The 121,896-nt window shown below is 38.8% G+C and overlaps 3 protein-coding genes and 1 long non-coding RNA gene across 8 annotated transcripts; 1 reads left to right on the plus strand and 3 right to left on the minus strand.

Annotated features, from left to right (window-relative positions):
• Positions 1–4,226: 4,226 nt before the first annotated feature.
• On the minus strand, positions 4,227–39,160 carry LOC125302697 (immunoglobulin-like and fibronectin type III domain-containing protein 1). The gene is given in 29 exon segments (XM_048256035.1): positions 4,227–4,390; positions 4,650–4,970; positions 5,388–5,681; positions 5,774–5,966; positions 8,518–8,597; positions 8,763–8,891; positions 14,575–14,754; positions 15,067–15,366; positions 15,479–15,772; positions 15,993–16,134; positions 16,302–16,426; positions 18,699–18,788; positions 22,936–23,010; positions 24,758–24,832; positions 26,419–26,493; positions 26,788–27,072; positions 27,188–27,446; positions 27,448–27,461; positions 28,005–28,173; positions 29,480–29,593; positions 29,706–29,895; positions 30,547–30,580; positions 30,702–30,746; positions 30,894–30,993; positions 31,078–31,217; positions 31,477–31,599; positions 33,276–33,308; positions 36,045–36,127; positions 39,086–39,160. Coding segments are annotated over 28 exon segments (3,933 nt in total). The 5' UTR covers positions 36,094–36,127; positions 39,086–39,160; the 3' UTR covers positions 4,227–4,385.
• A 6,201-nt stretch (positions 39,161–45,361) lies between these two features.
• LOC125302696 (immunoglobulin-like and fibronectin type III domain-containing protein 1) lies at positions 45,362–59,116 on the minus strand. The gene is given in 25 exon segments (XM_048256034.1): positions 45,362–45,648; positions 45,792–46,059; positions 46,061–46,119; positions 46,307–46,603; positions 47,015–47,207; positions 47,379–47,464; positions 47,574–47,882; positions 47,988–48,116; positions 48,296–48,475; positions 49,058–49,354; positions 49,454–49,747; positions 49,908–50,049; positions 50,227–50,351; positions 50,701–51,213; positions 51,600–51,872; positions 52,035–52,197; positions 52,318–52,431; positions 52,617–52,800; positions 52,887–52,926; positions 53,551–53,592; positions 54,260–54,359; positions 54,657–54,796; positions 54,903–55,025; positions 55,492–55,566; positions 58,937–59,116. Coding segments are annotated over 24 exon segments (4,125 nt in total). The 5' UTR covers positions 55,541–55,566; positions 58,937–59,116; the 3' UTR covers positions 45,362–45,643.
• Positions 59,117–61,341: 2,225 nt separating this feature from the next.
• Positions 61,342–100,015, minus strand: LOC125302695 (immunoglobulin-like and fibronectin type III domain-containing protein 1). Of its 5 annotated transcripts, XM_048256029.1 has the most exons (27): positions 99,817–100,015; positions 93,659–93,748; positions 91,819–91,860; positions 90,520–90,639; positions 89,183–89,322; positions 88,882–88,981; positions 88,709–88,750; positions 88,429–88,474; positions 86,211–86,391; positions 85,940–86,053; positions 85,635–85,803; positions 85,221–85,493; positions 84,456–85,109; positions 82,489–82,593; positions 78,415–78,627; positions 74,414–74,538; positions 73,404–73,548; positions 72,844–73,140; positions 72,434–72,730; positions 68,845–69,024; positions 68,584–68,712; positions 67,880–68,188; positions 67,681–67,766; positions 67,393–67,585; positions 63,882–64,178; positions 62,161–62,487; positions 61,342–61,932 (listed from the first exon to the last, which is right to left on the minus strand). In XM_048256029.1, the coding sequence occupies exons 2-27, from the start codon at positions 93,708–93,710 to the stop codon at positions 61,928–61,930; spliced, it is 4,641 nt and encodes a 1,546-aa protein (XP_048111986.1). In that variant the 5' UTR covers positions 93,711–93,748; positions 99,817–100,015; the 3' UTR covers positions 61,342–61,927. The 5 variants fall into 5 exon arrangements, with proteins under 5 accessions (XP_048111986.1, XP_048111987.1, XP_048111988.1 ...); XM_048256030.1 differs by lacking the exon at positions 91,819–91,860; XM_048256031.1 differs by lacking the exon at positions 82,489–82,593.
• An 11,034-nt stretch (positions 100,016–111,049) lies between these two features.
• On the plus strand, positions 111,050–116,005 carry LOC125302698. The gene is made up of 3 exons (XR_007194949.1): positions 111,050–111,340; positions 111,743–111,879; positions 115,877–116,005. It is a non-coding gene; the product is annotated as an uncharacterized LOC125302698 (long non-coding RNA).
• Positions 116,006–121,896: the final 5,891 nt, after the last annotated feature.

The raw sequence follows: 121,896 nt of genomic DNA on the forward strand, positions 1-121,896 counted from the left end.
TTCTAGAATAGTGTATTAATAATGGGCTGGCGTGTTCTTCTATCTGGGTTGCCAGATTAGCAAAGGCCAACTGTCAACAGCTGTCAGTTGTTATGAACGAGTAGCTTATGAGAGGAAGGCAAATTTCCAAAATATTGTTTGATAAAACAAGAAACCAATTATGTGGACATCGGAGGAGCCTTCCTGAGATGGCGACATATTTGTCAAACAAAGTCTGACTCAGAGCTGGCCATATTTTTCTTCGACAGCTAGGCTAAACTTCATCTGCTTCGCTACTTCAGCTAAATATGTTACGTTGGTTAGAGAGGTATTTTTCTAGTAGAAAACTATTATTTATTTGAATTAAAGGTCTCATCTCATCGTTTTTTCATTAATTTTGCAGTGGTCTGTAGTATTGATGAATGCCCTGTGAGCCGGTTTTGGTGAAAAAAATGCTGTCCTGCATCTGTTTCATGCTGTTCTAGTTTGGTAGGGAAGGTGGGCGGGGAGGAACGACTGGATTTCGCCTCTAGTCATGAATATTAATGACATGCTCATGAATTCACCTCTGATTGGCTAACAGTACTGTGACGCTTCCTCCAGTGCGTCCTCATCCGATTCTGCCTGTGCTATGCTCCATATTCAACTTTACAGTGCTAAAACCTGGCTAAAACTCGAGTCAAAACTGTTTGCACAAAATGTCTTGAGGAGATACAACTTCATGTGTTTGATCCTTTTATCCGAGTAGGAAGAAGAACCGCTTCCTGATCGTTTGTCGGTGAACGTTGGTTTAATAGAATGATAACAATTGCCTGTCAGCTTGAAATTTTTCCTAAAAGAGGTAAATGTTTGTGACAATCGTCATCTTGCTTTCAAGTAATAAACAGTTGGAAACGTTTTAAAATAAAGATCTATTTCTTTACACAGTCAAAAGTCTTTGCAATCTTCCTAGTAGATATTTTACTTCACAACACAGGTAAGCACCCTAAATGCAGTTCAGCCTCTGACCTAGCCTGCTAATGCTATCGGAATAGATAGTTATGGTTTGAATTCCATGATACTATCATTGAAAGACCACTTGATCATTGCCCAATATATATATAGATCTAAATGCAAACACACCTACCTAGCTATATTTTGCTGGAATTGTACCAGAATGCCTACAGAAGCAGAGAATGTGTGCTGCAAGACTTTCTCGGTAATGAGAACTATGGCTTTGATAGCCTGACATTGGCAGAGGTTAGCCTACTCAAGTTGTTTTCTGTCACGTATGACAGAAAAAGTAGCCTGCTATAGGAATCTTATAGTATTTTGGGACTAAATATTACAGTAATCTTATAGGAATACTATTAGTAGTACTTCTACAGTATGTCCCAATTATTCCTATAATAATTATTCCTATAAGATTACTATAATATTTTGTCCCAAATACTATAAGATTCCTATACTATTTTTTTGTAAGGGGATTGCTCATGTAGTTAGAAAAATGGGCAACACCAGTACCCCTGTTGTCTGTATGACCCTGTACCCAGGATTAGAACCAGTCTGCCTTAGCATAATGTACTCCCTTCAAAATGCACTAAACATTCGACTATGATGACTATGGCCCTCTGTGAGACAGAAGATATGAAAGGTAAGATAAACCTTTAGCTTAAAAGGGACAAAAACTGATGACTCCTAAAACAAATATACAAAACAGGTCCATTTTCAATAAATAACTTTATTATATTTACATACAGCAGTGGTACTCAAAGTGTGGTCCGCAAGCTATCTCAAGTGTTCCACAAGTAGATGTGGTAAAATATAATAGATGAGTTGTTTGCAATATTGAACCAACTTGTATGTAAATCCAAACAGTTCTGCAACACTGATGTAACCTATGCCAGTTTAAATCATAAGAATCCTCTGATACCATAAGCAAGGTGCAAAGACAATAAGCAAGGTGGTTCAGTGAGAAGGCCTATTGTGTAATATACTGTTGAAGTAGGTCTACTGGTTTTTTTTTTTTTGCTAGGTGGTCCGTGAAACACTGACAAATAGTAATATTGCAGTCTATTAAAATAATGCAAACACAAAACAAGAACATCCAAACTATGTACATAATTAACAATGTCCTCTTTTTGCCAGATGATGCAGACATCTGGCCTACAGATCCTTTGTAAGATGGTGCTGGGATTATTTAGGGAAAAAAGGTCTGAGTTGTTTTTCGGGCTTGTATTGTCCTGGGGATCGAAGGGACAACACACAAAACACATTAAGTTGGCTGTGATGATTCTATTACATTGCTCTTTGATTGCGCTGGGCCATAGGTGGAGCCATCAGGTGTTATTGTGGAGATGTCGCTTTCATCCTCCTCCTCCTATTGATCAACCCGAGGTCTTCTAGCTGGCCTTGGATGAACAGGCTTGATGGCAGTATAGAGGTAGCAGGCCCCCATGCCCATGGTGTACTTTTCTTGAAGTATTCTGTTTGGGTACCTAAAGTAAATAAATGTGTATTACTGTCAAGTTACAAGATACTAATAGTACACAGGACATTCACTATCTCACACAAAACTGTACTGGCACAATGGAAACAAAAATATTTTAGTGACTGTAAGGTGTATGATGTACTAAGTAGCACACCCACAAGAAGACATTCGGTAATGTCAATTCTATCTGTTATGCAATTCATGGGTTTCATCAGGTCCATTTACACAGGTATATTAATCAAGCACCATGCAGTCTGCATTCATAATCGAGGTGCTTGATTTTATACACCTGTGGAAAGTGACCTGAAGAAACCCATGAATTGACTTTCCCAAACATTGACGAGCACATAAGAATCTGTATTAGCCTACTAGAAAAAGACTTCTAGAAACTAACTAGCACAACAATAAAAGTTAGATCACAAACCTTTGCTTCTAACGTAATGACCTAATGTAGGCTAGAAAGCTGTGTAGCCTGACATGAGGATGTGCTCTGGAAGACATACAAAACACTACAGTAAGTAAACAGCAAGTAATCAAACAAAACATCATTGTAGGCCTACAAAGGTCAATGTAATAATGGCAAGAAGACATAAATTAGACTGAAGTGTATATACCTGAGCTCTAGTGATAGCAACTTAGCCTAATAGTGCACGGGTATTGTGTTTTTGATTTTCCCTGTTTAGACTAGAACAATACCCGTACTTAGTTGAGCATAAGATATTGTTGCTAATATTATTATGTGTGGTTTAACACTTAGGTTAGAAGATTATAGGTTCAACAAGCTAAATCTCTGGGTAGTATGGTCAGTTTCTTATGAGTGTAGCTACACCAGGCACGTAACTGAAGCATTCCGTTCGCGTTATGTACTGCAACAATTAGCTTCCAATAGGCCTAATCAATGGAAGTAGCTACACCTGGCGTGTTAGTGGCCTGTAGGCTACGTTCGGGAAAATAGACCATTCCTCTAATGGATTTTACCAGAGCCCTTCCTATTAGACATTCTCTGATTTTACACGTCGCGAACAGAACACTTCAGTTACGTGCCTGGTGTAGCTTCCTGTAATATAGGCTAGCCTAAGCCTAGCTTGTACCCTTTTCATGCATGCTATCGTGAAGAATTTGAACATGCTATTTTGTAACAGACGTTAGGTGGAAAAGTTTGTTTGTACTTACAGCCTGTGAGCTGGTGGTCGATCATCATGACGGTACAGAACCAGGTTTTCAGAACATCGATGCAAAACCACTTTCTAACTGTAGGCAGTGAGTGTGGTCGAAATGATTGGAACACAGAACTAAAGTTGCACTACTTCGGTGGTGGTGTTCCAACGATAAATCCGAACCATTTCTTCCTCAACTCATGTTTCTAAGGCAAGGCATGCAACATTGATGTGTTATTCCCACAAATAACACAGGCGCGATTTTTTTCCGCCATGTTAGCAACTTGCTGTTAGCTCCTACTAGCTGCAGAGAGACAATCCCCTAGCCGCAAAATCTTCCAGTCTTCCTGTAGGCGGTCACAAGCCAAGGTGGGCGAGGCCATGAATAATCAGTTTCCCTTAGCCGTCATTGGGAAGGGCTCTTTCTGATTAAGCTTGTTTTCCGTGTATTGTCTTTCATTGGCTAATGCGGGCAATGGGGGTAGAAGATCATTTTCACGTGCAGCATGCATATGCAACTTGGAGTGAGCTATAGTATTTCGGAAGTAACAAGTATTAAACGGTTTCTCAGTGAATGAGACCTTTAATTATTAATTTAAATATATACTTTTCTGTGCAAATTAGAGAACAGAAATATTTTTATTAAATTCAAGACTAACACAGAGCATTCCACAGAACATTGCAAACACACAATTTATTTATTGTCATTTCCCTTTGTGAGGATTTCAGCAATTAAGGCCTGGGCACATTCTTGACTTTGGCAGCACTGGTGGTGTGGTTCAATCTAAAATCAAAGAAAAAGCCATTAGATTTTATTCAGAAATTCTCATCAAATTCTCATATTCTTTGTTTTACATTCTTCCTGTGTCCTGGACTTCATATACTATTGTACTGCTATGATTTTATCATATGTTTATATTATAATTTCAGATTTTTCCATCTCTGTGGTATTATAAAATTTTTAAATATCAGATTACCCTACACTGCCATTTTCATAACCCCTTCAAATAAATTTTATGTTGGATGATGTTGTTAGACCCTACCTTTGACGCTGACTTTAGTGGAACACTCCGCAGTACCGAAATTGTTGATTGCCACCACCTTATACACTCCACCGTCAGTGGCGCTCACTCTGAGGATGTACATGGAACAGATGCCATGGGCATTGGTGATGTAGTAGTTTTTGTTGTCATTGATGCAGATGTCATTCAGGTACCAGAAGACATATGGTGTGGGAAAGCCACGGACAGCACATGTCATGAAGCACTGGTAGCCTTTTGGTGGAGTATGGACTTTAAGAGGAACCATGATGGATGGAGGCCTCTCTAAGGACACTGACACTGGGGCATTTGTTGTTGCTGCAACTGAATGGAAAGCAGAAGTGGAAAAAAAGCTAGTTAGACTATTCTCTAAATGTTTTCTGTAAGTTAAGATCACCATGTCAAAAGCTGTCGAAGTTTACTTGGATAGACCCTTTTAGACTATCTACAGATGCTCAGATTATCAGCAAACAAACTACCTATTGATGCACTGTTATCTAATCCCCTTTATGGTTTTATGGGATGGTTGTGGTTAAGGTAATGTTCCGTAATTGTTCCACAATAATTTACATACTGAATTTGAATCAGATCTACAACGTCTCTGTAGGTGGACTATCCAAGTGTCACTGCTGTCTAAAATGTTGTAAAAGTCATCAGTTCACTATATGGACAGTATTTGAATGTAAGGAAATCTGGTTAAAATAAGTTTTCCCCTCCCCCAGATGTGTGGTATGTAGTCACCTTTATTACTGTTGACACCCCATGTGGGTGAATTAGATGGATCTGACGGACCCATGTCATTCTTGGCATAGATGCGGAAATGGTACTCTCTCCCAGAATGAACGTTTGCAGTGAAAGTGTTGCAGAAGAGGCGATCAGCAATGGTGCGCCAAATACGGGTGTTGGACTCGTGTTCAGCCACCATGTAGTGCAGTCGGTCATCCACCTCCTGGTCAGGAGAGGGTTCCCAGGTGATAATTACTTTCCCATGGACAAGTTGTTCTAATGCCACTGGACCTGGTTGTTTAGGTTCATCTAGGTTGCAGGGGAAGTAGATTTTTTTACAATTAGGGTGATTCTTTGCTAGTTCTGTCCTGTGCCTGTAAATTATTTTTCAACATGCTTACCTGTAACTCTGACCTCAATATCAAAGTTGGCAGAGCCACTGGAGTTCTTTGCAATAATGGTGTAGATTCCAGAATCTGAGCGTTGTGATGAAGGAATCACCAGTGTTGATGACCCCTCAACATTCAAGATGTTAATCCATGGAGATATGGGTTCTTCGTCTTTTAACCAGGTGATATCAGGCTGAGGCTCAGCCTGTAAAAGGAAGGAAAGGGGCACTGTGTGTATACTACTGGCTCAGAAAATAGTGAAAATAAGAATAAATTATTTGCTTGACAAATTCACTGGACCACAATGATTTTGCTTCCTGAACACCTTGGTGGTAGCCTGACGAGCCAGACCCACATTAAAATGTAGGGTCTGGGCACTCACCGTTCGCTGTGCTCAGTCCGAGGGGCGGGATAATCAGTTGTCTTTCAAATTCCCTCTGCACGCAATAGGACAGCGGCAGCGCTATGAGTCCCATGCGTTTCCCACCAGCGGAGCTAGTTGGCTAGTTCAAACGTTTGCCAACTTAATAAAAGCTTAACTCGTGTCACACTGTTCGCCAGCAGCAACATCCATCGTATTTGTTTTCAAGTAGCAGGGAATTCAAGCCAAACCTTGCAACTCTGCCATCAATCATTATGTTAAGCCCACCTAACGACTCTATACATGATTTCATTGGCCTGATTAAGTTTCGATTTGTGGAGCTCACAAGCCAATGGAGAGTTGCTAGACTAGCCCTGGCAGCAAATGTAATTTGCTGCCGCTAGGGGCGCGTCTAGATTTCTAGGCTACCTTGGTGGTGTATGGATTGCTGATCACCAAATTGCTGTATCAAGTACCAACTTGTAAATATAGCCTATTTCTACATTTTACCATTATATTGTAAGTATACTAGTATATTCACAGGCAGCCGTGGCCCACTGGTTAGCACTCCGGGCCTGTAAACAGAGGCACCTAACCACTCACTGCTCCCCGAGCGCCGCTGTTGTGCGCGCCGGGATTGGATGGTTATGTTTCTTTTCAGCTATTTCTTGTGATTATTATGCCCGTTCTAAGGGTGAAAGATATGTTTCAGGGTGGTGGTAGCATAATGGTTTTAAGTAGCTGGGCTAGCACGTAGTAGCCAGGAAAGTTGTGGGTTCAATTCCCGGCTTCCACTGTTGTGCACTTGAGCAAGGCACTTAACCCTGAGTTGCTCCAGGGACAATGTAACAATGCCCTTGTAATATATTTGATATATGTATGTCACTTTGGAAAAAGCGTCTGCTATATGTAAATTTAATTTTGTAAGAGTAAATGGTAACACTTTACTTGACGGTGAGTTCATAACACATTCATAGCAGCTGTCATAAACTGCACATAAAGCATTCATGATTGTTTTATGAGACATGACTCAACATTCATACCAAACCTTTCATGAATGTGGAAGACAGAACGACGACAACTTGTCAAAATAAAAGTCCAACAATCGCAAAGCAGCATTGCCATTTTTGTTCCAAATCTCTTACCTGATCACGTCACATCTGAGTCAATGGGCTACTTCAGTGCCAAAAAGACAGAACATGGTCAAGCAAATAATTTTTGTTTCATGAAAATGTATTTGTTTTACGATGTAACCTTTGCAGATGATTTCTCATCTTTTGTTACTGGGAATGTCCAACCTTTCCAGGTTACACAAATATGGGTCAGCTGAATGTAGGCTAGTTTACCTCCCAGTGTTAAACTCAGTGATTACGAATACTTCACAACTCGTATAGTAAAGTGACAATCGATGTAGACTTCATGAAATATTTACGAAGGCTGGAGACAAAAACGGCAATGCTGCTTTGCGATTGTTGGACTTTTATTTTGACAAGTTGTCGTCGTTATGTCTTCCACATTCATAAAAGGTTTGGTATGAATGTTGAGTCATGTCTCATGAAACAGTTATGAATGCTTTATGTACAGTTTATGACAGTTGCTATGAATGTGTTATGAACTCACCCGTCAAGTCAGGCATGAACTGGCCATCGGGCATACCGGGCAATGCCCGGTGGGCCGACGCACATTTTTGGGCCGGGCTGTTATTATTTAATAATAATTAAACAAATATCCACCGCGACGGTATTTGAGACACGAAACGCGGCCCATTGGTTAATTTTCTTGACGGACATTGGGCTAGTCCAATGACATCTCTCAGCTCTCCCCCTCCCCTCCCAGGGTTATCAAATTTTGCCATTTGAGCTGTCTGACCGCGGAGAGAAGTGAGTTTCCGTCTGTGAAATTGTGAAAATGGATAGTCGGCCTAAACCACAAAAGCGCAAGGGGGGCGCACAGAAGCTGCGAGACAAAAGGCTAAAAAGACTACAAGTGGACGCAGCAAAATGTGTCAAAATCACAGAAATGTCCTTGCTGGTTTGGAGGTGGTTACCCTAGTGTGTGTGTGTGTTAGTATGTTTTAATAGCCTTTGTTTTCAAATAATGCTATGAGTAAACTCTGTGTCCAACTTACAGTGTTATTTTAGCTTGCCATAAAGTTATATTTTGCAGGTGTTACAGCTTACAGTTATTATTATCATGTGATATTAGTGAAACATTGCTTTCCCGAAATGGATGATAAATGTGCGCATATATCCTCTGGTATGTCGTGTGCCTCAGCATATCGTATAAATAATCATGGTGGGCCGCCATGGCCAAAAATGCCCGGGCCATTTTTTAGTCCCAGTCCAGCCCTGCGTCAAGTAAAGTGTTACCGAGTTTTTAAATCCAACATCATTACCTCATAAGTCATCTTGATTCTCAGGGAATTTCCTGCTCTAATAACCATGAAATCTTCTGGGCTATGAAATTGTGGTCTCACTGAAATAAATAATAAAAAATGTTAAATGTATGTACAGCGACATAGCTTTTAGATCCATTTTTTACATATTCAGAAAATAAACAACTGTAAACAAGACATACTTTTGCTCAATCAGTTGCCATGCACAAATGCAAAGCATCAAATTACTGTAGTGTATTACATACTCTTGGGGTTTCTTGCGGCCACCACTTGAGAGGGAGGACTTGGATCTCCAGCCCCTGACACATTGATGGCTGCAACTCTGAATTCATATTCTGATCCCTCCGATACATCTTTGACAGCATATTTCAGGCCTGTAAGAGAATATTACGATAAGTGGAAGGGTGATCTTTTATTGATTTACAGTGCTGTGAAAAGGTTTTCTGCTTTCTTCATTTTTGAGCTTGCCACATTTCAATGTTTTGGACCAGCCAAGTAATTTTATTATAGATAAAGACTATGGGGGGAATTCTCCCATTCCCGCTTCTGTCACATCCACAGTGCGCAAGTTCAAAATCAAGGCGGCCTTATGAAAGAGGCATGGTTTATTTCAAATAGAACCAGACTGATCCACCACCTCGTTAATTTAAGTTGAAATGAAAACTTGGAACGTGGACTTTATCATTGACCTTCTGAATGGCATTTAAATCCAGAAAGAACACAACGTAAGCATGAAACGTAAACGAAATGTAAGCATGGTGACTGAATAGTGAAGGCCTACAGTAAAAGTGGTGTGTCATTACATAGACCAACAAAGAATTGACTTAACAAAATGTAACTTTTGCTTTAAGGTTTGTTTATAAAGAGTCAAGACGTGCTTGCGGTGTATAGATTCATAATTTAACTTTAATTAAACTCACTATTGAGAAAGAAAGTTTCAATGGCATCTGCTTCTCATAATATCAATTTATCTATGCTAAGAAAGCTGTAGACACCTGTAGTTTTGAATACAGTAGAGAGACTGGCATAACAATACCAGCATCCATTACAAATTAATCAAGAGACAAGATAATATAAACTATGCTGCTCGACAATAGTGCAAATGTAGACGTCTGTGTATGGATGACTTCGGTCAAGTTGGAAAGAAATGGACAGATTCGAGTAGTCTATAGGATTATGACTCCATGTCAAGTTAAAACTGAAGATGCACAGTCGGACAGCTCCAATATCCAAAGTGGGTGATTATAACGGGGTTTCCACTATCTGGGGTTGATATATCAGTCAGGACAATAGAAACAGGTGTTTCATTCGTCCCTCCACATGTGCCAGTATAAAATGTATAGTGTTCAAAATTGTCCAAAATTACATACAGTGGGCATCTCTTTCAAATGACCACTTCAGTCGCGCATTACGAGGCGTGAAGCTTTAGTACCACTTTCAGCCACTGTGCGTCGCTCTGCCACTGTACATTGCTTTGCCTGCCGCCCCTTCTGAAAAAGCAGGAGACTTGCCGAATACATCTGCTTTATGCCGCAGAATTACATTCATATTTGGCTGACTTCTGCAGACGCGCAAAAAAACACTGCCAGGCCATTCTTAAAAATATTTTCGTTTGCCGTAAACCGACCGACCCTGTCAATTTAGAACCGACCCAAATATTTATTTTTTTCCCCTTTTAGGCGACTTGCCGGTTGTAAACTTGCATTAAGACCGACCGTTTTTTTTTTACTCTTAACAACCAATACAAATAAAATACTATTTATTTTAGTAGGCCTAAGTATTGTGAATATAAATTGCCTACATACAAACGTAGGCTCTTTTAAATAAAACCCTGTGGCGTCATCTCTACACCATTGGTTTACGCGTGTCTTGGCACGAAGCTCTGGAAGAACTGTGCCCAGATATTTTCCCATTTTTTCTCCCCAACGGTGACCGTGTTGAAGAATTGAAATTGTTTGTGGTCTATTCAGCATTTCTCAAAATATGGGCTTAACCCAGATTCGAACTCTTGGACAGGGGACTGATAACTGCTGCGTAACGGCAGTTGTCATCAGCCGGCCTTAACGCACTGCGCCACAGAATTGACGGCGTGGGTGAATAGGGATAATTAACAATAGAGTACACAACTGTTTCACCAGCTCATTTAAATGACTTGACTAAAACCATGCATAACTGGAGGTACACCTGTTATCTGAGCAGTCTGTATGTCCTCATTTTGCAAATGCGAGGACGATATGAGTCTGTTACATAGATGTCCGAGTCACACATAATGTTTGAAAACCACTGGCTCGTAATCAAAATAATTTAACACACGACAGTTGGATACTTCATCATGTTCCCATGCCTACATTTTGGTGAGTAGCATAGAGATTGTTAAAACAATAAAGTATGGCTCTCTGTTTGGGACATCGAAAACTTATATTTTTAATAGGGTAGACTACTATCGGAGATGCTGACTTGCAAAGGCCTCGGGATAACACGTTATATCCACTATCATCAGTCAATGCCTCCTTGATCAAAGTTGGGAATGAAAGAAAAAGTTTAGGCAACTCCTAAATAGCAATAAAAGATTTTAGCTATAGGAGTTTCTCTTATTAAGATATTCACAAAGCCTTTCAGACCTACTCTTAGTAAGGGAAAATGACGCCTCTGAGCGCTCTAGAATCTTTGACTAACAGTCTAAGAGTGAGTGAGTCTTCGTTGCTATGGATGACGTTATTACTCATGCACGAGCTTGACTGAAGTGACCATCTTGATTGGCTGATGATTGTAACGCGGGAATGATTCCAAACACCTCCCTTACGATGAGTGGCAGCCACAGGTGACAGGTCTGAGAATACATGCGCTACACAAGGACGGAAGATGATGAATAACTAAATAAAAAGGCCTATAGCCTAAATGAATCAAGAGTAAGGCAAAACAAATAGCCTAGTAGCCTAATGAAACATATGGATTGATGTAGTATCTTTGTAACATTATTAAATTAATCTGTTACTATGCCTATGCCTACTTTTACGAAAGAGAACATTTTAATTTGATTCACAATAATGTTACATTTAATTTACATGTTGACAATGAGTAGCCTAGTTTTGGTTGTTGTTGGTGGCGTTATTGCATGTTAGTTATGTCTACAATGCAAAATTGCTTCCTCACGATTGGAAGCTCCTGTAGCCGCGTAGGATATCAAAACAGGCGAAATGCCACAAAACCGGTTTGTGAATAGGTCTGTGAGTTAGGAGTCCTCTGGACTTCTTTTAAGCTGTCACAGCTGGTGGGAAGGTGTGATTTGTAGGGGGCAGGGCCGGATTAACTGGGCACAAATGTCTGATGGCCCCCCCTGCCCCCCAGTCAACGTGAATCGGCTATATCGTGAAGATTTTTCTTGCCAACTAAGGCACGAGCGCATCTGCGAGGCCAACCCTCACCAAGTAGCCCGTTTGTTTACAACTAACATTACATTTAATTAAACTGCTTATAGGCTATGCCGAAATAGTTTTCAACATTTGGAATAGTGTCGGGTGAATTAGGAAATGTTCTCAAAGTAGCCTTATGGCTGAAAGCTGCTTGGGATCCCCCCGTCAAGCAATATAACCATACATAACGAGCGCACTCATTGTTTTAAAAGGAGTAATTTCGGCTTTGTCAGAACTGAGCTGTGGACGACACGGCACGGCATGCCCAATTGAAAATAAATTAACGCAACACAACACAGACCCCGCTTCTCTCGCGTCAGTCACTGACATGAACGAAACACAGAACCCGCTTCTCTCACGGCAGTCCCTGACAGTAGCCTAGAATAAATGCATGCGGAAGAAAAATTCCCCATGACATCATTTAAGACTGAAAGTTAATATTTTGTCACTATAACATACATCTGTCCTTTGTCAAATGTTTTATGTTCCAAGTAGCCTAGTGCGTAAGTCTGCTTCATAAAGTTGAACAAATACATTTGCTTATTTTACAGAAAAATATAAATAGCTAGTTAGGGTCTACAGTGCAGAGTTGGTAAGTTATGGTAGGCCAACTTGGAGTGAACATACAAACAGGGGAAATTCTTTCTCTAGTAGCTGAGTAGCCTCAGGTGTGCACGTAGACATAAGGCCGAACATGAAAGCGCCAATGAATCGTGCTCTCACGACAATCACGCCGTTAAACTTAAATAGGTTAACATCACTCTAAGTTCGCCTTCAAACAAGGAAAACGATGATTTGAAGACATCTGTTTCGTTGGAAGGGCAAGGGGTAGCAACAGGGCAACACAGACAGGCCCGATGGCAGGGCTGTTATGAGAGTATTAAAATATGGGATATTCTACGGGAAAACATTAAAACGGCAAGACAGCGGGGGGAAGTTAAAATACGTGAGAAACACGGAAAAAGTTGGCATGCATTGTTTCGGTCCCCATGCACAGGGATTATTTGTCATATTATTAATCACATATGATTATTTGTGAAATTGTGCAAACAGGCGCAACACATTTGAAAAGGAAGGACTGGTAGCATGCAAGCTCACGGGAAAGATTCATTTAAGAACGTTATTATCACAGTGTGTGGCTGTGAAAGCAAAGCAGCGGCGAAGACAGCGACAATTGGCAGGAGGGTCATGTCTTTTTTTTTAACAATTCTGTCGGAGGGTCATTGAACAATTTCTAGCAGGCAAGGGAGGGTCATGCAACTTTTGACTGAAGCACTCAAAATTCCTCCGTTGGCCCTTTCAATAAATAACGAACAGTCCCTAGATTGCTAGATCCCTAGATCTCGCGGTTGCATCCATTACAAACATGCAATGTGACATGCATGTTTTACATGCAATTTTACATGCAATGCACACATTACAAACATGCAATGTGAACGTCTGGGATTGGGAAGAGCACTAAATGCTCTACTGAATAAGCACAAAGTCAAACCTTTAAATGAAAAACACTCTTTAATAATAAAAAAAATAAACCGCTAATGAAGTAAACTTGTGACCATCAAAAATCGTTTATCGCCTGTAACTCCGTGATAACAGGATGTAACAGGAAGGCATTTGGCTGAGCAACGGAGGTTAATATGCTCTATATTTTGTCCAAATTATGTCTGTCTATCATCGTTGCACTTTCGAGAAAACCAGAATGTTTAATTTGTCCTGCGTTTTTCACGGACTGCAAACGGGATTCACTCATGAGTTAACCAAATATTTCTTTATTAGGGCAGGGCAGGCATATTTCTGGCTATTCAATTATTTCTAAACCAGTCTGCTTAAGTCTGTAGTGAAGTCTGTGTAGGGTTTTCCAGGCTCCATTTCTTTTTACGAGACACCCTGCTCACTTGAGCCATCTACCGGTTGTTTGGGTTGTTGCAGCGTCTCACTGGAAAAATACAAATTAAAGTCGCGTGATACCGCGTGATCCCACGCGCGGACCGCGAGTGAAGCTGGCCAAGTCGAGGCACTGCCCACTGTAGTCCAAAATTGTTTATGGCCACTTTATTAGGTATAGCTGTTCAACTGCTCATTAGTCTGTCACATTGCAACAAAACAATGCATTTGGGCATGTAAACATGGTCCAGAGGATCTGCTGAATTTCAAACCGAACTAAAACTGTCAGCTAATAACCTGAGGCTACATTTTGCATGGGCAAATGTTTGCAGCACCTTGATGAATCTATGCCACAAAGAATTAAGGTAGTTCTGGTAGGCAAAGGTAGGCAAAAGGAGGTCAAACCCGGTACTTGCAAGGTGTAGGGCTACCTAATAAAGTGGCCGGTGAGTGTCTAACTCTGTGTTAAAAGGACATAATAGGAAGATGTTTACAGGCAGTACTCAAGCATTCTTAGAGAAAAGGGAGGGGAGTGTATCTTTCATCTTGACTCTTCTCAACTTATCACATCATTTATTATCTATAAATGAGAGCCTTTGTGTAGGCTACCAGAAAAATTAACATGACCCACGTTAATCAGAACTCATCTGATGGATGCTGTGCTATATTGGATTTTTACAACCTTAAATATTGAAATCAGAAGTCAATGAATGTGTAAATAACTGAATTCTGAACTATCTGGGTTCTTGTTCATGGATACCTTCAATAGGCTCATTCACTGGGTTCAGAGCAATCCACTGTTGTGTGTCTTTCTTGCGTTTTTCCAATTGGTATCCAAGGATTTGTGTGCCGTTGTCCTGGAGTGGAGGTTCCCACTTCAAATTGATGCAGTTTTTGAAAGCACTTTCCACCTTTGGTGCGCATGGTGGACCCGGGAACACTGTAAAAAAATGAAGAGAGTAGTGATTGAGAGTGTAATACCAGACCAGATATTTCACATGCTTTCATCAGTTCTTTGGTACTCATCCAAAGCATAACAATTCTAATAATATAGCATATAATTAACCATCTGACCTTTAGCATTGTTAAGCAAGTGTGCCATCCATAGATTATAGAATCTCCTAGATTATAGTTGTAACATCACTTTACAGTACATGTAAACCAATACATACCTGCAATGTGCCTTGAATTAATAGACTCTAAAACTTCTGAATGAGTTTTCAGTTTATTAATTTGATTAGCTCATGCATACCCAGGGTTCCTGCCATGGTGCTCTCTGTCACCAGCGGTTCCCCGATTCCCTCGGGATTCTCGGCATAAATGCGGTAAATGTAGTTCTTTCCATGTATGACGTTACGGTCTCTGAACGTCAATCGGTCTGCTGTAACATCTCCGAGTTTTTTCCACATGGGCTGACCCACTTGCTGTCGCTCTATGATGTAGTTTGTCACTGCTGAGCCACCGTCGTCTTTTGGGGGTTTCCACTGCAGCTCAATAACAGTGGATGTGCTTTCAACAACCTCCACTGGACCTTCTGGTGGCCCTGGCTTGTCTTTTGGATGTAAATGACAAATACAATTCTGATGTGATACTTATATGATGGAAAACACCATAGAAAAAAGTTGCTTTATTTTTTCCTGAAATCCACTTATTATGCTTCTCACCTAGCACAATGAGTCTTGAAGTGGCCTCAATTTCACCAAATGGGTTTTTGAGTTTAATCTTGATTTCTCCAGCGTCACTGCGAATACAGTCTTTCATTAGAAGACGGCTGTGATTGAGCTCTCTCTGGATCTTGACTCCCCCTCCATCATTCAGTTCAACACCATCTTTGAACCATTTGATTTCAAGGTTCTCTTGAGGTTCGAATGGCATCTTGAATGAGCCATTCTGGCCCACCTTCACAATCACTGGCTTTGAGAACTTATGTAGGTCATCGGGGTCAAATTCAGGCACATCTGTGAATCCAAAATGAAAGGTATGAAATTAATAGAGGGTATCATGGAGTATCATGGAGGGTGAAGGTAGCTGCTATGAAGCTTAAATCAGTATCATCTGTAGATGAAGTCAGGTGGTCAAGTTGGCATTGTTATATCACTGCCACAGATTAGGCTATTGTTTGATTTTTTCCTCTGCAGTGATAAAAGATAGTTATGTTCTGGAAATATGTATCCTTACCTCCAACTGTCAAAGATGCTTCTGTTTTAATGCCTGCAGTTTCAAATGCGTATTGTCCTGAATGATCATCCTTAGCACTTTGGATCATCAGTTTATGAATGGCACCATCCTTTTTAAGTTCCTTTCCAGCTTCACTGGACAGCTAAAAAGAATATGAACACTGCCTTTAATATTACAGGCATGAAAGATGCTTTTTGCAGTAATGTGCACTTTTTTTGGTTATTGCTTAGAGTAAAGTAAGGGTATGTGTATTTGGCAGTTGCATTTAACACAGAAAATAAATTTAGTCTTCACTTAGTTAGAGCTCACCTTCTCCCCATCTTTATACCAGGTTCCTTCAGCTTTGTCACTGCTAAGAGTCAAAGCCATTTCCACTGGTTTGCCACGGATTGCATATGCATCTGACAACCCCTGAGTGAGGCTTACTTTTTCATCTAGGTAGTTCAAAAGTAAATAGGTTACATTTTTTTGTTCTGCAGTGGATATATGTCAGCCTCACATAAATTAATTAACCATTATGTTGTATTAATTGTACCTGGAAAATACTGTAATGTTTAAAAGCATAACAAATGTAATTAGCTGTAAAGTTGGCATGAGTGAAATGATTTTTGGAAACCCTTATGATTACTATGTGCAATGTACAGAGTTTGCTTGGTACATATCTTTTCACTGACAAAATGTGGCTTCTTGTCAGTGATTATATTACAGCCTACAACAATGCAGATAGTTAGAACTTATGAAGTTATATCCTTGGCGATACATACATAGATTGCAAGAATAGCAGCAGTAATATGTAGCAAATAACATATTTAGCAAATATTTTTTGTTAGTCTACCAAAAAAGACATACAATTAGAGTTAATTGGTAGCACACAAGCACATTGAGGAAGCTCATTCAAAAAGCACCATAGATAAATGTCAAATGTGATTTGTATGTTACCTAACATACACCACACACCAGTGACATTAGTGAAGAAAGATTGGACTTAAAGGACAAGTTCGGTATTTTACACTTAAAGCCCTGTTTTCAGATAGTTTATGATTAAATAGAACGTTTAATTTGGACACGTGCTGCTGTCCTGAGAATTTTCGGTTTCTGTGGTAACGCCCCCCGTCCTCCAGAACGCTGCATAGGTGCACTGGAACAATCCTTCCTAAAACGCATTAAACTTTCGTTTACAAAGACGTGAAACTCACCGAGTGGTCAGGGGTGTTCACTGATATGCTCACACAAAAATCGCTGCAAGATTCTTTCCAACAGGTTTTATCGTAGTTTTTGTCCAACTCCATTGACTTGTTTTGGATGTGCTGTGAGGTACGGGTATTACTCCGCTGCCGGAAACGGATATGGGGTTGTTTGTACAGTATTCTTTCTGTAGTCTTATGCAGTCGCGGTATCGTAGGCTACTACCTATGGCTACTACACTATCCAAGTTCTGGAGGAGGGGGGGCGCTACCACAGAAACCGAAAATTCTCAGGACAGCAGCATGTGTCCAAATTTCAATCTTAAACGTTCTATTTAATCATAAACTATCTGAAAACAGGGCTTTAAGTGTAAAATACCGAACTTGTCCTTTAAAGAGTGGATTAAAAGTTGCCCTTCTAGTCACTAGTTTGGACACACCAAAAAACATGACGATTAACATAATGAAAAGGAAACAACAAGTGTTCAACATGTACAACCCCAAATTATAAAAAAGTTGGGACATTGTGTAAAATTAGCAGCAAAAAGGACATACTGTAGACGACATATCAAATGTTGAAAATGAAAATGTTGACTATTTCATGGAGAATATTTGTTCATTTTGAATTTGATGCCAGTAACATGTTTCAAAAAAAGTTTCAGTTTTGTTCTACAATGTAAAACAAATCACAATGAAAGACCTATAAATGAGTAGGTGAGTCCAAACTTTTGACTGGTTGTGTATGTCTGGAGTTATTATTATTATTATTATTATTATTATTATTATTGTTGTTGTTGTTGTTGTTATTATTATTATTATTATTATTATTATTATTATTATTATTATTATTATTTATTTTATTTGGCTGAGTTGATTAATATGTAAAATAATGTATTTGTTACAGGGATGTCCATACAGTGTAGCCCTAGGGTAGCCCTAGGTGAGACACAATATATGTAGTATAATTTACAAATGCTACTGTACAATAGTCAATGGTCACCAAACTAAACACTCTACAGTTAACTGAAAATTAACCAAGGGATATAATTTAGTTAGGGGTGCAACAATGTTTTGATAATATCATTGATATTGTAAAAACAAAAATGTCCATCATACTAATTACACTGATCCTAGAACTCCTACTCCTTCTTTTTTGACATAGAGTAATTCACAAAGCATTTTAGTACTAAAAGTCTACTGAATAAGGTGACCACTAACCATGAGAATAGCCTAAAACAAACAGACTGACTGATGGAGTGGTTGAAGTGTGGCAACACTGTCTGAACACTGTAATTGAATTAATTGTAGGATTTGTCGTTAGTTGCTTTTAAACTTCTATTATTCAGTGACATACAGCAGATATTAGTAAAATGTTACCTAATGAGCAGTTTTTGATCATTACATACTTATTGTATTACTTATATAAGTTAATAATAATTGTTAAGAACACCACCAGATGGTTGTATAATTCACTAGTAGTTGTAGTTGCACCCGTGCACAGGTTGCCTTTGTGGTCTCTTACCAGAAGGAGTACCTTTGATTTGGGACCCAGATCCATCAGTGCCTGAGCCCAGCTGAGCCCCATCAGCGTCTGATCCATCTCCCTTACCCCCTTTAATGTCATCAAATTGACAATGCCATTGTGGCTTGTTATTTTCAAATGTAATGCTTTTTAGAGATTTGCTCTGATATGTCTAATTGTGGCTGTTGAGCTAGATGTTCTTTAGCATTGGGTTCAACAGCAAAGTTTTCATCAAAATATTGCCTAAAATTATGCACTTCTTGTGAACTACTTAATGGGTTGAAAGCTATTACTTAAATTCAGTGCTGGTACCCTATTTCAAGACAAGAGACATGTCAGACAGGCAATAGAATGTGTAAAATTTTTTATGAGGATTAGGGTTGGGTACCGAACACTGTACCTTTACCGGTACCGAATTTGGTCGGTATTACCGAGTATTGGTTCACGTCAAAATCGAACGGTGCTAAATTTCGGTAATTTTATGTGCATCAGGAGCGGAGTGCACCATCTGAGCTTATGTCTGAGTGTAATGTTGTGTCTGTCTCAAAAGCGAAAGTTATTATGGCTAACTTAAGGCCTTCGTAACATGTTTGTTATTAGTAACGTTATTAGGAAACCTGACCCAAGTCATTATCATGCCATACCCATCCTCATTAGGGTTGGGTACCGATCACATTTGAACCAATATCGGTACCGGTGCCTGAGATTTGGTGTCAGTATTCAACAGTACTTTTTTCGGTACCTTACCCTTACTAATACCTTGTTTGTAACAACTTCAACATTAATTGAAGTTGCAAAAAACTCTATTTATACATTGAGAACGTTTTTAACACAATACAAACCCCTCTCCATTCCTAAAGTATGAACATATGAACAGTGGATAGTAAACATTTTTTGAACAGACTCAATCAAACTCAAACATAGAACAAATAATTAGTCCATTAGGGTTATGTGATGATAAGGCTATTTTAGGCGATGTTCATGAAAAAGGCAATCCATCCACTTTTGTAGGCTATGTGTTTTATGCAATTTAACAGTAAGTTATTATTCCCTCCTTCCCAGTTCTATTGTTTAAGTTACTTAGTTTCAGTCAGTCTCTAACAGGCGTGCGTAGTAGGCTAGTGAGTTTGGTCATTCAGTTATTCTTTGACAAATAAAACATTCCATGCCAACATAAATTTGAACGTAGCTTGTTTTAATGCGTAGCATTGTCCCATCTAGAAACGCTACACATAGCTTATCAGGTTGTATGTATGTGTAGGCTAACCAGCAAACTGTAGCCTACAAAATGAATGAATTCCGTCTTCAACTTGTATTTAATAATCAAATTGTAGCATTACATCGGGGAAAGCATGTGTGCGTGTCTCACACAGTAGATGTCGATGACGAGCCACAATACATTTAAATAGCATTAAAACACTGTTTCCTGTCTCATATGCTTTAAACTGTTTAATACGTTAAGGTATGCCTTAAGACAGGGGTTCTCAAACTTGTTGGTAATCAAAATATCAACAATAAATATACAATTCAAAATTCAACAAGTTGCCAAGTGGGATGTTTGTAGGCAATATGTTACTCATACGGTAGATTCACATTTTATAGATATTAAATAAAATAAAGCAAATGTATTTATTCTGCTGTTTTATTACATTATTCCTTTTTATTAAATGAAGAAGAAAATGTTGACTAATGCAACACACATGTACGTCTTCCTTGGCATTAAGTGCACGTCTTAATCCTGGCACCCGGGGAGCAGTTGGGGGTTAGGTGCCTTGTTTAAGGGGAACCTCATCCGTGGATGTGGATGTGGGAGAGCACTGTTCAATCACTCACCCCACCCACATTTTTCCTACCAGTCAAGGATCAAACCGGCCACTCTTCAGTCACAAGTCCGATTCCCTAACAAGTAGGCCACGGATGCCCATACTGATGCTGTTAAGAAATACTTGATGTTGTTTAACTGATGCACTGCCACTTTATGCACTCAAGCACAATTGACTTTGTATGTATCACATGTATCATTCCTATTTTGCATCCAACGCACAGCGGGCTTTTCCCTCCACAGACGCACGTTGGTAAATTCGGGAATGAACTTGCGCTCCCGGGGGCGGTTCAGCGAAAAGAAGAGCCGTGTTCCGGCGCAAACGTTCCCTGGTGCTATTTTGCAGTGTCAGAAAATAATTCCGCCACAGACCAGGAAAAACCTAGTCTATAGTCAGTGGCGTGTTATTCAGACGCTATTTTAAGGGCGTATGCTTGGCCATGATGTAGTGTGTGCACAACACGGTTAAATGTGCTATAAGCGATGCAGGGTAACGTCACTTCTGTTGACATTCAAACAAAATGGAGAACTAGCTCGCTACTCCCTCCCCCTCCCTTCCGTGCAATTGAAACTCTCCCAAACGTGCATCTCGTCAGTGATTTGCTGAAACAGTTTGTTATGTTTTTATGGGCAAGGTTTGCCCAAGTTGTTTTATGCCGTTTTTGGAACCTAGGCTGTCCACGGAGACCGCGGTTATTTACAGTTTATTTGGGGCACAGAAAGCTAGCGGGTGGTGAGGTGATGTTAGCTGTATGTGACAAAAAATGTTTTAGCTTAGAAACCGTGTTATAATCGCTTATAGCACCTTTAAGTTGCGCTTGCTCATAATTTTCCTATTGCAGAGTGAGATGGAGTAGACTGCGTCTTGGGGCAGAGTAGTAGACGTGGGAGGGAGAGTGTCTGCCGGCCCAGACAGACCTACCTGTCAGGCTGTGACAGATGTCTGCCATCTCCTGGCAATGATATTTAATCGAAAACACACACAAACACGCAGTGTAATTGAACAAACGTTCGGCATATTGAAGATACGCTTCAGATGTTTGGATAGGTCAGGAGGCACTTTACAGTACAGTCCGCAAAAAGTCGCAGCATTCTTTGTGGCATGTTGTGTTTTACACAACATTTCCATGAATCATGGATGTGTTGATGACATAAATGAGAAATTTATTAGAGACGTGATGTTGAACTGCATGTGCCGATGCCATTTAACCCAAATTTCCCAGCAGCAGCACGGGAGAGGAGAGCTTATCTGACAGAAGAGCTGCATCGTCTATAGTGAGGTAAGCAAAGTAATCTATGAAATAGTTAGACTACATTGCAAAAATATCACCATGCATTTATAACCTTGTGATTCAATGAGAATGAGCCCAAAACTTTTTGTTTCTTTATTTACATTTTGTCAAAGAGGAAAATTCCTCAATGAAACAATTGTTGCAATTTCCTCCCATGCCCGAAGCTAATTTGGGTGGATTTCTCCCATCCCCATACAATGCCACTTCTCTGTCTTTTACAACCCTGAAGAGAATGTCGGTCTCTTCGGCTGTGAACTGCTCCTAGCGTGTGCCAGGCAAACCAGCCTGATAACCAAATAAAATGCTCGGCGGGCCGGATGAAAATGCTCGGCGGGCCGCAGTTTGCCCACCCCTGACCTAGGAACACCTTGTTGCGCCATGCGCTCGACGTTTGATAACGAAAACCCTCCCAATGTGGACTGGACACATCCTACTAAATTTGAATAAGCTTTTGACGAGTGACTATGTGCTTTTGACTGTCATGATAGGGCCCTAAATCTACTATTATATCTATTATCACCATATCTACTGACCAGATAATTTGTCACAATTCATTATTTCACCGGTGTGCTGACAGCCAAATTGCAGCCTACGGGGAACTGCCCTTAATGCTAGGGGCGCGATTCTCCCTATTACGTTTACCATCAAAATGACTTCAAAGCTGTTATATTTAAGTAAAAACACGCATGGTGCTGCTTTAAGGTAGAGCTTAAGATATAACTAAGGTTTCGGGAAACCGGGCCCTGATGTGTTTTCTGAACAAATGTTTTCAAATGCAAATACATGAAGAGAAACTAAAAGCAAGCACAAAGTGACAAAAGACAAAACAATTCAAGGCAACAACAAGCAACAACAAACTGCAAAAGGCATAGCTCAACAATACAAAAAAAACCAACACATTATTTTAGTGTGCATTCCTCAGGTAATAAGTGTGTGTGTGTGTGAAATAATGTATATATCACTTTTTTTGTGAAATGCTATGGTTACTCTTATTCTTCATAGTCATGAAGAGATGTAGTCATGAAACACTGTCCACAGCAAGAAAAGCCATTATTTTTCAAATGGCTTTCATGATTGAGTAATGGCACTCATGAAGCCATAAACACAGTCTCAATCATCTTACCCATAGCTGGAGCCCCAAGTTGTGATTCAGACCCTAAACCGACTGCTGAGCCGTCTTTGACGGTCTTTGATGGTCCTATTAGTAATTGTCATACATAGACACGTTGACAGCTTCTTACATGATTGCTTCAATAAGTTTGCAATTAAAGATCACACAAATCATAGTGTTTCACTGAATTAGGACTAATACGGCTAACAACAATTATAGCAATTCTAGTCTCCTGATTGGCCCTGAGGTACCCTGGAAATCCAGAGTTCTCGCGAGAGCACAAATTGAATTTGCTCAGCGAGTCACTCTGGCAATCAGTAATGATGCTCATGCCGATGCAGCCATGCTGCACCAATCACATACAATCACATGTATCTGATATAGGCGGGCCTGAGGCGAGTTAAACAGAGGACATTTTTGCTGTTTTGCCGATCGGATATGGCAAGAGTCTAATCTACCAGTTAGCTCCGCTGGTCAGTAAAACTATTCTCCAAAACAAACTTGTTTCTGTTGCTATGGATACGTCACTCCATGTATTGTTCTGATTGATATATTGTTCTGTAGTGTTATCCAATTGCGAGCAGTGATATTTTCAAATGACTGCCCTCGAGTTGAGCCATTTTCATTACTCACAGCCAGACCCTAAATCTTTCTAGATTTGGGTCTGGATTTCCAGGCTAGCCCTGATTTGTATTTCTGCACAAATGTTTTAAAACAAAAACAAATTAAGAGAGGATAAAAGCAAGCACAATGTGACAAAATACTAAACAAATACAACAAGCAACAGCAACATGCAAATGTTATAGCTTAATAATAATACAACAAAAACACTGTAGGGAGGCAACACATTATTATTACTATTTAGTGCCCATTCCTTAGATGTGTACAGCATTTGTACTTCCAGTTCGTGCACTGTAACCCAACCCATAACAATCCCACCATGTCTGGCCTTGTGGATATGTTAACATAGCAGTCATTATAGTTATACGTCACTGTATAACTGTGACTTTTGGTAATATAGTATATATATATATTGTGTGTGTGTGTGTGTGTGTGTTGTGTATGTGTTGTGTATGTGTTAGAGTGAATGTACACTATATTGCCAAAAGTATTGGCTCACCTCAATCGCATATGAACTTAAGTGACATCCCATTTTTAATCCATAGGGTTTAATATGACGTCGGACCACCCTTTGCAGTTATAACAACTTCAACTCTTCTGGTAAGGCTTTCCACAAGGTTTAGGAGTGTGTTTATGGAAATTTTTGACCATTTTTCCAGAAGTGCATTTGGTGCACAGTCATGTTGGAACAGGAAGGGGCCATCCCCGAGCTGGGCTTGGCCCCTTAGTTCCAGTGAAAGGAACTTCTATGCTCCCAACTTTGTGGGAACAGTTTGGGGATGTTTTAGCTGCAAAGGGTGGACCGACGTCATATTAAACCCTATGGATTAAGAATGGGATGTCACTTAAGTTCATATGCGAGTCAAGGCAAGTGAGCCAATACTTTTGGCAATATAGTGTATGTGTATCTTTATATTGTTCTTGTTGAAATGAGCACTAAAATTAATATCTAATCAACATTGCTATCAAATTGCTATCAATTTAGCAGCTATCGAAAAGTTCAAGGAAGAGTGTGTGCAAGCTTATTTAGTAGGTAGCATTGTGCTAACACCGTTGATACGATTGCTATTGTTACTCTTATTCTTCATAGTCATGAAGAGATGTAGAGTCATGAAACACTGTCCAAAGCAAGAAAAGCCATTATTTTTCAAATGGCTTTCATGATTGAGTAATGGCATCCATGCAGCCATAAAAACAGTCTCAATCATCTTACCCATAGCTGGAGCCCCAAGTTGTGATTCAGACCCTAAACCGACTGCTGAGCCGTCTTTGACGGTCTTTGAGTGTCCTATTAGTAATTGTCATACAGACATGTTGACAGCTGCTTACATGATTGCTTCAACAGGTTTGGAATTAATGATGTATCAGGTTATACAAGGATATGCATTGCACACAAATTAATTATATACAGTAAACAGTCAAACTGCAAGTACGTAGTTCCACTGTATGACTAATATGACTAACAACAATTATAGCAATTCTAGTCTCATGATTTGCCCTGATGTATGAAGAGAAGATAAAAGCAAGCACAAAATGCTAAACAAATGCAACAAGCAATAGCAACATGCAAAAGGCATAGCTTAATAATAAACAAAAAACACTGTAGGGAGACAACACATCATGTTAGTGCTCATTCATCAGATAAGAGGTGATGTGTTTTTGTCTGAATTATGGAAATTGTTATTATATTTCAGAGAATGTCTTCACTAGTACTTGACATACTCTTCTGATTCTGCTATCTTCATTCCCTGTGCTCTTTTGTTTTTCTCCCCTTATAAGCTCTCATGTTTACTATGGGTGTGCATGGATAGTTGAATAATTGCTTAACCGTTAAACCGAGATATTTGAATATTAATATCCCCATTCGGTTATTCTAAAATGCACAGAATCGCGGAAGTTGTGGCACCACGGTAGCATAATATATCATAGCATATAAGTAACGCTATCATGGTAGAAATTTTGCTACCGTGTCACTGTTAATTAAGCTGGAATCTTGCAGTCACAATAAACAATGGATGAGACGGTCTCCCATTTTCTTTGTTCTGTAATGTGTTTGAAAGTGCAGCCACAATGCAGACAAATAAACAGGAAATAAAAGGGAGACCACAGAATTCACAGTCTAATGAAGGACTGTTTTTTCATTGTATTAGTAGATATTCGTTGCTAAACAATACTGTACCAGAAAGATCAGAGGCTATCCACCTTATGCTCTCAATAACACACCCACAAAATAGCCTTGTTGGCAACATGAATAATAACCGAATAACACTGTCGGTTATTCACATATTTTAAATTATTCTACACAGCCCTAATGCTTACTCTGATTAAGAGGGTGTGTACAGCATGTATACTAATTACATATATCATTATAGTTATATGTCATTGTACTTGATTTACTATACATTAATATGTGTGAATGCATGTGTCTGTGCATTACCATGTGTGTGTGAGTGTATATCTTGATTTTTATTATTTATTTTTGTCTGAAATGAGCACTAAAATGAATGTGCAATCAACATTGCCCTTTCTTTATGCAGCTATCAAAAAGTTAAAATAAAATTGTGTGCAAGCTTATTTAGTAGGTAGCATGAGCACTAAAATGAATATCTAATCAACATTGCTATAAAATTGCTATCAGTTTAGCAGCTATCGAAAAGTTAAAGGAAGAGTGTGAGCAAGCTTGTTTAGTAGGTAGCATTGTGCTAACCGCACCGCTGATACAATTGCTATTGTTACTCTTATTCTTCATAGTCATGAAGAGATGTAGAGTCATGAAACACTGTCCAAAGCAAGAAAAGCCATTGTTTTTCAAATGGCTTTCATGATTGAGTAATGGCATCCATGCAGCCATAAAAACAGTCTCAATCATCTTACCCATAGCTGGAGCCCCAAGTTGTGATTCAGACCCTAAACCGACTGCTGAGCCGTCTTTGACGGTCTTTGAGTGTCCTATTAGTAATTGTCATACATAGACATGTTGACAGCTGCTTACATGATTGCTTCAACAGGTTTGGAATTAATGATGAATCAGATAAACGTTACAAAAGGATATGCATTGAACACAAATTATAGTATAATTTAATAATAATAGTATATATATATATATATATATATATATATATATATATATATATATAATACAGTGAATAATCAAACTGCAAATAGGTAGTTCCACTGTATTATGACTTAAATGACTAACAACAGTTATGGCAATTCTAGTCTCATGATTGAAAAAGGTCTCACCTGCTGCACCGTCATCAGCCGCTTTTTTTGTCAAGTCACCACCGCCTCCAGAACCGGAGCCTGAGTCAGCATCCGACTTTGGCTCTGGTGCTGCTGATCCTGATCCCGAACCGTCAGCTACTGTGGCCTCCTTTGCAGCTTTCACTGCCTCTATTCTCTCTGCCCTGTCTTTCTGGAGTTTTTCTTGCTGCTCCTTAGCAATCTTTTCCAGGTCAAGACCTGAGCCACCTGCCTTAGTGGTCTTCCGTGTCTTTTTTTTACCATGCAGAGCTGGGTCTTTGTCGGCTGTGAAAGGGAACACACGAGGCACGATGATAAAACTTTCTGAACATTCTGTTCCAAATAATGTGGTTAGAAACAAACCACAGCAAACAACAAACAACCAGAAACTGATACTTACCCTCTACCACCAGAAATGCATTACAGGACTTGATTCCAGCAACAGCTGCGTATATTCCTTTGTCCACCATCATGCAGTCTTTGACCACTAATCTGTGGACAAGCTTGTCCTCAGACACTTCGATGTCAAACTTTTCTCCTGCTTCCAGAGCAGCATTCTTTCCAAACCAGTTGATCTTTGAGAACGGATTTGATAAGACACACTCAAAGACAGCATCCTCTCTCTCCATTGCTTTAACCTCCTGTATTTTGACCAAAAAAGTCCACCGAGGGAACTAATATAGAGAAAAAATGTAGATAGATGACATGAAAGGACAGTGTAGTCAGCCAGTACACTGCAAAAAATGAATTCTAACCTATTATGAATTTTATATTAAGATTAAATCTATTTGGTATTGTTTTAGTATGAAAAGACTTACCTAGCACCCTCTCAAAAGAACATTTTGACTTAATTTAAGAAGACTTTGACTTATTTTAAGGAGTCTTATCAAGACAAATTTACTCAACGCACTGGCAGACAAATTTGCTTAACGCACTGGCAGACAAATTTGCTTGTAGTCAGGATGAGATGTCTTAAAATAAGTCAAACTTGTTTTAAATTTAGTCAAATGATTAATGATTTGTATGATAGGTGAGGGAGCTGTGGCTTTTTGGGGTGATGAGTGAAATAATTGTGTTTGGAAGATGAATAAACCTATTAAAACATGTGAGCATGTTGAATATTTTATTCTGTGTATCTCCATGTGTTAAGAAGGTTAGGAAATCTTGCTGGGGGGAAAGACTGAAATTGGCAATTGGTCCGAGAGTCATAGACTTACTTTTGAAGTCTGTGGAAAAAACTGTGACTCCTTCAACATCCATCTGATAAAGACCAGCATCATCAGGCAGAAGGTCTCGTATGGTGAACGTATATTTTTTCCCAACTTGCTTCAATTCATGCTTGACTTCATCCTCTACTTCCAAACTGAATGGAACCATCTCACCATCCTGTTAAAAATAGAAATGACGCATTTAAACAACAACACTAATACTGACCATTTTTAGACTCAAGTGGACAAGGTTTGTGGATGGGAAAACATTTGGAAAACATTTGCTCCATATAGCAAATACCTGTAGCTGTAGCAAAATCGATGATGCAAATATAGGCTGCATGCAAGGTTCGTCTCACTAAGTATATTATGTATTATACTGTATGTGCGTGAAGTTTTCCTGTATTATTTTTTTCGTGTAGTGTAAAACGGGTGTGCAAACCCATTAGCATTTACTGTCTTAGATATTAAATGAATACCTAGAAATGAGTCTGTAGTATTACAGTATGTGGCCCTCTCGCGATATAACTTGAAATGCGCTATGCAAGTTATAGGGCCCTATCGTGCACCTGGCGCAAGGTTGCGCAAAGCGTGACTCAAGGCTTATTCTGATCTTACACTCAATAAAGTGGGAAATTTTTTGCCAGGCGATCCACTTTTATTAAACCTTGCACCCAGGGGTGTGTCAATTAACGACATAAGGTGTGGTCTTTCGCATGATCCATAAATCGCTATCTTACACCCTCTAAAAATCATTACACCACTGACCAAGAAAAACCTGGTCTATTGCGGAAGGCGCATATAAAGCACAGCTGATAATAATATAATAATAATAATAATAATAATGTTTGAAGTTTCGCTGCTTGCTGCACCCAAAACACACCCATGACTGATTAAGAAACAAGACAAACAACCCTTTTGCGCCTGGCGCCCAGCATTTTATCACAAAATCACGCCATTGAATTAGTGAATATGGACTGGCCACACCTTTAATGTCTATAAACTTCTGACTGCTCTGACCATCAGTTTCTGATCGCCAAGATAGGGCCCATAGTATTAAATAATCCTATTAAATAACTCTTGTGTAGTAGTTTCATATATATATACTTTACTGAATATATATATATATTAATCTGGGCAGTAGTGAAATAAATATTGTTATTTGACTACTTGTCAAATAACACGCTAGAATAATACCTTTTAAAGTAAACAGGCATCCTCATTTTAACCCTTGTGGCAACAGTGCCATTGGATCATTTGAATGGCTGTAACGGATGTAGAGAGATGTTTGAGGGCATCCATGTGAGTTTTACCTATTTGGAGTGTACCCCACATACATTACTAACAAAGCATTAGTCGGCTCTCTATTTTCATGTAAGACTTATGAAATTTCCATCAATAAGCACTTCTCACCCCTGTTCCCAGTTGGATGTGGAGAATTTGTGAATGCATTATTCAAGTAAACACCTGCTGCTTTGTCTTACCTTGTAGATAAATATCCTGCTACTAGCTTCCAGTAGTTCCATTTCAAGCTCAAATGATGCACATCCAGAGGCATTTACTTTAATTGGTTTCAGGTGTTCTATGGTTTTAACAAACTGTGGAAAATGACAGAGATGTGTAATTTTTTAAACACACATTCACACTATAACTTAACTTAATTTTCTGTATCATAAGCTATGATCATTACAGAACATGGCAGAGCCTCACCTGTGCCTGCTCTTCTTCTCTTTCCTTTTTCATTTCATTCAGTTTTTTCAACATCCAGCGGAAATTTGTAACTCCATACTCTTGACAGATGCGCTCATAGTCTTTCTTGTCGGCACTTAGCAAGATTTCCCAGAACTTTGGGTCAAGTTCTCCATCTTTCCTCTCCTGCTGGTCTTTAGGCTTCACTTTACTGAATAGTGGAAAGACAATGGAGTTTAATTTGCAAATGCATTTTAGTTATTGTTGTTCATCACAGAACAACTTTTAAATCAGGGGTCTCCAACCTTTTTGGGAATGAGCTGAAGCAATTGTTTTTTTTAGTCCTTGAACAATCATGCACAAACCCTATGGCATGAACACGAATTGGCCACAGAACTTTCCCAAAGATATGGTTGGCTACACCAGACGAGCAAGCTTTTACTGTCTATGCGTGTATGTGCTCTCCTACCGTTCTTGTTTAAAGAATGAATAGGAAAGGGATTTGGAAGGCTGAAATTTTTAACCAGGCTACAATTTGTAAGGTATCACCAATATCAAGGTAATGTACTATATGGCTACATACATTCTTAAAATGGTTCTGGTATACAATTAAATATCTATTAAAAACTTCACAATGGTGGATGATCTGCAGGCGACTTGTTGGCTATTTTTAGAAGGTGTGCAGGCGCCTCATAGGCTGTAGCCCACGGGCGCCGTATTGGAGATCCCTGTTTTAAAGTATCGTACAGTAGCATCAGAGATAATACAACAGTACAAAACTACCCAATAAAGACAAATTCCAGTAAACTCCTTGGTTATTAATACTATACGGCATACTTTACCATACCATACTATACCTTACCTTTTTCTTAGCACCGGTTTCATACCACTTACAACTAAATGAACAAATGAGATGCCGGTTAGCATGCAGACACAATGCCATGTTGGTAAATAATGTATGCCGAGGGATCATTTTTAATGTATATTATTAATAAATACCAATGTGTTGACACTCACCTTCAGGTTCAACCTGTTGTTGAGCCTTTTTTTTCTTGAAGCCAACTGAAAATGAGTGACACAAAAAAGATTCTGAATTTGGCTGCCTCAGATGTTTTGGTTTAAAGCTTTCCTTTTTTGTATCCAGTTTATACAGATTGCACATGCAATCACAACATTTCTCAGATAATTATATCATGGCTTTTGTCTTACCTTCTATAACATTGAGCATAACTGTAACAATAGCTTTCCCAAATTCATTTTTGGCATAGCATTTATATGTGTCAGCTTGATCTGATGAAACATTTGGCATCTGCAAATATAATAGAATAATTTAGCATGAAAAACATTAAACCTTTAGTCTGTTGCCTGTGTTGAGTTTTTACATAATACTTGCCTCAAGGGTGTGCTCATGAGAATTTGGATCAAATTTGGATTGATATTTCTCCTTATCAGTAACCTCTCCATTATTACGAGCCCACGTTACTGTTGGTTCTGGATCTCCGGTGACAATAGCTTTGAAAATGGCTAATTTACCTAAAGAACAAAGACGTAACACTGAATTTGTAATAAATATTAGAACAGATGCTGACCTACTCTAGACATTCAGCATTTTTCATGATCTTCACTAATGACTGTGGATGCACAAAACATTTAGTGTATTCAGAAGCATTTTGTTTAGCATGAGCTGTAGTACTAAGACTACTTTGCAGCTTGAAGGAAAACATTGAAACATTTGCCAAGAAAATTAATTAAGAATTCCATTGCTATGGCTCTCATTGTTTTATCACCTTACCTTCTTGAATGGTTAAGGCAATTGGTTTACGTGTGAAGTCAGGGTGGCTCTTGCCTTCAGGAAGTTCCTCCACATACTGTGTGATCATAACCCCTGGCACTTTGGACTTCTTTTTGATGCCCACTAATGACATAGAAATTACATGCGTCACTTGTAACCTATTATTATTATTTCACATGTTTTCCTAATGTTAACATACTTCTGTTCATTATAGACTACCTACAAGTTATAAAACATATAGGCAAATGTGCTACTACAAGGCAAGAAGGCGGCAAATGTACCTCTACAAATGAACCCTTTTTAGTTATTTTCCCCTCCAAAATACAAATAGTTGTCCATCCTGATTGTATGAATGTGGAAGACAGAACGACAACAACTTGTCAAAATAAAAGTCTAACAATCGCAAAACAGCATTGCCGTTTTTGTCCCAAACCTCTTACCTGATCATGTCACATCTGAGTCAATGGGCTACTCCAGTGCCAAAAAGACATAACATGGTCAAGCAAATATTTTTTGTTTCATGAAAATCTATTTGTTTTATGATGTAACCTTTGCAGATGATTTCTCATCTTTTGCTACTGGGAATGTCCAACCGTTCCAGGTTACACAACTATGGGTCAGCTAAATGTAGGCTAGTCTACCTTCCAGTGTTAAACTCAGTGATTACGAATACTTCACAACTTGTATAGTAAAGTGACATTTGATATAGACTTCATAAGATATTCATGAAATATTTACAAAGGCTGGAGAGAAAAACGGCAATGGTGCTTTGCGATTGTTGAACTTTTATTTTGACAAGTTGTCGTCGTTCTGTCTTCCACATTCATGAAATGTTTGGTATGAATGTTGAGTCATCATGAAACAGTCATGAATGCTTTATGTGCAGTTTATGACAGCTGCTATGAATGTGTTATGAACTCACGCGTCAAGTAAAGTGTTACCCAAATTATTAAGGGGATGATTTTGTTACATGTCCAAGCATACTTACTGTACAAAGTGGCTCACAACCATGTAATTGTATTGAGTGTGCTTCTCAAGCTCAGGCTTATAAGATCAAACTATGAGTCGTAAATACAGGTTTAAAAATATACATGCACATAAATCAGATTTACAGTGCAACCCCATGCCCCACAAGTTACTAAACTTAGCTACTGTAGGTTGATCCATTAAAATCTGCCTATCAAAGAATGTATATCTGCCATTTAAGCACAACTCAGAAACAAACAGAAATGTCATCATAGGATAATGACATTTTAGCTAAAATCCAGGTTTAGACAATGTCACAACATAACATAACATGACAACATGTTGCAGCATGTGTGCTGCCCTGATGGTGCAATCACTGCAAATGGAACATTGGTAGAGTATTTGAGAAGTGAAACAAATATTGTTTAATTGATTTAAATTATCCTCAGTCCCTCTCTGTGGAGAGTTCTTGGGAGCAGGTCAGTTGATACAGGATTGTGGATTTATAAAATGAATGGAAACAAATGTAAATTTAAATGACTGAAGTAATGAACCAGGTTTTATGCTTGTGTTCCTTGCAGTCTTATGTTATAAAGTTCAAATTTGTTGCTCATTTGGGAACAAATTTGAGTTCAGTGTTGTTTTTGCAGTTTTTTTTTCTGTATATGCACAGACAATACATGTACAACATACAAGCAGTGATCACTTCATGTAAACACGTCATCAATCATGTACAGGAACATGATCATATTCACAAATAGATTAGACAGAACAAATTGTGCATGCTTGGTTGCTGGTACAGATACTCATGGCTCATTGGACTCCTTTCCTACCTTTCTTTTTATATTTTTTCTCTGGTGCAGGACCTGCTTTTTAGTAAAATTGTGTGAGCATATGAAAATGAATGACGCAGAATAAACATAGAGGACACAGAAGCCACAGAAGGAGGTTGTCATCAAGCAAACATGTGGCAGTCAGAGCAGTGATGGCATATTAGCTTGTGAACCATTGACATAATGACATTATCATTGATACAGTATGTGTGATCTAGTTGTGCAGTTTTTAGGTTTGCATGTTTTAAAATCTTATGTTTCAAAGAGAGGATGCCTTTTCCAATTTTATATGTTTTAAAGAGGGAACAACAAAATGCCTCCTCTAATTTTACATTAGACATCTCACCAGTGTACAGCTTTGGTAACAGTGTCACAAGCCCTGACCTTTTCACATGCTTGCATGGTGTGTAACGCAACATTTACAGTAGCAACTAACTTTAAATACACTGTCAAGCATAACACATTTTTGTTGTGGATTCCTCTTCAGCTATACGGTACTTTCTGCAACACCTTTTGTTGCTGCGCTTACAGACCTGATTCTGAAATTCTGAAAAATTCTTGGGGGGCAGACGTGAACATGTTTGTCCTCCAGGTGTCCACATTGCACACATGTACTTCATTGAACAGAGCAGATTGGTAACTGCCTGATTGGTAACCTTTGGAAATGGTGTCTTCTTTTGGCTTATATTTTTCTTCAAGCAATTGCAATATTTTGCATTGAATTATCAGACATTAGACATCATCATTGTCCGTCTTGAGTTCACTGGAGACTTTCTCCCTGATGCGGTCTATCTTCAGCTTGATGACAAGACTGTACACTTCTTTCTCATTACTCAACAGTAACATTTCCCAAATCCAAGAATGAATAAACCAGGAGTCACCTCTATTTGGTTAGTACATACATTTTTTTTTTTGCAGCATCATTGGGAGCCAAACAGAAAGGCTGCTTTGGCACCCATCTTGTTTTTACCTTTTCTTATCATTGGATGCTATGCAGGCAACCAGATTGGCATCCATTATTGCTTTTTTATCATTCATTGTCTTCATCAATGTCGCCATGGAGTTTATGGTAGTCCATAGAACAACATGGTAAAAGGTGAAATTTGATGCACTGATTGGGGTTGGGGAGGCTTGGGGTGTTACATTCTTCACCAAAATCGAAGTGTACCTCAAAAAGATGGTTGTACAATTTGTTGTTTTTTTAAGACGATTTGTCCATGATCATGATTCGGCTTGTCCATGGTCATGATTCAAATTGGCATCAAAGCCGCTAGACAGTAAGTGAAATCATCTCGGTACCTGTTTGATGTATTGACACCAAACTTCCAGGGGTTGTGTGAACATTCTTGCAGTTATGCAAAAATACTTCAACAAGCAAAAATGCTTTACCACACAAACCTTTGGATGTGTTGGGTGTTATGTCAGGTGATATAATCATATATCCAAAGGATGGGACATGACAAACTATTATGATGACCAAATGATGTGTGGCTGCCATATCAGATTAAACAAAACAAAAATTCAGTGTCCATAAATCTTCACCAAATTTGGCAGATCATCTTCAGATCTTCAAACAAAGCTTCAAGAAAGTACTTAGAGAGAGAGAGATCATAGAGATCCTTTTTCAAAACCAATCTTCCATTCAACCACTCAAACCATTCAACTATTCTTCCATTACATCGAAATCAGTGGCAAACCTACAAAACAGGAAGTGAGCTGAGTTCATAATCTTTGTTCAACTAACAGAACTTTCTTTGATGGTCTAGACCAGTGTTTCCCGAACTTTTTTTTTTCTTACTGCATATTGCCCCAAGCCCTATCCACCACCGAAAAAAATCACTGCTATAATTTTCTTTTCTTTTTTCTGGTCAGTGTGACAAAAGGGTGTGGGTATGTTTCAAAGTCACACATTCTTTTTGAGTATTTGTACAGGCCCCTTTCTATGCCTTTCAGCGATAAGATTGATTGTTAGTTGCACGTGAGTGTGATATTTTCCATGACGAATGGATGAAAGTACAGAATGTTGTGCAGATTTAGCAGTCTGTTAAGTTTAGAAGTAATATCTTGAAATCAGGGATGCACAATATATAATCAGTACAACATTGGTATTGGCGGCTTAAGAGTTATATTTTTGGCACCAGAAGAATAAATATTTCTCCCGATATTCCTGGCAAATAAATCAGCTAGACTGTAATCGGTACATTAGAGTTTCAGGGAAAGCATCATACAAATCTGTGTAAATTGGATAGGGCCTACATTTTTATTTGAAAATGTGATATGTGAAATTGCATGTTTTACATCTACATCATGTTGCAATGTGTTATTTTATGTGAGTGTCTATATTTGTTAATAGATTTAGGGTATAATGGAAGGAAATGTTGTATGTCTGTATTTAAAACTGCTAGGCCAACACAATAAGAGCAATAGATTAAATCTAGTACAGGAGAGGAAATAAAAAAGATTTGTATGTATTGGTATCGGTATTGGCAGTCTGAAAATCTTGGCAAATCAAATATAGGCAGAAATTAAATGTGATTTACAGTTGATATCAAAAAAGTTCAGCCAATTGGTAATTATTATTAACAATAAAAACTCAATATGGATGTCTGCGCTGCCCTTACATAGGCATATAGTTTGGGAAACACTGTGACATCGTGACAACATGTATTCATGGTAACTATACATCTTGGCCCCCTCATCACTGCTTGGGGTTGTATTTTGAAATGTGTTTTTGATCTGGTTTTGTATTGCTTTGACATGTCGACTTACCCTGACCATCAGCAGTCTGGTCGGTCACTTTTGCTTTTCTTTTCCACATCTTGAGGTAACTTAGGCTTCAAATTCAGTATATTCTGCAGAATAAAAAAAAAATATTCCCATGATTAATTAATTTAAAACACCTGCATTGTTTTACTGTCCTTCAAGGTATGGAGGTATGAAGCAAGGCATTACAAAAAGTAAAATAAATGTTCTTATTGTGTTCTGTGTTTCAGCAGGACAATTATTTGTTTGTTTTTTGATATGAAAAGATCAAATAAATCCTGCAAGGATTATGTGTGACCAGTTGGGATACACAAATGTACTGATTGTATACAGTGACCTTAAATACCTGCAGGTGTCTTCATCTGCTCTACCAATCAATCTGTCCTACAGTAGCTCATGCAAGTATACTGTGGATGTCATCCATCTTTTGGCTGCAACAGTTGAATCATAAGCGATCCATCTACTACAGGAATGCCATGTTGACATGGTTTGAGTAATCCCTGTACTTGTTGAGGAGTACACTAAATCTTTGGTGAGAAAAGAGGAAGCACACAAGCCAGCGCTTGCACTTTTGGCTTGTGGCTGTGAATCATAATATAGATAACAGGAGGGCTGTCACTGACATCTATGAATTTGCAACCGACATACTCCTATGACTTTCTTTTGCAATGTCTAATAGGGCTGACATAATAAATCAGTATGTAGTATAAACACTTTCTTTTGTTAACAATCATGCTTTTTTGCCATTTTGCCAACACATGTATTTCCAGTGTAAAAATGTGTAGATAAAATGTTTTTATACACATGTATAATACACAAGGTAGATGTACTTTGTTATATTACTGAATATTTCTACTTTTTAAGTATATTCTTATTTCAACAAAATGAATAAGTAAAAAACAAATATATGTAAGATGTCAGTACTGTAAAACATGTCAATTTAAAGGACTAAACAACATGTATACAGCTGCACTTCTGTTATGTGCCCTGTCAGCCACAAACCTATAAAGATATATAAAGATTCTGATTTAATATCACATGCATTTAAGGTAATCCAAAACGTATGCCATATGTGTCATGCTCTTAATTCCTGGGTGTTTGAAAGCTCCAGCAAGTTACTTTGACACCTGATATGTCACATGCTACATAAACTCTGATCAACCTATCACAAATGTCATGGTGTGGTGGTAAGTCACTGGTGACATGATGATCGAGCTGTCCTGAAATGGCTGGAAATGGCTGGCTTTTTTGGAGATAATTTCTTTCAAGCACTACTGAACCCGTCTTTGACACAATATGCAACTCTATGTTTGTACCCAAACAAAGTTAGTTATTAATTGGAAATATGCAATTAGATAAATTAACTTAATCAGAACTAACAACTAGAACACCATGATTAAGAGGATGCTGGGTGATTATGTTTTGAATCACTTATTTTCATTATCTGTTTAAATGTGGTGAGTATTAGAGACATAAATCCAGACAACCGCAAGGGTTGTTGGGTAGATATCCGTTGTCTCGTAAAGCTAGTGTTAATCTTTAGTTGATCAAACTTGGTGGAGTGTAAATTTGGAACACCTCCTCCATCTCGACCACCAGGGAGCCTGAACTCCTTACTTGGCTTTGCTTAATGGTTGAAAGTGAGCCAGTGGGCAAATGACAGGACACTTAGTGCAGGGAGATGTCGAACTCTGGGGGGGTAATGTTTTATGGGAACGTGGTTCCCTCTACACGCTCATGTTTAATGCATCCACCTGCCACCCTGTCCAGGCAAAGAACGCTGCGTTTGAGGCACGGGACGTTCAGAATGTGCACTGTGACCATCACTGAAATTATGTGAAACTGTCAAGGACGCTGTATGACCGGAGTGACAGACAGTCTGAATGCTCAGCCAGCCTTGTAGTAGATAATAGTTTCCCTCTTTTACAGGTAGGGATGTGAAAAAGAAATATTTATGATTTAAGATTATGAACATTAGGTTGGCTGATTTCAAACTGTGATCTAATGATGAGTTATAGGATGCCTGAGTGTCTGAGAAATAAAAGGCTAGACTGGGTGTATGAAAGGAGAGCTACAGGAAAGCTCTGTGGAACCTCATTAGACATGCTACATTACTGTCTGCAAGTTTTCTGTTAGCAAATTGTGGTTTGTTAAACCTCAGCTCAGAGAAGATACTTGTCTTGTCTACCACAACAGTCTGGTACTGTAGATTTAAGCCATCACCATTTCCTTGAGTGTGTTGTGTTACAAATTACCCTATTTGTTTAAAACAATTACACATTGCTGAGGAGACCGTATAAATGTAATGCTCAATGTTCATGCACTTTTGTATTGAGGAATCTTGCAGTAGTAAGAAATGTTGTAAATTATGTCATACATTTTATTTTAGCATTTAGTTTTCATATATTGTTGTAGTAAATAGTTAAGGTATGTAATATAAATAATAATACAAGTAAAGAAAACATAATGAACAATGCAATATTCACCAGTCTGCTCCATTAAATGATCAATCCTACAGACACAAAATATTGATGTGTGTACAGCAGTCAACCATGTGGCCCGTCAAGCCTTTGGATTGTATACCTAAAATAAGTTTGCGGGTGGTGTGATGCCAGTACTTGGGACCAGAAGAATCTCTCTGCCATTAAAGGGACCCTATTAAAGTCATCAGCGTTTGCTTTTAAAGAAAATAATGTTCAACATTTCAATCGAGCGTTTTATCTGAATGACTGACTTGATTAAACCAGTGAGATACTTTTGAGATGATGCATTTTTAAATCTAGAAATATATTGATTTAAGCTAAGCATGCAAAAATATTCATATAAAAAATAACTGCCATAATAATAATTGCCATATGTGTGTATAACCCTGGAGGATATCCCTTACATATGGAAAAAATAGCACTTTGCATAAACTTTATAAACTTACATTTTGTTTGCCTTCAGGTATGAATAAAATTAAAACAGAACAGCCACCTTTTAAAGATTAATCTTTTATAAACATCTTTGTTGACCTCCGTACCACAACAGATGGATGATAAACTTACCTTCTGCGGTCAGATCAGCTCGAGCTCCTGTCGCACTGCTGCCCAGTCTGATGTTTGAATGTTGCCTTCCCGTTGTACAAGCTAATAAATCCTTCTAGGAATGCTCATGATTCAACAGCCAGATTCCTCTTTCTCAGACGGAGTGACTGCCAAAGGGGTGGCCTGCCCCCGCATCTTTTGCTGAGGAGTTAGAGGGTGGGGAGGGAAGTAGAGGCGCGGGTTTTGAGGATTAGAGATGGCAGATTGTAGATACATCATATTATTGGAGTGGTAAGGCGTGAAGGATGTTTTTGATGGACATATTTTTTTTTTTTTTTTTTTTTTTTTTCCTGGACAATAAACTAACTCTTGATGATTGCTGACTGAACATCCGAATTTAAAAGGAGGGTCCAAATTTGCGGGGAAAAGTGCCGACATGGTCTCATGTCTCATGTCTCATGTATGTGTTTGCATGCAACCATGGAGCGGATATGAGGTTGGTACTTGACAGAAGGCCTGTTTGCTCTGTTTAGAGTATGATGTAATGACTCTGCAACACAATATTTCTTATGGTAATCCGTGGTATGGCAGGACCTGTGGCCATAGCAGATGATAGGTTCAGTTCAGAAACACTTTCATGTGGTAAATTGATGAATTTGATTAATATGATAAATTGATATACATTCAAATACTATTCTTAGTCAGCAAACGTATCAGAGAAGCAGATAATTAAGAGAAGAGTGTATAATCTGATTGCCTCATGTTTTGAAGTCCTGTTATTGGTACTGGTGAAACTTATTTGCATGTGATAAGCAATGACCAACAGTTATTTTGTTGCCACATGCCCTTGCTAAAATTGTTACCTTGTTGTCATTCTTGGCAAGCATACAAAACAAACACAAGGCTCGTAAATTTAAAAGGGTGTGATTCCATGTGTTATCACTCAAATATTGCAGGTGCAGTAAATCATCTTAAGCTAACCTGTTTGTTGTACTGTCACTGTAATTTAAGTGAATATTCCCATTTAGGCTAATAGAGAAAGTAGGGGGGAAATGCAGCCTTCACTCCCCTGATATTCACTGGTTTATATTAATAAAACAATGTATCAGTAATTAAAATAAAGCAATAGCAGTGTTCATATCCAATTTTATGATTACACATCAAAGATAAGATACGTTGCTGCTAATTGTCCTTTTGAACTCCACAACTGAGATCATTATTGATAGACTGACAGTTGTTGGTGCTGGTGTTTGTTTATTTTACGAGTAACCAGAGATAGTGTTTGCAGGCTGATGCCATTAATAATTCAATGTGTAGTCTCTTTGACTGGACAGGTGCACATGTCTGGTACCAGTTTTATACTTAAGAAATATAACACGAGTGAGAGGAACCTGCGGAACTCTGCCTCCATACTATGGCATGATGTCCTTTGTTAATCTCACAAACAGCAGTGTTATATCACCTTCATGCAACAGCTCTGCTAACAGCTCATTGATGCCAGTCTTTGGTTTCTTTTCTTTATTTTGACTTTATCCTCCCCAAAAATAGTTCCAGCCTGTGCTTTTCATTTTAAGCATTGCCAAGCAGTAGATATTGTCTTCATCACTCTGCCACAGTGAGTCAAAGAGACTGTTTTTTTTTTTGCATATTAATTTGAACTCAACAGTCCGGTACTCTCCTGCTTAAAGGGACACCAGGCAAGCCTGATGCTTTTTCTCTACGAAACTCCCTCTCGCTCGGTTTGAAGCTCTTTTCTTTTTCTTTGCATCTTCCGTCAAGGATTTTAAGCTGCTTTGCGGCTCTGTCATTATCGCCGCGTTTGCAACAATAAGCTAGTGTTTTCGTTAGCCTGCCTCTGTGCTGTGGATGCAGGATGTAAACTGATCCTGCCGATTCGGCGAGTGCGATACACTGAATTACCAAAGCGGGATATTCTTCCACAGACAGTAGGGGCGGGCGAGAGAGTCTTCATTCGCCCTGTAATGAGTCATTTAACCATATACCGACTTGCGAAGATGAGTCATTAACATGAAATTGTTGCCTGGTGTCCCTTTAATCCATTTGCTCCCTTACAAAATGTTAACAGATGTTAACAACCACACAGCGAACACTGACTAAATGCATGCTACCATTCTAACTTAATGTCTTTTGCCAATAGTTGGCCATGTTGTGCTCCGAAAGCTTTTTTGACATTTTTGCAGGGTGTTCTGACTTGGACCACAGAACTGCATCGTGCATATAGCATAGGCAAATAAAACATGGTCAATATACAGTAGACTGGGAGTGTTGCATACTGTGTCTTTAAGTATGAATTGAATGTTGACATCTACAATTCAATGTTTAGCCCAGAGTGTAACAAACATGGAGTGATTAGTAGCGCTGCAGAGTCAGAGTGGTAGTGTTGTGCCAGGATATCCCTACTCATGGAATGCCTCATGGAATGCCTGTCAAATGAATGAGACTAATGAATTGTTCGGCCGGGTGTACTGTAACTTGTAGTGACTGGAAGTGGGGAAGTTGGAATCGCCTAAAAAGCAGAACATGGGAAAACACAGGAGTAAAACAGATTTTGCTGAGTTCCGCAACTTTGTGACAAATTTGATTTATTGAAATGAAGATAAGACTGTGGTGCTAACAAAAGCAGCCTTGAATCCTGTTACCAAACACTTTATACACTTTACCATCCCACAGAAGCTAATGCTAATTTAATTACAAGGCAAAACATCTTGCTAATTTAATGCCACAGAACAGTCATTTAATGCCATAAAACAGGTGAGCACACAGACAAGGACGTTCTCATACATTATATAATAAAGTTGCGGCATTTCCATGGAATTTTCCTAAAATCATAGACGACAAAGGCTAATTTAGAGTCAACCTCTGTCTCGTTCACCTAGATGTTATGGTATACCAGGTATATACAGATGTAGATGTATGTTGGTATTACCACATGTTTTTTATTGATGAGTTTAATTTTGAACAATTCTAAGTCTAAAATTTTGACTCAGAACAATTTAGAAAAATTACTACATACTGTAGTGCGTTGAGGTTTTGACTGGTGTGATGATCCTGTTGCTCAAATTAGGTGCAGCCAGTTTGGGTTTTACATTACTGACAGTGGTGTAGTATTCACACAACTGCAAAGCATTTTTAGGCGTGGATGTCCAAAATGGATGGATGAATGTTCAGCATACCTAACGGTTGAACTGGCAAGTGTGAATTCAGACATTTTAACGCTTAAATGCATGCAGTGAAAAATAGGATTCATCGATCTGGGGACAATGTAAATAACTGACACGACATAGTCATTATGTATTCTATGCATAGTTAAGACTTCCCAAAACTGTGTGAGCATGGTTCTACAAGTAGGCCAAATACTTCAGGAAAGTTTTAGTGCTTGACTCAACTCTGGCATGGGAGGACTTGACCTGAGAAGCTTGATATACCTTAAGAGGGATCAGAGGTCAAACGCCTTTCATATTCCCACAGTAAACAATGCAGGCTTCCTGTCACTGAGTCTCTCACACGCTATTTCACATCTGTTGCTGTTAGCTGTGTGTGACCACTTTTTCATGGCCAATAAAGTCCAGAACGCCACCCCATAAATATTCATTGGAAATTTTGTGTGCACAACATGTGTCAGACTTTTATCAGACCGTCATAGACACAGTACATGGCCATGCGACAGTTTGTGTTCATTTTTATATATAATGTTTTAATTTTCTGATGATCTGGATTGGGCCATTTCTAGGCTCCCCGACATTGCACCTACTATAGAGGGCACTGTTCCCACATATTTTGGCTTACCATCAAATGATTGACCTCTTTTGAAAACTGAGACCCTGTAGTTTCAAACACAGAAGAATTGTGTGAAGTACTGTCACAGAGTTACAGAGGCTAGAATATTGTTTTTTTCTTTCTGCCGGATAACAAGCATCTCTGAACTGACCATATCAAGGTCACTTGATATGACTTAGAAACACAACTGAGCCCTAGCACCAGGATTTGTGAAGCTGTGTGCAAAAGTATATCAATATAGAATGAAATATGAGTACTTTAGACCATTATTTGCCAAGGTATGCTCATGTGTTTTGTAAAATGACCTATGGAAACTCCCCATAGCACTTCTGGTTACCCAAAATGCATACTGACAATAAAAGGCTTACTGTGTGGCAACCTCTTGGTGTAGAAGCACAGTCCTGGTCTCAAATGAAAGATAACGCTCTGTAGTTTCTTGTAGACTATTTGGAATGTATGTCAGGGGTTTATAGATATAGAATGACTACACAAAATATGGAATAATTACACAAAAGTCTCCACTTTTTCTTTGTTGGTTCAATGGATGTGTATAAAATGGGACTATGCATCTGCACAATTAATATTGGATAAAACAACATGAATATTCAATTTCCTATGGATTCCTGTGAATATTTCAAGACCCAATATGCTGCATCAACTTATTGCTAAGGGATATATACTGCAGCTATAAAGTAGGGAAGCACCAAAGGCAGTGAAGGGGGAGGAGGGCATTTTTTATTACATTTAATTGAGACATAGTAAGATTAATCTGACAATGTAAAGCACTATACACATATTGTACATGCAAAGGGTTGTCATATATGGATTCCCAAGAGTCCAAGCTTTCAAATGGTGAATAATATTACTATGCTACATAGCAATATGGTGCATGCATTTGATATAGAATGTTGGGGAGGTGTAGGGCACTGGAGGGTAGGAGGAGGGTAGGTGTACTGTGGAAGGCATACTGTTCCAGGTTTTAAGAACAGCATTCCAAATCATGTGTATGTGTAAAGTATGGGGCAGGATATAGACACCTGGGGCCTATTGCACAAAAGCAGAATTAAGACATCCGGGAAGTTACTGAGCTGCGCTCAATGAATCCAAAACAAGAGCGTACAGGCTTAATTGGTTGCACAACGAGCAAGCCAGGATGAGCAGACATGGATTCATCAAGCCAGGTGATCCGATCACAGATTCACTGATTCACCATGGCAACTAGAGCGGCTTCATTGCTTTTTCTACGGTGTGAAGTAGGTAGCGATAGCCTTTTCACAACAGCAACAAACAGCAACACCTCTGTTTAGGACATTATTGCAACTAGTTCCACGACCACCACGCGCAAAATGGTTAGGCACTCCCGTGACGTCACATTGTCGCATGACAGGTCGGAAATGGCGAGTATGTAAAAGTTAATTAATGATTACAAACATAAATAATGACCGTGGGTATAGGTATATGTGATGACAATGTGTAGTGGACAGTGGAATAACTATTGGTTTCCGTTTGTGGTGACTGCTGACTGAGATAAGGGATGAGATTAAATAGATCCTGGAACTTAGCCTGGTCTGGAGCAGGCTAGCTCCACAGAATAAATTGCCATGGTAATTTATACCATAACATATCCTGCTGCCCCCTATCCCACTTTTGTGCAACTGGATCACGGCTAAATTGAGCCAGGATAACCAAGATATCCCGGCTTAATCCCTTATCCTAGTTTTGTGCAATAGGCCCCAGTTAGATTGGTCTCTGGGTATTTTGTTTTTGACCAGGAAAACATTTAAACATCTGCTTGAATGAAAGAATGTACTGTAAATCATGCTGTGTAATCTTTGTTTTGGACTGTAGTGCAATCAACATGAAGCCGGTGAGTGTCACAGTGTTTTACACTCGGCTGTTTAACTATCCACCTGATGTTCACCCCTCAGCATAGTCATCCTGTGTGCTAGTTTTACCATCTGTCACAAGGCCTCACACATTTCTTTTTTACTGCCAGTATGCACAAGAGTTCCTTCGGTGTTAATTTTAGGTAATAATGGAAGGTGATAAACCAAGGTCAAGGTAGCAGTGATGGAAGAAATGACTGCCAACTAAAGCCAGACCCATTAACCTATGCCACATATCTGACGTGTAACCAGCCATTGATTAAAAAAGAACAGAAAGACAATGTAAAAGACTTGACCATGTCAACATTTTTGTTTCTATCCATTTATATTCCAATAAATATTTTACAAGATATACTAACTTGCTGTAATGGCATTTATGAGCTGGTCCGTGGAGAAGCAGAACTAACCATCCTTTAACCCTCAACATAAATCACCCCAATCCCTTTCACAACAATCACCCCAACCCTTTTCAAAACAGTATTGTGTTTTGGAAGGGTAAATATAGATGTTTGTGTTTGGGGGGAGCGGGAGGAGTTCAGCAATTTGTTTTTAAGATCATGTATATGGCATATTATTACATAAGTTTTGTAAATAAAAAAAATGTCAGTACAACTGTTTTCATAGTCTTTTTTTATTGGGCATATAACACATATTTAACATATGTCGGCACATTTTAGATGTTGTAATAATGTATTTTCATTTCAGTGGGTTTAAGGGGTGCATTTCATACATTTTCCTTCAGGTGTTTATGTAGGACTACGTAAAATGTATAGGGTTTTTTACAAAACTAATCACATGACACAAAAAATATAACCAAAGCAATATTAAAGAGCACATCATTTCTCAGCTTTGCTTCACCATGTTTTCAGCTCCAGTCTTTCAAGCACCGGATCACTTACTCTGAAACATAAAAAACATAAATGAACAAAATATACTTTGAAATCTCAAATACACCGAATTGAATCAACCTTAGTTGCGTCATCCACTTACTAAGCATAAGATCAAATAAAACATTGCACAGTTTCAGCATCAAAAACTCATACCTCGAACTGTGAGCTTGGTAGTGCACTCTGCCCTGCCGTGTTGGTTCTCCGCAATCACTTTGTACTCACTGTTGTCCTTGGGGCCCACTCTCAAGATGAGCATTGAACAGACCCCACACGTGTTGGAGATTAAGTAATTGGTGTCCGTGTTGACACTAATGTTGTTGCGATACCATGTGACATGAGGTGCAGGGTTTCCACTGACAGCACAGCTCATATAGCACTCATAGCTCTCCGGGCTGCTTCGTGTCTTCAGTGGGACCAGAAAAGGTTGGCGCCGCGTCAAAGGTGCAGGGCTTGGATTCGGGCATGTTCAGAGTAAACTTCTCTGTTTAATAGAAAACAAAATGTCCCACTCAGATACCAGCTGACTCCAGATTAACTACATGCATGCAAGTCATTCTGCCGCTGAGTTTCATTTTGTTCATAAAAAGTAATCTTATGGCAATTGCTGATATTTTAGATCAAATGTACACAAGTGTTGACTTGAGCTACTACTTTAAAAGTGATTATACCTTTCTTTCTGACCACCTCCCATTTACGAGACTCTGAAGGGTCAGAAACTCCCATATCATTTTTGGCGTACACCCGGAAGCGGTACTCTCGTCCAGGCAAGATATTCACAGCAGTGAAGTTATTATTGAAGAGGCGATCAGCCACAGTTTGCCAAGAGTGCTTGACTGAGTCTCTCTTTGTCACCATATAATGTAGCCTGTCATCACGCTTCTCATCTGGGGATGCCATCCAGGACACAGTAACAGTACCTGGGACATTCTGCTCTAGCTCCACAGGGCCGGGGGGCTTGGGGTCATCTGAACATTAAGTGATGAGTGTGAATACTAAAATATTTCATCTTGTATGACTCAAATTACAATAAAAATGTTTTAAATGGTGTTAACATCAGCTGAAACATAAAGAGGACAAACGAGTTAAGTCCTTATAGAGCTACAGAATAGAATTACAGTTTAATAGAAGACAATATGATATAAAGAGATAGATAGGAGAAGGATATGGTCAGATATGTTTAAAAAAAATCTTAGTGATGGTCAAAAAATGATTTTAGTGAAAGTTGATGTGTAATAATAAAACATATGTTTGAACTAATACTGTATATGAATTTCCATTTATTAGTTCAAGCATATGTTATATTATGATGCATCAACATTTTAAAATTGTATTTTTCATATGGCATTTTTGGGATTATTCAGTAATTGTAGTATTACCTGTTACTCTAATCTCAGTGCTGAAGGTTTCTTGTCCAACAATGTTTTTTATTATGATGGTATACATTCCTGTGTCTAAGCGTTCCGATGAAGGAATCAGAAGCTGTGATGTGCCTTCAGCATTGCTTACAGTAACTTTTTTGGATATGGGCATGCCATCCTTTAACCAAGTTATTTTTGGCATGGGTGATGCCTGCAACATTATGGAAAATTGTGAAAAACTTTGAGATATTATACAAATTAACTTTCAGAAATCTTTTTTTTTTGATGAAAGGTCTTAATAGTGCTTACATATGTCACGTAATTAACAATAAGAATGTTTTTATTAATGTAAGAAATCAATGAATTCCTAAATAGAGAGTACCTTAAAGTTGATGTTGACACGAGTTGAATTTCCAGCTCTCACGACCATGAAACTTGTCATTTTACGATCTGTAAAAGTTGGCCTCACTAGAAAAAAACCCCAAAACAAAACAGGAGCATAGTCATATTAAGACCATTATTGACACTCACTTAGCTTCGGTAATGATAAGTAAGTATATCATGGCAGTATTTCTACCTGGAGGTGGCATTGCAATAATGTAGTTGTCTAAATCTTGAGGCTCTCCATCTCCTCCCTCATTTGTTGCAATCACTCTGACCCAGTACATGGCCATGGACTTTAAACCAATGATGGTATAGGAGGTTGTGGTGATTGCATTTGAGTTACAACGATCCCACTCTGTATTTTCAGCAGGCCTGATCTCCACATAGTAACCTTTGGCCTCATCCTGTACCCCTTCTTCGTCTTTGGGCTTAGTCCATCCCAAGGACAAAGAAGTGTAAGTTGAATATGTCACCTTGAAATCAATAACTTTTCCAGGGGGTTCTGTAATATAAAAATTGAATTAACAATGTAATATAAATAAAGCTGTACACGTGTATAGAGAAGAATGATAACATTTACAGTTTAAATGTGTAAATAGAGCCTTACTCTTTGGATCTCTGGCAAACACGAAATCAGAAGGGGTGCTTGGTTCTCCAGCGCCAGAGAAATTAATGGCTGACACTCTGAATTCATATTCTATTCCCTCGACGACATCTTTCACTCCATATTCTTTTGCTGGAAGTGTTTAAGAGAGACTTTTATATATGTATATAATGATTAACAAAATATTAGCAGCATAACATCAGCAGTAAAGGCCGTGTATACATATCAGATATCATTAGTACATAACATCTCCCATAGCTTATTAAGTTGAAAGAAATCATGTGATTTTATGTTGGATGTATTCCTGACACCTTTGATGGGTTCATCTAGTGGGTTTACTGGGCCCCATAAATTGCTGCCTCTCTTGCGTTTTTCTAAATTGTAACCCACAATATTGGTTCCACCAGTGTTGCTTGGTGGAGACCAGGAAAGATTGATGCAGTCCTTGAATGCACTAACCACCTTGGGCGTGGAGGGAGGGCCAGGGTAAGCTGTGGCATAGAATAGAAACAAATAGAACATTTTTATAACTTATTGAAATTATAGCATTATGTCACCCTGCAGCAAATCTAAAGGAAAAATAACATGTACGTCTACATACAGTATGTATTTTCTCTCATTGATTTGGTATATTGCAACCACATCTAGTACATTTTCCACTTGATTTTCTCAACAGAAAAACATCTGGATGATTGTATATCAATTTGCCAAACTTCAAACAAATTTTAAGTGAAATGTTACACTGAAACAGAGTAACACATTAGTGACAGGTATCCAGAGCATAGTGGCATTGTAACATATGACAGAGATGAAATTATATCATCAAAGTGTTGCAACAGTGGTAGAAGCAGGACAATGGACTTCACACCGTTCAGGTAGCAGAAGTTTTATGCACTTCGAGACATGGCCTTCTATTGCTATTCTATTGCTATTCTATTGTCGTTCATTATCCCTGACATAATAGTTATATCAAAAGTGCAGAGCAGAAGTGAGAAGAAAAGATGTAATGGTATGAAGGAAGTAGATTTGAAACATAACAGTGTTAATCATAATGCAATCTGTCTCTCACTCACCTTTGGTGCCAGCTTGGATGTCATCCGTTTCCATTACCTCACTTGTGCCATCTGCAGTTATGGCCCTGATGCGGTAGCAGTATTTCCTCCCGTGGTCCACATCAGTGTCCTTGTAGTGAGGAACACCAGGAATCATACCAATCTTCTTCCAAGTGTTGCGCCCTAACTGTTGACGCTCCAGGTTGTAGTTTATCACAGGGGAGCCTCCGTCATCCTTTGGTGCGCGCCACTTTATCTCCACACAATGAGCTGAGGCTTCAACTATCTCAACAGGACTCTGAGGCGGTGTAGGCTTATCTGAAATATTAGATCACAGTTTGCAACATTCAAAGAAATAACACTAAAAAGAGAAGCTCATTGTATAGCCATGATATTGGTCAACATGGTTTTACTGACCAGTGACAATAAGCTTGGATAGGGCTTCAATTGTTCCAAACTCATTTTTTAACTTGATTTTAATCTCTCCTGTTTGTTTCCGCTGGCACTTGTTGAGAAGCAGACAACTCTGAGAGGATGATTTTTCTAGTTTTATGTTTTTGTCGTTCAAGAGTTCCTCGCCTTCACTGTACCATTGGATCTTCATTGGCTCTCGGCCCACAAAGTCCAGCTTGAAGGTGGCATTCTGACCTGCTTTTATGATCACTGGCTCTGAGAACTTAGCCAGTTCATCTGGATCAATCCTAGGAGGATCTGCAAAGTATCACAGATCACTTCAAGTTTAATTATCAAAGACCACTACAGTGCCACAAAACAGAGCCTAGTGAGGCAAAAAAACTTTACAAAGTATATGCTGGAACATTTAAGATGACCCTTCCAAAATGTCTATTTAGCAAATGTATTAGTTTCTTACCTTCAACAATCACCATAGCCTCAGTTTTCCGTCCGTCTGCCTCAAAGCGGTATTTTCCTGCATCTTCCTCTTTGCACTTACTAATGACCAGTTTGTGATAAGTTCCATCTTTAATTATAGCCAATCCTTCTTCTGACATTAACTAAACAAAGATTTGGGACTGTGAGTGTATTTTAGAAGTAAATCACACAATGCAATGTTGAGTAAATATGAATTCATCCATTTCATCAAGATGTGAAGTGATCATATTATCATATTAGCTCATGACTATTTAATTTGTCAAATGTTCTAACATGTTCAATGTCTTTGCATGACTTACCTCTTTCCCGTCTTTGTACCATACTCCATCACAGTTTTCACTGCTCAGCTTACAGACTAACTCTGCTGACTGACCCATAATAGCATTGACGTCTGATAGTCCAGAGGTGAAGTGGACACCAGGATCTGGAATATATGTTCGGTATAATGATTTCTGTTTCTGACAGCTTGTAGACACCAAGGAGAAAACAGTAGGCTACATTTACAACTACATCCAGGTAAAACCAAGAATCATGAAGTCAGTTTGGCATGACTTTTCAAGTGTTTCCTCATCTGCTGCTGATTTAGTCTTATAACAACTTTCATTAGCGTTAATGAAACTTCAGACGCCAGCAGTTTATTATACCCCTAAAACTCTTTGTTCCTCTAAATAGCTTTTCCTAAAAATTGTAATGCTCCTGAAGATTGGTTCCAAACTAATCAATGATTTAACCAGTGTGACGAACAGAGTTGATGGATATTCACATGAGCTTACCGATGACTGTATCAGGGACCAGTGGGCCTGTCCTGACCCTCTTTTTTTTCTCACCGTCACCCTCAGTTGAAGGTTCCTCTTCAATTATGATAGGCTCTTCTACGACTTCAATTTCTTCTTCAACTAATTCTCCTTCAGCTTTAACTTCAGTGCTCTCTACCACCACAGGCTTTGGTTTAGGGGCTGCAGGTTTTTTCACAATCTTTTTAGGTTTGTCTGGAGCTGGGACCTTGGCTGGTTTTGGTTCTTCTGGAGCAGGAGGTGCTTCCACAGCAGTTTCTTCAACTACTTCAGGAGTTGGTTCCTCAGTTGGTTTTGGAGTCGGTTCTTGTTTAGGTGCAGCCACCTCTTTCTCTGCTTGTGCCTGTTTCACCTTCTTTACTATCTCTGCTCTCTCAGTCTGGATCTTGGCATTTTGTTCTGCTGCGATTTTTGCCAGGTCAACTCCACTACCACCAGCAGTGGTGGTTTTACGAGCTTTCTTCTTGCCATGCGTACTTGGTTCTTTGTCAGCTATGCCAATAAAAGGAATATATCATTACATGTAAATACAGGAGCACAGTGATAATATTAAGGACCACAATTCTGGTCTGTCTTTGTTACTGTGCCTTTAAGCAGTTTTTGACAGTTGGGCCAACTGTAGTCTTGAATTAAATCTTCATTTCCTCATAATCATCACTTCACATACTGTAATAGCACTAGCAAATCACATATCCTTTGATGTCAGTATGCCATTTACACTGTTAAGTACTGATTTGTTGAAAGTGTCCTAATAGGCTAGTAAATTGAGAGATGTACATCTCTTTGTCACAATAGATAGTGCAAGACTGCTAGCTCTCAGATTCAAAGTATCAGTTATCCCAACTTTAAAACTATTTGTAGTCTTAGGTTACGGTTACCTTCTACTACAAGCCATGCATTGCAGGACTTGATTCCAGCAACAGCTGCATAGATGCCCTTGTCTAGTTGCAGACAGTCTTTTACCACCAGTCTGTGGATGAGTTTGTCCTCAGATACTTGGATGTCATACTTCTCGCTCTGTGTCAGGGGCACAGTCTTCCCAAACCAGGAGATCTTTTCCAGTGGTTGAGATAAAACACATTCAAAGACAGCATCCTCTCTCTCTGTGGCCTTCACTTCTTGAATCTTCACTAAGAACTCCACTGCTGGAACTACAGACGGGAGAAAAAGCATTGTTTTGCACATTGTACCATTATCATGGTAATTTCAATAGATTTGATGTTCACTTCATGTACATCCCATTTCAGTGACATGGATCATGTACATGACATGTGTAGCATATAATAGAAACACACCTTAAACAGCTGTCTTACCTTTAAAATCTGTTGAGAAGATGTTGACACCTTCCACATCCACCTGGTATAACCCAGCATCCTCTGGCAAAAGGTCTTTAACTGAAAACACAAATTTCTTTCCTATCTGTTTTAAAGAATGTTTCTCCTCGTCGTCTATGCTAAAAGGAACCATTTCCCCATCCTGTTAGAAAATGAATAAATAAAAAGAGTTAGCTATTAAAACTCTTATAAGTAAACACAATTGTGTTTTGGTGTATACATTGCATTTATAACCTAACTCTAGAAATCACATCAGTCATACTTTGTAAAGAAAGATTCTTGAAGTAGGGTCCTTGAGGTCCATTTCAAATTCAAATTCCGCGCTTCCCTCTGATTTGACTTGAATTGGTTTCAGGTTGGCCACATAACTTACAACCTGTAAGGAGAATTTCAAAAATCCCAATAACAATGAAGACTATATACAATTTGAGACATAATTGGATTCTGCGTATAGCCTGTATAGTCGCAAAGCAAACTAAGCAAAGCAAACTTTATTGGGACAGGTCTGAACTGCATTAGTGTATCTCAGCAAAGATAACACATCTGTAACTGTTATATCACCTGTGCTTGTTCCTCTTCCCTTTCCTTCTTCTTCTCGTTGAGTTTCTTCAGCATCCAACGGAAATCTGTGATTCCATACTCAGCACAGATGCGCTCATAGTCATTTTTGCTAGCGCTAAGTAAAAGCTCCCAAAACTTCTCGTCTGGCTCCCCTTCCTTCTTCTCTTCTTTAGGTCGCTCAGCCCTTTAAGAAGAGTAAAATACATTTCTTATACTTCATATTCTGAAATGTGGTTTAAAAGTGTGTTTTTTTCTGAAAATCTCACTTACCTTGTCTTTAGAAGGTGTGGCGCTGGCATTTCTCGTTGTGCTAGAAAAGTTGATTTACAATCAGTACATGTATTGGTTGGCCTTATACATTCTTTTTATTTCCAAGAGTGTGTGACATAAAGCGTTGAACATAACAGATTAAGGGCCTGTGTCCACCAAATTTTGTGGCAACATCGCCCATTCTCTTTGCTTGCAAGAGAGAAGTGACATTGACAAGCCCAGCGCTGTTGTAAAAGTTGAAGAGATGAAAAAATGGTCGGGGGGGGGGTGGTTGAAGAGAGAAAAAATGGTCGGGGGTCACACTGCTTGCGCAAATGGCAGTGCTGCACTATGAAACTCATTATTTTCAATGGCTTGCGCGCACAAGAACTGGTCTGCCACTGCGCCGAGCAAAGTTTGACCGTGGCGCGCTGTAAATCATAGATATTTTGCGCTGAGCCCGGCGGCAAGCACAACAAAAATCTTTGGGTCATTACCTCAACCAAGAGCAACCTAGCAGCGAACACAGTGCATATCGCGTGCAATGTGATCCCCACTTTAGCACCAAGGGCGCTGAGCGATGTGAACGCTGAACTTCATAGGATTTTTAAAGAAAATAACCGCCGTCGGCACAAAAAACATGATTGGTAGACACAGGGCCTAATTCTATCAGTGCATCGTTTACCTGTTCTGGCTTGTTGCAGTGCTTTGCTTTTCTTGAATCCAACTGGAGTTTGCAAAATAATAACATCCAAAAATATAAATAAACAGCAATAAAAAAATGTAACGTGCAATTATAAGGTGATATAAGCAAATTCGGTAACACTTTACGGTAAGGGTACGTCAATTAGCATGAATTAATTCATGATTTATGCATTACTCAATTCCTTTATATCTTATGAATCATCAGGAATTGACATGAGTTCATAGTCTCTCATTCATGACCTCATTTTGATTTATGATTTCTTAAGCATGATCATCATGATTACATGAATTTAAGGTTAACTTCTCATGAGTTCATGTCTCTGGCCCCTCAACTAAAGTGGTGAATAATGACATTTGTCCAGAGAACCACAAAGTTGTGTTCAAATTTGAGAATATTGAGCAGTGGTGACCACATTTTTGGCAGAAAAAGAAATAATCATGATCATGCTTAATAAATCATAGTTCATAATGATGTTTCCATCATACCTTATACAGAACTTTAGGTGTTGTGCTGTTCATGTATGAGGTCACAAATAACAGACTATGAACTGATGTTTCATGAGATATTAAGGAATGAAGTAATACATAAATCATGAATAATACATGCATGAATTCATGATAATTCATGTCCCCTTAACGTAAAGTTTTACCGCAAATTATAATCTACATATTCACAAAAATATACTCACCTTCGATGATATTGAGTGCTGCAGTTACAACAGCTTTTCCAAATTCATTGACTGCATAGCACTTATACGTATCAGCTTGATCTGGATCTATATTTGGCATCTGTTTGAATGCAATTGAGCTATGTCAGAAAAAAAAAAATCCTCTGAAGGACTCCAATGGGAAAAGGATATCAAGACCCCATTACGCGCCATTAGTATTTATCCTTCCATCATCTGTGAAAAGCACTTTAAAAAGAGAAGAACATTTGCATGCCCATACTACACCTTACCATGATTTTGAAAGATTGTTGTGTTTGGAATTCATTTTATCATTTGAGTGTGTTAATTTGGTCATGTCAGAGTTTTGAAACATAATTTATTGTCCTTGCATATATAAAAAAGAGAGTAGTGCTAGCACCTGGAGTTGGTGCTCATTGGAATTTGGGTCAAAAATGACTTGATACTTTTCAGGGTCATCAGTGTTGCCATTATTTCTTCTCCAGGTCACAGTTGGTGTTGGATCGCCTGTAATTATGGCCCTGAAAATAGCTAGTTTACCTGCAAAAACAATATGAAATCACAGTGGTGTAAGGTCTGTGTTTTGACTGTCATCACAATAAAAAAAGATCTGAAAGTCATTACATATATAACAATCATTTCCTACCCTCTTGGAGTGTAAGAGCAATTGGCTTGCGGGTGAAGTCAGGTGTGGTCTTTCCTTCTGGAAGCTCCTCAACATATTGTGTGATCATTACTCCTGGGACTCTGGACCTTCTCTTGATGTTCACTACAGAGGAAAAGGAGTTGTGAACTTGAGGAAAGTTCTTTTAAAAAAAATATATATATATATATATTTGTACATATTATCGGACTGATGTGAGTGAACTAGCTTGTGATCATTACAACTATTAGGCCATTCTCTGTACTGAGGGGAAATCATTCTCTGAAATATTATGAAAGAAATATCATTTTGGTAATAACAGTTCATTTATCTTGTTTAATTCCTTGGCAGAAGGTTAACATTTATTATTATTATTTAAATTATAACAGAAAATGAACACAACGCAAGTGGCAACAGTGTAATAAGCAGGATAATGGACTCCATGCCATTCGGTGTCGCGTCGGGGCCATTTGCCTCAATCGTGCATTTCTTTCTGTGAACCGTCCATGTCGTCTATTATCCCATGTTTGATAGCATACGTAGTGCCATTTTGTTGCACATTTTCTACAGCATTATTATGGCCTTTGCTCACCTTGCCCAGGAGCAGTGGGTTCTTCATCTTTTGTTTTCCTGAATTTCATTCTGGTGTTCCTTTATGTACTAGGATCTTGGAAAAAAGAAATAATTTGCAAAATTAGTACTCACTTCTTAAAATAAATAGAAAGGATGATAAATTCAGCTTTTTGAATATTTGATCATTATGAGGATATACAACATACAGAAATGTAGACTTTGTCCATCTATCTCTGTTTTTATTTGGCAAAAAGCGTCCTATACAGCAGTGAAAAACCCACTAGACACTGGCATAGTACCAATGAAAACTTTCAGTGTATCAATTTTCATAGAATAGTTTATTTCTGAGTACAGTAGATTTACTGTACTGTATGTTGAATAAAGGTCACTGGGAGTCAGGATCAACTTATTTTTAAAACAGGGAAAGGAAGGGAGCAAGGTGCCTAGACAGTAAACTGATCTTTATGGTATTGCATGTGTAAAGTGGCAAACGTGGAATTTCACCACTTTTACATTTAGTTTTTTTGTGTCATAATGCTTTTGGAATAGACACACTATCTTACAATATATGCAGATTTCCTTCTGTATCTCTTTCTAAACAAACAAAATGTATGAACACATTTTATTAGAGTGTAGAGTCTTACAGTCTTACAGCTGACTATAGTGTGTAGGTCTAGGACATCACATGCTGTAAGAAGCTGTATCAGCTTTTAGCAACAGTCCAAAACTCCATATGTCCCAGACAGGATTTATCATTCCAGATGGCTACAGTCAGCATTGGTGTCAGTTTCCAAGCTCTCCAACCACTGGATTTAGGCAATCCGTCTACAGTAAGAATCCGATGCTGACATATTTTAAGCAAACTCTAGGCCTACTCATGTTGAAGTCTCTATTAAATCGAATGATTGAAAGCTGGGGAGTAAAATCTTAGTTTTCTGCTCTTAAATGAGTACACATATTTACGCTAAATTTAGCAAGACTGGATTTGCGTTGTGTTTAGTTTTTCAATATCATGCTGTTTAAGTGAGCATGTTTCTGATTGTATTCAAATAGTTAACAATGTAGGTTGTATATTGCTTTTCTCTAGCTGTTACATTGTCTACCATGTACACTCTGATCGCGTTAACAGCCTGTGAAATACCCATGGTATGGTGATGCCAGAACTTATCCCTGCAACCTGACTGAAATCGGATATAGGATGATAACAACCTGCTATATTTTTTTTTTCCTGCCAAACTTGAAATGTGTACACAGCTCCCTTTCACTTGTGCGTGCCTTGGAGGATGATTTTATGTGATCTGTTCTGCAAGCGGAAACTCAAAACGGATTGTAAATTAAGGAATTTATGTGATCCGAGAACACTTTGCATGCACTGAAGTAGACTGAGGCCACTTGCTGCCTCCTCTGCCAGCAATAGGTCACATACCTCATAAAGCCATCAGTCACAGAGCAACTCGTGACACAGGCTACCCTCTGCTTGAGACTGTCGAGATGTGTGATTGTACTAACAGGGAAGCTACACCAGGCACGTAACCGAAGCGGCGAAGCGTTGCGTCTGCTGCAACAATTAGCTTTCACTATAATCAATGGAAATAGCTACATAAGATAGCGGCACGTATGTTCAAATAAAATAGACCAGTCTTCTAAAATGGATTTTACGTGTCGCGAAGGGAGCGCTTCAGTTACGTGACTGGTGGAGCTTCCCTGTTATGCTACCAAACATCCTTTTTTTCAAACAAATGGAGCCAAAATGGCAAACGTTTGAAAGGAGTGTATCAATTCAGTATATGATGATGCTGATGTATAATTTATTTTCCTTTAAAATGTGAGTGGAACGAAGTGAATGATAAAAAGGAGACTTGTTGACGTTATATTTTCCCCTTTGTTTTTTAGTTATATAATACAAAGTAATATTTCATTTTAAAATATAAAACATATGTTTCAATAATATTTTGTACCTCATGCTTCCATTGTAAAAAATGACACTGTCACTTGTTTACATAGCGACATACAATATTAATTCATTGTGTAAGATATTCTTTAAATATAGGGAATCAGGTTTGGATCGGGGAATTTGCATCAGGAAATATGCGTAAGTTAACAGCATGCATACCTTCCTCTCTGTGTCCATATTTGTATCAGGTGAAAAATAGCCCAGCATGGCAACAGCAACTTGTGATTGATTTATAAATACAGTTGCCCATGTGGCTCAGGAAGACTTGGTTCTCCGATCCTTAGCTCCGTCTAGCGGTATGACTCCAGGCTCGCCTTACATTTTTATGTTGATTTTTATGACTCGTAGGCTACGTCTTTGCAGTAACTTCACATTCAACCACTATCTTAAGTTTCCATGCCCTGTGCTAAAGAGGGGGGGTCAAAATTGCTAAAGCAGCACAAAGTATTATTAGAGTGCATTGACCGACATCAATGTGTTGGCAAAAAAAGATTTCAGGTGTTTCCTTCCATATAACTAACTACCAAAGGCCATTTTAAAAGTCTGAAAGCTAGTCTCCCTGCACTGTTATTAATTATGTAATTGGTAATATTAATTAATTACTTGTAACAAATAATTACTGTACTGTGTAGCTATGGTGAACTCGAAAAACATTTGTACATTTTTTTTTTGCATTCACAGGTTTTTTGCAGCTTATTTTTTACACAGCTTTAAAAACATAGTGAAACTAGTGAAACTCAGTTACTTCTACATAAACAATCTAACTACCAAAGGGCATTTAAAAAAAAATAAAAACTAGTCTCCATGCACTGTTGAATTGAATTTTGTATGTATAAATTACCTATATATTGTATAATTAATTGCTGTGCTGTGGAGCAAGTTTGCATATTTGGTGGAATTAGCTGTTTTTTAACAGCTAAACAGAAAAATAGTGAGCCATGAGGGGAAGCGCTATTGACATTCAGGTCACTACAGGAGTAAATGAATAGGGCATGCCAGTTATGTTTTTAATACATGCTGTATACAGAACAGAAGACAGATGGAGATATTTCATTCACAGTTTCACGTATCACATATCAGGGATCCTTTTTTCGCCATTACTTGTTCAAGATTTTCAAGCTTCAATTGGCAATGTCACCATACAGATGAGCATAAAATAGAATACATTAATTAAGTTAGTTCTCTTATAGACCTTTTTCTATTAATATTTATTCATATTACATACTACAACATACACAGAGTTATTGTGAAGGCTTATAGAACATGGAACCAGTATGATGCAGTGAACATGATGTGCAGAGGCAAACACACAGAATCTGTAAGTGTACAATTAGTGGCCCAAGTTTAATTATTTGCTAAATGTGAGTGTCGTCTAAAGTTCCAATAGCATACATGTTGTAATAGCACAAGTTGTGTAATAATGCTGAAAGAAAGGATACATGTTGTCATAGCAAAGTTGTGGAATAAGATTAAAAGAAGGGATAATTGGACAGAAGACAGAGGAACTTACTTTGAATGTTGATTATGCTCTGTGGTCACAGCTTCTTATGCTTTCCACACTCTTCCTGATATTTTAGTGTTGTCTCCTCTTTGCAACACTAGTAAAGCTCTTTGAAGATTCTCTGAGCAGGCCTTTTTTTGTGGGCCACCCCCGCAATGGTGAGGGTTTCACTTACTGTCTGTTTGTGGCCCAAGAGGTGAGAACTATAGGATCTTAAACTCCTCCCTCACTAACTTTCTCTGCCAGATAATGCCACAGATTCTGCTTGTTAGAATTGTGTGTAAAATTCCAGACACACACTGAATGGTCAGTGGTGGGTAAAGAACTCAGCCTTCGCACCAAATGGACATAAGAACATCCATGACTGAGGTAAGGCCACTAATTTACTGATGAGGCCGGATATTTTGTAAGAAGTGTTTGGAGGACAGGCCTAACTGCATGTTACTGATAAAACTGTAATGCATTTTTTTTTTAAATGCACCTTCTTGGAAAGAGGTAGATGCAGTACTTATGGCTCTTCACCTAATTGATTTACTGTTGACGTTTTCTTCAGTCAATTGGAATGGCAAATTTATGAAATAATCAAAATGGACACATTTTGTCATAGGTACAGTATGATGTGTCCTTTTTGGTTATTTTGGAAATTGAGTTGTAGTGTTTACATTTTAATTTTGAGCTGTATGAACTTAATTTTTAAAATTTGTAATTTTTTTATTTAAATATAATGGCATATCAGGTGTTGTCTCCCTCCATTGGAATATTTGCTAACACTGACATTGGAATCATTAGTTAATTTTCCATCAGGTAAATTAATGAATAATTTACCCATACCCATAATTACCCATAACTTACCCAATAATTTACCTGATACATTTGAAGCACCATTAGAAGTTGTATAATGTCCTGTCTTTGTACATATTGTCAATTATTCTAAAGTGTCATAAGACAGAGCTACAGAAATAGTCTTCTTAAATAATCACTGTTCGATGTATTGAATATCAGTTCCTTAATTGAGTATCAGACTCAAAATATAAATTGTAACAAACACACAGGCATGTTTAGAGAATATCCCTTTTTTGTTGTCAAGACTTTTTTTTCTATTCTAGGTCATGTATGGCTATAGGACATCCATAGGGCTATGTGTTTTCAAAAAACATTTGTGGGAAACTTAAGCCTTGGAATGATCAACTGGTGTCGTTTGCACCCTTGTTTATAACCCAGAGTATTCTCATGTACCATCAGAGAAGGACTGCAAGCAGTGTGAGTGTTAAAGGAATGCAGAGCCAACTGGGGAAGACTTATACTCTGCAAGGAGATTATTATACAACACAGTGGAATTGGACCAAATAAGGGAAGGTTTAGTATACATGGGTTTGGAATGGATTCAGGGCACACTATGTACTTGTAAATCAGTCAGGCGGCCATGTTTGACCTAGTCACTAGTCCCACACATCATATGATCTGGTGCTACGGCAGGGGGTCAGAGACCACACAGTATATTTGTCAAGATTCCAAAAAAAGCCGGATGTGCCTTGGGCAAGGGCTTTTTTCGCATTAGATAGGTAAAAAAGAAAATGATTCATCATCCAGATTCATACTAGTGACTTTGATTGTTCTGCCTCTGCAAATTACTTTGTGTTGGTGTTGTGTTTTCTCCAGTTAAACTGGTATAAGGGAGGGAAAGCCCCAGATTGCCATGAAATCTTGAGTGTGATGTATGGTTATGATATTGAAGGATGGTCTTGTCCTCATTACGGAAGCTCTTAGGAAACCAGGCATTTACCATCCATGCAGTAATTAGAGTTTGCCTAACTTCTACACTGTTTCTCATTATTGTGTACATGAAGAAATAAATCACACACTGATTCCCTGAGCTGGTTGACTTGTAGAGTCCTCATATGCTATGGTCACATGGAGGGAATGATTTATTCTGTATTCTCAGTCACAGGTGAACCCAGCTACGAGTCCAGTTCTGTCTATGTTCTTCAGTGCAATGTCAAGATAGTGTTGACTTTTCTTTGTGCAGTTTATATGCAGCTATTGCAGCAATGTTTCCTTGGCCCACTTATTCTACTATCAGTGTGGTTAGTGTTGGAATACACTACAAGGATCTTAAAATGTAGTCTTATTTCAAGTGTTTAACTTTGAAGTATTACATTGTTTCTGAGGCATGCATTAAACCCTGCTGCGTGAGTGGGCAGAGCATGTGTGATCCTTGTTATCTAGTCAGGATGTACTTGACATCCACACATGCCACTCTGCAGTAACTCCTGCACTATAACAATGTCATCTACCACAGGTGCCTGGTAACTGCCTGAGGGAGAGCAAATAGATCATGTGTTGGGACATTTACTTATTCTGTTTAGTTGATGCATTATTATCTAAAATGGAAATACACATTGGTGACATTTTGATTAAATTCAATATTGACATACATTGTTTATTGATCAAGTACATGTTTTCATGTACTTAAACACAGATGTTGTGTCCTTCTACATTTCCACAATAGTCATTTCAACAAGGTGTAGAGTATAGTGTCTTAGTTACTATAATTAAGAAGCAGAATTATTCAGCTGGCAATGCAAGACATATATTTCGTCACATGCATATTTATGGTCACTTATCTACTGCTGGTTCAGATATTGCATAGTAGTGTCTAGAATTATTTGTCCAGAGTTGTCTATGAGCACATTCTGTCTAGGGCAAAGCATGATGCATGGTACAGTTCATTCCAACTCCTATTCCTGTTCATCCCCCAAAATCAAATTAATTGAGTGATGTGTAGGTGTATGCAACACCTAGAATGTCGAGTAACATCACATTACATGTGATAAACACATTATATCTTCACAAAAAGATACACAAAAATACTTCTACATAAAAATAACAATTCACCAAATCACAAAATAAGTTTCACTGAGTCCAAGAAATATCTCAAAAGCACAAAAATCACAAACATTGTTGTGAATGAAGCATCCAGGCCATTGATGCAGTCTTGCTTTAATCTGGAAAGCAAACAAAGACAAATTTGTCAGAAGAAGCCATGCCTTTTGCCAGTTCCTTAACCTGAGGTTAGTTAACAGTAATTTTGTTTGTGTCTTATGAATTTATCACTTGCTTGTTTACTAACTTACTCGGATATGTACATATTTATTCAGCTTCTGGCATCATTGTTTCGGTTGTCAGATCGAAGTTCTCATTAATGTGTCAACAATCACAAATTATATTCTTACCTCGGACAGTAAGTTTAGTAGTGCACTCTGCCCTCCCCAGGGGGTTCTCTGCAACAACCTTGTACTCTCCTGTGTCCTTGGGACCAACTCTTAAGATGAGCATGGAGCAGACACCACAAGTGTTAGATATGTAGTAGTTGGTGTTTGTATTGAGGCTGATGTTGTTGCGGTACCAGGTGACATGGGGCCTTGGATCCCCCCTTATAGCACAACTCATGTAGCATTCGTAGCCCTGGGGAGCAGTGTGCATCTTCAGAGGAACCAGGAACTTGGGAGGCCTCTCCAGGTTGCATGTCTTAGACTCAGGCATGTCCAGTGTAAACTTTTCTGAAGTTACATGAAAAACATGAGAAAAGACAGTACATTTTATTCAAACATTTACACATGTCATGCAGCCTATAGATGATAAAATATTTTTCAAAGGTACAGTATTTTTAAGTGACTCAGGAAATGACTTAAACTGATGATGAAGGTACAGGAATTCATGTTGCTGTCATTAGGCTAAACTTAATTGACCCGAGAAGCTAATTGAACTACTCATGAAGAGAATTCTTCTTAAGTATATTTTAGGGGCCTGGGTGCCAGCTGAACTTAGCCCCGCCCACAAAATTTGAGGTCAGGAAGTTCGGTCTGGCATTGCTCCGTTGTGGAGCAACTATGCTCGAAACAGAGCTGTTTGGACCAATCTAATTGTTAGGGCGGGCTTTTTCAATGATGGACAGATGAGCAACAGTGCCTCGTCTTATCACGTTACTTGAGCACGCTTAGGTTGATTTTGTTTGCAACAAAAACACTGTGGATAGAAGCTACACAGATGGCTTCTAAGATCCCATATTATTTCCATGCGGTTTGGCCTTTCATTTACACGAAAATGGAGTTTTTATCACTAAAAACTATTATTTCTGAAAACTTCAGCCAATGTGGATATGTGGGAAAACTCCAGTTTCACTTTCATCAAGGGAAAACAGCGTGTTTGCATTGTGATATGTTGTTCCCTCCTTTATTTAAATCTGTGGTTGGCTACCTGTTTGCTTGAGGGGTTTGCGACACCCTTCCCCTGCTGTATATTGCATGTTTGTATCATCTGTGTGAACTGAATTATTTTTTATAAAACGAAGGAGGGGAAATATCTGTTTTTCGTAATAGCCTACCCTGCTACATATTTGGTTGTCTTAGATTTCCCTATTAGGTGTTGTACAAGATATTGACAGCACAATAACTTTAGAAAACAAGGTTAAGGCATTTGTGGAGAAGAAAGATGGTTCGGGTGTTCTTCCTCAGCTCACATAAGCTTTTTTCGTTGCTCTGATTAGTTAGGTCTATCCAATTGAGTGCAGAGGCATTTCCCTCCCCTGTATTGGTTGAAACACGCCCCAATGGAGCAATATTAGACTCAAATTCTGACTAGAATTTTGAGTATGACATTTGTCAGGCTATTTTGGGGGCGTTTTCCCCCCTGAATTAAAATAAGACAGGAAGCAAGAGAAAGCTGGGGAGGGACTGGAAAATGACTGCAGGCTGGACTCAAATACATGACCCCCTGCTCCCTTGTAGGGATGCCAGCACCTCACCCTTTGTATTGACTTCATTAGTTTGTGCGGAATTCAACTTATTGCACAATTCAGAAAAAAAAGGTCCTAAGTACCACCCCCCAGTAACTCCAGTGGACAGACAGACACAGATAAACAGTTTGCCATAATTATAAACAGTAGGACACAAACCTTTCTTGGCACTGATAAGCCACTTTTGTGACTCTGATGGTGCAGAGAGTCCCATGTCATTTTTTGCGTAGACTCTGAAACTGTACTCACGCCCAGGCATGATATTACAAGCAGTGAACTTATTGTTGAAGATATGATCTCCCACAGTGTGCCATGTTCTCTTGCTGGAGTCCCGCTTGGTCACCATGTAGTGGAGCCGGTCATCACGCTTCTCATCTGGCGACGCGGTCCAGGATATAGTCACTGTCCCTGGCACGTTTTCATCAATTTCCACCGGACCAGGAGGTTTGGGCTCATCTGTAATGAGGCCAAACAGATTGACTCTTTTGATAGAAAAAATAAAATACAAATAATAATAATTGTATCATAAAAACATGATATATCAGTAGAACTAGTGCAGTGCCCGTTCAAACAAAACCAGTAGCCCAATTACATGTCCATAGATAGGCCTGCTTTAAAAAATAGGATGATAGGAAAAAACATCATTCCAGCTAATCATTCAGTAATGAATACTAAATATTATTATATTAATTATTAATATATTAATTATAATAAATGTTCAATGTGCAGAATTTAAGCATAGTTGCATGTGACATTTTTTACAGATCAAAATCACATAAGCCTAACAGCTGTTTTGAGTTAAGGCTATATGTTTAGCCTATTGAATAACTTGATGATAGAGAAGACAAACCAGTTTGTGGAATGATGCATCATCTGAAATTTGCAACGATGTGACTCTCTCGGTCTCTGGTAGCCTATAAGTGACATCACGCTCTGTCTGCCACTCGTTGTCTGTAGCTGGTCATGCTTTGTGTGCCATTCTAAAACTTAAATTCGGGACCATTTTCGCGTTTCAATTTGGGACCTTGCAGTCAGAATTGTCATTTGTTTATTCAAAGTCTAAAGGCAATCCAAAGTAGCCTGGGCTATTCAAAGTGTCAGTTTAGTGCACATCATTTTTTACGTCGTTTTGAGCCACTGCATAGACTACCCGCTGTGTAGGTTGCCGTTGTTGCAAAATCCGCGGAATCATTTATATGCAAATAAACCACATACAAAGGCATTCTATATTGTTGAGGTCAGACATGATAATCAGGGATAGTGTTGTTGAAATGAATTAAGTTTATATTGAAGAAACTACACTGGGTTTATAAGCAGGGATTAGAAACCATTCAAAGAATGAAAAGCTAAAAAAAAACGGATACGAACACAATTTTTGGATAAACGTAACCAGAAACAAGAACAAAACTAATTTCACTTGTTCCGGAGTTTTAGATAAACGGTTAATAACAGTATTTATCATTCCTATTAACCTTTACCTGAATACTATTCAAAAGTCCATAGGCTTGGAAAATCACCTGCCCACACAGTGTTCCCCAGACCCCTTATACAACCCCAAAACAGAAAAAGTTGGGACGTTGTGTAAAATGTGAATAAAAACAGAATGTAATAATCTGCAATCTGCGGACCAAAAGAAAAAGCAACTAAACATTTTCCAGAATAGGAAATATTTCTTAATTTAGTGTTATCAAATAAAGAGGCATCGCATTAGGGGGTAGTGGTGTGAGCGCTCATTCAATGTTTGTGCGCATCTGCGCAAGTGGAACTGTTGAACCACTGGAGATAACGTGGCAGCAACAAAAAACGTAGCCTATTTAAAACAACCATGAAAACAGTAGTGATGGGGACGAGACCGCCTATGCCGAGTCCGAGTCAAGACCGAGTCTTTGAGGAAGCAAGTCCGAGTCCTTTAGGAGTCGAGACCAAGACCATAAAAACATGTCAGTTTTCATATGATTTAATATCACCCCAATTAATAAGTATACAGTTAGGCCCAGGCTTGGAATTTCACCATTTTAGGGGCAAGGCCACTTGGCCTTCAGTTGGGCATATTTAGTGGGGGGCACAAAGGCCACATGTCAGGGCACCAAGGCCAAAGTTAACTATACAGTAGTAGGCTATAAAAATAATCAAAGTTGTATTTAGCCTATTCACAGCAGTAGACCTGAATCACTGTATGAAACATGACAAAAACATGAAACATGACATATTACATAGAACTGTAAACCATCTGATCATCTATTATTTAGATGTCTAGGCTATATTTAATATTTATATATTTGGCCTGTTATGCAATCATGTATTGAACAATTTAAGCACAGCTCAGCTTTAAGAAACTGATGCAACCTAGATGCATGCTTAGCATTTTTTGATCATTACGACTCCTTTCACAAACTCTTACTCAGCTGTACATCCTCTGATTTTAATATTTACCTATATCTAGGCAATATTTGTAACATTTATTTTGTATTTGGCCTGTTATGAAATCATGAAGAACGATTTAAACACATTTTGAAACCTAAAGACCAAAGTTGGAGACATGAATGTAGACCTTGCTGCAGATTACATTTTAATTTAACGGAATACTCTGGAACGGCTTACTGTACAGGGGACTGCTTTACACCTTTGTGTTCGGTAAGGTCTGCTGTTTATTCTGATATATGGTTTGTCATGTGCTGAACGAAGGGTTTGTGAAGTATTCCACCGAGATGAATGCGTAGGGAGATGGGTGTAGCACCTTATGTAGACGTTATGATTAAATGTAATTATATTATTTACTTTTCTCGCGAACCGTTCACCACAGCAATTAGCGGCTAACATTGTTTAAAAGCTGAGAAAAAGTTCTTTCATGTGATGTGATACATGTGCCTGTGTGATGAGTAGGCTTAGCGATTGCGAGTATTTCAACTGAGAAGAATGGGTGAATTTGGACGCACTTTCTGTCTTGCCATGCGCTGTCATTTTCTCCACTGTGTAAGACTGAATTAGTTTGCGCTGTGATGCTAAGATTATTTTAACAGGCTATAGGCTAAATAAAAATCGCTATTAAACGGACGCAAAGCAGAATATTGAAAGAAGGGGGCACCAAGGCCAACAAGGGGCAAAGACGTGGCCGTCGTGAAATTTCATTTTGATTTTTTTTTTATATGAACATAAAAAAATGTGTTGGTCGAGGACTCGGTCTGAAATTACGAGTCCTTCTCCTCCCACTGTGGTCCGAGACCGAGTCAAGACCGAGTCTTTGAAGGAACAAGTCCGAGTCGAGTCCGAGAAAGCAGAAATCGGTCTCGAGACCAGACTCGAGTCCGAGACCGGACTCGAGTACTACATCACTAGAAAACAGCATAGAGATCTTTAAATTGACACTAGTTAAGCATGTTTAAGTTAGGCTAATGAACATGTTGCATTCTATACTGCCTGATTTTGTCATGCTTTAAGCTACATAGCCTTTGTCCAGTTTTGCTCAACTTGACTAATTAAGAAGCCATAATAGGATATTTGACCGGCATATCATCAATTTTTTTTCAAATTACTGAAACATTGTGTGAAATAACATAGGCTACCAGAGACACTAAGAAAATATCTAGGCCTAGTGTCATGCAGTTGGTAGCACCACACATAGGTTAGGCTATTACAGGGCTTAATCATCATTACTATGAAACCATCACACCTGTGACTCTGATCTCAATGCTGAAGGTCTCCTGGCCAACAATGTTTTTAACCACAATGGTGTATATTCCTGTGTCAGAGCGCTCAGAAGAAGGGATCAATATTTGGGATGCGCCAGGAGCATTGCTAATGGTGATGCGCTTGGATACAGGGACACCGTCTTTTAACCAGGTCACATCTGGCCATGGCGAAGCCTAAATGTTAAAAACCAAACATGCATACGTTGTTAAAAAGAAAACTGCATACATTGTAAACATTGTTTCAATTGAACATGGTGTGGAAATCTCACCTCAAAGTTGATATTGAAACGGGCAGAGTTCCCTGCTTGGACCACCATGATGCTTTTAATTTTCTGATCTGTGAATCTGGGTCGGACTAAGAATGGAAACACAGTTTACCCAATGTTACTGGGATAATCATTGTGGTGTGGAAAAACAAGGTTTTCCCTAAACGTAATTGTAAAAAAATGTTGATGCGCATGATTTTACCTGGTGGAGGCATTGCAAGAATGTAATTATCTAGTTCTTGGGGCTCTCCCGGTCCACCATCATTTTCAGCTATGACTCTCACCCAATACATGCCCATAGACTTCATGCCCTTCACTGTGTATGAGCACATTATGATATGGTTGGCATTGCAGCGGTCCCACTCAGTGTTCTCTGCTGGCCGAATCTCCACAAAGTATCCTTTAGCCTCATCTTGCACCCCTTTCTCTTCCTTTGGTTTAGTCCAAGACAGGGACAAGGTAGTGTAGGTCGAATCTGTTACCTTTAGGTCAATAACCTTTCCAGGTGGCTCTGTTGAAAACATGATAATAATTTTGTACATTTTGGTTATGGCACGACATTTTAAAAATGTTCTGGTATCTAATTTCATTTATCAGTTTGAATTATTTATCATTGTCATACAATGACAAAAACCTGGAAGTACATGGTGGATAATTTAAGTTCGCTCGTGAAGTTGCATGCCAGTGCTAAATGCATTGATATTGCATTGGCATGGCATATCAACGATGTAAGACATATTTGAGAATCATATTTAACTGATGTCAGATGCCAGGTTTTTATGAACCCAGAACACAAACAGTTAAATGGGCCTGTTACTCATTATTAAGAATGGGAAAAAAAATTGGCCAATAATGCCATTTGAAATATGGTGTGGTTTATGAAAATGAATATAACTTTCAACTTACTTTTGGGATCTCTAGCAAACACAAATTCAGATGGGGTACTGAATTCTCCAGCTCCGGAGATATTTATAGCACAGATGCGGAATTCATACTCCATGCCTTCAATGACATCTTTCACTCCATATTTCTTGCCTGTGGACACATATCATCCACAAAAATAAATACTAATATACCAAAACAACCTCAGTCAGCTTCTCCACAGAAGTTTATCACATACATAAATATAAGAGACAAGTGTCATTAAGATCTCTACTTTAAACTAACCTTTGATCAATTCATCTGATTTGTTAACCTGACCCCAAAGATTGCTTCCTTTCTTTCTCTTCTCCAAAATGTAGCCTAGGATGTTGGTTCCACCAGTGTTGGAGGGAGGGGTCCAGGTCAGATTAATGCAGTCCTTAAACACACTTTCCACTTTAGGAACAGATGGGGCTCCAGGGTATGCTGCAAAGAAATTTATTTAAAGGCTATGTGTAATTCTTAAGTGGTGGCCATGTGAAAATGAATAAGGTGAAGTTCTATCAAGGGTAATTTTTTACATTTTGCAGTTCATTTCACTGTGACAAAAAGGATTGTCTGTCGCGTGCCCGCCCCCTAGCTCTCCAGATAGAGATTCTATTACTCTGCGACCTGAGCGGAGGGGTCTTGTTCCGCCCTGAAGGGACTTATTTTCCCAATAATGACCGGCGTTCTATACATTATCCCACTTATTACAGGGCTAATTGCCAAAACGAAATAATAAACTCCCCACGATATGACTTTAGCCTACATAGCCTAGCCTATTTGTTACCGTTCATCGTGGCATTTGCTGAGAAACAAATAGTTCGCAAACACACATTTGTGACTTTTAGCTATAGGTACAAAATCTATTGCCATAAGTGCTTAGGAGTTTTGCACCAAATATACATTCATAAATCCAGCACATACAAAAGCTAAGAATTACAAGCAAAGAGTTTTCAAAGTTTTTCTGTTTTGTGTTTACCCTCACCATGCTTCGCAGTCACACCATGCGTGCGTGTGAAAAAAGTCCTGCGCGCCGCAGCGTTCCAAATGTTGTCTAATCAAATACACCGTTATGGCGGTATGTTAAAAATTCATATCATAACGAAATTATACACCGGTATACGGTGTGAACCGGTATACCTCCCAGCACTAATTCAAGCCTCTGTAACTCGTTGCCAGTACATCACACAATCATACTGACTGTTTCTGAGAATTCTACTGGGTCTCAGCGTTCAAAAATGGTCAAGCATTTGATGATGGGCCAAAGTACTGTATGTGGTAGCAGTGCCCTCCTAGGTAGATGATGTGCAATGTCCGGCAAAAAAACTCAAAAAGTTAGAAGCACACCTAAGCTAAACCAGAGACTTTCTAATGAGGAGACACAGCATTCAAAGAATCTCCCATAGAAATGTATGGGATTAGTTTGTAACGCAAACATGGCAGTCGTCTACACATATTCCACCTCTTCCGCTGCCAAAAGTTGACATTTGAATACATTGCGCCAATCATATGGTATGTTGTGGATACATCGTGCTAATCATGCGTTGTGATCTCGCAGCTAGAGCGATGCTGGTGTCATGAAGCCTTGCGCATGCACAGTTCAAAATAAAATAAATAGATGCCCGATAAGTGCCCAAAATAGATGCCCGATAAGTGCCCAAAATGCATTGCAATATGGCTGCCGAGTGGAGGGACTTGCCTAAAAGGACTTTGGCTTAAATTAGTTAAAAACTAGCTTGCTCTATACCAGACCTAATGCAAAACTTAAAGGAACCATATGTAAGATTGTGGCCAAAACTGGTACTGCAATCACTTTCAAATTACTGTAGAGCGGTGTATCCCCTCCCCCTCCCACTCCCCCCTGACTCGAGGTTGCCAACCCGGATGCCGAAACACTACTGACTTCATGATTAGTAAATAGGTAGAGGGTGGCACATCAGGCCAAAAACTCAACATGACCTCAGTTGAGGGCTGCAACTTCACTTTTTAAATGACAATATCGTGGCCGGACTACTGTTGTCAGTGATATAAATATTTGAAGTGAACTTGATTTCTTAATGTCTAGTGACATATCAGGGCCGTTTTATGATTAATTAAAATACATTTCTTACATACGGTTCCTTTAAAGCGGGGGTCTCCAACCCCTGGTCCATAGACCGGTGCCGGGCCGTGGGCTGGGCCTAACCGGTCCGCGGAAAAAAAAAACGTGCTATACGAGGCAACTGCATAGGCTTTCTCTGTCTATAATCTATGGTCTATGATCTTCAAACTATGACCCTCCTTGGCGAGTGGATTGCTGCTCCACTGAGCCACGAATTTAGGTGATATAGGATGGCCCGCCAGGCTAGTGGATTCCTGCAATGTTCATGAAAACAGCATAGGGATTGGATAGCCTAATAAATCGCGACTTGTTGTAGGCCTAACAGTAGCTTATAGCGTAGCAAATAGCCTATGGCGATGTCGATGACAGATTTAAAATACATTTATTTCACTCGTAAGCGCATAATGTGGGCTGTGGGCGGCTAACATGAAATATGTCTCCATGCAGGGTAGTGTCAAGCAGCAGTGAAGTGATAACCTTATCATGCAGGTAGCCAATGTTCATGTCACTGTAAGTCAGACAGAAAACGGGCCCTGCTTGCTCTGTTAAAGTTTTTATGCCCCTTCCAAGCTGCGTTAAAAGGGTGTATTTAACAGCCAGAATTTTGAAAATTTCCAGGGGGAGACACCCCGAACCCCCCCTAATATGATCAGCACCACCTTTCACAAAATACTATCAATGTCCCTGCTACCGGTCCATCAAAAATATGACAACTGTTGTCCAGTCCGTGTAAAGAAAAAGGTTGGGAACCCCTGCTTTAAAGCATATTCACATACACTATAGTATTGGGTCACCTGCCTTGACTCCCATATAAAAATGACACCCCATTCTTATTCCAAGTAAGACAGAGTTTGGTGTGGATGGACTTGACTGGCCTTCACACAGTCCTGACCTCAACCCTGTAGAACACCTTTGGGATGAATTAGAGCGGTGATTGAGAGTCAGGCCTTCTCGTCCAACATCAGTGTGTGACCTCACAAATGCACTTCTGGAAGAATAGTCAAAAATTCCCATAAACACACTCCTAAACCTTGTGGAAAGCCTTCCCAGAAGAGTTGAAGCTGCTATAGCTGCAAAGGGTGGACCGACGTCATATTAAACCCTATGGATGAAGAATGCGATGTCACTTAAGTTCATATGTGAGTCAAGGCAGGTGACCCAATACTTTTGGCAATATACTGTATATAGCAGTCACATACCCTGGAAATAAATTTTATTAGTTTTACAGTTGAATGGTAAACTGAAATTTATGTAGACTGCTTATTTCCCTCGACTGCTTTTGAAGGGCTATTCTTCTCTTCTTCGTGCATTAATGTGAAGCCTCTGCACTGTCACAACGTCATCGACTGGCCTGAGCACCACAACGCTTTGTCAGTTTGGATGGGAGTTTTTTCATTTACCGGTGTCATTAAAGGTGTGAAAGCGGTAAGAAAAAATATACCCGTCGGTTTCGTGCGGACGTGGCCTAAATGTAATGCTTAAATTTACAAGTTCAGAAAAGATGTAAGGTCACTAAAATGTAGAATACACCCCAAACTGAATTGGTGAACACTGCATTTCTTTTTAAGGTCAAATGTGTGGACATATAGAACAACCCTTCCTTTGATTAAGTCAAAATAGAGTGGTTGATCATAAACTAAGACTAGTCTTTCTAAAGATTTGTGACTAAACATTTATAAGTGTATACTGTAACATTTCCCGTTTTATGGAAATCTCTATGTTGACCATTGCCTGAAAATTTGAAATTACCTTTTGTCCCAGCCTGGACATCTTCTGTTTCCATCCGATCACTGATACCTTCTGCTGTCACAGCCTGTATGCGATAAGAGTACCTTCTGCCATGGTCTACATCACTGTCCTTGTAGTAAGCCTCTCCTGGGATCTGTCCAAGCTTTTTCCAAGTGTTGCGTCCTATCTGATTGCGCTGTAGAATGTAATTAGTTATGGGGGATCCACCATCATCCTTTGGAGGTCTCCACTTAATTTCAATACAATTGGAGGAGGCCTCAATGATTTCTAGAGGGCCAAGGGGGGGAGTGGGCTTGTCTGGGGGGAAACAAGAGAAACTGAATGTCAGGTATCTTCTAGCTCCCAAGTTTTATTTTGTATGTAGTTCTAGTCAGTAATATTATCACATGCTGTTCTCCGGTAGAACTCACCAAGAACAATGAGCTGTGTGTAAGCTTCAACAGTTCCAAACTCATTCTTTATTTTGATTTTGATCTCTCCTGTGTCCTTGCGTGTCATCTTGGAGTTGAACATTACACAGCTGTATCCCTCATCAGTCATAATCTTGAGGTTGGTATCAGGGACTAGTTCTTCACCGTCATGGTACCACTGGACTTTTGCAGGTTCTTGTCCGATATATGCAACTTTGAACTGAGCTCGATGACCAGTTTTTATAACTAGTGGAACTGAAAATGTTTCCAACTCCTTTGCATCAAATCTTGGAGGATCTATTCAGGAATTGCAAAAGTAATTTAGTAATGAGAATTTTGTTATGTTATTCAGCATTTGGAGACAGAAAGTGAGTCAGAAAACAAACAGAGCATACAAGTATTCTGTTAAAGTGACGGTAGGTCAAAATGTCTTCAACATTTCACAGGGAAATGTGAAGTGGTGCAAGACATTTGCAATACTCTTAAAGAGAACATTGGGTGTTACTCTTAAGAACCTAGCTAATGTCTAAAATAAATAACAAAATAGTGTTTTAACTAACCTTCAACAGCAATTATGGCTTCTGTTTTGCGTCCATCTGCCTCAAATTTATATTTCCCAGCAAATTCGGCAGTGACTTTGTCGATCCTCATCTTATGGAAAGCACCATCCTTGGAGATTGTTATCCCCTCACAAGGTTCTGCGATCTACATAATGATACAAGTGTGATTTAATGAAATGCTCCAAGCTTTTCACGTGACTTACAGTAAATGATGTGTACTGTTAAATATCAGGCACTGTGGGAAATATATTTTGTCACATACATAGAGATACTGTTGTAAATGTATTGAAAGGGCATTTACAGTAGCTGTTTAACTTTCATGTGCATAAGTGTCTATTTATGGATAAAGAAAAAGATTTAGAAGAATTTAATACATTGGGGGTAAAAGTGCAGTGTGTGTAAGTGCAGTATGGCAAGTCCATGTAATGTAGTTTAAAGAGTTGTATACTGTATGTGTATAAGGATGCGGATGGCTTGAAGAAAAGAAACTCCTCCTCCGTCTTTCTGTTTTATCCCTGTGGGAACGTATGCCTGACCTCAGTGTTTTAAACAGTTCATTGTCAGGATGTGAATACATGTCAAAAAACATAATGTTAACAGGGGATATTCCTTTATATTCAAGGCGTGAGGAACAGGACACCGTTTTTTTTCTGTTTGGTGCAATGCTCTACATTCTTACCCTACTCCCTCTTGGTGTAACTCATCTTCTGTATAAGTATAAGTATAAGTATATATACTCTTTTGATCCCGTGAGGGAAATTTGGTCTCTGCATTTAACCCAATCCGTGAATTAGTGAAACACAGCACACAGTGAGGTGAAGCACACACTAATCCCGGCGCAGTGAGCTGCCTGCAACCACAGCGGCGCTCGGGGAGCAGTGAGGGGTTAGGTGCCTTGCTCAAGGGCACTTCAGCCGTGGGCCCACTGGTCGGGGCTCGAACCGGCAACCCTCCAGTTACAAGTCCAGAGTGCTAACCATGTATGTATGTCATGCATCTCCCATTCTTACCTCTTCACCATCGTGGTACCATGTTCCCTTCGCTTCTTCACTGCTCAGCTTGCAAACCAACTCTGCTGGCTCCCCAACAATGACTTTGCAATCCTCAAGTCCAGCAGAAAAGTGAACCCCGGGGTCTGCAATATTTTTATTCAAATAGCATAGTAAGTGAAAGAAAATGTGGCCATTGAGTTTGCACTCTCTTCTATCTGCATTTTTCACTACAGATGAATGACATATATGTGTGTAACATATATGTTCACTCTGTTCTATAATACTTACCCCAGACATGTCTATCTAATATCTAAACAAACTTTAAAAGAAAACATGAATGCCTTTTCATGTATTTTACTTCATGTATGCACAGTAAAATACATGTTCAGATGTTAAGTGTGGTGATTTTCATACTGAATCAAAACAATTTCATCTCAAACAAACATCTTCAGACATTGGCAAGTACCAAAATATTTTTTCTGATGTCTTCCATCTGTCTTTCTTAATGAAAATGGCAGATCATCGGAAGAACTATTCTTCTGTTTCTCTCTTCTGTCTTCATAGAATGCATTTTTCTTTTTTGTCTCTTTGCTTCTCACTTTTTGACAATTATTGTCTTGTTAACTGCTTCTGACTCTTGTTTGCATAATTTCAGACATTATAATGGTTTGTTATTGTTCTTCTTTCAATGCATGGCTGGTTAACCATGCACATCTTGCCATGCAGGGTAGATCCCACACGTTGATATACATTTAGAAATTCTTTTCGAAGTTGACTGATATTGTAATGACAGGTCCGGGAATTGGAAAGCCCAGGCGATTGTCATGCGGTAATGCTCCCGCCCCTCCACCACTCCTGCATGTATCTGTAATTTTCTTTTTTCTTCTTTGTTTCCTAGTCTTCATTCTTCTTTTTTTAGTCTTCATATGGGAACGTGGACAATTATAGACAAGAGGTCTTTGTGTCTTCTGTATATTTCTAATGTCTTCCAGGTGTAGGTTTGAATCAAATGGATTTCCTTTTTTGTTAGAATAAAACACACACACACACACACACACACACACACACACTGGCAAGCACAGTGGTAGACAGAACATACACAACATAAACTCATTAGCAACACTGCGTGGAAAGACAAAATACTGAGCACACAGTAATTCTTGCTACATGAAGGTTCCTGGCATTGATTACCATGAATATGAGACTTATCATTTTAAAATAACTGAGCACTTCTTTACATCACAGAATGTATAGGTCTATGCCTAAGTACTTTAATGAAAACTAGAATGCCGTTGGTATCTGGCCATGTATGCAGTTACAAGTACTTACAATTTAGAGCTATGAGGTATACTATGACCTATTAGGCATATTCAATCTACGTAATGACCAGTTAATAACGTTCACAGCGGCCATTTTGTTGATATAGAAAATGCATAGGTGGGTCTATTTGCAGCGGTCAATTGTAGGCTATTTATTTAGCTTATTTGTACAAATTTTAACGTGATGGTAGGCCTATTTTGTGCAATAGGCTACAGGCCATTCTAACAACAGCAACACAGGCCATTCTAACAGCAGAGGCACCCACTATCCTACCTGCCTGCCAACTTTTTTCCAGCTGTCTTCCTGTTTTAATAATTTCCTTCCTGTTTTAAGATTTAAAATATCCCATATTTTTTTACTTTCATAACATTAGCCCCATCAGACTTGTCAACAGGCAAATGCAAGATACAATTGCAGTCCAATGAGATGCAGCTTTATTCTCTGCGATCATGGCAATGTTAGACGATGTCGTTGCTGGAACAAATATAAGTTCGCCGACCTTGACTCAAGCGACTTGAACGCCTTGTCTTCAGCTGCGACGTGTGCCGATGTATGTACAGTTATAAATATCAGGGTAAGTTACAACTGACAATAATGACGGATCTTTACTTAATGCTATTGAGTGTATTAGATATGGGTCCACAACAATTAAGTTTATCTACTCTTGATATTGACGAAATAAAGCCATTAGGCCGCTCTGCTCAGCTCAAATCTACACACTACAGGCGATTCTCGCATAGAATAGCCTATTACTGTAGAACTGGAATGTCATATCAACAATATGGCTGCGGCGGTGTTTGCGAATAAGCCCTATACTATAAACTTCTGTGAAATTGCTTCTGCAGAATGGAACCAGCACTCCCTAGTTCCGCCCCCTTGGTTAAAAATTGATAGATACAAATAAATAGTTATACATTTTAAGATGTATAAAAAAAAATCTTATTTCCATTGCATTTACCATTCCGACCTATCTATTGTATTCCATTGTACAATAGAGTTCTATTGCGTTCTATTGACCTGTCGCTAAACGCCACCCTTAGAACGCGGATGAGCCAATGACAGTCCAGCCTCAACTGACTCGGACATCAGCTCGAACAACTCCATAGGAAACAACAGGGAGGAGGCAAATTACAAATTAATGGTTATTTATGGATTTTATGTCCTCAAAAACCTGACGGATAACCATGGTTAAACGTTGTACATGGAGGGTCGTGTAATACTGATAGCCAGTCTACGTAGGCTACTAAGCCAACAACGTGAGCACAATAACCAGGTTCCCTGTAAAATCCCAAGATGAAAATGCTCATTAACCAACTACTATATTCTCACTACATCAAATGTTGTACATATCTCAGTATCAGTCTTCCACTAGCTAGCATTAACGTCAGTGGTTTTTACACGGTGATCTATAGGCTACCCGCCTCCACTTTAAGCTGTCCCCGTATGTAGCCTATTTTAAAGTTTTCAATACACCCCTCCATAACATAATTAAGTCCCTTTTGATTGATTCTGGAAGAAATTAAATCCTTTATCGACCAAAACATCCTCAAAGCCTGCTTTAATATACTGTCAGCTGCCATTGGTTTGTTTGTCCGAGTTTCACATGGTAACAATGGGGGGGCGGGGCTTAGCGACAGGTCAATTGCATATGCTCCATATACAAAATTGTTTCTGAAATCAGCTTTTTTCGACGTCAGTCCACACTGTTATTTACAAGTGATTGAATTGGATTTGAGTGTTACCACACATTACCAACCAATTTGCATTGGTTGCTGTGGTAATGACAGACATCAATAGCTAGCTAATTGATGCAAAAGAGTGCAGTGCGGGACAAAGTTTGAAAGCTCTTTACAGATGCAGGTTTGATGAGAGAGGTGTGTTTGTGGGTGCAGGAGAAACGGATGATTCACTGCACTCCCGCAAACTAAATATGTGCATAAAATAAAATATGGAAATGATTAAACTATTGTAGGCTACACAAATAGCCTATAGTTGAGCTGGATGTTCTGTTAGGTAGCATTAAAAAAACAGGGATTAAGCAGCCTAACGGATATTAATTTTTGTGTGTGTTAAATTCTTTCCTGATGCTCCGATCCGTTGTCAAAATTGAAAGCGTGATATAGGAAGAGGGCACCACTAGGCTACTTCAGTTGTTATTGACTTTATAAAGAAAGGTAGCCTACATTCAGAACCAAGAAACTTAAAACCAGTTGTGTGTGTCAAGTGCTCCTTTCATGAAACAGAAAGCAAAATTTAGTGGGTGGGAGCGAGACATGTTACAGATGCAGGCGGAAATTAGACATTATGCAGAAGCAGGACAGAATATTGCGGGAGCGGGCAGACGTGGTACTGAAAAATCTGTCCCACACAGACCTCTACCTCAATTTATCTTCCTGGTTGACAAGGCACAAGGGGGTGGAAATAGGGCAGTGTTGGAAAATAATCTCTTGTGTCCTACTCACTACCCTAGGATATTTGAAGGTGTTCGTGTCTCCTTAAATTGTAATTATTTGCACTGCATTCTTTGTAATGAAACAAGCCAGGTAATAGTAAAGAATCGTTTAAATCTACTTCCATTTGGAAAGGTCACACCTTTTCTAATCTTATAGAATTCCAAACCAGTCGCAAAGTCATTTAGTTCCAAATGACTTTGATTTTGCTCCATGCAACCGTCGGTCGAACCCTTGGCCGTCCCTTACCAATGACGGTCTCCTCTAGCAGCGGGCCTTGCTTGACACGGCCAGAGCGCCTGCCGGCTTCATCACCGGCTGCATCGCTGCCTGCTACTGACCCTGCACCTGCAACAGCCGATTCGCCATCAGGGTTGCCATGATTCCCAGGGTTGCCAGGGTTCCCATGATTCCCAGGGTTCCCATGATGCCCAGGGTTCCCATGATGCCCAGGGTTCCCACCTTCAGCATTTAGGTGAGCACCACATCCGTTGTTACCACAAACGTGGTATCGCGAGGAGTTGTTTCAGAAAGCGACATAGAACATGAATGACATTTAGGGGTGGACACAAGAACAAAGACAACAGTAACAGCAGTAGCAAAAATAGCTGCAACAATGGATTCCGTAACAACAAATTGCAGTAATTGTGACAGTAACAGAGCAACAATGACAGATAACTTGGCTTCTCAAAGCAATTGTCAAGATAATGGCTGCATTTGGATTTATTATTATTATTATTATTATTATTATTTGCTTGGGCAGGTTACTAATGGAGTGAAATGACCAGGAAAATTTCAGTGATAAAGGCTTATAAAAGGTACTTCAATAGAGTGTGGTAGACACTACCGTCATTTTGTATGTGTTCGATTAGCATTTTTGCATGTTCTGGTTTGTAAGAAAAAATCCCTATGCGCAAATGAATGGCCCCCCAATAGTTAACTAACTGCTCGCGAATCCCCTTTTAAGAAAATTAGTCTTCATGTTGTCTCTGAGGACTTTAGATCTGCTATATCGCTAAAATATGACTGTTGCTTTGCCTCTGCTACAGTACCAGCGAAAAACATTAAACTACAGACTGTCTCCGCGCAGTCTCCTGGCTGTGCGTCACAAGGCAAGCAGTAGCTAACCACAGTTAGCTTTAGTGAGCAAGGATAATAACTTTTCATAATAATCACGCTGTTAAATAAAGTTAACATATCGATTACAGAAGGGTTTGGCAGGCACAATCGGTTGAATGTGTAATCTACTATGACTGTAATGTAAAGTTATGTGAGAAGTCGAGGGGAGTGAGTGAAGAGTCATCTGTAACCATGGATACCTCTCAACCGTCCTGCTGGTTACACCAGGCAAGCAGCGCGCTGTAGTCCATTTTTGCTGTAGCATTTTTAGCAAAATCTTAATATTTTTCGCAAAATACCTAATACCTAATAATAAATACATTTTAACTCGTCAAACTGAACGCCAAGGTTTTCGACGGCCTTTGCTTCGCTCAGACCTTATTTGAACTGTATTACCAAAAACTCCATTCATTTTCCCATGGAGATTTTGTCTTACGAACCAAGAAGCATTAATGCTAATGCTAAAAACTAGCTTCCGGATGACTACGACAGTCTATGCTTCTTTTTGAAACTCCTTTAGCATAGGGTACATTGAAGTAACCTTTACAAAAGGAGAAGAGATAATGATGTCCCACAATTCCTTGCACCTGATAACACAAAACGATCAATCTTACACTTGTCAATAACACTAGCCTTCCCATATTAGGTAACCTAGTGTCTGTAAAGTTGTATTCTCTTAACATCGCGGTTGTCTTTATGAATTCGTCTTTATGAATTCTTGATGTTTTCCATTGAGGTCGAGGAAAAGTGGACAGGATAGAAAATCAAAATCCAGCCATTTAGAAATTGATTGACAGTCACTTTAAAAAACCTTATGTGAACAAGTATGAACACACAGATGCACACACAGGAGAAATTGCGGACAAAAAGCAATTTGATAAGCAAGCTGATGTATGACATATTCAATTGTAGAATTAGTGAGTGGTTATAAATATAATTCTACATACTGTATGGCAGGCAAACGCAAAGTAGTTTACAACTACTTTGATAATATTATTTCTTTCTAAAGGAAATGCAGTCAGCAGTATCTACATACTAGTCTAAATTATTCTGTATTATATTAGGTACCCAAAGTCTATAATATTAACTCGGGCAAAGTGATATCTGTATTTATAGTTAGTGTGGTTGAATTGAGTTGAGAATTATGTGACTGGCATGAGAAACACTACCAGCTTGAATATACTTGTGGTGAAAACTTGGGTTCTCCAATGTTTTCTCAGTTAGCCTTTTAAAATTATATCAGATTAGTAAACAGAATGTGCCTTTGGAACATTGGATCAATGGTTGCTGATAATGGGCAATGTAGATATTGCGTTAAAGATTAGCCATTTCTTTCTACAACAGTTGAGAACCCTTTTGCAATTATGTAGGAACATAATGTAATCTGAAAACTGTTGCCCTGATTAAAAAACAATGCAACTGATCTCAGCTGGTATTCTGTCTATAATGGAGTGGAATAGAAATTTCTAAGTGACCCCAAATTTTTGACCGATAGTGTATGTCTTATTATTTGTACATTAACTGTGTTGTAAACTAAAAAAAAAAACACCAGTATCTAACAGGATTCCCACGTCATGAAAATTCTGGAATATCATGGAATTGTGTCTATTCCAGACATAGGCCCGGTTTCCTGAAAGCATCATAAGCCTAAGAAGGTTGTAAAGTTCCTCTTACAAATGTTTTAAGATTTGTGGACTGTTTCCGAAACCATCATTGCTTAAGAATGTTGTGAAAACACTCGTGGGTCTACAAGCGATCCAGAGGCTAAGAGCGTCTTAACAGGTACGTCTCACTAAGGTCACCCACAGGACATACAGGGAAATTACAACTAAGACTGTAATTATCCAACTTACGTTGGATTACTTACGTGCATTTACTTGTAATGAATCAGATTTTTGTGTGCAAATTAGCATTCATTTCATGTTCATAATAATGTGATTAAAATGGACAAAAATGCAATTAAGTTATGAAATGAGACATTGCCAGAATAGTTTGCAATTCTCTAATTGTAATCTCTAATTCTCTTTGTCTAATTGTAGGCTCTCTTAATAAGGCCTATAAAGTACAAGCAGAGTAAGTAACATGTAGTTTAGCCTGTGCTGTGTCAAAATCCAAGCCTTTATGGTATTAAGACTACACATTTCCTCGCTATACTCGACCTCTTTCTCATCTTCAAACGTCTTCTTCAGTGACAGTGGTGCACTCACAAGTAGCAAAGAACAAATAGCCTAAGCCTACAGTATGTCCATACATCATGCAACAAATATGAAACCGGTGAAACAATCTAATCTTAAATAATTAATGTTATTTATGTCTCTGTGTGGTATATAGCCAGCTGGGGATATTTACATGTAGATGCCAAAGTTTTTCTATTTTCGTATTGAAGTGAATTAGCCTAATGTAGCCTAGGCTAGATGCAAAGTTTAAGTAGCTGTGACGTGCAGTCACCTGACGTCACCAAATTAGAGGATATTTCAGAACTATTAACTCAGACAGCTCCCCTTAAGATCATCTTAAAAGCAGTGCACACATGTTCATGCTACGAGCATGTTCGGAAAAAAACAAACGAACAATCTTGAGATGAATTGTAGAAAACCCTCGTAAGCGTCGTCGTCGATCGTTATTGGGAAACCGGGCCATGGAAAGTCAGGGAATTTTATCATTTTGGGGGCAAAGTCATGGAATATCAGGGAATTTTAATAGCAGTTTAAAATTTACTTGTCAAAATACATTAATACAAATATTTCCACTCAGAATTGGTGTATATCTGGTTATTAGCTTTAACAGATGTGGTATTTGTGGTTCGCATAACTTTGTTTATTCAATGTCCATTTATTTATCTCCCACCCTAAAAAAGACTCTTGAACGCTACAGAACTGTTCTGAAATCTTTGGTCGGTATATTGCACCCTTCACTATATAGTAGGTCAATGAAATTCAGTTTCAGAAAAATCGGTTCACGGAATTTCACTTAGAGTGGGAACCCTGTCTGATGAACTTCTAAATTTTATTTATTAGTTTGCCTCTGTTAATTAATAACTATATATCGTTATATCTATATTAATTAAGTGTGATACTACATTCACACTTAACAAAATGTACACAACACAATTCTAGGTTATCACACATAGTCGCATTAAAAATGTTACCACCTGGCTTTGAATTTCTACATGCATCCTCGGCCTGCACATGCAGACTGTCTTACCCACAACCGTGTCTGGGACCAGTGGGCCTTGCTTGGTGCGAGAGCGACCCTTGGCTTTGCCTCCTGCACCATTTTGACTATTTGCCATGTCGCTTTGTGACTGTCCTATTGTTGATTATGAATGTAAAACAGATATTATGTGTTAAACAAAGCTGTGCATGTATTGTTTCTAGTAGTGTTTGAATAATGTGAAGTGTGACTGTTTTGGTTAAACCATAACCAAGTTATTGATGTGTCATTTTATTGATGTGTTTTGTGTCCTATTTAATTCACCATGATGAGTTGCATTTATGTTTTATAATCATCAAGTAAGCATCCTGGAATGGACTCCGCATTACAATAGCAATAATAACCACAAATAGAAAAACAAAACTGTGGTGCAATACAGGATAACACTTACTTATGCAGGTAACATTGCACATAGACTGACAGACATGATGGGCAGCAAAACAGTTTCTCCCGTAAAATCAATGCACATTAAAAAGTGTAAAATCATATAACATATGCAGTCTTAATATAAAAAAGTATGTTAAATTACATGTAAAATCATCATTTTAAAAAGTTTTGTTTCATATATTTTCTAAGAAATTCACATATTGCCATAGCACAGCAAACACCACCTTGGTTTGCTGTAGTAATTATTGTGCTAAATATTTTTTTTTTTAATCAATATCAGTTGTTGTAAACACAATGCTAATGTGCATTTTGTGCAATTAAAAGCCTCTAATAATTTAGTATGTTTTAGCAGATACTAGGTAAATGGGCCCAAGTCAACTATATTTGCGTACTTGGAACGCAGTGGCTGTTGGTCCAGATGTTATTAAGATAATCTGGGTAAACTGCTGGCAAATCCATCTCAGATCCATCTCAGATTTTGCTCAAAGTTTGTCTACCAAATATTTAGGTCCCAAAACTAAGACCTGTGAAATGTCGACATGGCACCTATCATTATTTTGTCTACAAATACAATACTTTATTACTGGTAATGTTAAGCCAATATTTGAGGTGTCTGCAACAAATGCACAGAAGATGTTAAGGATAAAACAAGGTGTGATTGCATTTTTTGGTAATGTTATAGGTCTAAATGGTATGTGGGGTAGCTAGGAACACAAAAACCAAGGTGGGAATAGCTTGGTTTATAGTAATTGCCAATATAGTAAGAGCTCGGTTTATAGTAAGTGACAATCATGTACCATGTTTCATTAATATATAAATACACTTGCTTGGCTACATTGTATACCTATAGGCTTTCATTCTTGGCCCTGAGGCAAAACAATGATACAATTGCACTTTGTACAATAAAGTCTCATACACTGAGCTACTTTCACAAAGATTTTCAAGTGCCTACTAACTGCCCCACATACCACTTTAATCCTATGAAAATGACCGAAAATCCTTGAAATCTTCAAGCCCCATGATATGTGGAGAGCTCAAATATTGGTACAACATTAATAAAATATAGTAGGCCTATGTATGTAAAAAAAATAAAATGATTATTGATACCGAAATCTAGGGCCTTGTAGAAAATCAATGAGAATGCCGTACAAACTTTTAATGGTTTAGTCATGCTGAGAGCATGTTTGTCTTCTACCTTACTTAAGTTTGGGCTGCCTATGAATAATACTTTTCATTATATTAATGCCCAAACATTGCTTACCAGACAATGTGATTTTCAGGCTGTAAAACTGAAGTAATTTCAAGGGCTGAAAATAATATGAAGACATATGATTTGAACAGAAATATTTCATAGGCCTTGGTTTAGGGACTCATTCCTGATATAGACAAGGTTTGAAATAAATCTGAGATGGTGCAGCAACAACCTTATCTTATTTGACAAGGAATGACCTTATACTGTTCTTCCAGTATCTGGTCCAACAGCCACTCATTGTCAGTCAGAGATTTAAGGAAGAGATATAAAAAAGATTCTGTAAGACATTCAAAAGAAGCTTTTACTGAGCACACCCTACCTATGATGGTATCTGGAACAAGTGGTCCATCTCGGACGCGTTTCCTTTTTTCTGCTCCCTCTGCCCCTTCTTCTGCCCCTTCTGCCCCTTCTGCCGCTGCTGCTGCTGCTGCTGCCGCCGCCGCTGCCGCTGCTGCCGCTGCTGCTGCGTCAGAATCAGCCTTCGCCTTTGCAGCAGCCTCTGCGGCCGCCCTTGCAGCAGCTTCCGCCGCCTCTATCTCTTCTTTGGTGGCCCCTGGCCTATTGGCCGCAGCCAGGGCTGCCTCTGCAGCCGCCTTGGCGGCAGCGTCGGCATCATTTAATGCTGCTGCTCTCTTGGCTGCCTCCTCGGCCTCCCTCGCAGCCTTCTCAGCTGCTTCTCTGGCTGCTTTCTCAGCCGCTTCTCTGGCTGCTTTCTCAGCCGCCTCCTTTGCCGCCTTTTCAGCCGCTGCTGCCCTGTCCTCTGCTCTCTGCTTTGATGCAGCATCTGCACCCTCCAGGGCTGCAGCGTCAGCTGCTTCCCTGTCTGCTTTGGCTTTCTTTGCTGCCTCCATGGCTGCCTCCATATCTTTTTTCATTTTTTCCGCCTGCTCGGCTGCAATCTTGGCCAGGTCTTGGCCTCCACCAGCCACACCTGCTTTTCTCTCCTTTTTCTTACCCTTCGATGATTTGTCAGCTAAATTGACAATTTTGAAAGATTAATGAGAAATTAGTACAAAATGTAATTGGATAAGGGAAATGCATTGCTTGTTTTGATGTGAAATAAATATATTTACAGGGTTCTTACCCTCAACTATCAGCCAAGCACTGCAAGATTTGAGGCCTGCTATAGCCGCATAGATTCCACCATCAACAGGCATACAATCTTTGATGAGAAGCTTATGGATAAGCTTGTCTTCAGACACAATTATCTCATACTTCTCGCTGTTCTCTATAGGATTGTTCTTCAGAGTCCATGTAATCTCAGGCATTGGCAGGCTGAGGACACATTCAAATTGAGCATCTTGCCTCTCCTCTGCCTTAACTTCCTGGATTTTGACAACAAACTCGACAGGAGGAACTGATGTTGGGAAAGGAGTATAGATTTTCAGTAATCAGGTGTGATGTGGTAAAACATCATTAAGTTTCATTGCAATCAGATGATTATTCTCATTCTGATATCATGCAGTAACCAACCAAATTGTTGTTGTACAATACTTACGCTTGAAATCAGTAGAGAAGATGTTAACACCCTCAACGTCCAGTTGATAAAGTCCAGCATCCTCTGGTTTCAGGTTTTTGACAGTGAAAACAAATTTCTTTCCAACTTGTTTCAGACAATGCTTCATATCCCCTTCCATGTCTTTACTGAAAGCAACCATAACTCCATCCTAGTAGTCATGAAACAAATGCAAAACTCAGTGACCTCAAAAACCCATTAAGGTCGTCTTCTTAAAGGAAATTAAACAGTTTTACTGAAACGGTAGTATGTAACACAATATTTCTGACAAGAAAGCCCCCACTAACCTTGTAGATGAAAACCTGACTGTTGGGGTCCTTCAGGTCCATATCAAGTTCAAATTCAGCAGTATCCTCTGATTTGACTTTAATCTGCTTGAGATTACTTAGATGTTGAATGAACTGCAAAGTCAAACACAGAAATTCGATTTGATCAGAACCTTAAACTCATTGGTTGTTGTTGTCCACAAGAACAATTTTGCATTTGGAATATAATCATTTCTTGACGAGTGACAAGGATACATGATTTTGCTATTTTTTGTTTCGTCTCAAAGTATACCTGAGCTTGCTCCTCTTCTCGTACTCTCTTCATCTCCTGCAGCTTCTTCAGCATTCCACGGAAGTCCGTAATGCCATGCTCAAAACATATACGTTCATAGTCCTTCTTATCAGCGCTCAACAATATGTCCCAGACATCCTCATCAATCTCTCCTTCCTTCTTTTCAGTCGTCTGCTTTTTACTAGACAAGGCAAGGCAAGTTTATTTATATAGCACATTTCATGCCCAGAGCCAATTCAATGTGAGGAAGAACAGCATTTGATCAGTTAGCAGAAATCATTAGGTAACAGCTTGGTTTTAATCTGGATTTGAAACTTGCTATAGTTGGAGCATCTTTGATGTCATCTTGAAGTTGGAAGATAACAAATAGTTCCACAAAGGGTTGAAGTTTGTTATAGTTAACTTTATTTGTTTTTTGGTCGAACTCAGTTTTAACCACGTTTAGCCCATGTCTCAATATCCAGGCTACAGTATGATTTAAATTTAGCCATTACTTTGATGTCCCTGATTTTTTAGCCAGTGTTCTGGCGACTGTTTCCGTGAGTATATTTGGGGGCCAAGCAGCGAAGCTGTGAAGGCACCCATTGTGTTTCTATGATTTCTTATTATTACAGTGCATGAAAATGCACTGTACTGTTCTTCCTAGGCAACTACTTCTTATTATTATTATTCCGCTTACCACTTTTTCCATACGCAATTTCTCTTGAACAGTTTAACTTAGAAACTTCATTCAAACTTTGTAACGTAGGTCTTCAAACAGATCGGGTTGCTATGTTTTTTCAACTTTGAAACTTTTATACTATTAAACTATTAAAGAAAAACTTTTAAAAAATCCCCATAGACCTAACATTTTGACATCGTAATACGGCCATTAAGCAATTAGAATCCTATGGCAGGTGTTCAGGCCACCTGCAGCCTCAGGCTTTAAGCATACAATCTGGGTCAATTAAGACTACACATCCTATTCAACTGTTTCCTCTGCCCAAAACTGTTTCAAAATAAAAGTCCTCACTACAATAATCCACTGTTAAACCATGTAACCAATTAAACTACTGAACTTTTTACATTCAACTTTTAAACGGTCTACTTTTAACTTGTCATCAACTATGTCAACACTTGTCATCAACTATGACTCCTACCCACTGTAGCTAGTTAGCATGGTTAGCATAGTTAGCATGTTAGCAAAACTGCTAAAAATGATTAGTTAGGTTAGCTAAGTCACATGGTTAGCATAGTTACCATGTTAGCATTGTTAGCATGTTAGTTAGCATAGTTAACATAGCTAACCTAGCTAATCATTTTTAGTAGTTAAGTCACATGGTTAACATAGTTAGCATGTTAGCATGCTAGTTAGCATAGTTAGCATAACTATTAAAAATGATTAGCTAGGTTAGCTAAGTCACATGGTTAGCATAGTTAGCATGTTAACATTGTTAGCATGCTAGTCATCCTAGTTAGCATAACTACTAAACATGATAAGCTAGGTTAGCTAAGTCACATGGTTAACATAGTTAGCATGTTAGCTTTGCTAACATAGTTAACATGTTTAACAAAACTGCTAGAAAATGTTAGTTAAGTTAGCTAAGTAGCATGGTTAACATAGTTAGCATTGCTAGCATAGTTAGCATACCTATTAATGACCCCATCAGAAGGACTTAAAAAAATGTGGTGACCTTTGACCTCTAAGGGGCGCTGCAATTGCCAAAAATGCGTTTTGGCCTGTAGTTGTTGATGTGTTTTATCGATCTTTTATTTTTTGATGTGAAACTGATGACAACATGTTCCATCCAGTTCATTCTAAAGCATGTGTGCAACAGCAGGGCGGGACGGGCAGGGGTGATTAGGTGGGGGAGGGGCTGGCTGGCGGCGGCAGCAGCAATACTCAGCCCTGTTTCAGCCCTACAAAGTCAGTTATGTTTTTATGTTACACAAGTTGAAAATGTTGATCGCGGATGTCTGCTGAGTTCTATCTTGTCGCCGTGGCTACTCTGGCCTATTCTGCTTGGCCCCCTCATTTCTGCTTGCAGCTATATTTGTGCATTTAAATTTCACATTTCATTATGTACAGAATATCATTAAGTACAGAAAACTGGCAAAGTATACATAGAAGGGGGAAAATTGGAAAAGTTGGATGAACAGATTAGCTTCTGTATTCTCCTCTCCAACAATGTACCACTCCATGTCCTTATAATGTCAAATAAATCAGTCAGTGACTCACCCTTTCCTCAACATCTTTCTGAACTCTGTGGGATTTTGTTTAGGTCCTTAAAGATTAAAGAGATTAGATTTTTTTAGATTAGATTCAACTTTATTGTCATTGTGCAGAGTAAAAGTACAGAGACAACTAAATGCAGTTTGCATCTAACCAGAAGTGTAAAATGTGAAATGTACAGAAAAGTACAATGTGATATACACATAAAGTACATTAAGAGAGGAAAGATCATGACAGTTATGAAGCTAAACCATAGGTATTTTGTTACTTTGTATATGTTGCATACCTTCTTTAGACTTTGCCATCTCCTTCTTCTTTTTGAAACCAACTTTTTATACAATGATGTCCATGAAACAAACAAAAATACACAGATATTATGGTGGTGTTGATTAAATCAGAATCCCATTAAATTCAGTTGAATTATATTATTGAAGCATTTGTAATGTTGTGTTATTATACCTTCAATAATATTCAGCATGACAGTGCACACAGCCTTTCCAAATTCATTTCTGGCATAGCACTTGTAGGTGTCAGCTTCATCCGAACTTACATTAGGTATCTGAAGGATGACTGACAATGTTAATCAGTAGTGCACAATTAATTGATAAGCAACAAATGTGATTGTGTGTGTGTGTGTGTGTGTGTGTGTGTGTGTGTGTGTGTGTGTGTGTGTGTGTGTGTGTGCGCGTGCCATGTGAGACTGCCATGTGTCTGCAGGCATCCTGTTCTACATATTCATGATAAAGCCAGTGATGTTTACCTCTAAGGTGTGTTCATTTGTATTTTCGTCATATTTGCTTTGGAACTTTTCCGGGTCGCTCATTTCCCCATTGGCTCTTCTCCATGTGACCTCAGGCTTTGGCTCTCCATGCACAATGGCTTTAAATATGGCAAGCTTCCCTGCGTTTTGAAACATCATGATTAGCACAGCTATTCATATTACACAAGTGATTCCACGGTAAAAAATAATTATAATAATGGTGTAAACAATTCCCAAGCTTTCATTATGGACGATTTAGCTTCCAGTTAAAGAGGAGTTAAATGCTGTCAACTTTATGATAGCAATGAGGTGTTAATGTAGTGAGAGTTATTGGTAGGGTGGGCTCTAGAATGATGCTCTCGAACATGGCTCATTTCAGAGATTAAGGCAAACATCTTTCTGAAAGTTTGTTAAATCTATAACAAGAAAGATACAGGTGCTATTGCAGTGCTGGTGTATGCTATGCCTACAGTATATTTTGTTGCTTATATTCTCTGAGCTTCTGAATTTACATATGTTATTATAAAAATGGTTTAGATACTCATAGGGATTTATTATACCCTGAAGGAACGCTTTCTTGACCCACATTGTTTTCTTTAATATCCAAATAAGAACAATGCTATATTTTAGCACAACATTTTGATATGCTATCTGTGTAACCTGTATCATCACCACTTGTATTGCACACCTCATTTGGGCTGAGGCTAGGAGAGTGATATGCAATAGGAGCTATTTGGTTTCTTTCTAGCCACATTGCGTCCTTGATGCTTGTCCCGTGCCGTGGACAAGCATCCAGAGAAGAAGCAGCAAATCCAGTAAATCATTTCCAGTATTATAGACACCTAAATTTAGTCACTCTCGCCCACGACTCTTCCCCTGTGCTTTTAATATTTCCCACAACATAAACCTGAGTCACTGACTGACATGTGACCAAGGTCACAGAGTTTCATTCTGGCCATCCCACCTGTTACCATGGTGGTCTGATGAATATGGGTGCAGTCTGGCATGGAGCTCAGATTTTTATACTGCTAGCTTTTTTTAGAAATGCCTTGTTGTCAGGCTTGTAGTCAATGTACAGTAAAATCTTTAAAACATGTAAAACATGCAGTGTCCACCACACATTAGAGTGCATTAACTTTGCATTGCTTCCAGTGCACTAACTTTGTATTGCTTCCAGTGCACTAACTTTGCATTGCAATTTGAGCATCACTTTGGGAAGTTATAGAAATGGTGCTTAGGGCAGAAACTCCTGTTGTGCTTGTGAAGTTTTCCAATAAGTTTTTGCAAGAGCAAATATTTGTCATTAATAACCAATAATTAATTTAGCATAGCCTTACCCTCTTGAATTGTCAATGCAATTGGTTTGCGAGTGAAGTCTGGAGTGGTTTTTCCTTCCGGGAGCGTTTCAATATATTGTGTGATCATGACCCCAGGCACCTTAGACCTAAATTTGATGCCTAAACAGAAAGGCAATGCAATTAGTCAGACATATGCATTGCAAAAACAGATTTTAGAACAGTGTAATCAAGCAGTAACCCTGTTAAAGTAATGTGGAGCGACATGTTGTTTTAATTAATTAGGCTTTTAAAAGATTGTAATGAAACATTAGATCAACTACTCTCAAGCATCTGGACAATGGATATGTGCTCATGCTACTCCTCTTTTATGGACATAAATTATAAGACATTTTTATTTATATATTAAAATGCATAGCGCACAGAAAATTAGGCAGAGGAATACTGGTGAACAAAGTGAAATGTCCTTGTCACCTATTAAAAAAATGTTTATTGTAATTTATTACAAAACATAGCTACACTAAAGAAGAATAGTGTAGCTATGTTTTGTAAAAGGTTTTGATAAAGTTCAACCTTTGTGCCCCTTGTGAGATTGTAGGGGTGTTGAGAAAATAAGGACAGTTTTGTTAGTGCGAGTCCCAGTAAGAATGTTCACTTTGTTATTACATGGCTGCTTTCTATAGAAATTATCTTAAACTTTGAATTAAGTTTGAATTATTTTTGCTACCTGTGTCTTTAGCAAATCCAGTCAAATTGAAGGATTTCCCAGGTTTGTATTTCTCTTGTATTACCTTGATAATTCCCACAAAAGAAATGCAAGAAATTATATGTAATTTAAAAACAAAAATCAGTCAGTAATTCCCCAAAAATAATAACCCCAGTAATTCAAAGAGCAAGTTCAGTCACTTTTGGCCGCAATATAAGCAACAAACCCTCTCAAGATCCTAGTGGGACTGTTTAGATAGCCTTTACTTTGATTTGGGCATTGTAAAGGTCTGATACACAGTGTAGTCTGTAAAATATCAGACCTCTTTACCCCTCAGTTTGCCAATCACAATCAAGTTTTCCTCCAAGCCATGTAATAACTGCAGTGACCTTATAATTATATGTGTACATTGGTGTGTTTTAATAGCTATGTTAGCAGCTAGACATGAGTCTGTTTAAACCCTTAATAGGGATTTGATGAGTCATGGGACATCCACACAGAAGTTAGCAAGCATATAGTCACATATGTCATAGTCATATGCATATTCAGTGAATATGTGCAGTCAAAGAAAACAGTCCGAACATTTGTATTGAAAAATTGTTCAAATGTTTAGACTGTGATCCTTTGAGGCATACCTTTCTTCTTGGTGGACTCTCCTTCAGCACCTGCACCTTCTACTGTAGGTGTTTTAACATAAATGGACAATACGATGGTGGAAGGAAACAGGACAAGAGATTGTCAAACGTGTGACTTGGGAACATTGACAGAGATTGTCGACAAACAGACAAAGACAAATGGAGAGGATCAACAAAATGTGTAAGAAATGGGCTTTCCTTTGTAGAAGATTCTAAATGGTGGCAGAAACAAATAATCCCTCAGGACATCCTTATAAAAGCAGGATATAAAGTTGCTGGAAATTAGCATGAAGTACATATAACATCTTTTTAGATATATAAGTACACAATGGCATGAATTGTAGATGAGTGTCCACCTCTGATTTCTTCTCATCCTCTTCTCTGTGTGTAGTTGATGGTTAGTTTGTAACTGTTAGAACTGTGAGTATTGGAGACCTTGCATGGATCTGATGAATCATCAGCTTCTACTGTAGTTCTTTTTTTCCCCCGATCATCAATACATTCCATCCTCAGATGTGTATGTTCACAGCATTTTCAGAACTGTGCAGCATTTTGTTCCTTCCACGGACAATGGAACAATCCATATTTTCATTGTTCACATTTTGATTGTATTTGACATGGAGGAATTTTCTGTGATGTGAGATACTTCCCATTCCCTACAGAAATCCCACCATTTTCATGCTCATCCTTGGTTGATCTTTGTTTTCTTATTGCTCATCTCTCAAAAAGCATGTTTCTTAAAGTCCCAACTGCATTCAAAGCAAAACAAGCTAGATGAAAAGCATGGGTGCAAACCTTGTTTCTTCCAAAGAGAACATGCTTATTTGACATGCTAATAAGATTCATGTTCTTTCTCCACATATTTTCTCTGTTCCAATATCAATGGAAATATCATACCATAATATGAGCTGTTTTTGTGATACTTAAGCGATGCAAAGATAAATGCAAATAACTGGTGTTAAATCTGTGGTTCCCAAAGTGTGGAGCGGATTAGGAGGAATGCAGAGCAGTAAACAGGCGTGAGGCGAGTGGAAAAAAAAATACAAAAACAATAATTGCAGGTAAGATTAAGTATGGCAAATGCTCTTATAGCATTTTTGCCCATTTAATCATGGCTTAGGTTTATAGCCTATTTGCTGATGAATTTGCCTACTTTGTACCTGTATAATTGGTCAGGCCTACCACCGAATTAATAGGCATGTACCTAACATGAACATGGGATGGATTTATCACCCAGTCAATTAAATAAATAAAATGTCACATGCAAAAAAAATGAAAGGTGAACTTGAACTTACAAATGTTTAACTGTAAAAATGTGGGGAAAAATAATAATAATAATAATAATAATAATAATAATAATAATAAATAAAAAAGCCTGGAAACCGTCAGTTGTCACAAATGCGTACAGTCTACTTTGACTGTGAATTGAACATAGCTCACTCCACTGAATTCTTCAAATGTTGATGCTGGTTTGTGTTGTATCAAGAGGATCACTTCTCAGTCTCAGTGTTGTATGTGATGGTGTATTATTTAACTCCATCACAACACTTTCACATGGATTATGATGTGGCACGGTCCAATGGTTTGCTTTGCTGGTCAGAATGTGTCCTACTGTCATTCGGGAGTCCTGGATGAGTACCGTAGATCGTCCATAATCTTTTCAAAGTAGCAAATGCAATAGAAATTCTCTTGGGAATAACAGGAGAGATGTTTGATAGAGATGATTGGTTCATCTAACATCAGGAAAATAGCTAATTATTTATTTCCTCCATACATTGCTGTTTACCTGGTGATATAGATTTGTTTTATTTTATTGTTCGATCTCCTTTTTTTTCCTTACCTTTCTGCCCCTCGGCAGAGTTATCCGTCACTTTCGACTTTGGCAACTTCATCTTTGCTTTAGCTTAGAGTTTTACAGCAACAGAGGGGTCTGTATAGAGAGAATATAAACAGCAAAGCATAACTGTGAATGAGAAGGCATTGCCAGACAATCACTACCTGTCCTATTCAAAAATATTACTAGTGTGTCTTGCGTCTAAAAACATTGTCTTGCAGCAAGAAAAATAGAAATCACTCAGAGCCTAGATACACTAGAGATCTCAATATAATGACTTGCTACTTCCCCCTTTTCAAGATTTATTTTCAACCTCTTCGAGCCCTCTATTGAGAGCATTTATGACAGTGGAGAGTGTACAGGAAATGAATGGGAGAGCTATGGATTGTTTGATTGAGAAATGACCTCAGGTCAGACTCGAGCCTGTGTCCTTGTGGGCACTGCAGTTCAAGGAAAAGTGAAGATCCGCACACCAGAGAGCTCCCATTAAAGTTTTATTTGAAGTGATGTTTCAAGCCCCTACGGCCCTTCCTCAGACTTAAGCTTCGTCTGGGGAAGGGCCGTAAGGACTTGACACGTCACTTGTGGGCACTGAGCCCATATGTAGTAGGGTAGGGGATGCTGCTTGTACCACAGCTCCTCCAACTGGCAACTTTCAATTGCATGTAAATGTAGAACTCCCCAGTGAGGATGCAATCATTTGTACAGCTGAGTGAATGAGATTTAAACTGTTATCATTGTTGAAGTTGCAGTTGATGACAAAACGATGTGGTTGTCAATGAGGCGATGAGGTGAAGATGAGGTGTCGAAGTGAAACAAGCACAAGAATCGGTATCATCTTTGATATTTAGATTTTCTGAATTATTTGTAGAATAATTCGCCTGACTATAAAAAGACAAAAAATAAAAGTAATTTAATTGAAATTCTATATCCAAGTACAATAAATGGGAGCTCAGGCCTTGATAGAATAGTAGTAAATGTCAATAGAAGACAAAATGCTTCAAATGTACTTTTCAGTGCTCTGAATGCCAATGGCATTTTTTTCCTCCACTGTCTTCATGCTAAAATAAAACAACAGTGCCTTCCCAGCATACACAGGGAAATACATTTTGACGCTATTTTGTACACACATACCCAATCTCTTAGTAATCCATCCATCCATGTATCCATCCATCCATCAATCAAAAATCAGTTCTGCTAGTCATCCTTCCAATGTTGGCACATACACTTGACTACTGAGAGATTGTGCACAGACCTTTACACTGGGGGTTAATTTTAAACAGATTGTAAATGAAGGAACTCATATGACCATAATGGTTCAGTGGAAGCACGTCTGTGGGCTATGTAATCCACTCTCTGTGGCTGGTATCACATGCCTCATAAATGACTAGTTAGTAAATTTTACAGTAAAGTCTGACCTCAATGTTTTTATTCAGTTAGCAGACTGTTCATTGGGTACAGGTAAAAGAGGTGGGGTTATTTTGTACCTTATCTGCAACCTGGAGTTTGTAGTAGCTATGATGTGCCATATGATGTAACTCCGAGGTGAGTGCTTCGTTACCTGTGAGTAAATTGTGGCTGACTGGTTTTTTTTTTTTCATTAATTTTAATGAAATTTTGAATACATACATGATATACATACCATTCCTCGCTGCTGTTACTATAGTGGTATATTTTGTGTTGAATAATGGATCGTATCATAAGAAACAACAGTTTGGTTTGTTTCTGTTTTATTTTGCCTCCTATAGAGGTACAGAATTTGATATTTAAACAAGAAATTGTGGGGGTTTCAGTGGATATGACTTCAATGTGTTGGAACATAAGGAAAAACAATTATCTGATCTTCATGTTCTTTGTTACTGAATTGATAACAATTCACAGCCCACTCTGACACTAGTAGTGGTAGTTATGATCATTCTGATTGCCATTATTTTGGTCTATCCATGTATTTCATTGATTATGTGGCACATGATGTCGGAACGTCTTAACTGGTTGGAGGTCATGTTGTGCGTCCATTGTATTTACCTCTGTGTAGATCAGGGAGCACTTTATTTTATGTGAAAAAATATTTAGAGAATATCTTGCATATGATGTTATCACTTAAGTACAGAAGGCATTTCTCTGATATGTGTACAATACTTAACTCCAGAACTACAAATATGTATGGCAGAGAGTATGAGCTTGTATGTGTAAATTCAGATATAAATGTAGCTTGTGATTTTGTTTGGATATTGCATAGGGGGATTCATCAGCAGTGTATATTTAATGTGTATCTTCATGGATTGTTATTGTTTTGATTGTATATGAGGAGCAAAAACAAACAAACAAACATGTATTTGCCAATAAAAAAGAAAGTGTATCAGGAGATCAGTAAGAAATCAGAAAGTGTAGTGTAGTGAGGTACATGTTATCAGGTTCAAGGACCTCTAATTGTCCTCTCTTTGTAAATAGTCTCCTGCAGCTATTTGTGATGGGCCTCATTTTAACTATTGTCCACATTAAATCTGCATGCTTGCCCTGAATGGCTCCCCCCTTGTCTTACTAAGGTCTTGGCTGATGCTTGAAAACAGGCTGTGCTTCCGCAACAGTAAGGAGCCAAACAGATTGACATTGGAGATGTCCGGGGACGATAGGGGGTTTTAGCAGTCAGGCAGGGGGACAAATGTTCATGGTCACATGAAACCCTTCACTCATAACCCTAAAAGTTTAGAAAGGGGGAAAAAAAAAGTTATATGTGTTTCTACAGTGTGATTGACATTGCCCCCTGATGCTATTATCAACACATTAGCTGTCAATGGTTTTGGACAGTGACACACAGTTCTGCTCCGCTCACCTTCTGCCTTCACATGTTTCTCTCATAAGAACGGCGGCTGCTTAAAAGGAAGCAATTTTTTGCGCAGTGAGAAACTGGAGACAAGCTCCATAACCTAATTACAAATCAGCAGTATGCAGAGCAGCAGCCGCAGCGGGTGACAGAAGTAGAGTGTGAGTTTGACACTACATGCTAAGCAAGAGCACAGTCTTGACATGTTGGACAAAAAGTACAACCCCTGTGGCCTCATATATCATTTGTGATGAGTTTGGCTGTCATTGTATGATGGTGTTGTTTGTGGACATTGAATGCAGAAATATTCTGATATATTATAATAAATAGAATATCAGTGTTTTCCAAAATAGAATTTGGCCTTCTGCCCATCTCTTAGCATTAAAAGGGATGGGTGTCAAAATACTTAATACTCGTGCTATAGCATTAAGTTAGGTAATGAAGCTGGGCTCTAGGTTGTGGGGTTGCCGTATTATTATAATTCATTTCACTTCATTGAACTGAGCCATGTCACATTGATTCTGATAAAAGAAGCGAGATACAAACAATATTATTAAAATATGTAACAGAAAATATGTACAACCAACCATCATTAATAACACACTGTGCTAGTAAGACTTTATTTTAGGGAATACACAGTGTTGGCTATTAACACATAGTTAACTGTGTGTGTGTGTGTGTGTGTGTGTGTGTGTGTGTGTGTGTGTGTGTGTTTGTGTGCCCAAAAAGGTCTATTTCCTTACTTACCAACTTGCTGGCCTTACCTAAGGTGACTGATAGAGTACATATCAGAATAAAAAGTGTATAGCCATCGAATATAATGTTACTGTTTTTTTTATAGTGGTGGAATAGTAAAAATTGTAAAATAGGTATTCTCACCTGCTAACTGTACCTACGTATATGTCCATCTCACAGCACAGAGACATCTGTCAGGGTCTGATAGAGGCTTAAAGGAGAACTCTTTTCATACAAATCTCTGTTTCTCAAGGTCACAAGTACTGTCTGTTCTGGTGGCACCTTTAAAGTCACGCCCCCCAGAGTGTAGCACTGTAGCTGCTTGGCTGCTCTAGCTCTAGCTTTTCTTTTTTTCGTACTCTGTGACCTCGAGAAAGAGAGATCTATGTGAAAAATCACTGGAGTTTCGTTGTGGAAACACAAGGTTGTTACTTTGGAGAGGTGTGATAGGGTGATTATATGAAAAGTAATCTTTTAATTTAGATACTTTAGATACTTTAATTTAATCACTTTTACTGATTAAAATGCACTCATTGCTCTTGAGCAAAATTCCACTTCAAAACAGGAGCCCTTCGTGAATCAGCACTAGCAGCTTGGATGGATAAAATTAAAATGACTTGGACCTGCTGTGCGCATTGCGGATGTACCAAGAGTAATTTACCTATTCGATGAGACCTCGATGAGCACAGAACATAATATGAGTTATTATAGAACACAATAGTTGATGTCATTACCATATTTTGCTCTTTTGATATGGTAACGTTGTGAAACTCTGTCACTGAATAGGGTTTTCTCAAATGAAAAAATACCTTGTGGGTATTTCAGTAAAACACCTTATGAATGTGATTAAAGATGCGTATTTCCCTTTGCACAATATATTTACAATTTATGGGCAGAGCCAGGGAGTCTCTCCAAAACATTTCCCATTTTCTCTTTTGCATGTAACAGTCGAATTAGAACCTTTAAACATATTTCTTGTAAATCTTTTCTCACTATAAAGTTTAATATGAGGTTGTAAATTAAACAAGTTATGGTGTTCGTATTTTAATGCAAAAGTGGCTAATTATTTCTAAGTTTTCTTTATTGCCAATCCTGAAATGCTGGCAGTTAACTCTGTTTTCAGTTAGCAAAGCACACTAACATATAGCCATTTGTTGTAGGTGAAGAAATGGCTGCCATATGAATCAGATAGCCTGTCAGTGCTTAATTTATGCAACATTGACGCCGTTCTGTGGGTCATCCAGTCGAGTGCAATCCATTTTACCAAAAGCCACAGTCAAGTACCACTTTGTCAGGACACACTTAGAACGTGCTGCTTGAAGGATTACAGTCCACCAAAATTCCTTCACAGCTGACACGGCATCCATGGCCAACTTCTCATATATCAACTCAGGCAACGCTTAACACGTTCAGTACACTCACCAGGATGCAAAGTGTCTTATCCAGAATGAGACTTAGAGGTATAACTCAGGCAAAACAGTCATTGACGACAAATACCCCTGGGTGTTAAATGACTGCTAAGGTTTAAACTTTAGCTGGCAAATTATGTAATGGGCCTCATACCAGGATAAACAGATAGATTATAGAACACTGAAACGGTTTACCAGGTCATGTTTTATGTTGGTAATAAAACATTTCCATCATTTTATACATTAACAGTGTAGCAGCTATACTTTGACAAAGTTCTGTTTAGGAGTAAAATTGTTCAGTAAGTTCTTTGATAACTTTTGAATCTGAAAGAAATAAGTACTAAAACATGCTAAAATCCCCAAATAATTGTGCTGTACTTAATTGTGCTGTCCATAGTTTATAGTTATTTTCAAATTCAGTTGTACTGCAAGGAAAATGCCATATTCTTAAGCAGCAATTTATTTCTAAAAACATAGATACAGTTAGAGCTCTGTTTCCTCTTTATGGTTGTAACCCCACCCATACAGGAATCTCAGGGCACATTTTGATCTCACACCCTCATCTATAGTTAGCCATCACCCTGCAGCCTCACTGCAATGACTTCACACCACCTGACCACAAGCACCATCCAGCTCCGCAGATTCCAATCCCTGAAACTAATACTGTAGACCTGCATGTCCAAGTAAATGATTTTGTGTGTGGGCGCCAAACTGCACAACTGTAATAGAATCCTGTCATAGCGTATGTACCATGCATGGCCAGAACAACTTTAGGGTACTTAATGATGGAAGGCTAAAATTAGATTAGAACACATAAAAATCATCATGTGCACTACACAAACTACATCATAATGTTTTATAACTCAGTGTTTTCATTGTGCTCTGAAAGGGCAACTTAAACTGAACGCACTTGTTATGATGCCAAAATTAATGACACTACAGAAATTCTTGGTGAAGAGATAAAAAGATATTAATGACTTTATACATCCTCATGCATTTACAGTAGCAGTCTTTAGCACACTACAGACAACACTGCATTACTTTCTAGTACAGTCCAGCTCTTTCACAATGAATACACATGGTTCTTACGGTTCCTTCAACTACTGGATAGAATGCTGGCATTTTAAAGATGTAGATACTCCATTTTCTCTACTTTTGTGTACTGTTCACCCAGAGAGGAGGTAAGAACTACCTACCTGTTCACAGTCCTCAGCGCTCACAATATCAACTCCTCACAAGCAGCTCTCTTGCCACCCTGATATTTGAGTGCTGCCTCTAAGTTCTGCAAGGTAATAAATCCTTTGGAGCAAGAGCAACATATGCTTCTGTGGCAAGTTCCCTCAGCACCCTCTACTCTGCTGATGCCAAAAGGAGTTCTCTTCTGTTATGGATGGAGGAGCCTCAGGAAGAGGCAGTTGAATATGTATGGAGGGGACTTTGAGTGTTGAGTGGTGGTGTCTAGCATGAGTAGGTCAGAGGGGTTCTTCTGCACCTCTTTTGCATTGCCACCTTATTATACGAGATGACACTTGACCCTGTCTGGCCCACCTTAACACAACAAAAGGAAATGGCAAAGATTCCCTGAATGTTTTCTGTGCTCACATTGAAAAACGGAATACGGTCTTTAACCTGTGTCTAAATGTACTTTAGTTTGAATGTTTTTTGACATACATTTATTTTGAAAAACATCATTCGAATTTTATCAACTGACCACCACACAAGCAAGATACCTACCAGCCAGTTGAAAGAATAATTGCCCATGATTGTGGCATACTGTAATTAACCCTTATCTCAAGAGATGGAGTGTTGTGGTATCGCACATGAACATGCTGTTTCAGTGGCTGTGCTGGTATTCTGTATAAGGGACATTTTTGAAGTGTTCTATTGCTTTTGTCCTGTAGTTTTGACAAAAAGTCACTAATTCTAAAAAAAGACCGGACAAAAACATTTTTCATTTTGTAAAATAACTAAAAAATGACACTTTACTACTAGTAATCACGGGAGCAGAATGGCAACAATTCCAAAAAGATTACATTTGTGTTTCCAAGTGAGGAAAGGAAGCAAATGGGGTCCGAGCAACGTGAGATGCAAAGTTATGTGTACAAATCACTGCACAGCGCCTCTCAACTATCTTAATGTGACTGCAGAGTTGAGGCATCCATAGCTTGACAAGGGTTGATGCTGAAAACAAATCTTGAAAAATTACTCATATTTCAATGAAATTAAGTGAATGAAAGAAAAACACAATCAGGTGTCTTTAAACTCAACTGGTTGGGCATAGAACGGTTTGCTATGGCTGATTGAGTTTTAAGTTTTCAGTTTGTATTGCATAGTAGCTTGATTGACTGCTTCTGTCGTCATGGCTTTTAGGTTGCTGTAGTGACATAAGCTGTGTCTCTAAGACTGAGCTGGGAGATATTTTGGGGGTATGACAAAAATGTGTGCTCACCATGTGACCACTGACCTGGTGTCATGGTAAAGATGGTGTGAAAAAATAACCAATCCTTCCAGGGTCACGTATGACAACATGTCACTAGGCCAGGAGTATTCTTACACTGACATGGAGCGGTCATGCTCATGCCTTTGCACACTGCTGCTTTCTCAAGTTCAGTGCATAATATTGCAAGAAGGACAGAATAGGATGGAAAGAAATTCTGTTGCTACAAAAATAAAATTATCAGGACCAAAACGCAACAGGCTTTATAGAACAGTGAACAGTGATCTCTATAATGGTCGTAGACAAACACTGTTTGAATGCAGTGAAATGACCCAGAGAAACCCAGAAAAGGAGAGTTTGTGTGTGTGTGTGTGTGTGTGTGTGTGTGAGATGACATGAGGTCATCTCAGGAGACAAGTAGAGCAATGAGGGGAATAAGACAAAGGACAGGGATGGGGGAGGCCAATACAATGAGCCTGCAGTATAGTGATAGAGAGCATGCGGGTAAATAAAGTAGTAAAGGAGATATGTAGACAGATTTATAGTCTTGTCAGGAGACTATGCAAGATTGATTAGTGCACACAAGGATACAAAAGGTTACATTGAAGGGTTTTAGAGAAGTGATCAGGGCACCACAAGGTAAATTCAGTCTGTAAATAAATGTTTAACATACTGACCATATTTGTTACATGTTTTCTCTATTTTTGTAACGCAGTTTCAAAAAAATAGAAAGTTATCGTGAGTGACCTGGTGAAGTGGATGTATTATATATGGATATATTGTGAAATGGAGGAAAGGGTAAAGGTAAAATTTGCCTGATGTATTAAGTATTCAGAATCAAAAGTACGAAAAATCATTCCTGACATTAGTAACCCTGTGTCTTTATGTCATGTATGTACTATAGTTAAGGTGCTGCTGTGCTGTGTCTTTATGTGATGTATGTACTATAGTTAAGGTGCTGCTGTGCTGTGTCTTTATGTGATGTATGTACTATAGTTAAGGTGCTGCTGTGCTGTGTCTTTATGTGATGTATGTACTATAGTTAAGGTGCTGCTGTGCTGTGTCTTTATGTGATGTATGTACTATAGTTAAGGTGCTGCTGTGCTGTGTCTTTATGTGATGTATGTACTAAGGTGCTGTTTTTTTTGTTATTATTGTTTTTCCTTTTAAAGAGCCCAAAGCAAAACAGACAACAACCACTATTTACATGTCATGCTCCCAAAATCGTTAATTTGTTACAAAATTCCTTTAAAGTAAATACTGGAAAAAGACCTCTGCTGACATTAAAGCAAAGCATGATCTTGTAATGGCCTCAGCTTTGGTGGGGACACATTCCCAACTACTGTTGTCACGATACCAACATTATTGTTTCAATTCCAACAGTAAGTGAAGAATCTCGATTTCGATACTTTTGCACATTTTTTAAATTTGATTTGGTTTGTGTGATTTGTGAAATCATTCACATCAGTGGCAATCATAGAATTTGATTGACCCTCCACACACACACACACACACACACACACACACACACACAACACACACAAACACACACACACACACGTGTAGAAAGTGATGGTTGTCATAGGTTTCTATTTCATATTTTGAAATTTAGATAGATAGATATATAGATAGATAGATAGATACTTTATTGATCTCCAAGGGGAAATTCAAGATTTTTTTTTTTTAGCTAATATTCATATAAACTTTATATTGTTAATTATTTATAGTATTTTATGATCTGCATAATTACTAACAGCTGAACATATTTAGTCATTTGAATACATCACATTGATATTTACATCACATTGATAATTATTAGGCTACACTTGTCTTTAATATCATCACATTTGATTTGTGGTGTGTAGGCTAAATCTAATTGAGTGCCTGTCACTTTAAGTAGAACGTGAACGCAAGCTTTCAGCTTTCAGTCTCAAGGTTTTAGGCTAGTGAAAAATAGTTTGTGCAAGTGCAAGGATATGTGGATTCAATTCATCATGTTTGCTATGTCATTAGATAAAATAAATGTTCAAAAAACTAACAAGTCAAAGAAAATCTTTGAAAATCGCAATGTTCATTTCTATGAGTATGGAAATGCACCATAGTTTATCTTTTATTTCTTTGCATTGTGCAGGCTACATTCACAAATACATTAGCCTACATAAACAGAATAGGAACAGGAAAATGTCTCGGATTCATTGTTAATTGCGACTACAAGATTGGTAGCCCAATTAACAGTCAGTGATGGTGACTTTTCTGTGCTATAGCCTATGCGAATGTCCGTTCGGCACACCCTTATTCAACATGACTCCTAACTTTGGTTGAAAGATTACAGAAGCTAAGTTTAGCTGTGACAATATCCTGGGTAATATCCTAACAGCTAATTTTATTTTACACAGTAAAATCCGCATTTGAAAGCCTGGTCACCAGTTGCCAGTTTTTATGGCTAGTTATTTTGCCTACTAGACCTACATAATGAAAAAGCTTTGTATGTCCCCTTTCTTCTTCTTAGGTGGCATAGCTGATCTACAAACCACAAAAAGGGGCAAACATGTACATGCTGAAGGGCGAAGGGAATATCAAAATGTTTTACTCTGGCCTTTTATGGGGTATGTATTGGCAGACAGCCCTAGTAACTTACCGTTGTCGTTGACACACCCACTCGCTTGACTGCCAGTGCAAAGTAGCCTGTGCTTTGACACACTCTGTGCGTGTAGCGTGCGTGTCAGATAACCCTTCCCCCTCCCCCTCGGTTTTTCAGCCAATCAAATGACGACGTTTCTTGTACTGTCTGGAATGATCAGCAGCACAAATGAGTTTGCTAAAATATTGGTGGGGACAATTTTGTCATCTTAAAATTTTGATTAGGACTAGTCCTTAGTGTCCCACACTAAATCTACGCCCATGTCTCACACTATGAAAGTCAGTATGGGATACTGTTTTGTGTATTCAATCATAGATCAACACAGGCCTACATAGACACATGCCTACATAATTAAACGTTTACTTTGTATAATATCAGGGTCAAGTTAATTAGGTCGTGCATTGTGCAGACAATGCCAAAAACTGTTTATCTATCCATGCTGATTCTAAAATGTTCTCCAACTCATGAACGTCCATAAACATCATGAAATGTCCAAATATTTTATTTGAGTCATGGGCAGAGGTTAGCCTGGGTTTTCCCATGCTGCCTTACGCGCGTGATTTTATTCACGCTGCTAGGCAGCCTGGATTATATGGACTTTGGTTCCTTCGTTGAGGTGAAAACTATCACAGAACGGAGGGAGGGCAGCAAGATGATGACGACACACCGAAGCCGTTATGAGCTATGTACAGACGCATTTGACAGACATTCGTAGCGCCCAATAAACGGCTCGGGGTATTCGAAACAACGTTTCAAATACGAGAAAATGAATGTCTAGTTCCCAGACACCATCTCTACGAGATGAGGTCTGACGTTAGCCAGGCTAGGCAGTGGTAGCAATCTTAACATTTGTCATTCTGAAATATCTGTACATTCACATGCAGGGCTTGTGACACATTTACACATCTCAAATGTAAGCTGAAGCTTGGCAGCTGAGCTAGCTGGAGTTCTAAGGGTTAACATGAATGTTGTCCATTCGACTTCAGTGAAATCTTCTGAAAGAAAGAAATTATGGTAACCCTTTACTTGACAGTGTCATGACGCATGAACCCTAATCCTAACCCTAACTTGTTATGACAAAAACCGAATGACACTTAATTACAAAAGCGTTATGTCATAAACGTTTATGACTTATTTATGGCACTCTTATGTTGATACTGTCAAGTAAAGTGTAACCGAAATTATCATCTTTCTTGACTCACTGTGGTGTTAAAAACTCATAGGGAGTACCTTGATACTCTCCTAGCATAGCAAGACAAATCAAGTTCTGCATAGAATGTATCATGGCATATGGATGTGATTATGGGGCGTGTTTCAATCAATACAGGGAATTTCATGCAATTAGATTGACCTAACCAATCAGAGCAATAGATTATGTGAATCCTGTAAGGAGAACAGCCAATAACATCCTTCTTCTCAAGAAATGCCTTAAAGGAGAATTCCGGTGTGATATTGACCTAAAGTGTATCGAAACATGATACCAGTGTGAGCATTATGTCTCATAGCCCATCTCGGCTTGTCCCCTGCACTCCAAAATCTGGCTAGTTAGCCCGATGCTACCAACATCTTTTTCAATAGTGGTGCTTGACGTCCGGGCTAGCCATGCAAATAAAATCACTGTTTTACACCCATTTCACGAGGCTCAATGTAGCTCCACACTTCATTGGTAGACTTCGAGGGGCCCTGACATTTAAAGCGAGACATTGAGAACTTTGAAAAAGCACTGGTAGTTTACTTACAAGGCGATTTATACAGACCAGTATCTTCACAAAGTTTGCGTTTGCAGCCATCTTGAATTTAGTCACGATAAATTAGAACAGCAGTAAGAATGAACAGGTATGATAAGGGATCAGATTCCAAAAATAATTCAGTGGAAATGCATGGATTCCAGTTGCTGCTACTGGAAGAAACTGGAATCCATGCATTTCCACTGAATTATTTTTGGAATCTGATCCCTTATCATACCTGTTCATTCTTACTGCTGCTCGAATTTATCGTGACTAAATTCAAGATGGCTGCAAACGCTAAACTTTGTGAAGATACTGTCTGTATAAATCGTCTTGTAAGTAAACTACCAGTGCTTTTTCAAAGTTCTCAATGTCTCGTTTTAAATGTCAGGGCCCCAGGGAAGTCTACCAATGAAGTGTGGAGATACATTGAGCCCTCGTAAAATGGGTGTAAAACAGTGATTTATTTGCATGGCTAGTCCCGATGCCAAGCACCACTACTGAAAAAGTTGTTGGTAGCATCGGCTAACTAGCGCCAGATTTTGGAGTGCAGGGGACAAGTCGAGATGGGCTATGAGACATACGTTCACACTCGGTATCATGTTTCAATCCACTTTAGGTCAATATCACACCGGAATTCTCCTTTAATCATGTTTTTTTTTTTTTAAAGCATATATTGATTCTCTAGCGACAGCCTTTTTGTTGTAAACAAAATCAACTCAAGCACACTCAGGTGACGTGGATGACTAGGCACTGTTGCTCATCTGTCCATCCTCATACAAAGCTTGCCCAAACATTTTGATTGGCCCAAACACCTCATCTCTCCCTAACAGAGACTTCAATGGAGAGACTCCAGACTGAATTTCTCAAATTGTATGGGTGGGGTATATTCGGGCTAGCAACTGGAATCCATGCATTTCCACGGAATTATTTTTGGAATCTGATCCCTCATCATACCTGTTCATTCGTACTCGTTGCTCGACTTATCGTGACTAAATTCAGGATGGAGGCGACAGTAAACTTCCTAAAGCTACTGTCTGTATGAATCGTCTTGTAAATAAACTACCAGTCTTTTTTCAAAGTTCTCAATGTCTCGTTTTAAATGTCAAGGCCCTCGGAAGTCTACCAATTAAGTATGGAGCTACTTTGAGCCTCGTAAATGTTGTAAAACAGTGATTTATTTGCATGGCTAGGCCGATGCCCGAGGCACCCCCATCGAAAGACTGTTGGTAGCATCGGCTGGCTAGCGCCAGATTTCTGTGTGCAGGGGACAAGCCGAGATGAGCTATGAGACATACGTTCACACTCGGTATCATGTTTCAACACACTTTAGGTCAATATCACACCGGAATTCTCCTTTAACCTCAAGATCTTCTAACCTTCAAGATATAAACACATTCATTCTGCGGGATTTAGAAAAGTTATTTTAATATTAATAAACCAACAGTTTATTGTAAATTATCAAAAATAATGAAAGGATTTGAATGCATTTTAATGGAAAAGAAAAAAACATAACTAATACATACTGTAAATAACGTGATGATAACATGTTATTAGTGATGCACATGTCACTGATACTACAATAGTTGTCAACAATTTATGGTCATGAATTGGAAAATTAGAGCATTCAGGTTGACTTATCACTATAAAGCTCAGGCATGTTGATATCCAAATGCATATATTGTTCAAATTATTTTGTTTTTCTCAATTTTGGTGTCAGTGTACTAACTTAAAATATATCTACAGTTTTTCTATGGGCTCTGTGCGCTAGCTTACTGAATTTGGCAAACCAGTTTCCTGTTCGTTGACATCACTGTCAACAAGCACCTGAAGAGGAGTACTTCAGTTGTACCAAAACGTGTGCTGACCTCCTTATTTTGTGCAGTCACTGCACGTAGGCTGGGGGTTTTCGGAAAAAGGTGGAAGCTAAAATCACTTTTGGAACGACTTGAAGCCGAGCTGAGTGGCACACAGCAGTGCTCCTTAGAGCTGTCCACAGACATTAAGACTTGTGTACATTGTATTTCTTACTTTTGTGTACAACTAAAGCACTCATCTTCAGGTGCTTGTTGATGTCAACGAACAGGAAACTGGTTTGCCGACTTCAAGTAACCTAATGCACAGAGCTATAAGAAAGTCCTTGCATGATACATGTGCACTAATACCAAATATACTACTCAAAAAATTAAGGGAACACTTCAATCATACACTGGATCAGTACTCTGACACTGTTTGGTTCTGAGCACAAGAAAAACTTTTGAGGCGAGTGTTTTATTTTGTCAGACATTCTGTCAGACATTCTGTGAATGTAGTTTGAGAATGGAGAAAAGGGTGGAAGGTTTCAAAAAATGTATGTATGTGTACAATTATTGTGTTCCCTTAATTTTTTGAGCAGTATATTAATCTGCCTCAATCCTCTTTGCTGATACTGTGATTGCATGTCTCAATGCCTTCTATGAAATTTCACATTCTGTACATCCAACTCAACTATTCAGCCAGCTGAACATTGTGAAATAATCCATCATTGTTTTTTTTTTACTTTAAAAATAACAAACAACTTAAACTTAAAAAAAAAATGTGTTTAAGGCCTTTTATCCAACAAATGGCTCACCTCAGTTATTTTTTAATCAAGATTTTGTTTTAGATGTTAGTCATCAGAAATTCTTCTGCCAGGTCTCACCTATTTCAATAGATGGGATGCTCTTGTGTGGCTGTTGAAGTAAGAGTCAAGTTTCACATCCAATCTAAATTCCTCTTTCACACCCTTTGAGGTCCCTTCCCAAATCAGGCATCATGACATGTTATTCCATAGCCGTCTCTCTTCTGTGAGTCCACACAGCTATCTTCTACTGCTTTCTAGTTTCCATTTTGATCTATTTTAGCATACCACTTAGTCATCTGCAAGGTCAAGTCTTCTGAACTCTACTTGCAGTTCGAGCCATTCAGTGTAACATCTCCATGAAGGCATGTCTGTTTTCCTCTAGGGGTACAACTGTTTGCCTTATAACATGTTCCATCTGTTTCACTGACTTGCCCTTATAATTTACACTCCTCCTCCTCTGGCAGGGAGTTGACACCCTCTGTCTTAATTTTCCCTTCAACACTCCATTCTTTAATGATTCACTTTGTCTCTTCAACCGGCGGTATGCCATCAAGTCTGTGTTATAAACCCTATATATATAGGGTTTATAACATTGTGAACTTTCATTAAGATTACAGTATTTTTCCTCTATACATCTGATAACGATGTAATATATCATATTTCAGGACAGGGATACAAACACAAACAAAATGGACAAAAAAGTTTTGATGTGCAGTTGATCAAACAGTAACTGGATTTTACTCAGAATAGGTTAGGGTAGCTGTCCAATGTCAAATCAATTTTATGTCCTCCATATTGTTTTCATATTATAAAGCAGGACCATGCAATAAAGCTAGATTGAGGAGTGTGTTAATGTTTTTGATGCCCACTGTTTTCATACGCTCTGGAGGACCACTGTAGGTTTAATAGTAAGATGGCATTGAGGGATTGGGCTCAGGGGTTTTGGCAAGTGGCATTCCCAATTTTATTGGCTGACTGTCACCCCTAGTCTTCCCCCTCCACCGTTACAAATTTTCTGATTTATTGCAGTGTCAGAGCAGCTATGCAGAAAGAGCTTGCATAGAACCCAACCCAGGACAGGGCATAAATCAGAGGTTATTTTTGCCAGGGAGGCTGGCTGTGGAGACATTACTGAAAGGTGATAAAGGTTTTTCATATCCTCAACCACAAAGGCAATCTAATTATATTAACAGCTTAAGCATTGTCCTACAGAGAGCATGGGCCTTCTCTGAGCATTTGAGGACTCTGATCACACTAAATATTGTGGTGAAAAGTATGGGGAAGTAAGCCATTTCATCGGGCGCTCTTCCATGAGCTCCTGGCCAGGAATAGTCTGGTCTGTCATGACCACTTTCTTTGATGTGTCTGAAGCTAGAACAATGATCGGAGTGTTGCTGTTACAGATGGTGCCTGCCACTTCCTCCAGCATCGGCTTGTCGCTTTGATGCTGAGCACTGAATTGAGTTCTGGCTTCGCATTCCTTATTGACTGCGGTCACGCCCCTTCCTTTAAAAAAAAAAAAAAAAAAAAAAGTCATGTCCTTATAGCATGGCATGTTGAAAATAAATGTTAATATGATCCATGACAAGTTTAAATGTAGATTTAATTGACAGCGTATTTTCTCTGAGATTGGATTTTGTCTTATCACTTCACTTTTTTTTTTTTTTTACTTCCCACAAGCAAGAAAGTTAATATAATGGATATCATGTCAATACTTTGTCTGATAGTGCCTACATTTAAGATTTATATTATGACTTATGTGCTCATAGTGTCTAACTCATGTTGCCGCGAAACAGTTGTTTGCCAAATACAGATGAGCATGGCCTACAGTTACAACTGATAATCAAATCAAACCTAAAAATGGACTTATGGGTCAGGCTTAACTGGTTTAGGGTTCACATCCCTGCCATGTTAATTATAAACACAGTATTCAGCTATTGAGATTATTTCTGTTCCAATATTTTAAATTGGATATGTTATTATATCTACTGTTTCGAGTCTTATTCCTTGATTTTCCATTCACATCTTGTACAGAAGGTTTTTGTAATGCATGTTATAATGTCCACTGAACTTTCTGTCAACATTCACAATGTTTTAACCTTAGATGTGTAACTTATTTCATGACTGGTACTGTTAATACCAACAAGTGGTCATTATGTGAAAACAGTACACACAAAGTGATTCCTTTTGAACAAATCATCATTTGATTTTAATTTTTAATTTGAAATCTACCATTAAAATAGTATTAGCACTCACCAACATACTGTAATACCCTCTCCGTTCCTCAAAAAACAGATAAAGTGCTAGTCAGGTCAGCGCTGGTGAGAGTCATAGAACTCAGAATTCAGATGCTAGAATATAGTATGTGACACCGCTAATGTGCTTTGGGGATAATGCACTGCTTTCCGTGTGGTAATGGCATGCAGACATGTGGCAACACATGTTTACTGTGCAGCTTCATAGGGGGTGGCTTTCCTGGTTTAGTTTCCCGTGGCTCATGTTAAGTCTCGTGTACTCTAGTCGTGACGGAGTCTGGATTCTTTTGACTCCAGATGGAGGAGCCATCAGAGGAGGTGGCTGAGGGCCGAGAGGAGGGTGTTGTGGGGGATGGCCTGGGTGGTATTTTCTGTGCATCATGTGGTGTGGGCTGGAAGGCAGGACCCAGGATAGGTGAGATGTCTCTATTTACAGCTAGGTCGATCCATTACACTCTCCCTCATGGATACAGCAAGGAGAGGCTTACACCCAATTGACTTGCTATTCATTTAGATCTGAAATGTTTTTATTTTTTTTTTCAAATGCAAGAGCCCTGCCCCCTCTGGGTTACACCCTTCCTTGCAGATCTGTGTTCACAACTTGGTGTCTGCTTGTCTGAAATTTAATCTCTATGCTACCCCCATCTCTCTCCTATCCCTTGCTCTCTCTCCTTCACCCTCTCTCTCTCCTGTCTTTCCCTTCCTCTCTTGCTCTTCCCCTCACTTGACCAGAGTGACAAAGTTTGCTGCCACCATAGCCCGGGGAGTGCCCATAAAGTAACCACCTGTCGCCTGTAAATCCCTCAGCTCTTTAGCCAGAATCCTGTAAACATGGCACCCCCATGTTGACTTGACCTTTGAGGCGCACCTCTACCAGTTACGTGTCCAACTTGAGGCCACTCAATCCCTCGCTAATATGGGAATAATTAGATTGGAAAAGGTGAAACATCTTTGGGACATGACTTGGCCGCCTGACAGGATGGGATCAACACTATCTTGCGATGGAAGAGACACCAGGGATATCTCATACACTTAATATGATGCTTGCCCTGATACTGGTAAATAAGCCTTTCTTTTGCACAAGGTACAAGGTACAAGGAAGTTTATTGTCACATGCATATAGTTACTGGAAGTAAGAAATGCAGTGAAATTATGTCTGGTGTCAGCCTATTTGTGCATTAATCAGTGCAGTGACCATTATCACATTTCAACATCTAGTTCCTTTGTTTCTTTTTCAAGTAATCCTTCAGAAAACTTACCAAGTAACCGCCATTCATGCATTGCACAGCTAATCTTTTTTTTTTTTGCACAAGAGCTATCTTTGTGTTTGTGTTATGTATTTTCATTTGGCCTAAAAAAAAAAGTTTTTGTTTAAAAACAACAACCAAAAGACAACTAAAAGAAACACAAAAATTAGGTCAGCAGTCACTGTAACTCCATCCATCTCACTCTCACCCCAGGTGATGAGAATCTGGGAACTGTCTGGCCCATTGTCAACAAACATCAGGGGTGGTTACCTGCTGGGTCTGGCTTTGAGGCGGCACCATCCTGACTGGTGACAGGGAAGAATGTGAGGAGGACAGTGCGAAATCGTGAGGTAGGAAATAAAGAACTACATGAAACCTTTTTGTCTCGACTCTCAATTAGCAGGCTCCAGTGTTGTATTATTTTAAGCTGGTGTGAACAGTATGAGACTCCATGCGTGTTTTGGGACTTTCGGAAATGTCATCGGGAGATACTCAGTCGGGAGTTACTCAGTCAACTGGCATGGTCTGAATAATTCCTAAAGCCATTGATTCAGCTGGTAATGTGATCTGGCTGCCTGTTTGAGTAAGACACAAAGCAAGAGCAAAGTGAATTCCCAAACCAAATTAGCCCACAGTGTGACAGGTGACCCATAGGTGACATTGTTGATGTACGTTTACATGATTATGGTATTTAGCTGACACTTTTGCTCAAAAAATATACACAGGATTATGTTAAATTCTTATTATAGAAAGGGGATTTCACACAGTGGCCAATCAGCAGCCAAGCCTATTTACCGTCAAAAACAAATTAACCTTTGTGGGCAAAAAACATCACATGGACACTACAATATAAAAGTATCAAATAAAGTTGAAAAAAACAACAATGAAAATAATGGGTTTAAGAAAAAGCATAAACATACAAACCATAAGATTATATAGAGACGTATGCTTCCATGCATATACAGGTTTTCATGTATAAACTGTCAATACATACAGTGAGAAAACAACAAAAACTATTAAAAACTAGCTCCAATGAAAATATTAACCAAATTGCCACAATCTCCCATGTTTTGGGAGTAGCAGCCAGAACTGCTACATAATTTGCTCCATAATTTGCTCCAGAGGAACATTACACAGTTGGAATCTGCTGACAAATAAAAATAAGAAATTTAACCAGACAACCAGGCAGCCGGCTGTGAATCAACCTGTTGAACCTGTGAATCAGCCGAATGTGAATCAACCTGTTCCAGCAGGCAATCCATCACACAGCTGTGAATACTGTTTGCAGTAGCACAGAGCATAGGGGACCCCACTGGTTTGCTGCCACTGCAGTGATCATGGAACACGCATAGGGCACAATAAGGGATTCCAATCCTATTATAGGACTATATAATCATCACTGATTGAATGATTGAAGATCATTAAGATGAATAACTCAGAAGTTGGTGGGCTATTAGATAAAAAAGATGAGATATGTAAATTATTATTACCGGTAATCATACTTCACAACAACAGTTGAATGATTTACCAAATATACAGTAGTGTTAAAAACATATATACTGTATATTCCCCCCACTAATGATGGGTTGCTCTTTGTTTATAGACAATGAAGATAAAAAGGCAGTTGATTTTTACAGAGCCTAGATATAGTAGAACAAAAAAAAAATGAAAAGTACCTGTAATTTTCAATGCGTGTATTTTGAATACTTGCCCCAGTGCATAGTTGTGCCAGCTTGATAGTGGTGTGTGGTGTGGTGGTAGTGTTGTTTTGAGTAATGGTTACCGTTTCCTTTGGGCACACTCCAGTGATTAGATCGCTGCCATTTTACTTAGCTGTGTGACAGTAATTGAAAGCCAGGCTTAGCAGATACTAGAAATACAAATCTGTCTCGATGGAAAATCCTAGACATTGGCTGGACTTTTGGCAGACTCACTGCTTGTTGACACATTGTGAGAAAATATATCTGCAGCAAACTATTCAAGTACTAGTGGTTGTGTCATAGCAGTGGCATGACCCAACCCCTTAACTTTGGCTCACATTATTGGGTCGTAAAAGTAACTAAACTTTTTGGAGAACACTTGTAGTGGTGCGGCATTACCAGGATAGCACCCATGAACATGACATGACATGCTGCCTCTCCAACATGCATTCCACCAGCTCAGTATTTGTTTTGATTCATTGTAAAGTTCCACCATAAATTTAGTCGACAAAAATGTGTGAAGCCAACACAAAATTCTCATAGGGATCAAGATCAAGTTACAGCAGGTCTTGGCACCTGAAGCTGATTTGATATTCTTGTAATTTCATTGCAAACGAAATGTATGAAAAATTGTTTTCAAAAAGCCCGACTCCACTGAGAAATGAAATATGAATATCTGTGTGCAGCTCCCAAAGCACTCGCTTACATGGCACTACATGACCATGTCATAAACTATAACGACTCAAGCCACGATTCAGGCCAGGCAAAACAACAAAATGCAGCACCAGTGTCTGGGCACTTCATTTCTCAGGGTTGCTAGAAGCCCCTTGTCACCAGGGTCTCGCACAGGAGCTGCCATGGTGATGGATGTCAGTCCAGGGCAAGCTGTTTGACCCATCAGGAACCTTACCCCTGTACTGTTGCACAGGATCATGTTCCTTGTCACGGCAGGCAGGCGTAGGACTTGAGTGACACTGTGATGACGTTGAATCCATATTCTGTCAGCCATTTTGTGTCCTTGCCCACTGTCTACAAGTGGGAGTATTAAAAATAGCATGGACTGGAAGTTCCTTGTGTCTATCTATCACGTCATAAGCCCTGACTGATGATGGGCCTCATCAGGTTGTTTGTACAGGTTAAAGAAACAGCTTAAGAAGATCTTTTGATCTGCGAAAAGAGAATGTTGAGAATGTTTTTTCACAGCACATGGTCTTTGCAATCCTCCGCATCCCACCCAGTCTTAAGTCCGCTGCACATAGGCACTGACACTTTCTGTCACTTGCCCATCGTACACCAGCGCCGAAATATTCGGCTTACAAGCATTCAATAAACAATGGAGTTTATGGAGCGCCGCCGAACTGAATCGTAATCTACAAGGCAGCGGAAAAAGGGTTTAGTGGTGGTGTGCAGAGTTGAGTTGGAAACAATGGAATCTAATGTAATCAAACATCGAAAGCAGAGTGCACCACACTCATGTGAAGAAAGGACTTAAAAAGATGACATTGACTCTGCTAACCTGATTTCCTCAAGTAGATCATTCCAAAGCCTTGGGGCCCTGACACCAAATGCACGGTCCCCTTTAGTCTTCAGACTGGTTTCAGAAACTTATATAAATATAATAATAATAATAATAATAATATTATAAGACAATTTCAATCAATATATTTTTTACTTCCTGAAAAGTGTCTGTGGAAATGCTACTTTTGTACATTAGAGTATTTTTTATATGCTTTGGTGTTCAAATTATATAATAAATATTGTATCATTGCGGTTTTGTTAATTTATGTAAAATGCTTCATTAGTTTCCTTTAACATTTTCTCGTTTACATCCATATAGTCACACTCAAAAAATATACTCTTACTTATTAAAAGTATATTCACCAAGGACATTGGTTTCTTTTTTTGACTGTATGAATAGCTTATCTAATAGGTGTAAATGTGCATAGATGAGTTGTTAACATCTCTTACCTCAAGCATTAACTGCAGTGGAGACTTCCTGGATGTGTGCAATGGCTAAGAGGCAGGGTAATCAAGGTTGTGCATGTTTTAGCACCTTGCTTTTACTTTTGCTCCTTTTTTACCATTACTGCCATCATGTTCAACTTTTCATTATTGACAGTTCTCTTCTCCTTCCTGAACCAATCCCACAACCCCCCCGAGTGGATGAACTGTAGTCAAGTCAAGTATTTATTTTTGCCAAGTTTTACAGGCGCATTGGAATGCTTGTGCAGATCACTCAGTCATGTATAAAAAGACAGAACACTCATTCTCATTCACTCAATTAAAAATACACTACTAAAAAGCAATACAATTAATAAAATGAATAAATACAAAGTGCACTAGTGCCAGCTTGTCCCCCTAGGGATTACACAGCAAGACAAGGTAGGTGTGTGAGTGAGTGTGTGCATGTGTCCCAGTGTGTCAAGTCCGCGTCTGAGGTGGGACAGGGTATTCTAAACCAGATACAATGTCCTTAGCCAGCAGTCTGGTGGCTGCTGGGTAGAAGCTATTGTGAAAACGTATTGTATTTGCCCTTATGCTCTCTGGTCTGTGATGTCTCAGCACACGATCCGAGTTTCTCCACCTAAACAGGAAGTGACTGGGGTGATGTTGGTTCTGGAGAATTGATTTAATTTTGTTCCTGCAGCGGTCTGTGTACAGGGAGTCTATGGAGGGGAGCTCTGTCCCTGTGATCCTCGTTGCTGTTTTAACAATCCTCTGGAGGGCCTTCTTCTCCTTTACTGTAGTGTTGCCATACCACACAGTAATGCCCCTTGTGAGGACACTTTCTACCAACCCCCTGGGGTAGCCTTCTTCCGGAAATCAACAACTAGTTCCTTAGTCTTATCTGTGTTTAGGACAAGGCAGTTTTCCTCCCCATAGGCCAGTATTTTATCCACCTCCTGTCTGTACTGCGTTTCATCACCTCCCCTAATAAGCGTGTAAGTTGTATATCCAGAAATTACGGTAATACCTCGTTTTGAAATTTAGTTTGGTCTAATATTTTCTTTATATTATGAGTAATGTCCGCATTTATGGGTAATACATTATTGAAGTTGAGTTGGATGGTTTATTTTCTGTTGATAATGTAATTTCTTTGATTTACTTTGCTATTATTTACTGTATTACAAAAGAGATGTCTTAATAAAATTTGATTTACCACATGACTGACAGCCTGACTGACTTTTTTGGGAAAATGCAGTCTTGACTATAGGACAAGATTAATGTTCGAAGTAGCAGAGCATATTAGCAAAGTTTTGTTGACTTTCCGAATGTGACATTAAAAGTATGCTGCCAAGGCAAGCATTTTTTTAAATGGAATGGAATCACAATCTATGTGATGCCAAATATATTACCATAACAGGGATACTCTCTAAAGCCATTTGCATTTAATTTGCAGAGTCTAGACTGCAAAATACATTTACCAGATGAAAACGGTTCTGCACTTTTACACTGTTAATGTCATAATGCAGAAGACATTGACAACACAAGGAGGATGCCCATATCATGTTGCCAGCGTGTGCCCTTGGGTACAATATGCCCTGCTGGAGACATCTGCCTCAGGGCCACCGTGGGGAGACTTAAAATAGATAGTGTAAAACTGATCACCAATCCCTAACATTACTTGAAAGCCCTGGTGAAGTTGCATTGGAAACGTGTGGTGCGTCATTTGATATAAAGACAAATAATGCTTGAGATTATGTTCTGATAATCTAAATATCTAATTTGAGTTTGTATTCATTTCTATGATAGAAGGGAATTTTAATGCCATCAAACATGATTGGAATGTCTGGACCTTTGCATCTTTAACCACAAGGTGGCAATGTAATGTTGTGTCAAAGTCAGCAGAGAGGGAACATTTGGCAAGAGAATGTTGAGAACTGTTTAAGGCCTTTGCCTGTGTATCGCTGATGTGGAATAAAGGCGCTGTGTGAAGTGAATCATTCATACCCTGGGCATTGCAGAGGGTCATACTGTACATGCAGTGATATGCATTCAGAGTGTGTAGATTGCACCCGGTGCTTTCATAGACTGTCTTTGACAGTGAGGTATATCACAAATTTGGGCATTGGATATTATGTGTTGTGGTCAGTATGTATTGCATATCTAGCATTTCACCCCATCGGTCACAATTGTGACCGAAAAAAAAAAAAATTTACTTATAAGCCTTTAAAACTGTAACTGGGGAATATCCAAATACTCTTTCAGTAAATATTGAAACAATAGAGTGTTTCAATGAAATGTGTGCAGTGTCAAATGTTTTGAGTAAATTGTCACATGACCAGAGCTGTTTACTTCCTGGTTGCACCTTGAGAAGAGGATGACGGCCTCACAGCTCCCAAATAAAAGGTTTTTAAAGTAAAACCTGTTAAAATACACATAGGACAAATATTTTTTGTACACATGGTCTTTAAGGTGTCTAGTTAGGATATATACATTTATAATTATTCAAATGTCTTTGGTGTGTTTGCAGAATGAGTAAACATGTTAACGGTCACAATAGTGACCGGTGGGATAGAATGTTGCATCTAGATGCACACATACTTCTACACCTACAAACACACACACATACACATACACACCCACACACATACACACACAGATACACACGCACACATACACACAGACATACACACTCACACATACACACACACACACACACACACACACTCACATACACAGATATACACACTTAGACATACACACTCACACAGACACAAACATACACACTCACAGACACAGATACACACTCACACACACACACAAATACACACACACACACACACACACACATACACACTCACACAGACACGAACACACACACACACACACACACACAGACATACACACTCAAGGGGACTTCACATTGCACGCGACATGCACTTTGCCTGCTGCTCTTACACACCCACCTGCAGATACACACACACACAAATATGTGTGTGTATGTGTATGTCTGTGTGTGGGTCTGAGTGTGTATATCTGTGTGTGTGAGTGTGTATCTGTGTGTGTGTGAGTGTGTATCTGTGTGTGTGTGAGTGTGTATATCTGTGTGTGTGTGAGTGTGTATATCTGTGTGTGTGTGTGAGTGTGTATGTCTAAGTTGCACAGTGTGTTTAAATTGTGTTCATGATTTCATAGCAGTGTGTGTTTGTGTCTGTGTGTTGTTGTGAGAGTTGTTGTATATGGTCTGTGTGTGTATCTGCATGGGGTGTGAGAGTTAGTGTGCATATTGTGTGTGTGTGCGAGTGTGTATATCTGTGTGTGTGTGAGAGTGTGTATATCTGTGTGTGTGTGAGTGTGTATGTCTAAGTTGCACAATGTGTCTGTGTGTGAGTGTGTATATCTGTGTGTGTGTGTATGTCTGTAAGTTGCACAGTGTGTTTAAATTGTGTTCATGATTTCATAGCAGTGTGTGTTTGTGTCTGTGTGTTGTTGTGAGAGTTGTTGTATATGGTCTGTGTGTGTATCTGCATGGGGTGTGAGAGTTAGTGTGCATATTGTGTGTGTGTGTTCATGCATGCATATATATATATATATATATATATATATATACACACACACATACACATACACACACACAATATGCACACTAACTCTCACAACTACATGCAGACACACACGCACGCACAGACATACACATTCAGGGTTCTATTTTAACGAGCCGAAGCTCCTGGTAAATAAACAATGTTTACATATTTTTCATATTTATTATTACCATTGGTCTCAGTGTTCATATCAGTTTGAAAAGTCTTGTCAGAATACCTTTATTTTAACAAAAAAGCAATTTGAGCAACCTTTAATTGAGTATACGCATATTATCCCACAATTGTGACCAGTAATAAAACGCACGTTTTCATCTACTTTTGCTAATAACACATGATTTGCATATTTGCATGTCTGGGAAAAAATTGGGCTTAAATGGGTTAGTAGTTATGGTTACACATAAACACACCCACACACACACAAAATGTTGGATGCTATATAAAGAATTGTACCAACAAGTCATTAACAAACAATGTTACACTACTACTGCATACTACATGTAATACTACTTCTGCTTGATAATAAACAAATCAATCACTAGAAAGTTCAGGCATGTGGACGATTATTTGAGTAACCGTGTCAACAGCTTTCATTTGAAATGTTTTATAATGTTTCTTTTGCTTATCAAAAGACTCCTACACCTACTAATCCTTCACAATGCTAAATAGAAATTCAATTCTTAAGTTATTATTCTAGAACCTATTGCAAAACACTGCCTTGACAATATTTCACCAAATATATGATTAGCTCATGACATTTACAGGCAGTGCTCGCTCTATTGTGCTGTGACAATTGTTACGAGGCGGTCCTGGCTCAAGCTCTTCGTTGTCTAGGGTATGTTCAATTAAACTAAAAAGCCTACCGCAACTCGCAACCAACAGAAACAAACACAGAAAGACCGGAGAACCACCCTACACGCGAGCCCTACTGTACGTGTGGTGCACAAACTTGGAAGTAGGTCCTAACTGTGGTGTGTGTGTGTGTGTGCGCGCATGTCAGCTTGGCAGGAAAATCAGAAAGCGGTCACATACCTGTGGCATCCTCGCGCTCCCGGCCCGGTACTCCGATACTTGTAGCCCTATGGCCAACCCAAGCGATGATTCTCGTACACGTTCAAGTTTTTATTATAATTTGATGGTGCTTTTTCCAAAACCAAAATATAGTCCACAAATGGCGGCAACGCAACGCGCGGGGACAAACAGGCAACAGCTCCCGCTGGGCCTTCCACAACGAATCGCTGCCAAAAAAGTTTCTCCTCCAAAAGGTTACGACAGGTGTTCAATTTACCAATTAGCCAAAGGTAGTGACATCACTGAAACCCCGCCTGTAAGTCAGTGCTTGCCCTACAATGTGACCCTAACCTATCGTAACACAATGTGAAAGTGCAGTTGATACCAGTAGTGGTAAATACAATGTTAGAACATTAATGAAATTCCTGAGTTTTTTTCCAGAATATTTATTCACTTTTATATGGGACTTTGGCTCCATAAAACATATGTATTAAGAGTGTTGCATGTCTCTGGTGGAGGTTGAAGGGACTAGGTTAAGAGCACCTGTTGTAAAGAATGGATGTACAGTTTGGGGTGAGCTTAGTGTGATGTCAAGGCAATAGTTAAAAATGAAAGATGCGAAGAAGTTGAGCATTAAGTGACAGGATTTTTTGTCCATTTGTAAATCATTCAACAATTGCTGTGATTCTTAAACATGGTCTTTAAACACTTTTATGTAAGGGGTGACCAATAAGAAGTACTTGTGCTTGTGTCACAAAGAATGCATCTGTGATTCGCTACTGAATTGTTCTCTGCAGTTACTTGTCTGTAGTTAGTTATTAGAGAGAATGCTGAGGCCCATGTTGTGGTACTTGAGATGCACCACGACCATCTCTGTGCGCGAAGAGTGCCAAATGCCATGTGCAGTGCAGCTGTTCTTCCCCCTGCTGTGTGCTGCCGTGACAGTTGGCTACTGGACTACTCTGATGTCCTAGCATAAGCATTTGGTCGATGATGTATTCGTTTGCAGCTCCACATACGAATTTTGACAGGGTAATTTGTAGCAGCTAAACTCATGTTCAGATTGCAAAGTTATATTTGAGATATTAGGCATGGGACATTTAAAGGTCTGACGATCAAGTTATGGAAAACGGTAACTTTGACTCACACTTCCTGAGAGAAATGTGAATGCAGTGCTTCTTTGCATTTAAAAATGTAGCCAGGGTCATTCAGAGCCATTGTATGGCATATTATAGATTGTTGAACAATCACTGAACATCACCATAACCAAATCCAAACCCTATGGTTAACCTTAACTGAACTGCAAATTCTAGCAGTGTCAACAGATACTGTAGTTTGTTGATATCTGTAGATGGTCCGTGGGCTGAATATGTAAAGTGTGACCAAAGAAACACTATGTAGTTTATTATAATGGCTTCAAACTCATTTTGGTGTTGGAGAATGGGGCCTCTGTCATTGCCACTGTCTGCTGGAATACCAGGTATTGCTGTAATTTGACGGTGTACCATGCAAGAATGTGACCCTTCATTTACCATAAACAACAAAAACAAAAACTTTGATTTTGAAATTGATGCCAATGAGTAAATACTAACTCTTAGAATGAACAGAGTTGCATGAACACAGTTTAGTTATTTTACCTTAAAATACATTCATTCTTTCATACCGTACATATCCATTGATACATTTGAGCCTCTTGCATTTTGTCCTGATAAGATAATACATGTTTAGCTTTGAATATATTTTGACTTCCCAGTGAAGTTGAAAGGGTCAACTATTCAGGTAATCCAAAAGCTGAATGAAAAGGTTTTATTGCCTCCAGTAAGTCAAAACAATTTCATACCGAGAAATTACTTTACTCACAACTGTCGTATCATTCAAGTTCATTCTGCCAGATTCCCCAATCCACACAGCCAATCTCACTGCCTGGACCCCATTTCCTTCTTCAGACTGTCAGACTCTTTGATTGAGTGACTCAAACACACTTAAATCGGCCTGCCGCTGCGTGTTATATATTAGGCGAATAAGCACAGTCTGGGCCGTAATTTGTCATGTGAGGCAGGCTCGTTATACATCATGCTGTCGGGGCGCAATAGGTCTTCTTTATAGTACCTGT

Source organism: Alosa alosa, chromosome 10, assembly GCF_017589495.1.
Source record: "Alosa alosa isolate M-15738 ecotype Scorff River chromosome 10, AALO_Geno_1.1, whole genome shotgun sequence".
NCBI lineage: Eukaryota > Metazoa > Chordata > Actinopteri > Clupeiformes > Clupeidae > Alosa > Alosa alosa.

Excerpts from the sequence above, each read along its gene's own strand:
- LOC125302695 (XM_048256029.1), bottom strand. The coding sequence starts at position 93,710 with ATGAAGTTGCCAAAGTCGAAAGTGACGGATAACTCTGCCGAGGGGCAG. Across the intron at positions 82,594-84,455 it reads TGTTCCAGATACCATCATAG|GACAGTCACAAAGCGACATG; the intron begins GTAGGGTGTGCT and ends AATCAACAATAG. Across the intron at positions 68,713-68,844 it reads ATCAGATGAATTGATCAAAG|GCAAGAAATATGGAGTGAAA; the intron begins GTTAGTTTAAAG and ends ATGTGTCCACAG.